General features: G+C 44.6%; 3 protein-coding genes across 7 annotated transcripts; all 3 read left to right on the forward strand.

Moving 5' to 3' along the window:
* Positions 1 to 30334: 30334 nt before the first annotated feature.
* Gm3993 (predicted gene 3993) lies at positions 30335 to 70470 on the forward strand. Of its 5 annotated transcripts, none has more exons than XM_011243933.2 (4): positions 30335 to 30772; positions 41207 to 41333; positions 41536 to 41596; positions 69905 to 70470. In XM_011243933.2, the coding sequence occupies exons 1-4, from the start codon at positions 30647 to 30649 to the stop codon at positions 70056 to 70058; spliced, it is 468 nt and encodes a 155-aa protein (XP_011242235.1). In that variant the 5' UTR covers positions 30335 to 30646; the 3' UTR covers positions 70059 to 70470. The 5 variants fall into 5 exon arrangements, with proteins under 5 accessions (XP_011242235.1, XP_017170763.1, XP_017170761.1 ...); XM_017315274.2 differs by lacking the exon at positions 69905 to 70470 and adding an exon at positions 49158 to 49468; XM_017315272.1 differs by lacking the exon at positions 69905 to 70470 and adding an exon at positions 48483 to 48700.
* On the forward strand, positions 43797 to 46103 carry Gm38704 (predicted gene, 38704; the record flags this gene model as incomplete). Its single annotated transcript, XM_030247024.1, has 3 exons — positions 43797 to 43854; positions 44023 to 45117; positions 46078 to 46103. Coding segments are annotated over 3 exons (1179 nt in total), but the record flags the coding sequence as incomplete, so codon positions are not given.
* Positions 70471 to 70545: 75 nt separating the features above from the next.
* Positions 70546 to 104687, forward strand: Gm9265 (predicted gene 9265). Its single transcript, XM_017315276.1, has 4 exons — positions 70546 to 70779; positions 71684 to 71789; positions 97901 to 98299; positions 103512 to 104687. Exons 3-4 carry the CDS (start codon positions 97925 to 97927, stop codon positions 103635 to 103637), a joined length of 501 nt encoding a protein of 166 aa, XP_017170765.1. The 5' UTR covers positions 70546 to 70779; positions 71684 to 71789; positions 97901 to 97924; the 3' UTR covers positions 103638 to 104687.
* Positions 104688 to 144179: the final 39492 nt, after the last annotated feature.

A 144179-nucleotide genomic window follows, 5' to 3' on the forward strand; every position in this document is an offset into this window, starting at 1 on the left:
GAGCCCTAACCCCAGTCAGTCAGGCATGCATTTGTTCGCTGAACAGTTCTCGAAAGAGTTAAGATCCTGGATACCAAGTGCTCCCTCCACCATGAGCTTTACTGTTCTGACCACACTTCCTTTTACATCCACAGCCTGCTCTAGCTCCAGAGACACAGGCTCTGTGGTAAGCAGAGCTATACTAACTGACATGCTATAAAACTCCAAAGAATTAGGAAAAGCCCACAGTCTGCCTTTCTCCTAGCGGCCAAAGAATGTGCTTCACGTTTTATTGCCTAGGAAGATAAAATCGAACACTGAGTCTGATCTGGAGGTTGTTCTGCTAATTTGAAGCCCTCCTACCTTATGTGTGCTTGGATGGCATAAGGCCCCTTCTTAGCCTCTTAAATTTTGGATCACTGGAGCAGCGGCTATGACTTTTCAAAGGTTAGTGCCAAAGGCATAACTCAGTCCTTCCACCCTTCTGTTTTCAACACCTCCTGATGTTTGTATCCTTCCAGGATGATAGATCTTGAGTACCAGAGCTGCATGCAATCACTTGCTCTGTGATCTAATCCTCTTCTCTGCATCTCCAAATTCTGTCAGTGCCAAGAAGCTGCCTCACAGGTTGCCAGTCTGAAAGGTTCTTCCTGTAGCCAGGGAGAGGACTCAATGATCAATGAGAGATGACTCAGCAATTAAGATCTGCTGCCCCTTCAGAACATCTGGGTTCATTTCCCAGCATTCCCAACTGGGGATTACAGCCAGGGGATCACACTCTGGTTTCTGGCTTCTATGGGAAAGTGCACTCATGAAAGTACCTGAGGGTGAGCACACACACACACACACACACACACACACACACACACACACACACGTGCGCACACGCACACGCACACGCACACACACACACACACATGCATTCACACACATAATCGAAAAAAATAAAACAATCAAAGTTCATAGTGGCATAAAATTCAATTCCAGCACTTTGGGAGGCAGAAGTAGGCACAAACTGTGAGTTCGAGGCCAGCCTGGTCTATATAGTGAGTTCCAGGATAGGACCTTCTATTGCAGGTCATTGGTATTTCCTGGCATGCCTCAGTTCTTAAAGGGAGAGGACCCAGACTGAAACCCTACATTATGTCCTAAACTAAGCACACTTATTTAGCTTTGTTTTTGTTTTTGTTTTTTGTTTTTTTTTTTGTTTGTTTTTTTGTTTGTTTTTTCAAGACAGGGTTTCTCTGTGTAGCTCTGGCTGTCCTGGAACTCACTTTGTAGACCAGGCTGGCCTTGAACTCAGAAATCCACTTGCCTCTGCCTCCCAAGTGCTGGGATTAAAGGCGTGCGCCACCACGCCCGACTTATTTAGCTTTGTAAGTAACACAGTGGCAATTATAATAGATGCACTAAAGAGTTGTTGTGAGAAATAAACTGTGCAGAGTCATTGCTAGGCACAAAAGTGATGCTTGGACCAGTAACAAGGCTCAGTAGGTAACAGAGCCCGCAGGCAAGTCTGACATCTTGAGTTCAATCCCTGGAACCCACAGTAGAAGGAGAAGACTTACTCTTGAAAATGGTCCTCAAAAAAAAAAAAAAAAAAGAAAAGAAAGAAAGAAAATGGTCCTCAGATGGGGCTGGAGAGATGGCTCAGTCATTAAGAGCAGAGACTACTCTTACAGATGTCCTGAGATCACTTCCTAGAAACCACATGGTGGCTCACAACCATCTGTAATGGGATCTGATGCACCCTTCTGGTGTGTCTGAAGACATCAACAGTGTACACATAAATAATAAATATATAAAACCTTAAAAATAAAAAAAATTTTGAAAAAGAAAAGAAAATGGTCCCCTGACTTTTGCATGCATACTGTGGTATGTGTGTGATACAAACAGATTAATAATGATAAAAGTGATAAAATAATAGTTTTTAAAGTGTTAAATAAAATAAAAATATTAGAAAAGCAGTCCTTCATGAACATGTTGACTGGATGAATGAAGAAATGAATGAAAGAATGAGTGAATCTCAGTTTTTAAGGATTCGTACATAGAAATCAGCTTACCATTTCAGCAAAGATGTTAGGTGCATTCTGAAATCGAGTCCCAACCTGCTTCTTCCTAAACTGATTAATGTCAACTAAAGACTGACAGGATTTAGTCACAAATTCAGTCAAGCTTCTCACCCAAACACCCCTTCTGGTTTTCAAACCTCACAAGCTTTACTATGTCTAGTCCTTGGGGAGCTGTTTTCATCATGGAGAAGTTACCTATTTCTCTTATTTCCAATGTCACCCATAGGCCATGGAGCCCAGGAAACCTGCAGGTCGATCTTGCCAACTGTGAAGGACAAGGAAACGCTTCCTCCCCATAGTTCCATGTCACACGGTATGCATGGCCTTCTGCCCTGCTTCACTGAAGCCTACTGTGAGTTTACACCTTCCATGTAGGTCTGTGTTCAAGAGACTTCTATTCTAAATCATGCAATTTTGGGAGAATTCTCAACCCCCCCCTCCTTGGGCTAAGGAACAGCTCAATGGCAGAGTGCTTGTCTGGCAAGCTTAAGACCCTGGGTTTGACTCCCCAGGACATCAACAGCAACAGCCAAACCTAACCAAATCAATAAAAATAAGCCCTCTTTCCCTTTCTTCTAGAAACCTGTTTGTGGAATATTGAGCAACACACATGGTCCACCTATCCCTTACAAGATTTTTGGGTCTTAGATGGACAGGGTCCTCCAGTAGAGAAAGACAGCAAATAAAGGCATTTTCTATGATTCAAAGGGGGACCTTTCTGTACTCTCACCACACACACACACACACACACACACACACACACACACACACACACACCAGTATAAATGTATCCATTCAAAAAATACAATTAAATCAAGTGCTGGGTTTTAGGGACATAAAGCTGAAAGGATTATATACCTGATCTGCTGCAAACTCATCTGTGAGTGGAGAGTGCTGTGTGTCACTCACTTTTACATCACTGTGGTGAAATGAAAGAATCAATTTAGGAGGAAAGAGTTAGTTTGGGGCTCATGGTTTCAGTCCACGGTTGCTTGGCCCTGTAGCTTTGGGCATCTAGCAACTTAGTGCATCATGGTAGCAGCATGTAGCAGGTTTACCATGGCAGAGAAGCAGGGAGGGGAAGGGGAGCAAGGTCCCAACAGTGCCTCAAAGGCATGCTCCCAATGATCTAACTTTCTTCCTCAGGCCACAACTAGAGGAGCAATTCTTCAAAACTTGTGTCTTCGGCAGATATTTCACATCTAAACTACCACATGCTATAACAGAACAAGGTCCCATGGGAATTGTTGAAGATATGCTCAACATGGCAAGGGAAGGAGTGCTCTTGAATTTTAAAGCTTGGAAGCTGAGTTTTGAACTGTGGGAATGAATTCATCAGGTAGACTGAAGTGAAAGTCAGCCCTAGTGGATGAAAGGTTGGTTGGTTTCTGTTAAGCACAGAAGACCATGTGGTAATCTGGGTTCAAAGCATTCTTTTTGGATTATGTTTTCTCGAGACAGAGTCTCACTATGTAGTCCTGGCTTACCTGGAACTCACTATGGAGATCAGGCTGGCCTCAAACTCACAGAGATCTATCTGTCCCTGCCTCTCAAGTGCTGGGATTCAAGGCATGTACCACTATGCCTGGATTTCAAAATGTTCTTTCATTTCCAATTAGGGAGATACTTTGAAAATGCAAACCTTCTTGAAGAGGTTTGGTGACTTTCCATGAGCAGACAACCTGAGTTTGATCCTGTGACCTAAATCATGGGAAGATAGAACAACCAATTCCTGCAAGTTGCCCTCTGACCTCATGCTAGGGCAAATGCACACTCCCTTATTTGTATGCTCCAGCCCCACCCCTCCCAAACACTAATTGTGTAATGATAAATAAAGCAGGAACTGGGGCTGAAGAGGTGGCTCAGTAGTTAAGAGCAATGTTTGCTCTTCCAGGGGTCCTGAGTTCAATTTCAAGCAACCACATGGTGGCTCACAACCATCTGTATTGGGGTCTGATGGTCTCTTCTAGTGTGCCTGAAAACAGCTACATTGTACTCATATGCATACAATAGATAAACCTTTAAAAAAATAAAGCAAGAACTGAGTGAGGAAGTACCTGAGTCAATAGACTATGGTTCAATCTCTGGGTACAAGCAAGGTTGGAGAAGAAGTGAGGCAGCACAGTCAGGCATTTTGGGCCATGAAGGATCTCTTAGAGCATATTGAAGAATTTAGGGTTTATTCGTAGACTGTAGGGAGACCCTGGAATATTTTGAGTCGCTTAAAACTACATTTGCTTCTTAGAAGGATCACTATGGGTAAGAGTCTGGCACCCAGTAAACAGGGTGATTGGAAAGTTCATTAACCCAGAGATGAGAAGATATTATTATAAAATAACACTTGCAGATGAGGAGAGACCTAAATGGATAAGGGCACAATGCGAAATGAGGGCTCAGGACCACAGTGCCCATGGATAATAAACTGAAATATCCAATCCAATGACACGTGGATTCGTTGCCAACTGATTGTCATTAGTTGAAGAGGAAGAGCCTGAAAAGTGGTGCTGAAGCTTCTGCTTAGATAATTAGAGGGGGAAGAACAAAGACAGTGAACAGTGGGCAAGAGAAGCATCCACTCCCTGTGGGTTGGCAACCACTGGGACCTCCGTGAAAGTGAGCATGTTTTACTGCCCCAAGTAGTTCATCTGACAAGGGACCTGTTGAAGTCAGGGGTACCGTTACTGTGATGAAACAGCATGACCAAAGCATCTTGGGGGAGAAAAGGGCTTATTTGGCTTAGGCTTCCACCTCACAGTTCATCATCAAAGGAAGTCAGAACAGGAACTTGAGCAGGGCAGAAACCTGGAGTGAGGAGCTGATGCAGAGGTCATGAAGGAGTGAGTGCTAGTTATTGGTTTGCTCCTCCTGGCTTGCTCAGCCTGCTTTCTTATAGAACCCAGGACTGCCAGCCCAGAGATGACAGCACCCACAATTGGCTGGGCCCTTCCACATCTAATTATGAAATTGCCTTAATTTCTTCATTAAGAAAATGCCTTACAGCTGGATCTTATGGAAGCATTTTCTAAATCTAGATTTCTCCTCTCAGATGACTCTAGCTTGTGTTAAGTTGACATAAAACTAGCCAGGACAGGATCTGTAGGATCAGACTTCAGACAAGGGAGAAGCCTGCTTATATGGGCTATGAGTCCCCTGAGACATGAAGGATGGAGGTTACTCCTGGCTTGCCATCAGTGCTCTTCCTGGTTCACAGTAGTAAGCAGCATCTTCCAGGGAGGCTGCTTGTTCCTAAAAGCTTCAGGCTGGATCACTGTGTCATCTTTTTTGGAACAAGGGACAAGGACCACATTGATCAGCTGGCAACCCTGCTGTCAAATCCCTTGGTCTTGGCCTTGCTGGGCTCCCATCTCCAGCTAATTACTCAGAGGGACCCAGAGAGCCTGCCTAACCAGACAACTCTACAGGTCTGGCCCATGCAGGGGCCTTCTTTGCCACACTCAGGGGTTCTACCCAGTGGAGGGTTCAGGGCATGGCCCTAGGGAGACTGGGAGCCCCTAGGAAACTTTGACCAGGACAGGAGCTAGCTGCTTCTGCGTTCACTTCTTGACACTAGTATGTGGGACTCACCAAAATGCAATGCAGAGTCACCAGTGAGATCAGCATTGGCTGTGAAGCCCAAGCTGAGTGGGAGAGGTCAGGAGAGAGAGGAGAGGAGTACTGGAACAAACAGAACCAGAATGTAACCCTGTTTTTTAAGCACTAACAGAAAAGGGAAAGTTTGGGGGCAAAGTGCCTGGCTCCCCACTGCTGTCTGGGGGGATTATGCCCAACCCTCAGGCTGCTAGAGTTAGTTTTCCAAGCAAGTCAAAAAGACTCAGGAAAACAATCTGTAAGCTTTTTGCAAAGAAAGCCCCCCACAGGGCATCAGACACTATGAATTCCACTGCACTGAGAAAACAGTCTGTAGGGACTAGGTCCCCTCTGTGATTTGGGCATTGCTTCCACTTACAGGTAGCTCAGAATCCTACAAGCAAATCCCTCTGCCTCAAACACATACCAGGAGAGCAAAGGCGTGATCCAAGCATGGATATTAGACACTTTCAGCTCCACTGGGAACGCTTTTTGTCTTAAAAGTATTTCTCATTATCTTTGTGTGAGCATGCACTAGTGTGGAAATCAGAGGGCACTCTGCAGGACTTGGTTCTCTCTTCTACCATGTTGGTTCTGAGAACTGAACTTAGGTCACCAGGCTCTGTGGCAAGTGTTTTTCCCTACCTTTTGGCCATGTTTATTCTCCAGTCATTATTTTGTAGATGGATCCTCAGAGGTTTGCTGGATTGTGGGCTTTGGAATGGGCTCACTGCTCACTTACCTCCAAGAATGACCCCATGCCTGCCTACACTCATAAAGAAATTCCCAACACTCTGGCTTTGAGCTTCTCCACCTAACTGCCACATAAAGCTTCTGAATTTTGTTTGATGGAAAATCCTGGAAAACCTATTAAGCATACAAGCTACCTGAGCTCCTCTCCTGAAGACGAATTTTAAAGGTCTAAGTAAGGCCTCCCAGAATCTAGATTTGGAAAATGTGGTCAGGGCAAGTGTACTTATTGGGCAAGCATGACTTGAGTTCAAAGCCTAGCACACATGTGGAGAGGAATTTTAATTCAGCAGCATGGCAGCTCTGGCACGGGATCACATCCAAAGACATGATCATGGCTTGGACCATGGTCATTGCAACCATAGCCCCAGTAAGTGAGAAAAGATGCTGAGGACTGTACCTATGGCAACCCAGGAGTGGAGAGGCCTAGGCTGGCCATGAGAATAGACACAGCATTCTGAACAGGTGGAGAGGGGAGGTTTTGCTGGACTATTCTGTGTGTTGGAGTTTATAGCCCATCCTAGGATAATACTTCTGAAATAACGTGGGGCTGCTGTTGATGGAATGAATCCTGAAGTGAGCACCTACATGGCAGTTTACAACTGTCTGTAACTCTAGATCGAGGAGATCAGACATCCTAACACAGACATTCATGCAGGTGAAATACCATTGCACTACAATGAAAACGAATATTTTCTTTAAAAACAAAAAGAAAGAAAACTATTGTGGAAAAAAGAAGAAAAAAGATAGACATGAGCTCTCAACTCCTGGTAATGGGGGGGGGGGGTCTCAGCAATAGAAAGTAACTAATATGACTGCTGTCCTTATGAAAGGAGAAATGTGGAATGCTTGCCCAGTTCCAACTAGGCTGTCCTCTCATTCTGTGGTCTAACAATTCCCATGCTCCCTTACCAGACCTTCCCTTATATTTGTTCTATCTTCATCTACTTATCCAGCTAATCTTATCTTCTAGTATTGGTCTCTATTAACTACAGATCTCCTGTATGACAATCAATCTCTGTGATATCTTCTTCTATGATCTAGACCTGTCATCTATTTCATCTGCATTTTGGTTTTGTTTTAGTTTTAGTTTTTCAAGACAAGCTTTCTCTGAATAGCCCTACCTACCCTAGCACTCAGTATTTAGATCAGGCTGGCTTTGAACTCACAAACATCCTATTGATCTGGCCCCTGAGTACTGTGGTTAAAGAATCAGGCTATCATGCTCGGCTACTTTATTTATCTATTGTCTTTGTTATCTACCTAGCTCTGTCTTCTCTTTTCTTATCTCATCATCTGCCAGTCATGTACCTTATTATTCCCTATCATCTATAGATAGTATCATATCTGTCATCCATCTCTCTTCTATTATCTTTTACCTATCACCTGAATCATTATTTTCTATCATCTTCTCTATCTATCTATCTATCTATCTATCTATCTATCTATCTATCTATAATTTATCTATCAATCTATCTATCTGGTAAACTGTCTTCTATTATTCACCACTATCATCTATAATCTATATTTGTCAACCATTATCTACTTTCCTATTTTGTGGTATTGGGGATGAAACAAGTGTTTCCTGGGTAAATGTATTTATTTATTCATCTATCTCTTTTCATATATGAACTTGACGCAAGCTGGAAGAGTGAACCATAATTTTTAAGAAATGCCTCCACAAAACTGACCTGTAGGCAAGACTGTAGGGCATTTTCTTAATTAGTGACTATTAGGGTTAGGCCCTACCCATTTGGGCACCTCTGGGCAGGTGGTCCTGGAATGTATAAGCAGGCCGAGCAACTCATGAGGAACAAGCCAGTAAGTAGCCCTTCTCACTGGCCTCTGCTTCAGTACCTGCCCTGAGTTCCTGCCCCTACTTCCTTTAATAAGGAACCGTGACACGTGGAAGCAAAAGATGGAATTAACCCTTTCCTTTCCTTCCCAATTTGCTTTTGTTCTTTGGTTTGTTTGGGGTTGTTTTATTCGTTTTTGGAGACAGAGACCAGTTTCTTCATGTAGACCCAGCAGCCCCATAACTCCCTCTGTAAACAAAGCTGAGCTCAAACTCAGAAATCTGCCTGCCTCTGCCTCCCATGTGCTGGATGAAAGGTGTGTACCATCACCGGCTTTGGTCATGGTGTTTTGTCTCAGCAACAGGAACCCTAACTAAGACACAGGGTTTGTTGCATGCTAAATAGTCTACTCTTTCCACTGAGCTTTAATTTGAATTTTCAATCATTCTTAAATTTTTTTAGGCTATACCCCAATCCATTTGATTTATGATTTTGATTGTGATAATATTTGCAGATGGATATACACACATATTCATATCTGTGTATATGTATATCTCCAGATATGTATTCTCTAACTGTACTGGATAGTTTTGTGTCAACTTGACACAGCTGGAGTTATAGAGAAAGGAGCTTCAGTTGAGGAAATGCCTCCATGAGATCCAACTGTAAGGCATTTTCTCAATTAGCGATCAAGGGGGAAAGGCCCCTTGTGGGTGGGACCATCTCTGGGCTGGTAGTCTTGGGTTCTATAAGAGAGCAGGCTGAGCAAGCCAGGGGAGGCAAGCCAGTAAAGAACATCCCTCCATGGCCTCTGCATCAGCTCCTGCTTCCTGACCTGCTTGAGTTCCAGTCCTGGCTTCCTTGGTGATGAACAGCAGTATGGAAGTGTAAGCCGAATAAACCCTTTCCTCCCCAACTTGTTTCTTGGTCATGATGTTTGTGCAGGAATAGAAACCCTGACTAAGACAAATTGGTACCAGTGGAGTGGGGTATTCCTGTGACAACCTTACCATGTTTTGGGGAGGACTGTGGAAGCACTTTAGAACTTTGGGCTTGAAGATCCATCCGTTGTTAAGAGCTCTGTCGGATGTTGTGTAGGAGCTTGGAAGATAATGTTGAGAACACTGCAGAAGATGGAGGTCTGGTTTGTGAAATTTCAGAGGGAAAATTAAAGACTCTTTTCAGGGCCATTCCTGTTTTGATTGTGAAGATTCTGTAGTTCTCGTTAGCTGGAGCTGAAGAATCAGCTGTGATTAACAAGATACCAGAATTACTAAAGCAAAAACTTTGCATTACTGGGACTATTGATGCTGGTTAGCTGGAGCTAAGAAATTAGCGGTGATTAAGAAGAGACCAGCATCATTGAGGTGACATCTTCTGGGAAGTGTTTTCTGAGAGCACAGTGGCTGTGTTCCAGATATAGCCAAAGTTGTACATTGTGCTGTGGCTGGACTTGGTAATGTGTAAGGGTCACCCAGGTGGTACTGGTTTTGAAGGCATGAAGGAGTTGAGCAGAGCAGCTGAGACTTGGCACTGTGAGAGGCCATGGAAGGCCATTGGTGAAAGTGCAGCCTCAGTTGCAATTGATGGCCCAGGACTGAAGGGGTCATGCAGTGTTTTGGAGATGCCAGTACCATGAGATGACCACCAAGAGCAGTAGCAGCAGTGGAGTACAGGCATCTGGAGCCTAGAGGATGACGTGTGTGCTACAAAGGGCATGGCTGGAGAAGTGACCCAAGCCCTTGGAGGAGCCCAGAAGATCGTGAGTTGGATCCCAGACATTGGACGGCTGGAGATTGACTTTTGCTTTTGATTGTGACTGTGCCCTGATATTTTCCCTCTTGAAGGAAGAAACTGTTTTAGTGGAGCCCACAGTTAAGAGACTTTTAATTGTAAAAAGACTTTGGATTTTAAAAGAGATGGATATTTTAAAGAGATTGAAATTTTAAGAATATGTAAAGACTGTGGGACTTTTAAAGTTATTTAGATCTTGGGGATGAATAAGATTGTAAGGGTTGAGGCTTACTAGTGATGTTTTTGTGTGTCAAGTTGACAAGGGGTCAATTGTACTGGATAGTTTTGTGTCAACTTGACACAGCTGGAGTTATAGAGAAAGGAGCTTCAGTTGAGGAAATGCCTCCATGAGATCCAACTGTAAGGCATTTTCTCAATTAGCGATCAAGGGGGAAAGGCCCCTTGTGGGTGGGACCATCTCTGGGCTGGTAGTCTTGGGTTCTATAAGAGAGCAGGCTGAGCAAGCCAGGGGAGGCAAGCCAGTAAAGAACATCCCTCCATGGCCTCTGCATCAGCTCCTGCTTCCTGACCTGCTTGAGTTCCAGTCCTGGCTTCCTTGGTGATGAACAGCAGTATGGAAGTGTAAGCTGAATAAACCCTTTCCTCCCCAACTTGTTTCTTGGTCATGATGTTTGTGCAGGAATAGAAACCCTGACTAAGACACTAACTATCCAAATAATATACTTTATATAAACTGTAGGCAAGTTTGTAGGGCATTTTCTTAATTAGTGAGTAATTAATTAGTGATTAATTAATTAGTCAGTGATTAACATGCAGTTGACTGTGCCAGCTATTTTTCAGCAAAGCTTTTAGGAAATCCCATATTGGTCTTGGAGGAGACACATGATGAGAATTAAGAGTCCAATGAAAAGTTTGTGCTTGGTCAGGAGGGACTCTTCCAGAGCTCTGATAGGCTCTTAAAACCCAGAATTCAACAAAAGCTTCTAATTCTTGCATTCTGTGGCCTGTAGCTCATCACAATGCCCACCTCCATCGTTTGCGAGCTTAGCAGCAGGCAGCAAGGCCAGCACTGGGAGGAGCCCCCTTTATTTGGAGCCCACTGTGGCTCCTACCTTTACTTCCTTGATGTGTGCTGCCAAAGCACACCCATGTATAATTTGATAATGAATCCTGTCATTTTGTACAAATAACATAAGGTAATTAATTTAACAGGTGGATGTAATCTGACTTTCTATCACTAATAAGTGCTTTACCATCTATTTTGGCTCCACCCATAACCCATGAAATCATTTCTCTACAAGCAGCCAAAGGAATATTAATGTGTGTGTGTGTGTGTGTGAGTGTAGTGTGTGGTGTATGCATGTGTGTGAGTTTCTGGAGTACTGTTAACATTGGATTGTTGGATATCCCCTTTCATTGCTCCCCTGCCCTCTTGTCTTGTTAAGCTTAGACAGGGTCTCTTGCTCAACCTGACGCTCACCAATTGGCTACAGTGCTGAGCAGTGTGTCCCTGGGATTCTCCTGCTTCTGTCTATCAACAATGGGATGAAAAGCTGCCACACCTAGTTTGTACCCGAGTGTTAGGGGTCCCCATGCTGGAGCAGTGTCCACTTTACCTGCTGAGCCATCTTCCCAGAGTCAAGTCTTCTTTGTTTTTAAAGTGAAAGGACAGTTATGTTAGTTGCAGACATGAAAAACCACACTCTAGAAGGTTCTAGGTCCCTGTGCAGTCAGTGCCTGCCAATGTCTGCAGCACTGGCTTTTGTCAGAGACCATCCTGTGAGAAAGTGAGCCCTTCACAATCTCCTTAGGCGAAATGGCCTTTGCTAGGAGCTGGTTATCACCCCCTCCTCCCTATTCCCTTCCTGGCACCTGAGGCTGTAAAAGCTGAATTATAGTCCCCTCTTCCCTATCTCTTCCTGAACTCCCATGCCATCCAAGGACAGGAGTTAAGCCTGAGCCAGCCTGACTCCCAAGGCTGTCAAGGAGGATCTATGTTCCGAAGATAAGATGCAGAGTGCCCGCTGCCTGGTGCCTGACCTCGCCCCCCATGTCAGCAGATGCCCGCTTCTTTGATCTTTGTAAAATCCCCCCTCGGCCCCTCCCCTACTCCCCAAGATGTATGCTTTAAAAAGAAGGCACCTCAGCATAATAAACGAGACCTGGACAAATTTGCTTGGTCTCCTGCTTTCTTTCCCTTCCTCTCATCTCCTTCCAGGTTTGCGGTCCCCCTCGCAACTACGAATAACTGAATCCCGCAGGACGGATAGGCTCTCTTTTCCTTTGAGGGCAGGACTCTAACCCAGGTAAGGCCTTCTTTCTCACAGCTAACAAGTTCCCACCTCAGGGCCTTGGCTCTCTACATTCCTTTGGAGGACTCTCCCCAGCCCCTTAGGCTCAGCTGTTTCTTCTCTTCATCTCAGACTTAGCTCAAAAGTTGCTTCCTCTAGGAAGCCTTTTCTGACTGCCACTGTTGATGTCCTGCCCCTGCCCCAGTTATTATTATGTCACCTTATTTTGTTTCTCTCAAAAGGACTCACAGGAGGACTGTAGATGTAGCTCAGTGACAGGGTCCTTCTCCAGCATGCACAAAACTCTGAGTTGTAACTCCACCCACCCCTGCCCCCACCCTGACCCCAGAACAAAATAAACTGTGCATAGAGTGTATTCCCACGTATGAGAGGTAGAGGCAGGAGGCTCAGGAGTTCAAGGTTATCCTTAGCTATGTATCAATTTAGAGGATAACCTGGGGGGCACATGAGCCTAAACAAACATATACACACAAATTCAAAATGACACATTCATATGATAGAGACCCAAATCTCTGATTTTTCTAAGATTAAATCCCAATAGTACAATAGAGTTCACATGCTTTGAAATTGTAGCCTTCTGACAAGATGAGAAAACAAAGTCCTTGTTTTTGGTGTATCCCTATGTAAGCTAGAAAAACATCTCTCAAAGGTTAAGTGCAAACGAGTTAGCTCATCATCTCCCTAAGTCTTGGTAGGAGTGAGTTCTGCATTTCTACCAGGCTCCCAGATAGCTGCTGCTCTCCAGACCACAGTTGGCACACCACAGATTGAGGCAGGAGTTCCTTTATTCATATGGAACTGTGTTCATGGCTGTCATCATGAGCCTTAGGCTTCCAACATGGAGGAGGAGGAGGCTTGAAAGTTACTGTGTCTGATTGGGGGCAGTGTCGGGAAGTGCAAGGTGGTCCAATCGCCACCCTCCCAACCAGTATGTACATTCCTCTGTAAATAAGTTTCCCAGACTACTTGAGTAGCTTGCCTAACCTATCATGGGTGAAGACCCCATTCTGTCTTGGCAGATGGCAGACCAATGGCTTTCTCAGTAAGGATTTCATGTCACCTCGCATTCTGCCTTCCAAAAGCTAAGTGGTGCCATGCAATTAGTTTTCTAGTAGTGGTTAGGGAATCCATAGAAAGACCCAGTCTCAAAAAGACTAATGAAATTTATGGAGGTCCTACTCTGTGTCTGCCCCATTTTAGAGCTTCCCAGAAGCTGAGTGCAAGAGGTGAGCATCAAGCAGCATATTCTGGAGCTGGTGAGCTGGCTCAGTGGTTCAGAGTGCCGACTGCTCTTCCAAAGGTCCTGAGTTCAAATCCCAGCATCCACATGGTGGCTCACAACCATCGGTAACAAAACCTGATAGTCTCTTCTGGAGTGTCTGAAGACAACTACAGTGTACTTACATGTAATAAATAAATAAATAAATAAATAAATAAATAAATAAATAAATAAATAAATATTAGGAAGCAGATGCTTTAGTGATAAGTGCAAATCGTTCTATAATGGAAGCTTCTAGAACAGATTGGGGTTGAGATGCATTGTAAGTTCAGTGAAATGAGTGCTCTCACCTTGTCTGACTCAATATTTGGCCAAAAACCAATCACTTCACATATCAGTGAGGATGGAGACAGGCAGAGAAATGGGTGGTAGGCATCTCACTGTGCACCAAGATCTATTAGTATTATTCTTATTAATAATAGTTCTTTTTTCCACAGTCCAGTCATTATCCCCCTCCTGGTCTACCCTCCGACAGTTTCTCATCCCTTTCCTCTTCCCAGTCTCCAAGACGATGTCCCTCCCCGCTGCCCCCATGCACCAAGACCTTAGTGCTGTGCTCTGCTCTGTTTCTTTTCTGCTGCCTCACAGATTCTCTGTCTAATGCTTCAAGGAAGGAGAGTAGCCAAGACCACCAATTTTGCCCAGACAGGCTGAGAAAGAATTGAAAAGAGCTGGACCCTCAGGCTCAGGTTTGGGGTTGATTCTGAAAGATGACCAAGACACTTCCCAAGCAGTCAAGAAAAAGAAAGTGTTCCAGGCCAAGGATTTGGTGCAAGGGTATGAAGGTGTGTGAAGATGAGGAAGCTCACAACAATGTTCCAGGGTCAAAAGATAGCTAGCCTGTCCTAGAGGAAGCCAATGAGGAGCAGAGCTGCTCTCAGTGGGGAAACACAGAGGGGCACTGTGAGCTGCTGGGATGGGCAGCTTGAAATCTCAAGGATGTGGCTGACACTCTCTGCTGAGCAGGTCTAGTGTACTGCAGATGCTCTAGTGTGGGGCTCTTGGGTGAGTGTTGCAACTTCTCAACTCTCTACAGGTGAATGAATGGTGTGGTCAAGAAAGTTTCTCAAACCGGGCATGGTGGCACATGCCTTTAATCCCAGCACTCGGGAGGCAGAGGCAGGCAGATTTCTGTGTTTGAGGCCAGCCTGGTCTACAAAGTGAGTTCCAGGACAGCCAGGGCTATACAGAGAAACACTGTCTCAAAAAATAAAAACGAAAGAAAGGAAGAAAGGAAGAAAGGAAGAAAGGAAGGAAGGAAGGAAGGAAGGAAGGAAGGAAGCAAGGAAAGAAAGTAAAAGTAAGTAAGTTTCTCATAGGAAGAGAGGTAAAGCCGGGTCACCTCTGAGGATTCAGTGATGGGTTGGTGTGTGAGTAATGGTGTGGAGTTGTGGTTCTAGATTCTCCCTGGCCTCCCCATAAAGTGGGTGTGCTTGATTATCCCTGGTGTGTCCACTGCATACATCCACAATTTCACCAACAGGGGCAAGGAAACAGAGATGCTCAAGTTCAGTCCTAAGGGCCTGGAGAACATTGACTAAGGAAGTGTTTTCCTGGCTGATGAGAAAAATCACTCAGCTATGGTCATCTGTTCCTATTAGAAGGCTATGCAGCATATTATATACTATGCGCATGTTATGAAATGCACAATAAAAAAGTTTCCCAGTCATTCATGTCTGAGTCCCACAGAACCTGTCAAAGTTATTCTTAGTGGAAGGCCCCTCCACATGCAGGCAGGGTTTGGAGGTGCTTAGAGGTCAGAGGGTAGCTGGGAGAAGGGTTGGGGGAAGGGCTAGTGTAGAATCAAGAGGTTCACTTTTATTTCATAGACAATAGGAAAACACTGGAGAAATGACTGCCCCATCTAAAGGAGAGGGAGAGAAACCTATGAATGCATCCACAGGCTAAAGGAAGAGAGATATTTTGTCTGTTTGTTTGTTTTGTTTTGTTTTCTAGAAATAGGATCTTACTATGTCTGGCTTCTAATCAGCTCTGCTGCCCGGAATTTGTAGCTTCAAATTCCTTAGCTTCCCACTCAGCCTCACAGGTGCTGGGATCACAGGCATGCACCACCACACCCAGCTATGAAGAGAGTGCTGTGATCTAAGAAAGAAATAAAGTATGCAAGTACTCTTTAAAAGCTTTAGCAAAAGCTATCTGCATATGGAGTGCTAATTAAACTCTTATTTTTTGTTTTGTTTTGTTTTGTTTTGCTTTCCCATGAAAACAAACCCTGCCCTCTGCTGGCACTTGTTTGTATTTTTCTAAGTGCTTGAAAACAACAAATGGCATTCCCTTAATTGCTGAAAGACAAATAATATTTATAACACTAGTTGCCTTTGCTTGCATTTCAGCATATCAGGGCTTTAATCCTATGTGTATTTAATTCCAGGAGCATGAATCAGAGTTGGGAGGGCCACTGCTCTGCCTGTTGTCAGGAAAGATAGAATTTTATTCAAAGTGGGCTGGTAAATACTGAAAGCCTAGACTCTGAAAATAGATGTGTGTGTATATACATAAATACACTTATCTTATGTTTGCTGACTTACAGACTGGACAGCACACAGCCTGCAAAGCATTCAGAGATATCTGCTACACTATAGTGAAGCCCATGTAGCTAATTGATTCTCATACATGCTTCCATTGATTTTTGCCAAGTACTTACATCAATACCCAGTCTGCAGTTTAACCATGCCTGGACAAATTAAGATGTAGAAGAAATGCTTATTATCCAACTCAGTCAGCAAAGAAGTAGCTGCTGTCATTGACAGATGAGTCTCTTTCTGACATCAATGTCAGTTGGCATTTGTTTATGTTAATGAGCAAGCAAGGCTGGTAAAGATGTCTGGTGTAACTTTATCTGCCCATGATACCTGTGGCCTCCTTGCTATAACAGAGAGGATTGTCAGCGTTTTTCCACAAACATCTTTGCTACTCACGATGCGGTGGCTCAGGTGTGCCTGCCTGTGAATATAATCCTCAACAAAGTCACAACACTCTGCTGCCTTGTTTGGCTTAGACAATCAGTTAAGCAAGAAGTCCAGTCATGATCAGCGGCTGCCCATTTCTCTGGTGTAAATACTCCTATGAAGCAATTTCAAGCTGCCAGACTATGGAACTGGGAAGAGATGCACAGTGACATACCACCATGTAGTATTTCTACCATGTCAGGATACTCTGGTGGAGTCAGCTTGTGAGGCAGAAATGCCAAAAAGCTGCTCATGAGAAATGAATTTCTAGGACTCTCCTCCTGGATATTCTGGCGAAAGCCAACTCTCCAGTTTGGATCGGTTTGTCAGGCGAAAAGCCTGGAAGCTGTTTCACGAGGATAAGAGTCCAGGGAAATTTTCCTCCCAGAGTTATGGCATCTCTTTCCCTAACCCATTATATTCAAATTTCCACCACATTAATCTAGTGTATAGATTCACGTGCACTCTATATAGTATTACCTTATAGTAAATGCCTTTTAAGATTGTATTCTAACATAGCTAAAGCCTTTTTCCAGTGTTCTTAGATTCCAGATAGCAGCAAGGAGCTTAACCCATTCAGTAACTAATTAGCCCCATCATAAAACAATATAAACATCTGTCATTTACTCAGCTATCTGTAGATAGAGACTAAAAGTCTCACTGAGATAGAAATCTTTTACTACAGGCTACATTCTATGTCAAGTATAAGTTGATATACTACCCTGATAAGGGGGAACTCTCCAGACAAGATAAGTTTTACTAGACCTAAGAATTTAGAGCTCTGTGATAGCACATTACTCTTAAGGCCTGTCAAGAGTTAACAACCCCCTGATGCTTTTAACCTTAAAGTGTGAATTTCTTGCCTGGCATTAGGCTGATCCTAGGCAGGGCTTGTTATCCCTAATGTAAACATTTAATTAGTCCCTGTAAATTCCTTTCTGCTGTAACTGGTGAATTTCAGTGTATCTTGTCTTTTTGTGATTTGTATCCTCTGATAATTCGTTGTTATATAAGTCTGAAGCTCAACCAGTACAATACATTCAGATCCAACACCATTCTCCGTGTTCGACTGTCTGTCACTACATCTTATCTCTGCCCATCTACTCTAGAGACCCTTTCTTACGCAGGCACAGGGGACCAGAGGACCTGTGGCAGATGGCGCCTTCGAACAGGGACACCAGAGTAGATTAGTCTTTTCTTTTCTTTCTTTTTTTTCTTTCTATTCTTTATTTTCTCAGGCAAAGATAGGACCTCGTCAACCGCGCTGCAGACGGGCTGATACGTATATCAGTTAAGAAACGAGTAAGTTTTTATCATGGGGCAGTCAAAATCAAAAGGGAATATTAAAGCATGTGTAGATGCCTCACTGGCTGTAATGCAGGAATTAGCTTACGCCACAGCAAGGAAAGGGAAGAAATTCGGCGCTACGTGTGGAATTACATGTTTCGGTTGCAAGAAACCGGGGCACCTGAGAAAAGATTGTAAAAATCTCTCAGGAGACAAGAAGAGCATTCCTTTGGGTCCCTCCCAGTGTTGTGACAAGCACTGGAGAAGTGAATGTAAATCAAAGTCCCATAAGGATGGGACTCAGCTCACTAGAGAAGCTAGAAAGACAAAGAACTATAGAACTGCATGTTTCGGTTGTGAAAAACCGGGGCACCTGAGTAAGGATTGTAAAAATCCCTGGGGGAAACAAGAAGGGCCTTTCTCCAGGTCTCTGTCCAGGCTGCGGTGGAAACGTTGGGGGAATGATTGCAGATCAAAGTCCCATAAGGATGGGACTCTGCTCACTAAGAAGCAGGTAAGGCGAAAAACTAAAGGGGCAGTCTCTTAGCCCCGTTCAGAAACTGTGGAGCTCATTATAGGACACAGCTCCAGTTATAAGAAAAACTTCAAGTTGTGGATTCTGATACTTTAGGCTAAATTAAGAGTTGTGGTTAAATTATGGTCAAAGTATAAAAAGAGACTTCATAAAAGTCAAAATATAGGTCACTTCTTACTGTTATCTTATTTACAATTTCCCAATCCTACATTGTACAAAAAATTCGTAGAAAAGGCTTTATTGAAAGTTAAGACATCTCCTAAAACATATATAATTCATTCCATAAATGGTATTTTTGTTGGTTGCAGAAAATAGCGTTTTTGCAGGTGACTATAAAATATATGACTAAGTGTGGACTGATGATGGCTTCAAAAAGATTCAGCATGGTAAACTTTTAGGCTATTTGAGACATTTAGTGTATAGAGGTTGTTTTCTTAAAAATTTGCCCTCAGATTAAATAAATTAGAAGTTTAGATGCTTGCCAGAAACTGTTAAAAAATTTTGGATTTTAATCTTGATTTGACAACCTGTCTCTTACAAGCAGGAAAGGAAAAGAAAGGGATAAAAGAAAATGGATTTTAGAATTCTCCCAGAGACAGAGAGAAATCGGGGGACGCCCTGTTTCATTCTCTCTGGCCCCTACAGGAGAAATTCTCTACCCCCTTTATGTATTGTCTAATGTTCGGTGCACCAATCATGTCAATTCATGTATGTCGTTTCATTGTCTGAATGATTGTGTCGTTGTCTGAATGACTGTTTTATGTTTCATGTTGAAAAAATAAAACAAAAATAATGGTCAAAACTTTACCTGCTGATTCACTCTCAGTTTGCACAAAAGAGGCTGAGAAAGAGCCTTCACTTTAGCCATAAATCAAGCACAGCAAGAGAGGCCCTACTAGAAACTGTTTTTAAAGAGAAGGAATCTGCAACCTCTTAGTTCTAAGGCAAATAAGCTGATAGTTGATTTTTCCTAAAACTTTCTCTACAAGTTTGTGATCACTGTGTTTAGCAAATAACAAATTGCTTTTTTATCTTACAAGTATAGCTATAAAAGGTAAAACTCTTTAATTGATCTAAATTTATAAGATTCATGTAACCACTTCATTTGGTCTTTGATTGGTCTTAAAGGTATAAATATGATCTAACATGTCTTGGTCATAGAAAATTGGTTTATAAGTTATTTGGGAATAATTAAAAAGATGTAACACTGGTTACAAAGTTAACTTAAAAGTAGTAACTCAGAGATAGAGTCATTTTCAAATAAAAGCACCTGACATAAATCAGCCCAGAGAACTAGTCCTCTAAAGATACTTCTAAATTGAGATAACATTTTATGTAATTCTTATCCTAAAAGATAGACTTATAAAGATAAGATTTTAAAACAATGTCTCTTTAATGAAACATTAAAATTTAAACTGTCATACATTAATGAATTAACAGCCAAATTTTGTAACGTGATAGTGATGTTTTTAGTATTGATTTTAAGGAGAATAAATTGTTTAAAATTGGGTCTTACTTACCAAAAGTTATAGATATGTTCTAATATTGCAACAAAAACTTAAAAATTCTGATTAAAATTGCCAGTGTCCCATTGACTGCAGTTTGCAGTTTAATCAAAAGCTTAAGACTTTTAACTCACCCATAATTAAGATTATTACTAGAATAATCAACTTATAAGAGAGCTAATGCTGCTCACTTGGGCCATTCAGCCATACAAAGCAAAACAGAATTAACTAGATATATTCATCTTTGTACAGAAATTAGACCCTCACACAATCAATTTGACTATGGTTGCAGCATTACAGGACCATAAAAGGTCATAAAAGAAAATGTTTAAGGTATAAGTCATCTTAAAAAAGATTGTCCAAAATCAGAGGCATGGACAAACAGTTAAATTGCTCCTTTAGAATCTGTCCTCATTGCAGGAGGGCAAGATGCTCAAATTAAAAAATATATACATTTGGGTTAATACAAAGCTTAAAGCAGCCTCAGAGAAGCTTGTGCAGTTTCTTGCGTTTTACAGACTGCGCCTAAAAAAGTTCTTGAAACTTCACCCTCCCTGCCTTCAGGGGAAATTTCTTTTAGCTAAACAACATTTTTTCTTTTCAGATCTACCCAGGTGTTGTTCATAATAAAGACTAAATTAAAGATTTATATAAGGTCAATCAGGCTATAAAACTTATAAAGGCATTACAAAATAACTTGCCTATTTCATGTAAAATTATTATAGATTTAAAAGTCTATTTTTTCCATTTATAAAGAGTTTACTTCTAGTGAACTGGTGACCATTAAAGGTTTTTTACCCCTAGGTACGGCTAATATAGTCTTATATTACGTAAGAAATTTTCATTGTCCAGGCTTCAATACAAGAAGCAAAAAAGTTTAAATCTTTCAGTATATATTGTTTCCTAAGTGGAAAGTATTTTATTGACTAATGTCTCTAAAGAGAAGTTTAAAGTTCTGGAAAATAGTTGTTGCTTCATAAGATTCAGAGGCAATATCTTTTTAATATCTAGGGTTTTAGTTATATTAAAAAATTGGTACAAATTTACTTCAAAATTTTATTTTCAAAAAGCTTCCAGGAGATGTTAATTGGCTAAGACCTCACCTTAAATTCACCACAGGAGAACCTAAGCCTTTGTTAGGTACTATCAAGTGAGATTCAAATTAACTGGAGAGAACTAAAAAAGCTTTAACAGAAAGTAGAGAAAACTTCTATAATATATTAGTATCAATTGTAATTGATGGTAATCAAATATTAGCTACATATTCTAGTTATTGTTATTAAATGTGTCCACAGCTATTCTTTGACAAAAAAAAAATTAATGTAAAAGTCATCTTTCTTCACCTCAAAGTTTTAACATCCTATTATAAGGCTGCTGTGGTACTAATCAAAAATTAAAAATTCCTTGTTCCAAACAGCAATTGGTTATTACAGAATATTGATATTTGACCTATTGCATACCATCATTTTAAATAAAATTAATATTCATCCTAAAAATAAGCTAATTGCTTATTATACATGCTTTTGTAAATTCATACATACATGCATCCCATTTACTGTATTTAAAAACAACCTTTCTATGGAAAGAAAAATATATGTAAATTGGATCACATGTTTATTCTTTTGAGTTTCTGCCTACTTCAGCACAAATAATTAAATTATGTGCTGTGAATGGTATTTTAAAAATGTTAAAGATTGCCTGGTAAAAACCTCTTAAGGCAATGCCACGCTAGATTTCTATCCCAGGTAAATTATAGATCTTATACAAAAATAATTGGCCATATAATCTCATTTTTTACATCATCAAAATAGTAATGGCTTGAGATAATAATTTGGTATTTAAAATAAATAAATAAATAAATGTGCATGTCATATTGTAAAGATTTGCTCTCAGTGTCCTCAGTTTCTACCTGTTCCACACATTGCTATTAATTCTTGAGGACGTATACTTAATCAATTATTACAAATAGATACTTTTTAATTTTACAAAAATAAAATATGCACATGTGACTATTGATACCTTTTTAGTCTTTCTAATTACAACTGCTCTAATAAAAATTGCAACTAAAAGTATAGTTGCCTATGTTGATTTTTTTTACTTGGTGTTCCAAATCAATTAAAACTGGCTATTATAGCCAAGCATTTGAGATGTTTTATCAACAATTTAATGTTATCCATGTTACTGAGATTTTTATAATTCCCAAGGAAACAGTACTGTGGAACTTTAAATCTATATCTTTTAAAAATTTAGATGTCAAAAATTTCTCTAAGTGTCTATGGCACCCTACAATCAGACATACTCATGAGATAAAGGGATCCACTTATTGGCACATGGCATGATCCTGTTCAGATACTTAATATGGGGGAAAGGGGGCAATATTTCTGTTTTTTCCACAGAATGTTACAAGAGCGTGCTAGCTCCCAGAATGATTCATGTGACAGGCTGACCTATGAGTTCCTGAGTGCCCTGACAGTGGTGACCAGAAAGCTGTATTGAGTGCACAGAGGAAACAAATCGGAAAACAGCCACTCACAAGCAAAATAAAGAAACTCTTCCTATCTCCACCATGGACTATAACAAGGAGAGCAGACCTGGTGTCAACTTGGAGACAACTAAAAAAGCTGACTCGTGAGGCAAAAGGACTGCTACTAAGTATTGGACAAGATTTCATCAGAGACTGTTTTTGGCCATTCAGGCCAACTCCCCTATAGCTGTAAAAGCTTGTGTACCTTACCTGTATGCTTATTGTTAAATAATTTTAAGAGTTAAGATCACCAATCTTGACAAGTCTTCTTTTATACATTGTAATTCCTGTCATTTAACTAGTCGTGTAGATCCTAATTTAATCAAGGAATCTGCTGTTATGATTTTGTTAATAAGATTCTACTTATGTTTTGCTGCCTGTAGAGTTAAAAATGCTCCTTGGTTTGAGAACTCAAGATTGCAAGCTTTAAAAAGACTAAACGAACTTATTAGACCTAAGAGAGTTGTAACAGCTTTAATTTTAAAAATAACTGCTTTAATTACCATATTAACTACCTTTACAATATCCACCACAGCCTTAGTACAGCAACAACATACTGCTCATTTTGTTAATGACATGCATAAAAATATTTCTGTGGCATTGTCAGAGTTGTATATTATAGATAAAAAATTAGAAGCAAAGGTTAACGCCCTAAAAGAAGTCGTACTGGCAATAGGATAAGATATTGCTAATATCAAGACCAGGTTAGCTACTAAATGCCATGCTTCTTTCCAATACATTTGTGTCACTCCTTTACCTACAACCACTGATTGGGAAAAGACAAAAACTCATTTACAGGGTATATGGAAAGATACTGATATTTCTCATGACTTGGAACAGTTAAAGGTAAAAATTTCAGATATTAGTAAAAGCCATCTGGACACTTAGAACATTGATAAATTGGCTCGAGATTTAAAGAACAACTTAAGTGCATTAAACCCTCTGGATTGGGTTCAATATATTATCCTACTTGTTATTATTTTTGGCATTACTTTATTAGTAATCATTCTGTTTCCACTCATCTTTAGAGTGCTCCTGAAATCTGTAGCTACGACGAAGCGGGACATCCTGGAACTTCGGCTGAGAAATAAAGATAAATTAAAAAAAAATAAGGGTGAGATGTCAGGATACTCTGGTGGAGTCAGCTTGTGAGGCAGAAATGCCAAAAAGCTGCTCATGAGAAATGAATTTCTAGGACTCTCCTCCTGGATATTCTGGCGAAAGCCAACTCTCCAGTTTGGATCGGTTTGTCAGGCGAAAAGCCTGGAAGCTGTTTCACGAGGATAAGAGTCCAGGGAAATTTTCCTCCCAGAGTTATGGCATCTCTTTCCCTAACCCATTATATTCAAATTTCCACCACATTAATCTAGTGTATAGATTCACGTGCACTCTATATAGTATTACCTTATAGTAAATGCCTTTTAAGATTGTATTCTAACATAGCTAAAGCCTTTTTCCAGTGTTCTTAGATTCCAGATAGCAGCAAGGAGCTTAACCCATTCAGTAACTAATTAGCCCCATCATAAAACAATATAAACATCTGTCATTTACTCAGCTATCTGTAGATAGAGACTAAAAGTCTCACTGAGATAGAAATCTTTTACTACAGGCTACATTCTATGTCAAGTATAAGTTGATATACTACCCTGATAAGGGGGAACTCTCCAGACAAGATAAGTTTTACTAGACCTAAGAATTTAGAGCTCTGTGATAGCACATTACTCTTAAGGCCTGTCAAGAGTTAACAACCCCCTGATGCTTTTAACCTTAAAGTGTGAATTTCTTGCCTGGCATTAGGCTGATCCTAGGCAGGGCTTGTTATCCCTAATGTAAACATTTAATTAGTCCCTGTAAATTCCTTTCTGCTGTAACTGGTGAATTTCAGTGTATCTTGTCTTTTTGTGATTTGTATCCTCTGATAATTCGTTGTTATATAAGTCTGAAGCTCAACCAGTACAATACATTCAGATCCAACACCATTCTCCGTGTTCGACTGTCTGTCACTACATCTTATCTCTGCCCATCTACTCTAGAGACCCTTTCTTACGCAGGCACAGGGGACCAGAGGGCCTGTGGCACTACCACATACACAAGTTCCCAAATCCAGCTTTCCTGACTGTGTGCAGAGCTCACCTGAGTAGCCCCCACAGACTCCAGTTTAAGGCTCCGTTATCTATGACTGTCTACTTTATTTCAGAACGGAGAGTCTACAGACTTTATTAAGATGACAAAATGAACAGTCTTTGTGTGCTGTTCTGTAAAATAAACTGAGGATAGATCTGCTTGTCATTCATTTTCTAAAGTCAGTCATAAAGGTGACCCAGAAAACACACATTTTCAAATGTTGAGGCCTAAACTGGGCATGGTGGCACTTACTTTTAATCCCCGAACTCAGGAATGTAGAGACAGGCAAATCTCTGTGAGTTTGAAGCCGGGCTGGTCTACAAGAAAATTCAGGACTATCCAGGCTACAAAGTAGACCCTGTCTCAAAACATAAGAACAAACACAAGTGTCTGGGCCCAAGGATGAGCTTCCTAAGGTATTTTCTTCTTTTCAGAAACAAACACAAAACATGGATAATGGGATCGTGAACATAGAGCAGAGACTCGTGGTGTAGACATGAGCCCATCTAGGGCATACCTCAGTGGAAGAACACCTTTTAAAGGGGGGATGATTCAGAGGTTGAGAGCAGGTTCAACTCCCAGCACAGAAGTTTACAATCATCTGTCATTCCAGTTCCAGGGAATGTGATACCCTCTCTGGTCTCTGAGAGCACTGCATGCATGTGGTGCACAGATATACAAGAAAGCAAAACAGCCACAAATAATAATGACAAGAACTTTAAAATGTGTGTGTATGTGCGCATGTATATGTGTGCACTTGTGCATGTGTGTGTGATAGGGGTAGGGTAGAAAATGATGACTTGGCAGTTAAAAGTACTTGTTGCTCCTCCTAGCACTCACATGGTGGCTTACAACTATCTGGCCAGGCAGTGGTGGCACATGCCACCACTGGGACACTTGGGAGGCAGGGGCAGGTGCATTTCTGAGATCGAGACCAGCCTGGTCTATAGAGTGAGTTCCAGGACAGCCAGGGCTATACAGAGAAACCCTGTCTCGGAAAAAAACAAAAACAAAAAAAAACCCAACTATCTGTAACTCCAGGTCAAGGGGATCTGACACCCTCTCTGGTCTTCGGGCACACCAGCAAAAAATTGACCCCAAACCTAAGTTTCCATCTGTGTTATAATTGTGTGCTGCCAAATCCTTCCCTGCGTCTGTCCCCAAAGCACAAACCGTGAGGTGAGTGACCCATACATGTGGCTTCTCTCACCTTGGGGTGTAAATTTGTTGCTTTCACAACATTATCTGGGGGTAAGTACTCTATGAGGTGGAGGAGAAAGTCCCAGTGACATTTCCCTGTTCACATCAAGGGTCCTTGTGGGTGTCCCTATTTTATTGCGTTGTTTACCACAAAGTTCCGTTAAGACCCAGACCTGTTCATTCCAAGTGTAATCATTTACAAGTTAACTGTAAGCAAACTGGAAATGTCTGTTAAACCAGCCAAGCCTTCAGAAAATTCCGGAGCTGAGAACATTACCTTTTCCCTTGGCTGGACACTGAGAAATCTCAGGTTCTTGGGAATTACTAGAGGCAGAACATTCCTCTGGAAAATGGGCTGTTAGCCAATCTTACTGGGCACCAGGCATGGGCTTTTCTATCCTTCTTCCTTTGGTTGCCTTAGCTGAATTGAGTAAAGGATGAAGTTTATGTTGCCTACAGGATTAGAGATTTCTGTCTTTTGGTCTTGCTGGTTTGGGGACTGTAGTTGAGGCAAGACATCATGGTGGAAGAATGCAGGGTAGGGGAGATGCTCACAGCATGACAGAGGGGAATCAGAGAGAGGATAGAAGCCAGACTTCCAGCATTTTCTTCCCTGAAAGGATCTAGTAACACTTGCCCAACAAAGGCCTGTCTGCTAACTTCCATTATCTCCCAGAAGCACTGTTGAAATGATGCTGAGGATGTCATGAGAGGTCTACAAGTTGTTATCTAGACCTTTTTAGCTTTTCAAAGTCTCAAAAAGAATCCACTTGTCTGAGAGAAGGTCTCACTGTGCAGCCCAGGTTAGCTACAACCTAAGAGAGATCTGCCTGTTTCTTTTGTTAGAGTGCTGTGATTAAAGGTATGGCCACCACACTTGTCAAAGGCCTAGTTTTTAAAAATAACTCTCAGTGGTAAAACTGATCTGAAGTGCGGGGCGTGGTGGTGCATGCCTTTAATCCCAGCACTCAGGAGGTCAGGGGCAGGTGGATTTCTGAGTTAGAGGCCAGCCTGGTCTACAAAGTGAATTTCAGGACAGCCAGGGCTACACAGAGAAACCCTGTCTCCAAAAAAAAAAAAAAAACCAAAAAGTAAAACAAAAACAAAACATAACAAAATCATCTGAAATGAACTTGTATGAATTTATGCATAGTTCTTGCTTATCCCAACTTCTGTAATAACAAACCCTTTCTCTCTCTGCTACTGCTCTGATGTGGTTTGTCCCCTAATGGTCCTTGTATTGGAGCCTAGGCCTTCGTGTCATGGTGGGGCTCAGGTGGGGACTAGGAGGAGTTAGGGCACTGAGGGTACTATCCTTGGAAGCAATTAAGGGAGTTTTCTTGGGAACCTCCATTAGTTCTCATTAAAGCGAGTTCTAAAGTAGGAAGTTTGATGTCTGTTTTTCTGGCTTCCAGTCTGTGATCAATCTTACAAGTAAATAATATCAACATTATGCTACCACCTACGTGAAGCTACATGGAAGGGGCTTCTTGATCTTAGACTGTACACCTCTGTCCTAGTTTGTTTTCTGTGCTGTGATAAAACACTGATTAAAACGAACTCGAGGAAGGAAAGGGTTTAACTGGGCTACAGGTTATAGACCATCATTCAGGAAAGCCAAGGCAGGAACTGGAGGCAGAAGCAGAGACTGTGGAGCAATGATGCTTACTGGCTTGCCTTCCTTGATCTACTTAACCTCTTTCTTACACAGGCCAGGCTCACCTGCCTAGGAATTGTGCCACCCACAGTGGACTGGGCCATCTACATCAATTAATAATCATGAAAATGTCATACAGACATGTCTGAATCCCAATCTGATGGAAACAATTCCTTGACTGAGATTCACCTTCCAGTTATATCTAGGTTTGTGTCCAGTTGACAAAACTAACCAGGGCAGCTTCCAAAACCACTAGCTAACTTCCTCCCTTCTCCCCTCCCCTTGCTGTTCTTATTATCTCCAGGTGTAGAGATGAACCCACAGGCTCCATATACTCCAGACAAGCACTAACAATGTACCATTTGGGCAACATCCTAGCCAACCTCCTCTTCTTCAAAAATTTCAACCTCAGGTATATTATAGCAACAAAAACAGACCAGTACACCCAAGGGAAAAAATAATAGGACTATAGTCTTCTATATGAAAAATATAGGTTCAAATATATATGGATTCATAATTTCTCAGACTTTAAAACTAACATAGGTTTACATGGTATGTAATTTGAACAAGCCCCTAGTGAGGTCTACAAGAATACTGTATGATCAAAGGCATTTATATTTTACAGCAAAACATAAATGTTTGTATGGTATGGGATAAGTGAATTTGTATATTGTCTCAAATCAGTTTTAGAACAATTTTATCCTTGAGAATTATATCTTTTTTGAGTCAGGGTTTCTCTGTATAGAACCCTGGCTATCCTAGAGCTCACTATGTAGACTTGGCTGTCCTTAAACTCATAGAGATCCACATGTCTGACTCCTGAGTGCTGGGGTTAAAGGGATGTGACACCATTCCCAACAAGAATTATTTTTAAAAATAGATATTTCAGGTAATTTTTAAAATAAACTTAGTGGTGTCCGTGTCTCTAATGGTAATAACAGCATCTTCTTTTCTCAATGCATTAAAATATGTAAATGAGGGCTGGGGTAGTAACTCTGTGTTTGAGCTCTTGCCTATAGGTTCAAGGCCTTGGATTCAATCCTCACTACCACATACAAAAGAGTGGGTAGTGTTCTATTGATTCCTGTTCAACATGTAAACCTTAAATTATGTTCATGTTTGTGTGTGTGTGTGTCTCTCTGTTTGTATGTGTATCCCTTTGTGTTTGTCTCTGTGTGTGTGTGTCCCTGTGTATGTGTGTGTCTCTCTGTGTCTGTGTGTGTCCCTGTGTTTGTATGTGTGTGTATATGTCTATGTGTATGTCCCTGTGTGTGTCTGTGTGTGTGTGTCTGTGTTTGTGTGTATCTGTGTGTGTGTCTGTGTGTCTGTGTGTCTGTGTGTCTATGTGTCTGTGTGTGTGTGTGTTAGACACATTGATTAGTTTGACTGGTACTATATTATGTCAAGGAAAAACACTACTTTCTTTTAACTTCCCAAGGCATCACAGAGACCATGTCTCCAAAAATAAAACCTTGAAAAGTCACAGGGAATATTCTTCAATTTCAGAGAAGAACAAAAGGACTTATAGGTGGGAAGAGAGGCAGAGGGATCAGAAAATGCCTTGTGAAGGAGAGCCTGTACTATAACACAATACCCTCAAGTTATACATTCTGAGATAGGTGTGTGTCCCTGAGACACTAAATGGAAGGATGTTCACAATGGTGGAAAGTGGCAGAGAGTTGCAGAGTTTTGGGATTGCAGTTTATTGCCTTGTGCAGGAATAAAAGCTACCCACTGTCACAGCTATTTGTGAAGGCGGAACTTATTCACAGGTAGTGCTGGTAAAATACCAGAAGCCATACATAATGTCTGACCTCAGCTGCTACCTCATACAGCATGTTTGTACATGGTAGTCTTAAAAGGATGGACTGGTCTACTGTCCTATGGCAGCAGGAGACCACTTTTATTTCCCATGTTGGGCTTATAATGTCCCTCACATTCCCTTCTTTTCAGACCCACAAAAGGTTTTTGTAAAGTTTCTCTAGGCTGTATTGTTGGCAGCAGCAGTAACCATGCCTCTTGCCTCGGGGAGTTAGAGGGTGTGATTTTTGACTAGTGTCTTCAGAAACTCTGGGTTTTTAAAATACAGCTGAGAATTTCTGAATGAGATATAGATGAATATGTCCTAATTCAGATGATTTATTGGCCCAATTTTGTCTGTGATCAGTCAGCTGTGCGTTGGAGTACTCTCTGAGAACCATCTCTACCTCTGGTTCTCTTGGGTATCCCCCACTTCCCACAGCACATCACTGCATTCTATGATTTTCTCAGGGTGAAGCCTGGCCTAGCACTGTAAAACTGTCTTCAGGTAATTGGGAGTGTCCCTAATTGTACAAGCTTAGGGAACAGGATGCTTAAAAAGGGTTGGAGTATTCTTCCAAGTCGAAGGTTATGGGTTTGAATTCCCATTCGGCTTGTACCATGGTCAACTCCCCATGCAAAACACCTTCCTTTACCCTTTATCCCTGGCTTCTTAAGGCTGTGAGAAGGACCACAGACAGAACATGGTCCCTATCATTGCATCCCCAACTAACTGTCCCTACATCTTGTCCCGCTAAAGTGCCCTGGAGGATTTCACTGTTTTGTAGGGGGCGAGCTACCCACACTGTCTCACTGGCCCTTTCCTGAGGTTCTGGTGGGGAATTCAGGGGGTTCTGAGGCTAACGTTGGGATTGGGGAGCAAAAGGGTGGGCTCCCTTCCAGCTGGGAAGCAGTATCCCCGGTTCCACTCCACGCCCTCTGGGCAATGTTGCTAGAGGTCATGGCGGGTGCGGGGTGGGAGCCGGGAACCGCAGCTCATGAGAGGGCGCGCCCTCGAACCCCAGCACCTCCGGAAGGCAGACGCAACGCAGCAGCCCACAGCCACTGACAGGCCCTGATCGCACATAGCCCTCCTTGCCCAGGCCTTCCCTTCCTGGCGGCGCGGTAGCGGCGGGCAACCCGTTTGGCGGCCAGGCCTGCGCCCCGCCCCGCCGGGCGGGGACTCCGCGCCCTCCCCAGCCGGGCCCTCCCCTTTCCGCGGGAGGCGTCCGGTACAGCGGCTTGGTGGCGCGCAGTTCCCGCTGACTGTGCGCGCCCCCCTCTTGGCTCCTTTGCAGAGGACTCGGTAGCTGCAGCCCCCAGAGCACAGCGGGCAGAGCTGCAGGCTGCGTGCGCCCCTGCTGCCCCGGGCCTCCAGCGGTGGCTCCCGCGCCCCGCGGCGACTTCCGCGCCCGCGCTTCCCTTTGTTCCCCGAGCGGCGGCGGTGTCGGAGCCCGCGTCCTGGGCGACTGAGGCGGCCGCAGTCCGCGCCCTGGCGCCCTGGAGCCCTGGCGATGCCGGACCAGATCTCTGTGTCGGAATTCGTGGCCGAGGCCCTTGAGGACTACATGGCACCCACGGCCTCTAGCTTCACCACGCGCACGGCCCAGTGCCGGAACACCGTGGCAGCCATCGAGGAGGTGAGCGGTAGCGTAGCCCGCGCCGGGCGGGAGGCTAGAGCCGCGGGGATCGCGCTGCGCCCTGGGCACCCGCTAGGCTTCCGCGCCTGGTGCCCGGTACCCAGTGTCCTCCGCCTGCGCCCACACCCGGGAAAAGTTTCTGGTACCCCAAAGCCGGACGCAGCCCGACCAGCAGTGCCCGACACAGAAGCCCTTTGTTCCCTGTTCTAGGGAGAGGCTGCTTGGCCACCTTGGGCCTTTTTTGGGAACGCTCCTGTCTGTTCCCATTTCCCTCGCAGTGTTTCAGGTTCTTTGCTCCCATCCTCAGAGAGGTCAACTTCGGCTGCAGAGTCTGTGGCGGCTGTGGAGTCATGTGACTCAGGGTTTCAGCAGTTGACAAAACAGGAATTCTGACCACTCTGGTTGGTTCTTCTATGTCCTTTCACTGTACAGATGTGGGTTTCCTTAGTGCAAGTACTAAGTACTTATTCAGAATTCTGGTACATAGTGAATATCAGCTGTAATATTCTGCAACATGAGATAACCCGTCCTTGATTTTTCTAAGTTCCCTTGGCTGAGAGCCTTTCTATATTAGACATTAGAGAGACAATCTTATTAAATTTCCTTTCTATATCCATAAAGAAATTCATTCTGATTTGAGATATGTTTACCTAGAGAACCTGTCCTAATACAACTGTGGCTTTTCTCTACTTTGCCACTGATGGCGATGTGCTGGCTACAAGAAGGCTCAACAGTGTTTCCCTTATGTTCCTGGCTTTCCTCCCAGGGTTGTTTGGTATCATCTGGTGAAAGGGAGCTGCAGTCTCCCTGAGCCCAGCACTGAGCCACAAACAAAACTCTTGTTTCCTAAAATTCCTCTTTAATGTTCATTGCCTGGGCACCCTCCCAGTCAGATTGATAACCCCACTGCACCTTGGGTAATGGGCTATGCAAGCTGGATTTCAGGAAGAAGAAAGCAAGTGCTGTGAAGCAAGCTCAGGCAAGGTCTGAAGTCAGGTCCTGGTAATGCAGGATCATTGCTCACAGAGGGCAGGAGCAGGCAGCTGACTAGCCGAGCTGGAATATGTTGGAAACTAAAAGGGGGCCCTGGGGAAGAAAGGAAAGGGGGGAAGGCACACGCCCTGCCAGAGTTCCACCTATGCTCTGGATAGAGATGTGGGAGAGCTGCCATACACTCCCCTCTCAGCCCCAGGTGTGCATCTAAGCCTTTGACCCACTCTTCGGGTCTGAACAAGGGGCAGCCCAACCTTGGAGCCCCGGGGCTACTTTCGTAAAGCCCTGGGGTTATGGGAGAGAGGAATGAGGGATGAGAGGTTCCCACACTGGTGAGAGTGAGCACAGTGGATCTTGACTGGAGCACATGAAGGCCTTCCATGGGTTGATTAGAAAGGGCTCATTAGGAGAAAGCCTATCCCTTCCTCCAAGCAGTGGGCCTTGATGAGCAGAGATGTTCTATGGTTTTAGAGCTTTATTATAGAAAGGCAGGAAGAAAGAGAGAAGGTAGAAGAGAGAGGCCCCCCCTAGAAGGCTAGAAGGGGGAAGGCTAGATAGAAAGAGATTAAGAGGGAGAGAGGAGAGGAGAGGAGAGGAGAAGACAAAGAGAAAGGAAAGAGGAGTGAGAGAAGTGAGGGGTAAGAGAACAAAGGGGAGAGATCAAGAGAGATAGGTGGGGCTGAATAGTCCTTTTTATGGGCTTTACTGTTGCTAGGTAACTGGGGAGGAGTTTAGCCTAAAGGTCAGAAGCTTGGGATATTGCCTACCTGACTTTTAGCCAGGCTTCTCTTGTGGTGGCTGGGGTGGGGGTTGGGGAAGGTAATTTAGGCAGGAGCCTGAGTTCCAGAAGCATGAGGGAATTAATACCTTCCTCATCAAGTAAGGGAATTATCACCCTCCCAGGGTTTAGACCTCAGCTCAAAGGGAGACTAACCTGTCTATGCTTAGCCCAGTGCCCCACATGAATGTTGAGTTCTCCCCCAGGGCTGGGAGGGGTGAGAGTCCTCTTGGGGGACTGGCTCAAATGCTAATGTAGTGCAAACCACACCTGAGATCTGGAAAAGCTCTGGCCCTGTACATGAAGCACACTTTAACCTTGAGGAAGGGTGAGACCCAGTGGCCAATCAAGGAGGCGGGATCTTATGGGTGCCTTTCCCCAAGTTCACTGTGGCTGTGCAGGCTTGAATGGTTCTCTGTGTCCTGCTCTGAGCTCTGCTGTTGGGTGCTGTGAGAGGACCTCAGGGAAGCTCTGATTTCGAGGCACGGTGAGCACAGGGTTACTGCCCACAGAGGGTAGGGGCAGGGTGCTGAGCAGTGGAAGCTGGGGTGGTGAGTCCTCTCTGGGGCTGGATGGGAAGTATAAGCCATATGTGAGCACCTGTGAGGTCTCTCCTATTGCTTCTCACTTGCTCCATCGGGGGGTGACCTCTGAATAACTTCCATATCATTGCGCAAATCCTTTGGACCTTAGTTAGGCTGGCTTGTGAAAACAAGGGTGGTTTCTTTGAGTCTGTAGCACACATGTCCAAACCCCTTTGTCTTTTAGTATACATTAAGAAGACAGGTAAAAATCTAGTAGGTCTGATTTCATACATTATACTTGTTTTTGTTTTGTTTAGGTTTTTTAAATTTTTTTTCTGTTGCAGTTTTTTCATATCTTTTACTTCATATGTTTAGTGATTTGATTATTATTTGGCAAAGGGACTTTAATAATTTCAGAATTTTTTATGGTTTTATTGAAAAATTATAGACTTCTGAGAGGATATTCTTCTATTTCAATCATTTGTAATTTTGTTTTCACATATTTTGCAGAAGTCCCAATTGTTTGTTGCCATGAAACTTTTAGAATCCACATTTTTTGACTGAGATATCAATTTTTTCTCTTCATCTTGAATCCCTGAGATTCTGTCTTCCTTTCCTGTTCTGCGGGTGAACCTTGCCTCTGTAGTTGTCAGTGTACAGGTAATCTCATGTCCTGCTCTTAGGGACTTAGCAACTGCTTATGTCATTTCCTGCCTCCATCCCCTGTGTCTGTTGTCAGGCGTGCTTTATATACATCAGCCACCAGCTATAGCAGCTCTCTATTTTTGTTCCCTGTCTCTGTTCTCTGCACATGCACACTCTCTGTCATCTCTCCCCTCATGGCTCACTTTCTCCTCCCTGTCTGTGTGCCTGTCTGCAGGTCCTCTTGTGTATTTCTATCCCTTCCCCAGGTTCTCACTCCTCTCCCTTCCCCCAAACAACCTCTTTTGCACTTTATCTGTTGCATGCTTTAAATTCTCAGACCTGCTGTGATGGCATAGCTTGGATTTCTTGGTTGCAATTGTTCCTGGCTGTTACTCTCTATGTTGCTATGCTTGTGTGTTGCCATCTCTGGGTGATTATTGACCTAGGTACTGGCCTCTGGGTTTGTCTTTTTGGGTGGGAGTTTTGTTCCTGGGTTACTGTTTGATGCATGGATTTGAAGAGAGTGTTCACTGACAGTTTCCTATTTTATTGACCTATTTGGTGGGTATGGTCAACAGTGGATGCTTTGTGATATTAAAAGCTGGGAGAAGAGACAGGCAGAAACAGAAGATCTTAGTAATCCATAAGGCGACATAGACAGGAGAGAGGTCAAGTACCCCATGGTGTTTAATACAATGTTGGAACAACTGGGAAAATTGAATCTGGGGTAAATCAATCAATCGTGAAGTTGATCTATGGAAGCTTACCTTGTGTCCTTTCAGGCATGGAATGTGGTTGAACAGGGAGTATCTGCCCAAGTGGGGGCTGAGACACAGGGATGAGGCAGGAATGGATGGGCAGGTGGGGATTGTCTATGGTGTTTATAGGAGGCTTGCACAGGAGGAGAGGAAATTTCCAGTGGCATTCTGTTCCAGTGGTAAGGGCAGCTGATATTAGTGTCTGCAGTAACAGATAGTGAGGTAGGTCTTTGGACAAAGTCTAGTCTACAGACAGGCATGGTTGTGGTTAACCAGGAGTTTCTGTCTATAATCAGGGGGTTAGGAACAAATATGAGTTTGTAAATCCCAAACAGTTTGCTTTTTGAGAATGTACATTTGTACATTCCAGCAAAAATCCCATGACAAAATCCCCTTATCAACAGCCAGTTAAGGTACATCAGCAGGATCAGCTACATAGAGATAACTAAGACCTCCTATAGAAAACAAAAACAAAAACAGCTTACCCATCATGGTTGTCAGATTTTTCCCCCCCTTGGTTCATTCCTGCACATTATGCCAGACATACACTTTTTAAAATATTAACAATGCTGATTTGTATGCAAACTCCCCACCCTTGTTGTAACTACAATAAATACTCAAAACCTCCAGACTTGATCTCTCAGTTTGTACCTAATGGGAGTTTGACTGCTGAGAGTCCTTGTTACTGAGCTCATAAAAACGACCTCTGTGTGTTTGCATTGCAATAGGCTCTGTGCTGATCATTGCAGTTTCTATGAGTTGGGCATAAAACCTTGATGCTTTGACTGGAACTCCAAGACCCTCAATCTGAAGGGTTGAAAGACCGCTGTTAGGATGTGTCATTGCTGTTCTTTGTATCAGTGACCTGTCTGTCAGAAATGTGTCTGTGTACCTTGGTTTTTTGATTTTTCTTGAGTACTCATGGAAGTAGACGAACAAAGCGAATGTGGAACTCCAGTGAAGTGGAAATACTGGAGAGTCATGGCAAGAAAGGGTTAGGAAGATGTTCCAGGGCCTGGAACAAGGGTCGTGTGCTGTAAGACCATAAATAAGGTCTTAATTTATGGGAAGTTAAAGCAGTCTTGGAACCCTGCTCCATGGCTCACAGCTGCAATCCTGTCTTCATTTTCTCCTCTGTACAAGTGGTGGAATCTGCTGAGTAGCCTTCACCGCCCCCTCGTGGCCCTCTATTATGTGTGTGCCACTTTAGTATTCCCTTACTGAGAGAGGAAGTGAGACTGTTTCCATCCCAATTGATATAGTTACTCACCTTCCAACTTGGGTTAAGTCCTTCTTATCAAAAGGACCTGTACCCATTAAATTGCCCCTGACAGAGAGCTCTTTATGACTGCATTCAGGGCAAAATCAGACTCTGCAAAACAGGGTGGAAAGGACAAAGACATCATTTTTCCCCCTTCTAAACAACCCTGTTCTCAGTCTATATGTGACTCTGTAGTTTTGAACTTGGAGCTGTCAGTATATGGGAAGTTGTTTTTCATCCCTTCCATCAAAGTTAACATATCTTCCTTAGACCAGCAGTCTTATTTCCAGGTCTGTGGGGCAATCTGCTCCTGTATTCACCTTCCAGCTGTTTGGCCACCTCTTTGGTCTCACTGACCTGGGAATCCAGGGTTAAGGACACCTAACCACAGGGCAGGGCAGTGCAGCCTCTCTTCACCCCATTCCCCTTTATCTTCCCATGCTCTGATCAAGGAGCCCTTCCCATTTTATCCTGACTCAGACAATACTCCAACTCCCTGATGTGGTGGCAGGGGTCCTGTAATTGATATGGTTAGATCGTTGGTTTTGGAATTTTACAACTTTCTCATTTATTATTGTCTCTGTGTCATAGTTGTTTTAACTCAACATTTCAGACTACAGTCATCTGAAGGAGCCTCAGTTGCAGGTGTGCCCTCATCAGAATGGCTGGTTTCTATGTCTCTGAGAGATAGTGTTGATAATTGATATAGGAAGACTCTTCCATGAAGGGTGGCAATATTGGGAAGCAAGTGGTCTTAGGTTGGATGAGAGAGCTAGGTGAGAATTGTAGCTGCCTGTGGCCATGTGAACTGGGTTCCCCAGAAAGGCAGCCCAGGGCTGAAAGAGATCAGAGGGCAACAAAAGAATGAGGCCAAGACAATCCTTTCTGTTCAAAGCCTCTGAAGTTTACTGAGAGTCCCTGCTTATAAAGAGGGTAGGCCCATCCTCTGCCAGCAAATTCTTTGTGCCTGGAGCCAGCCCATAGGCGATCTACAGGGCTTGTCTCCAGATAGTCTCCAGGATCTTTCAGCAGGAAGCAGAGTATTGGAGAAGAGCAAATAGAGCCATCAAGGTCAGAAGGCTCTACCCTAGGTGTACTGGCTGGTTTTATGTGCCAACTTGACACAGCTGGAGTTATCATAGAGAAAGAAGCTTCAGTTGAGGAAATGCCTCCATGAGATCCAACTGTAAGGCATTTTCTCCATTAGTGATCAAGGGGGAAAGGCCCCTTGTGGTTGGGACCATCTCTGGGCTGGTAGTCTTGGTTCTATAAGAGAGCAGGCTGAGCAAGCCAGGGGAGGCAAGCCAGTAAGTAACATCCCTCCATGGCCTCTGCATCAGCTCCTGCTTTCTGACCTGCTTGAGTTCCAGTCCTGACTTCCTTGGTGATGAGCAGCAGTATGGAAGTGTAAGTCGAATAAACCCTTTCCTCTCCAACTTGCTTCTTGGTCATGATGTTTGTTTAGGAATAGAAACCCTGACTAAGACACTAGGTAATATCCTTCTTAGTGGCAGCAAGGTCAAAGTCTGGATCAGCCTGCTCCAAGGCTCAGGGAGGCTACAGAGCATGAGAGAGTGACCAACCAAGAAAGCAAGGCAGGAAGTAGTGTTTGTCAAATGTTTTTGCCTTCATTTTCTAGCTTTAGTTTCTAGTCTGAGCTCCCAGTATGGTGGGCTGTGATCTGACAGAACCATGTAAAACATTTATTACCTGAGATGCTTCTGCTCAGAGGAAAACAATCACATCAGCAGAGTTGCAAGGTAGAGCAACAATAACAATAACAACAACAGCAATTGTTTCAAAAGCTGATTTTGTTGCTGGACAGAATCTATGGTCTCTTTTGAAGGAATATGGAAAATATCAGAAATTGAGATGGCAAAGGTCATAGAAAGCTGTACATGGAACTTATTCAGTTGTTCCCATAGGGTCTGGAAGATTGGAGTGTTGACAGTAATGCAGCCACACGAATTTGAGGTCATACTATTTCAGTGGAAAATGGACTGAAAACTTTAGGAAGAGGTCATTTGTGTGATATTTTGGCCAAAAAAAAAAAAAAAAAAACTTTTGTACTTTCTTATGCCCTGAGATATTGAGTATTGAGTAAAAATTATTGCCTGATTTGTATATTTTTATTCTATTGATAAGTATTTGTTCAATCTTCCTATTTCTTTATTCAAGTTACATTCATATCGGTACACCCATCCCATTCCACCTTCCACAGTCCCTCATCACTGACTCCCTTTTATCCTCCCAGAGAGGGTGGGAACCACTTGAGTATCCCCCAACTATGGCATGTCAAGTCTCTGTAGGGTTAAGTCTCTGCAGGGTTAGATACATCCTTTCCCACTGAGGTCAGACAAGGCAGTCCAGTAAGGGAAACAGTTTGCACAGACTGGAACAGCTTAAGGGATATGTCCCGCTTTGGATGGTAGGGGCCTCCGTCCCAGCCTGTGTGTGCTCGTTGGTTGGTGGCTCCATCTCTGAGAGTCTCCTAGGTTCCAGGTTAGTTGACTCTGAGGGTCTCCTCATGGCCTTCCTATTCTTTCAGAGGCCATCAATTCTTTCCCCAACTCTTTTAAAATACTCCCTGAGCCCTGTCCAATGTTAGGTTGTGGGTCTCTGCATATGTTTCAGTCAGATGCTGGATGGAGATTCTCAAAGGACAATGATGCTAAACTACTATCTGCAAGTATAACAAATTATCCTCAGTAATGCCAGCCTTGGTGCTTGCCCATGGGATGGGTTACCAGTTGGGCAGGGTATAGTTTGGCCATTCCCTCAGTCTCTGTTTCAACTTTGTGCCTGCCTTACTTGCAGCAGAACAAATTTTGGGAGGAAAGGTATTTGGTTTTCTTAGTGTACTGAACACTTCACTGCTGGTTCTGCCTGACTGCAAGATGTCACCTGTTCTTGGTCCATAACTCAATGCTATATATCTAAGCTAAGATCACCTCCCTAGCCGCATTTGTGCCCTCCTATTCATAGTCTCAGGCACATTCGACAGATGCCTCCACCCTAACCCTCCCAGCATCTGCTGATTTCTTTTCATTTTCCTGGCTTTCTGGCATTCTCTTGTCTCTTACCACACCTGTTCCTAACACTCCCCTTCTTTCTTGACTACAGTCCCATCCAGTTTTCTCCCTTCTACCTGCCTCTTCTGTCTCTTTCATACCCTCTTCTGAGTGAGATTCAACCATGCTCATTTGTGCCTTGTCTTGTTTACTGTCTTTAGGTCTATGAAGTGCAGTGTGGGTATCCTGTACTTATGGTTATTATTCAGTTACCTCATTCCAGATATTAGTTTCTAATTGTACCCATTTCTCTAAAAAATTCATGATGTCCTTGTTTTTTATATTTGAATAGCATCCCATTTTGTAAATGAAACATGGTTTTTTGTGTCCACATTTCAGTTGAGGAACAGCTGCCTTCTTTCCTGTTTCTAACTTTTATAAATAAAGTGGATATGAACTTAGTGGAGCAAATGCCCTTGTGTGTATATGCCTATGAAGGTACCCTAAGTGTAGCACTTCCTCCTGCTTGTATGTTTTAAATTAATGGGAGGAGTATTCAACATGTTTCCTTATCCCAGGATGGAACCTTAAAACCTGCTGCAAATGTGGTCCAAGGGAGGCAGGGTCATTAATTTAGAAGCCAAACTTCACAGGATCATCCATATCGTGCTGCTTCTATAAACTGAAAGATGAAAATAGCATAGTCATATATTCTTTCTCTATGGTTTCAGTTTAGCACCACTCCAGCCATCTTTTGACAGAGTCAGGATCCCAGGGAAGACTCTGTGAGAGTTCCTTGCATTTAAGTGGTGAGGTTGATGCTTGAGTTGCATTTTGTGACCACAGGTTGTGGAGAAAACTAACACATTGAGAAATCTGCCATGGAGAGATGCTTACAGGGAGATGAAGTACCCAAACTGAGAGATGTATTTGAAGTTACAGGAAGAGCACCATCTATGCCTTTAGGAATTGAAGTCCAATGTGATTGAGACAAAGCTATAGGATTTGCTGTTTGCCCTGCTGTTTTTCTTGCCTTTGTCCAATCTTCTCTCCCTGTGTGCACATTCCTATTGATTGGAATGGGAAGGGGTATTCAGTGCCAGTTTATGTTGGAAAGATATAACTTGCTGTTTGATTTTGCAACTTTGCTTTCTGATGTGGCTTTCAAGATATTGTTTTGAGTGTCAGCAGAGACTTTAGACATTTGAACAGTTCAGGAGCCTTTCTAGATTCATCTTGGGGAAGATGAAAGTGTATATACACTCAAAATTTTCCTTTTTCTTTCTTTCCTTTTTTTTTTTGTTTATCCTATAATTTAGATATTCATTATCACCCTGATCACTGTCCCTACTCTAGGTCCATGCCCTCACAGATTCCCTCCTCCCAATGTCCTCTGTTTCTCCTTTGAGTGGGGTTGGGGCCCCCTATGTGCTCCATGGGCACATAGATTATAGTCTATTTTTTAGGATGGCATATGCTCATGACATCAATACTGCCTGAGGGTTCAGAGTCATTGTATTCTGGGTGTTGATGTTTCCCCAAACTCTTGTGTTTGTTTTGAAATTTTTAAATAAATAGGAGTGTTTTGCCTGTGTGTGTGAATATGAATATCATGTGTGCCACATCGTTAGTGTTGTTGGAAGGTGGATTCAGAACTCCTGTTCATAAAGCCATGTGTCCCGTGAATGCTAGTAACTGACAACTGTTATCTGGAAGACAAGCAAGAGATTTCCATGGCTGAGTTATCTATCGCTCTCTCCTGCCTTATGCTGCTTTTTATGTTCTACACTTATATTAATAATATTTTCATCTGTTCATTGGTCCATTAAATGTGCCTTGATTGCAAGTAAAGTTTTACTAATGGTGCAGTTTAAAGCGTAACACTTCCTGTTTCTGCGCGATGACTACAGAAGTGCAGGGAATGTATACTTCTTTGTAGGAACTGTAGTAAACAACTGAGTTCTTTCTATCATTTTTGTATCTGTGGTTGATTTTTGCAGTGGAGTAAGGGTCTTAGTATGTAACCTCTGCTGTCCTGGAATGTGTTACATAGAACAGACAGGGATCCAGCTCAATGACGTATACCTGCCCGTGACTCTGGGATTAAAGACATGAACAAATACACCCTGCTTGTCCATGATTTTTCTCATTAGTGATTCTTCTTACAATTTCTGGGATGTGTCCTCAGTACTGTTGATCTGTTTCACCCTACATCTCCCTCTCAATTGGAATTCCTCTCGAAAGTCTTTACCCTATTTATTTAAAATGTTCATAAGCAACACAGGTGAACCTTCAACTCAATTTCCTTTAAAATGTTATGGTACTTAGATTATAATTTCTGTGTCAGGAAGTCAGTGGAGGAAGCACCAGAATTACATGAATATATGGTCAAGGAAGCGAACATTTACTTTACAGTGATGTCAGTACCATGCTTTGTGATGTACACATGTATGGGATATTTTAGGATGCAGTGACTTATGATGATGTGCATGTGAACTTCACTGGGGAAGAGTGGAATTTGCTGGATCCTTCCCAGAAGAGTCTCTACAAAGATGTAATGCTGGAGACCTACTGGAACCTCACTGTTATAGGTATGACTGTGAATTTTCTTTTGCTTTTCAAAATAGTGGGAAGACATGTCTCTTTGTTAGTGATGGGGCTCTGTTATTTCAATTGAGAACAAGGAAGATTGAGCTGAATAAATAGTGTCCAGTGATGTGAAAATTCACAGTACCTTTAATTTTGCCTTATTTCCAATACTGCATCATTCATTATTCTGGTATTGTCTTTTAGGCTACACTTGGGAAAACCATCATATTGAAAGACATTGTCAAAGTTCAAGAAGAAATGAAAGGTAATTTTCACGTGAAAGCTTATGCAATTATGCCTCTAAGGAAATTTTACTATGATATGGACGCTCTAAATCAAAGCAGGAGTGTAAAATGTCAATACTTGAAATGTAACTATAGTTACAATATTTTTTAATATTTATTAATTTATTTTATAATATAAGTACACTGTAGCTGTCCGCAGATACTCCAGAAAAGGGCATCAAATTTTGTTACAGATGGTTATGAGCCACCATGTGGTTGCCGGAATTTGATCTCAGGACCTTCGGACGAGCAGTCTGTGCTCTTTACCACTGAGCCATCACGGCAGCCCTAATTATACTATTCTTAAAAAAATGTACTGCCTAGATATAGTTATCTGATTTATCTATCAAAGCATTCCTTTTTTCAAAAAAAAGATGAGGAAACATTGCCTTAAGGGATACCTTTATTCAATTTGTACCTCTACTAGAGCTATACTGATCTGACAATGTGTATAGACTTACAAGACTTAGATATTGCACATCGAATAGTAATAAATATATATGCAAAACCTTCCGATAAGCAAATAATCCATGGGAAAGTTGGTGATACTCATATCTTTATAGTGAAATTGATCATTTGTTTAGGGTACAGTTTATGAGAGTCAAGAGCGTTGTCGTAGGAGAAACCTTAATTCATATATTACAGGTCTATGAGGAACAAAAAGTCAAACAGTGTGAATGCAGTGTGGAAACCTTTCATCTGTTACTCTTCTATTAATATATATATCATGTGTCACAATTGACAAAAGCCATTTGAGCATAGGGATATTGAAAGAAGCAATGTACCGCTTTCTATCCCAGAACTGTGAGAAAATTGTCAGATTCTATCTTTGGTAGACATTCTGAGTATGATAAAAGTTTGCAATGAATTGGTTTTCTAATTTTACTGGGAACTTCCCCAAGCTCACACTGTAGAAAATCTTTATGGGTACTAGGAATTTGAAAATTCTTTTGTTTGTCCTGGTTTACATTCAAATGTGGTACAATTCACGCTACAGGAAAATTTATGAAAGCAATTAGTGTTATAAAGCTCTGGGTTGTTCCATTTTCCTCATATAGATGAAATACATCATATAAATATCCCATATAAAAAGGATGATATAAATGACAGCCATGTAATAACCATCACAGATATCTCGAAAGATGCAAAACAACCCATAATGAGGGAGAACACCATGAACATATAAAGTGATAAAACCAGATGATCTGGTACATCTTTATCATTAGACCAATTTGTAAACTTTATTCATCTTGATGAAATGATTGAACAGGGAAATTAATATAGTAAACATATCACATGTGCCAATTTTCATTGCAGGTATGTAAATAATCATAGTGGAGAGAAACTCTATGAATGTAATGAATGTTCTAAAGCTTTTTCATGTCCCAGTCATCTCCAAAGTCATAAAAGAAGACAAATTGGAGAGAAAACACATGAACATAACCAATGTGGTAAAGCCTTTCCAACACCAAGTCATCTTCAATATCATAAAAGAACCTATACTGGAGAGAAACCTTATGAATGTCATCAATGTGGTCAAGCCTTTAAAAATGCAGTCATCTCCAACGTCATAAAAGAACCCATACTGGAGAGATATCTTATGAATGTAATCAATGTGGTAAAGACTTTGCAAAACTCAAAAGTTTAAATCGTCATAAAAGAACACATACTGGAGAGAAACCCTATGAATGTCATCAATGTGGTAAAGCCTTTGCACAACTTAGTAGTTTAAATAGTCATAAAAGAACACATACTGGAGAGAAACCCTATAAATGTAATCAATGTAGTAAAGCCTTTACAGGTCACAATGTTCTCCAATCTCATAAAAGAACACATACTGGAGAGAAACCTTATGAATGTCATCAATGTGGTAAAGCCTTTGCATAACTCAGTAGTCTCCAACGTCATAAAAGAACACATACTGGAGAGAAACCCTATGAATGTAATCAATGTGGTAAAGCCTTTGCACAATACAGATATCTCCAATATCATAAAATAACACATACTGGAGACAAACCCTATGAATGTAATCAATGTGGTAAAGCCTTTGCACAACTCAATAGTCTCCAACGTCATAAAAGAACACATACTGGAGAGAAACCCTATGAATGTAATCAATGTGGTAAAGCCTTTGCACAATACAGATATCTCCAATATCATAAAAGAACACATACTGGAGAGAAACCCTATGAATGTAATCAATGTGGTAAAGCCTTTTCACAACACAGTTATCTCCAACATCATGAAAGAACACATACTGGAGAGAAACCCTATGAATGTAATCAATGTGGTAAAGCCTTTGCACAGCTCAATAGTCTCCAATGTCATAAAAGAACACATACTGGAGAGAAACCCTATGAATGTCATCAATGTGGTAAAGCCTTTGCACAACTCAATAGTCTCCAACGTCATAAAAGAACACATACTGGAGAGAAACCCTATGAATGTAATCAATGTGGTAAAGCCTTTTCACAATACGGTCATCTCCAATATCATAAAAGAACACATACTGGAGAGAAACCCTATGAATGTAATCAATGTGGTAAAGCCTTTGCATATCTCAGTAGTCTCCAATGTCATAAAAGAACACATACTGGAGAGAAACCCTATGAATGTAATCAATGTGGTAAAGCCTTTGCACGTCACAGTCATCTCCAACGTCATAAAAGAACACATACTGGAGAGAAACCCTATGAATGTCATCAATGTGGTAAAGCCTTTGCACAATACAGATATCTCCAATATCATAAAAGAACACATACTGGAGAGAAACCCTATGAATGTAATCAATGTGGTAAATCCTTTTCACAATACAGTCATCTCCAACATCATGAAAGAACACATACTGGAGGGAAACCCTATGAATGTAATCAATGTGGTAAAGCCTTTGCACAACTCAATAGTCTCCAACGTCATAAAAGACCACATACTGGAGAGAAACCCTATGAATGTAATCAATTTGGTAAAGCCTTTTCACAATACGGTCATCTCCAATATCATAAAAGAACACATACTGGAGAGAAACCCTATGAATGTAATCAGTGTGGTAAAGCCTTTGCACATCTCAGTAGTCTCCAATGTCATAAAAGAACACATACTGGAGAGAAACCCTATGAATGTAATCAATGTGGTAAAGCCTTTGCACGTCACAGTCAGCTCCAACGTCATAAAAGAACACATACTGGAGAGAAACCCTATGAATGTCATCAATGTGGTAAAGCCTTTGCACAATACAGATATCTCCAATATCATAAAAGAACACATACTGGAGAGAAACCCTATGAATGTAATCAATGTGGTAAATCCTTTTCACAATACAGTCATCTCCAACATCATGAAAGAACACATACTGGAGAGAAACCCTATGAATGTAATCAATGTGGTAAAGCCTTTGCACGTCATAGTCATCTCCAACATCAGAAACCTAAACATACTGGAGAGAAACCCTATGAATGTTATCAATGTGGTAAAGCCTTTGCAGGTCACAGTCATTTCCAGTATCATAAAAGAACACATACTTTCCTGATATAGCTGTCTCTTGTGAGGCTATTCCAATACCTGGCAAACAAAGAAGTGGATGCTCACAGTCATCTATTGGATGGAACACAGGGCCATCATTGGAGGAGCTAGAGAAAGTCCCCAAGGAGCTGAAGGGGTCTACATCCCTGTAGGCAGAACAACAACAGAAACTAACCAGTACCCCCAGAGCTCATGTCTCTAGCTGCATATATAGCATAAGATGGCCTAGTCTGCCATCATTGAGAAGAGAGGCCCCTTCGTCTTGCAAACTTTTTAAGCCCCAGTACAGGGGAATGCCAGGGCCCAGAAGTGGGAGTGGGTGGGTAGTGGAGCAGTGTTGGAGGAGTGTATAGGGGGACTTTCAGGATAGCTTTTTAAATGTAAATGAAGAAAATATCTAATAAAAGGTTGAAATGTAAAAAAAAAACATACTGGAGAGAAACTCTATGAATGTAATCAATGTGGTAAAGCCTTTGCAGGTCACAGTTGTCTCTAGTATCATAAAAGAACCCATAATGGAAAGAAACATTAGAAATGTAATCAATGTGATAAAGCCTTTTCTCAAAGTTATTGTCTCTATAATCAATGTGGTAAAGACTTTTTACAACTTTATAGTCTCCATTATTTTTAAAGAACACATAGAAGACAGAAACCTTTTAGGAAGGTAATCGGTGTTGTAAGCATTTGATGTCACGGTCATCTACGATGACATAAAAGATCACATACAAGTGAGAACCCATGTCAGTGTTTTGAATGTAGTAAAGCCTTTGCATGTCATAGTTCTTTAGGCATACACAAGACAAACCGCTAGGTGGAGAAACACTAATTTAAATGTTTGCTTTTCTGAGAGTTGGTTTGGTCATGAGATCTGTTCCTAGCCATTGAAAGGCTGAGGGAGAAACCTTCTGAGTATATTTAGTAAAGCCTTTGCACAATTTTGTAGTTATCTTCATCATGGAAGAATTTTAACTGGGTAGAAACATTGTGAATCTATTTAGTATGGTGAAGCTTTTTCACTGAACGTCTTTTTATGTATATTCTTCTTTTTATGAGACTATTCATACTGGTGACAGATGCTATGAATGTCAGCAGTGTGGTAAAGCCTTTACATTGTTGGGTCCACTGAGGTTCAACACAACTCACACACCAGGACAATGCAAAGGATAAGAATTTATTGGGCTGGGTGGTGGTGGCGCACTCCTTTAATCCTAGCACTCGGGAGGCGGATGCAGGCAGATTTCTGAGTTAGAGGCCCAACAAGTCTAGAGTCTTGCTTTTTTTTTTTTGTCTGTTTGTTCCAGGACATCCAGGGCTACACAGAGAAACCCTGTCTGGGAAAAAACAAAAAAGGGAAAAAAAAGAATTTATTGGAATTAAGTCACTACTGATCAGTGAGAGACACAAAAGTATACTCAGAAGTTTATCTTCAAAACCCCACCGCCCACACCCAACCTGAAACAGAAAGTTGTATAGCTTTCAGACACAAAAACCTCAAAGTCCTGGGCCAACTTACAGCTACATTTTCTCCCAAATCAAAACTTATTTTTATTGAATGAGTCAATAAATGGTGATTGCTAACTCCTTGTATTTTGTTGTTGTTGTTGCAGCTGAGGGTGGTGTTGGTGTTGAGCTGTGTGTGTGCTTTCCCTTCTTTTGTAGACAGTAAGAGATTATTTACTACCCGTGTTTTCATGTGTATCCTTAACTTTCTCGGTTAGATTCTACCTCTATCTCTTTGTGTTGGTCTGTATGTTTAGAGAGAGGTTGTTTAAATTTGAGTTTATTGTGGACTATCTTAATTTTTTCCATTAACGGTGTAGTCATTTTTTTACGTATCAAAATCCAAGTATCTGTTGTTTTGTGGCACATGTGTACAAACCCTTCTGGCGTCTACAGACTCCAAGAAGACATCTGTGATCTTAATAGATCTTCCTTTATGTTTTTCCTGGCTTTGTACCTTTGGAGCTTTTAGTATTCTTTCCTTGAACTGTGTGTTTTGATTATTACACAAGGAAGAGACTTTATTTTTTGGTCCCTTCTGTTTGGTGTTTTGATGATTCTTGTGTTTTCTTTTTGTTAGGAAATTTTTCTTCTAGGATTTGGTTGTCAATACTTTCTGAGACTTTGAGGGAGGATTCTTTTTCCTCTCTTCCTAAGTATTCTTATGTTTAGTCCTTTCACAGTGTCCTGGATTTCCATGATATTTTATATCAGGAAGATTTAGACTTACCGTTTTCATTGTCTGATTTACCCATTCTTTCTATTGCTTATTCAATGATTGAGATTTTTCTTCCGTATCTGTGTTCTGTGGGTGAACCTTGCCTCTGTAGTTCCTTTTTGCAGTCTTAAATTTTTATTTCCATTATTTCCTAAGATTTAGTTTTCTTTTTTGTTTCTATTTCCACTTTTATGTATTGAATAGTTTTGTTTACTTCACCCGTTGGTGTGTTCTTTCTTGGCTTTATTTATAGGAATTTTGGCTTCCTCTCCTTTTTGGTTTGTGTTTTCCTGGCCTTCTTTGTGGCATTCATTGATTTTCTACAATTTTTTTCTGTTTTCCTGGATTTCTCTAAGTGATTTGGTCATTTCCTCTTTAAGGAACTCTGTCATCTCCATACATTTGGGGTTAGAGTGTTTTTCTTGTAATGTAGCTTTGTTGGAATATTTAAGACCTTCTTTGACAATATAAATGAGCTCAGAGTCATTAGCCAGAGAGCGATAAATGCTGGTCCTTATTACATTATCGAGTACCAATGTCATGGAATGGAATGGCTCTATCTAAGCTAAGTATTCAGCTTAGATTTAATCAGATGTGTGATTAATTCCGAGGTTTTTCTTTCTCCTTATACTGGACAGGTAGCCAAGTGAGGCACTTTTTGAAAGAGTTACTTTTTGTGAGACACCTATTTTTATCACTATCCTTTGAGTCACCATTAAAAAAAAAAGACCTGATGGTGACAGGGTGAGCAACTTTGTAATTTTCCAGCGTGTTTATTCATGTCAGGTGAATGAAGACAGACCAGATTGATAGATATGCAAATTGGGGACTTTAGCTTGACCCAAGCAATATTGAATTTCTGATTTTGGAGATATGTCCAATGTACCTTTAGGGTTTAGTCAGCTCAGATGATTATGACACAGGCCATTGGCTGTAGTTGTGTGTCATGTGACAGATCACAGTAACTGATATTACACACAGGAGCCAGGTCAAAGAGTATTGAATTAATGCCATTTTTTTCTGCCAGATAATACAAACACATATATGTGTGTGTGTGTGTGTGTGTGTGTGTGTGTATTCAATTATGTTTCAATTTTTCCTTTTTTAATTAATTTTTTTATTTATTTAAGTACATCCTGGTCCTGTCCCATTGTGGACAGAGAGACAAGGCAGTCCTCTGTTACACATGTGCCTGGAGTAATAAGCCACCCCTGGATGCTCCTTGGTTTTTGGCTGGGAGGTCTGAAGTGTCCAGGTTAGCTCACAGTTTTGTTCTTCCTATCTGGTTGCCATCCTCTTCACCCCCTGAAGTCAGTACACTGACCTGTCCTTATGTGACATTTCCCCCTACAACCAATATATCAATATATAGACATATACATAGATCTATATATTTCTATATCTATTCATCTCTATATCTATATATCATCTATAGATCTTCAATCTATACATCTATATGTCTATATATCACCCATATAGACATATAGATCTATAAATCTATATATCTACATATCTATACATCTATATGTATATATCTATACACCTATCTATACACTATACACTATACATCTATATATCTATACATATATCACTAAATCTATACATATATCATCTATATATTCATATAGATATAAATCTATATATAAAAGTCTATATATCTATCTATCCATCCATCCATCCATCCATCCATCCATCCATCTATCTATCTATCTATCTATCTATCTATCTATCTATCTATCTATCTATAAGTCTGTGTATATGTTTCGCTTGATGTAGCCTTGTCTAAAAGGACTGTTATGTTCTAGGTTTCAGACGTTCATCCTGAGAGGAAACAGTACGAGTAACATTTGATCTAATACCAGATCCTCGACTCTGGACCCATATTTTACGATAATTTTGGGGATTATGATTACGTCATTCCTACCTCCTGTGATCAATCAGTAAACACATATAATGCCTGCAGCTGGCAAAAGAAAGGTTGATGGCATTTCAGTTCCTGGCCTTGGTGTCTTTGGAAGAGACCATGAAGGAGAGGGAAGAAGAAGCAGGAAAAAGGTCCCATGGGTGGATGGATTGGGAGAGCATGGCCAGGAGGGCAAGCCTGAGAGTATGAGCAGCCTGGGCAGAATATGTCAAGTGAGCCGGGAATGGTGGCACTCACCTTTAATCCGAACACTTGAGAATTAGAGGCAGGCGGATTTCTGAGTTCTTGACCAGCTTTGTCTACAATGTGAGTTCCAGGAGAGCCAGGGCTATACAGAGAAACCATGTCTCAAAAAAAAAAAAAAAAAAAAAGAATATGGCGAGTGATATCTCACAGTTCTTTGTAAAGAAGTAGAGAAATTAGCATAGAGGAAAGGTATGTGCCCCATGATGGTGCTTTACTGCTTATAATCATTATTATTATTAATCATAATTATTATTTCTTATTTTATTATTTGATATTATTTCACATTATTATTGTTTAATATATTATATCATATTAATATTATTTCTTATTTTATCATTTCATATTATTTATTATTACTATTTCTTATTATTAGTTTATTCTCTTCTATTATTATTATTATTATCATTATCATTATTATTATTATTTAATACCTCTATAATTTATGTGGTGGTAAGAAATCCACAAATAATATTTACCACAACAACTTGGCTGTAAAAACAGCTTGTGCCCAATGACTGAAATGCAATTGAAAGGAAGATGTGGTTTTGTACACTTGTAACCTCAGAACCCAACAGACAAAACAGAAACATGGCCAACACTTATTTTCTTGCGATAAGAAACAGTTATTTTCTTCAGAGGAAAAAAGTTCTCTGGGATCTCTGGTAATAAGGTCACACACACACACATACCTCCACACAAACATGCACATATACTACATACATACATTCACACATATACACACACACACACACACACCACACATAAACATACATGCACCACACATACACCAAACACACACATAAATATGCCCCCACAAAAACAACCACACACATATATGCCACTTACATACATTCACACATACACGTGCACACACACCACATACTTATATTCACACACATATACCACACATACACATGCACACACACAATGTACAGCCACACACATACAACACCACACATACCCCCACACAAACAGTCACATACATACCACATACATTCATTCACACATATACACATACACCATACATACTTACATTCACACACATGCACACACACATACAACCACAGCACATGCACACACATAACATATACATACATTCATACGCATACATACAAACACACCACACACACCTCCCTTTTTGATTCTGGTTCATTTTGCTTAACAATGATTTCTAGTTCCTTCTGTTTCTGTGCAAGTATCATGATTTCACTTTTCTTCCTGACTGCATGAAATCATGTCATGTGTACACCCTGTGATCAATTTGGTTAACAAGAATGAATGCATAAAGCAGGGCCTGGACTGAGGAATTTGCATTGGTGTTCCACATAGCCAAGAGTGACAAGGCATGTCCCAGAGTCTCTTCTCCCTCAGTGAGCCCCTTGGAGCATGGCTCTTGGCCAAGGTTGTGGGGAAGGCAGGATGAGGAAATCAGTAGCTGATATTGTTTGTATACCTACTTGCCTGGTGATTTCTGCTGCAACCACCAGGTTGTGTGTCTGATGACCTTCCACAGGTTCCACCATTTGCCTGCACTTTGACCCCATGAGTGTGAAATCAGAACTCCTGGAAGCTATTGAATCTGGGGGCTTTGAGACACTTTGAGAAAATATGGACAAGGTGGAGCACGGGGTATCTGAGGTCAGTGAAGCTGGTCTGTATACATTGTAGAGGACATGGATCTGTGAACCCAGAACATGCAGCTCAAAGCATGAATGCTGTGTAGGCTGTAGACTGAGTGAGGGCAATGATTGTCCATGCTACAGATGCCCCATTCTGGTGGAGGGTGTTGTCCAGATGAGCCCAGGGAATATCTCTGTGCCTGTCTCTCAATGTTTCTATGAATCTAAAACTGCCCTAAAATAAAGTCAGTTAAAAATACATATGGGACCCAAGGAGCTAAAGGGGTTTGCAGCCCCATAGGAGAAACAATATGAACCAACCAGTACCCCCAGAGCTCCCTGAGACTAAACCACCAACCAAAAAGAATCCCATGGCTCCAGCTGCATATGTAACAGAGGATGGCCTAGTCAGTCATCAATGGGAAGAGAGGCCGTTGGTCCTGTGATGGTGCTATGCCCTAGTATGGGAGAATACCTGGGCCAGGAAGCAGGAGTTTGTGGGTTGGGGAGCATAGGAAGGGGGGCAAGTTATAGGTGATTTTCAAAGGGGAAACAGGAAAGGGATATTTGAAATGTAAAATAATGAAAATATCTAATAAAAATATGCATATGTGGACTGGTGGGGTGGCTCCATGCTTAAGAGTTCTTACTGTTCTTTGAGCAGACTCTAGTTCATTTCCTCCCGTGTTGAGAGGCTCACAATCACTGGTAACTCCAGCTCTGTGTGAACGGGTGCCCTCTTGTGGCCTCCATGGGCACCTGCACTAACATGCATATTCCCACCCTAATGTGCACATATCTGTTAGGGAAGTGCATGGCTTTTCTAGTCCAGATCTTGGATTTTTGGTCTTCGTCTGAATTCAGGGGTAGTCCTTTGTAAAGCACTTTGTTTATAGCTCCTGGTTAGGCACTAATGCAAGGTAATGAATGAAGTGATGCCCTCTTGACTTCATGGTGTCCAGTCAACCTGGCTGGGTGGGAGGAGGGCAGACACACAGTCCTCACCCCTACCCCCAGTCTGCAGAGCAAGGGAAGTCCTAGGTCCTCCTGCTCTTTAGAACACACTCTGGGACAAACCAGTGCTTGGTTCAGGAAGAACATTGCAAGTATGATCATTGCTGTGAATGGAGAGACTGCACCATAAGGGGAAGCAGAGACAGTGCTGTAGCTTAGGAAGAGAAGTTGTGCTCAGGTGACAGGACTTTCCTGTCCCATTCTGACTGCCACTTAGCTCTTGAGTCAATTACTAGCCTCCCTGTGAGCCCCATCTTCCCTCTCGAGGAAATGGAGGTAACACTGGGCCTCCCTCCTTGGTCTGTCCTGAGGATCTCAGGGGACAATGACAGCTTTGAGTGAGGTACAAGACTATTTAGGAACAGGCCCATAATACTGTTCACTGGGAAGAGGCCTCCAGTCCCCATGTTGGGTACAGACAGGGAGGAAACAGATGGCCTTCTGAGCTGGCTCTACAAGGGTGGCTAAGTTATATTCATGATGCTGAATGTGTGTATCTTTGACCAGATTGGTGATGGTAGTGTGCTGTCTGAGTTGGGATATATTTTTACTCCATGTGTACATCTTCTTTGTGCCATTTTCTGAGCCAGCGAAGCACGTCTGGGCAATATGGGCTTTGAGGAAAAGGCCTGGCTCGGGTCACTCCCAATAAGGTCCAGAGGGTCTTTGGGTCCCCTCAATAGAAAATAGACACAATGGAATATGGTGTGCACTGCTGGGGCTAAAGAGAGCAGTTCCTGAGTCTATACGACTGAATGTCACCTGCATACATGCCTCCAGGGTCCTCGACTCCAGGTGCCATCCATGCACAAGTGTATGGTAGGGTACAGTCAAGCCTGGAAACTGATGTCTGGAAGCTGGAGCAGACAAAGAGGTCAGAGGAGTACAAGTTCTAGCCTATAGTGCCTCTTCTCATCCTGAGGCCCTTGGATGCTTTGGTGTACACCCAGTGACTCCTCTGTAGCCAAACACACCTCGCCACTGAATGAGGAGAGTCTGGGTCAGATAGTTCTTAATCTTATGTCAGAACTTTGCTATGGGGTCAGAAGTCAGAGGATGATCAGTAGAAAGATCCCTCTGATGATGGGCACCGCCTCCATTCTCACCCACCTGCCTGTGGATGAAAGCATGTACAAGTCTGGGGCACAGCCTGTTGCCAGCTGTCCACTTTGGTAGGCCATATGGCTGTCCTCAGCGTGTATTAAGAATATGCTCTGTCCCTAGTGAGCTTGAGGGCTCTGGCTTCTAATGGCAAAGTAAAGCAAAGTAAAGCCTGGGCCTTGAACTCATTATAATATTGGAAAAAGTAAAGCTGGAAAGAGGTTAGGCTTCGAAGGTTGTGTGTAGAGGCTTCCCTTTTCAACCAAGTATTCCAGGAAGGCTAAGAGATGTAAGCAGGGAGAGAGCCTGAAGAAGGTGTGGGAGCAGAGGCCCAGTGGCAGCCGTAGGGATGGAGACAGAAGCAGTGGTCATATTTGTGGCCAGAGAGGATGGGAAGATGGGTCATTCTGATGGGGTTGCAATGAGTCACAGCCTATAGCTCAGAGCTCAGCATGTACTGAGTGACAACTCAGTGGTAGTAGATAATGACCTATTCCCTCCCTCCCTAATTTCCCCACATGTTCCTGCTTTCTCTGTGTCATAGGGACTCACCTCTGAGCACACTGAGGCTTCCTCTGAGCATCCATCTTTCCTGTCCACCAGTCAGCATCTTCTCCATCTGCCCAAGGTTAGGGTCATTCGCTCAGCACATCTTCAGGCCAAGTCCATGCATACTTGGTAAAGGTGGCTGGATGAATGAATGAGCAAAGGATTCGTATTCCTGTGTGTAAGAATAGCGACCTCCCAGGGGGGATATCTTCCGGAGTCCTATGTGGTACTCTAAGGAGTCCTCCTTCTAACAGCTTTTCCTCCTGGGCTATCACTGGAACCAGGAGGGGTGGGAGCCTCTGTAGTCAGTGAGGTAACACATCTCTGTGTTGGGGTGGGGTGTTCGGGTGTGTGTATGTGTGTCTGTAAACTTTACAATGCGTATGGTATGAAGTGTGAGCCACTGCCTAAGGGTCTCTAACCCTCACACTCTAATTCCCAAGCAGTAGGCATGGACTTCCCAGGATACCTGCTGCCATGACAGAAGGGGCCTTCCTCCTCCTGAAACCCCACCCCTGTGTCTAGCAAGCCGTTGGTGCTTGGGCCCCTGTACTAGACCGGCCCCTCAGCAACAGGAGCCTCTGGGGTCCCTGCCCTGATGTTTGCCTGGCTACATCCTTCCTTCCCTCCCCTTATTTCCTCTTTGAAGTACAGGAGTTAGGATGTCACTGGCCCTACCCAGGGATGCTTCCAGATCACAGTGACCCCAGGCTCTTTACCAGCACAGAACATGGTTTTTAATGCCACTGCACTAGGTGTGACCTGCAAGAGAAGCTTTTCAGGTTGATGGCTTCCCTCCTCACAGGGTGCTGTACTCAGATGGAGCTCATTGAGGAAGCCTGTGGTCTTTCACAGTAAAAATCCTCCAATGTCCCCACCGAGCATTTGCCTGGTGGTTCAGTTTCTCTGTCTCCTCATAGCTTCTGTTTCCCTTCCTTTCATAGAAATAGGCTGTAAACTCCACACACAGGGACCTTCACTCTTGGTTTACAGCTAAGGAGACAGGACTCAGAGAAATCAAGGTAGCAAGAACATATGGGTAGAAGGGAAGGCTGTAGGCAGGGAATGACCCAGGGGCTACCAAATCTGCTTGTCCCATTAAAGCCTGACACAGTGAACTGCAGTTCCTTTTAGAGAAGGACATACATAGGTTCAGTCACGAGCAATGAGAGATATTCTACCCTGTTCTATGCTAGGACTGCCTCAGAACCCTTGGGTTACTGCTGGACCCTCCCAGGACTGTTGAGTGCTGGCCCCTGGCCAGGGCAACCTGTGTCATTGACCATGTAAAACCAGTCTTAGAGGCCCCGTGCCATTCCCCTGGCTACTGGGGAAAGGCCATTGCTGACTTCTTGGCCTGCAGCATCAGAACAGAGTTGATATGACCTGTCATCCCAGCCAATCAGGAGCCCATGTGTGAGTCATTCAATAGCTGGCTCAGGGACCCCAAAGAACCTGCTGCATCAAGCCTGGGGCCAAAGTGCCAACCTGAGCGTCGGTGTTGAGCAGTAAGGCAGAGAAGCCTATTCTGGCTCAATCCCACTAGGACTGACTGCACAAGACGTCCATCTGTAGAGGGACTGGGGGAATGAATGGGAGGCCTTTGCCCTCTCCTGCTTGCAGCAATGTCTTTCATATCCTTCAAAAGAGCACTTAAGGCATGCCGTGTTCCAGTAATTTCAGCAGACTGAGGAGTGTCTTGATTTCAAGGCTGGCCTGGGATGTATAGAAAGACTATCATAGCCAGATGGTGGTGAGGCTCTCCTTTAATCCCAGTACTCATGAGGCAGAGGTAGATGGATCTGTGTGAGTTCCAAGCCAGCCTGGTCTACAGAGGGAGTTTCAGGACAGCCAGGGCTACACAGAGAAAAGACTGTGTCACATGAAAATGGGAGGGCGGTGGTGCATGGCTCTAACACCAGCCCTTGGGAAATCGAAGCAGGAGGATCAAGGAGGTTCAAGGTCATCGTCCTTTACATAATGAATTCAGTGTCCAGCCTGGGATACTTGAGACCCTGTCTCAAAACCACAGGGTGTGGACTCAGCCCACAGGAAGAAGACTGTTTGTATAACACAGGTGTCTGTACCTCTGGCTCAGTCTTGAGCTTCTACTGTGCAGGCGAGCATTGATTGTATCCTGATATTTGAGCATGCTAATTTCATGTCTTTCCAGCTATCCCCATTGCCAGTTCCTAGTCTGCTTGGGTTGGTCCTCTTGGTTGTGCTCCATGTTAGCTGGCCGACCTCTGTCCTCGTGTGGATACTATCACTTCCTCATTGGGCAGCTGTTGTGTGCTGCAGGGCAGTGAGTTCTCCTTAGCTCTGGCCCTGTCACACACCCACAAATTTCTTTTTGCTTTCCCCTCCTCCACCGCTGGGAACTAGCTCTCCAGACATCCTACTGGTCCCATAGAGAAGCAGAGGCCTGTAAAAGGTCTGGTCTTGTGATGAGCATCTTTGATGATAATGACCTCTTGGGAAGTAACAAGAAGCCTTACTTGGGACCCCATAGCTGGATTGCTGTCCAAAAGGAGGGACATCAGCATCTGGCAAGTGAACAGCCCCTAGTGTGACACATTCCTGAGTGCCTATTCTACTGTCACTATTGTGCCAGAATGGAGCTTTCTAGAAGACTAATTCACCCACATCCCTCACATTCCTTCCTGAGTCCCTAACCCTGGAGGTCACAAAGTGTTTGAGCCTTCAGGATAGGAAGAGTTTCTTGGGCCTCCTGCTGAGCCTCTGAAATGTCATGTAGCCCTGACTCACAGTTATAAACAGTGTGTGTACCCTGCCCTGTTTGGGGGCACTGTGGGGGTTCACGGTGGCAAAGTATTAAATGCAGAAATGCAGGAAGCCGCAGTCTAAGAGGTGGAGTGCTCCCTGTGTGTAAGCATAAGGACCTGGGTTCAGATCCCCAGCACTCGTGTTAAGTGCCACATATGTCCTTGTTCGCTGTGACCCTGACACTGTGGGATAGAGACAACAGGAACCAATTCTAGGGTAGTTCTGGCCAGCTAGTCTAGACAAAATGGTAAATAGTACTCTCTGGGTTAATTGAGAGGCCCTGACTCAAAAACAGGGGCAAGACTCTGAGGCCTGTAGACCTGTCTCTGTGCTTACAAACAACTACTACTGTTTCAGAGGACCTGAATTCAGTTCACAGCACCCACATCTGGCTCTGTGAGCCACCAGTAACTTCAGTTCTAGAGCCCTGACTTTTTCCCGCCTCTCTAAGCATACACACACACAGACATACATGTGCATAGAATTTTGAAAGTCTTTTTTAAAACAAAAAATATAGCTGGGCAGTGGCAGCATACAACTTCAATCACAGCATTCGTGAAGCAGAGGCAGTTGGGTCTCTGTGAGTTTGAGGCCAGCCTGGTCTACAGAGTGAGTTCCAGGATAGCCAGGGCTACACAGAGAAACCCTGTCTTGGGAGAAGTGCAGAATAAAGAAAAGCAAAAAGAAGGAAAAAACATTCTCTTGTCGACCTCTGTATCCTGCATGGGAAAGCATGTGTGTGTGTATGAGTGTGCATGTGTGTGTGCATGAGGGTGCATGTGTGTGTGCATGAGGTTGCGTGTGTGTGTGCATGAGGGTGCGTGTGTGTGTGCAAGAGGGTGTGTGTGTGTGCATGAGGGTGCATGTGTGTGTGCATGAGGGTGCGTGTGTGTGTGTGCATGAGGGTGCGTGTGTGTGTGCATGAGGGTGCGTGTGTGTGTGCATGAGGGTTTCCAATGAAATGCTGTCCTTTGTAAGAGTTGCCATGTTCATGGTGTCTGTTCATAGCTGTAAAAATCTAACTAATATAGTGTGCAACATACACACACACATACCTGCACACACACACACACACACACACACGAAAAAAGAAGAGAAGAGAAGAGAAGAGAAGAGAAGAGAAGAGAAGAGAAGAGAAGAGAAGAGAAGAGAAGAGAAGAGAAGAGAAGAGTTCAGTGTCTGATCCTGAAGCCCCTACCAGACAGGGCTTAGCCTATAATATTCTATCTACTCAGAGGTTCTTAGACATGCCACCAGTCAAGAGATTGAGGCTGGACCACTGTGTATCTCGAGCTAGTATCTCACCAGCAAGAATTCACTCAGACAACCCGATTCTTCTACAGCAAAACTTTATTGCTTCATCTGAAGGAAGACCCCGAACAAGGAAAATGGTGCTGCTTATATACCCCTGCGTGTGACGTGTCAGCTCCTGATTAGCTGCTCACTCATCACCCCACTACTACACCCCGGGGTGGGCAGTGACTTGGCACGAATTTACTCTTGCACCTGTGCACATTACTTGTTTACCAATTAGGCACAGCGGAGGCCAGCGCCATCTTTTTTTTTTTTTTTTTTTTTTTTAAAGATTTATTTATTTATTATATGTAAGTTCACTGTAGCTGTCTTCAGACACTCCAGAAGAGGGCATCAGATCTTGTTACAGATGGTTGTGAGCCACCATGTGGTTGCTGGGATTTGAACTCCGGACCTTCGGAAGAGCAGTCGGGTGCTCTTACCCACTGAGCCATCTCACCAGCCCCCAGCGCCATCTTGTAATGGCGATTGCTCATGGCTCTCCACATCTCCTCCTTTTTATTTTATTAAAACGCAAGCCACTCTTTAATGGATGAGGATAGAGGTCGAATTACTAGTGTGCAGAAATAGGGGCCATGTACAGGATTGACTCTTAAGCTCACAGGCTTTTACCCCGAGCAACCCTGACCTGCTCCCATGCCGTTTTTCCTGGGGGAGGGACACTTGGACACTCAACCCTCATGTAAATCGACTTGTCTTCTAGGAGTGCCCAAACCTCTGAGCGTCTCCTATGCGGTGCTTAGCCCAACAATCCATAAGAGTCAACGACCTACTCACTCGTCCTTGTGCAATGAGTCTAGCCTCTAGGGGTGCAAGAGCTGAGTATGGCCTAGGGTGAGCTTTAATTGTTGAGTCTCTCTCATTTTCCGCAGAACCGAGGTGTGCAAGAGCAGAGAACTCAGATGCCAATTAAGACTTACGCATGGATAGCCAAATTTCAGGGGAGGTCCCTTGTTCAATGGCTGCAAGTGCTTGAGCAATAACGACATTGTCACGATTTTGTTGGGTTCTGAGCTTGCAGACCAACCAGAGCATGAACACAAGCCCACAGCAGATGGCAGCAGCAAACAAAACTACCCCCACCCACTTCTTAAAATAAGAAAATGCAGATGAAATCCAGGAAGAGAGGCCCTCTGTCAATGACAGGTCTACTCGCGTCGAGTTGATCCTTAGAACGGCCACTCTCAGGGCCTCAAGTGTCTCATCGAATCCTTCAGACCAATTTCCTGCAAGATACAAGGAGAGCTGTCTAGACAGATTAGCTGCATGAGTAAATTTTTCATATTGAACACTGGTAATGCACAGAGCACCCAATTTTCTTTCACAGCCCAACTGGGCCAACTGGTATAGAACACTTATCTATTTCTCAACCAGATTGAGGCGCTGATTCAAAATCATCAGCCCTCCCTTCAACTGGGCACTAGCAGAAGTTTGGATATTGATGGCATCAGTCACTTCGACTGAAAGCTGATTTAATTTTGTGCCTGTTTGGACCGTGCCAGCCATAGCGAACCCTGCGGCTGTAGCAGTGGCTGCACTGGCAGAAATTGCTATGATAACGGCCGCAGTAATGCCAAAGTCTCTTTTTTGTCGAAACAAAGATAAGGTGGAAGGTGTTTCCACTGGAACAGGGATCCAACGTGGGATCCGGGCCACCATGGCGCGGGTGTCCTTTGTTGCATCCCAACATTGAGAAATCCAACAGGAATTAGTTACACAGTTTTCAAATGAATCATTAGATAGAATAAACAAAAACAAAGGAGGATAGACACATACTGGAGTTGATATATAGCTGATTTGATTAATTTGTGTCTTATTTAAGCCCAAGATCTCTTCAGTATGAACTATATTTTTTTTGTTGGACTATATGCCCCAATCAGGGTATAATTGGAGAGACCATTGTAAATGGCCTTTCCTACGGCACCTTCTTTTAAGAAAACAAGGGAATTAAGATCTGTACAGCTTCCATTAATCCCACAAAGTAGCCATTTGTGGTAAGGGTTCAATCTGCGGTCCTGCAAGAAGAGGCCTGTTCTCATTACAAATTCTTCATCAGCCCCAAACAACATATTGGGGGAGAAGGTAAAATATTTGTGCTCATCAATCCATCTGGCTACAGATGACTGACAGTCTGTCCATGGCGGCAACTCCCCTTCATCCTCTCTACCACAATGGGGTGCAATCCTGGGTTGGGGAGGATGCTCCGACTCATTCCAATTAGGAGACGGGAATGTGCTGTTTAGCCAAACTGTCGATTGCCACCAAAACCATGTAACATGAATAGTACTATCTCTTCCTTTTTCTCGGGTTTGAGTGAAATTTACAGTCCCACTCTCCCTAAATGATCCTATCATACGGATACTGAGCTGAATACAATCCCCCTTTTGTGAAAATTGAAAACATAAGGAACCCTGTTCTTGGAGGGAGCGATTTTCTCCTAATGGGACCCGTAAAGGGTCAAATGGCAAATATGGTAAATCCAGTTTTTTATTAGTAGTAAAGAATTTTGGAAAAACTACAGCATCATGGTGAACTGGCATTGGTTTAGGGAAACCCGAGAGAATGGCCCATCTCTGTTTGCCCATTATACTAAGAACCTGAGACAAGTTCAATGTTGTCAGGATCAGAAGCAGCCCTCGGGAGATCAGCATCTTCCACACCATCCTTGATGAATATCTTGCGGGTGAGTCGTTCCGGGAGCCAAAATGGGTTGTCTTCACTCTGTGGAAAAACACAGACAGCTCCCCTGGATCTTATTAAAATAGGATCTGGGCCTTTCCACAAACCAGTTAAGACATCTTTCCATTTGACCATTTCTTTTGGTCTATCTGGGTCTGAGCTATGTCGATCAGCTGCAGAACGTCCTTGCTTGTAGAGATTCAAAAAATTAAGTGTGAAGAGTGCCATAGAGACAGCTACTCTTGGCACTGAGGGCAGAGTCTCATCAACTACTCCCCACTTTTGACTTGAGTGTATGGTGGGCACGTTCCACAATGCCTTGTCCTTGAGGATTATAAGGAAGGCCAGTCAGGTGAGTGACATCCATTTGATGAAAAATTGCTGAAATTTAGCAGAAGTATATGCTGGCCCATTATCCGTTTTAAGGATTTTGGGCTTGCCCCAAGCACTCCAGGCTTCTAAGCAGTGCTATATAACATGAGAAGGTTTTTCACCTGTTAAAGGTGAAGCAAACATTACACCAGAGCAGGTGTCGATGGAAACATGTAAATATTGATTTCTCCCAAAGGAGGAAACATGAGTGACATCCATTTGTCAGACCATCTGACACCTCGGGGATTTACCCCTACATGAGGAGTAGGCAAAAACTGACAACAGTTTTGACACTGGGTGACAATGTCACGAGCTTCTTTTCTGGTTAAAGTGAAACGGCGATGCAAGGTTTCAGCCGTCACGTGGAAGTGTTTATGAAATTCCCTTGCAGCCTCTGCCTGCGAGGACAGGGCAGCAGCCACGATTCTAGTGGCTTTGTCTGCTAAGTAATTTCCATGAGACATGGGGCCAGGAAGGCCAGAATGAGCCCTAACGTGAGTAATATAGACAAGATGCCTTCTATGTAACAGGGTTGATTGAATTTGTTGAAAAATGTGAGCAAGCTTGCTAGATGGTTTAATCAAACCAGCAACTTCAAGCATATTAACTGCATTAACTACATATAAGGAATCAGATACAATATTGAGCAGTCCTGGGAAAGTATTAAGGACCTCCAGTACCACTAAACACTCTATAACCTGGGGTTATGTCTCATTATATTGCTTGGATTTTACTTGGCCATTTATTACATATGCACCTATGCCAGATTTGGATCCATCTGTATATACTACCACCCCATCTGCAAGTGGGTGTTTGGCTGTAATTACTGGAAACACTATGACTTGAGTTAAGGCAAACTGCAAAATTGGATGTTTAGGAAAATGATTATCAACTCGTCCTGAATAAGAGGCAACCAAGACTGCCCAATCATCAGTCGTTGCTGCCAAGGTTTGAACCTGAGCAGAGGTATAAGGCACAATTAGCATATGAGGTTCTTTTCAAAAATGAGTAATGGCAGCTTTTATTCCCCGATGTGCAAGTTGAGCAACTGCATTAGGATACCATTCAATGATTTTTGCAGGGGAAGCATTAGGGTGGACCCACAATAAGGGCCCGTTTTGCCATAAGACTGCTGTTGGTAACTGCCCGGTTTTTAATACGCATAATTCGAATGATTTCGACTCATCAATACGTTGTAATTGAGCATCTTGTAAGGCCTTTTATATAGTTTGTAAAGCTTGACATGCAGCTGGGGTAAGTGCTCTGTGGGAGGAGATGTAAGTATCTCCTTCTAATATATCAAATAAAGGCTTTAACTCTGCTGATGGAATTTTCAAAAATGGTCTCAGCCAATTAATATCTCCCAGCAATTTTTGAAAATCATTTAAAGTGTGTAGTTGATCTTTGCGAATCTCTAATTTTTGAGGAACAATTTTGTCAGGATAAATGTGTGACCCTAGGAAGGTTCCTATTTGAGCAACTTGCACCTTTTCGGTGGCCATCTGTAATCCCCATTGCCCTAATGTCTGTATTAATATAGGGTATGCATCTTGCAATAACTGTAAATCTTTATGGCAAATTAAAATGTCATCCATATAAAAGTGCTACAAGCAAGGATGGAAAATGATTTCTAACTGACTTAAGTGCCAATTGCACATACAGTTGACACATGGTAGACTATTTGCCATCCCCTGAGGCAGGACCTTCCATTGGTATCTTTGATCAGGTTCTAAGTGATTAATGGCTGGGATGGTAAATGCAAATCTTTGTCTATCTTGAGGGCACAGAGGTATAGAGAAAAAACAGTCTTTAATATCTATGATTATAATCTCCCAATTTTTTGGTAAGGCAGAAAGCAACGGTAGCCCTCGTTGAACTGGCCCAAACAGGCGCATTTGTGCATTAATTGCTCTAAGATCATGTAATAAGTGCCATTTGCCAGATTTTTTCTTGATTACGAAAATAGGTGTATTCCAGGGTGAGGTAGACGGCTCTAAATGACCCAATTGTAGCTGTTCAGAAATCAATTTTGTGGCTGCTTCTAATTTTTCAGAGGAAAGAGGCCATTGAGGAACCCATACAGCTTCCTCTGTAAGCCATGGATGGTATGGGCATGGAGCCCTCAACAACCCCTAGGAAAAACCCAAACCTTGTCTCCCATAATTACCTTCTTGAGGGATAGGTTCAAGTATACCCTGCTCTGCTTTCCCTAATTCCCTTCTCTCTGTATAGCCCATTTCTCTCATCATTTGAACAGCTTGTGGCGAGTATTCATTAGTCAAGGTCATTCCCATCACCTGTAAAATATCTCTCCCCCAGAGATTAACTGGAAGTGGAAAGACATAAGGAGTGAATTGTCCCATTTGACCTTCAGGTGCTTACCAGCTCAAAGAACTGGAGCTAATAGTGGGGCAGGACTGATAGCCTAACCCTTTTAAAGAGTGTGATGACTGAGTGACTGGCCAGGCTTTTGGCCACCAATTTGGCCACCAATGGGAAGAGATAATACTTTTATCTGCTCCTGTATCTAAAATCCCTTTAAACTGTGTCCCTTCTATAACTAACTCTAAGGATGGCCTGGAGTCTAGAAGCATTATTAAGTAAGCAGAATCATTTCTAGTAGAACCAATCCCTCTGGCAGTTTGAGGGACACCAGAGGAGGGAAAACAGCCATGTAGGCTTGGAAAAATTATTAGTTTAGCTATTCTATCCCCTTGTGATATAGAAAAGACCCCTTGAGGGCAGGAACAGAGAAACCTGAAGTTTCCCTTCATAATCCTGATCTACGACTCTGGTATGAACAATAAGGCCTTGTAAGGTAAGGGAGACCCGGCCCAATATTAGGCCAACGCTTCCAGGTGGCAGAGGCCCCTTAAAGTCAGTAGGAACTGGCTGCACCCCCATCTGAGGCATCAGCATGAATTGGGTGGAGGCACGGAGGTCCAATCCTGCTGAGCCTTCTGTTGCCCTGCGGACCGTGGTGTCCACCTGTTGCCCATCGGAGTCCCATATGTTTTGGGGCCCTGGGATTTGGGGGCCCGAAACTCGTATTTTGAAACACCCTCATTCTCATTGTCTACCTCTCGAGGGAGTCCTGGCTGCAAGAGCCTACCTCGTACATCCCTGACTGAGCGACAATCTTTGGCCCAATGATATCCTTTCCCACACTTAGTACACAGACCCGGCGCTCTCCTTTTAATAAGGGCTCTGCAGTCCTTTTTTTAAGTGCCCTGGTTTGCCACAATTAAAGCAAAGTTTGAGCTCAGCTGTGTCCAGGCACTTCTGCCTTTGTAGAATGGCAGGTGCCAATCCAGCATTAGTGAGCGGCCCTCCAAGCTCATGGCAAACCTTTAACCAGTTCTGCAATCCCTTGATTTTTCTAGGTGTAATTGCTAATCTGCATTCCTGTGTAGCTTGTTCATTGACCAACTGTTCAATTAAAGGCATAGCTGCTTCTGGGTCTCCAAATATTCTCTCTGCTGCTTCTGTCATTCTAGCCACAAAGTCTGAGAACGACTCCTGTGCACCTTGGATGATTTTAGTCAAATGTCCGCCTGCCTTCCCCTTCCTGGAGAGTGCCTTCCACACCTTAACAGTGGCAGCTGAGATCTGGGTGTACGCTCCCCAGTGGTAATTAGTCTGATTAGCAGCGTGCTGTCCCTGACCTGTAAGCAATTCAAAGGTCCATGTTCTTTGGTCCCCTTCCATGGCGGCATTGGCCCTTGCCTGCGTCTGGCAGAAATTTTGCCACAACGCTTTCCACTCGAGATACATTCCCATATTCAGAACCGCAGCTTTCACTACCTTCGTCCAGTCTCTGGGAGTCATTGCTAAAGCAGCAAGCCTTTTGACTTGCACTACAGTAAAATTAGCATTGACTCCATAGTTATGGACAGACTCAGTGAGCTCCTTAATCTGTATATACTCCACCGGAGTGTGAACGCGCTCGCCCTCGGCGCCTTCAAAGACCGGAAACGCTTGTTGCATTTTTCTTTGTTCCTCTTTTGGAATAAACAAGTCTGAATAGTGCCTCTCTGCGCAAGGCGGCCTCTCCGCGTTGGGCGGAGGTACACTAGGATCCTGAAGCCAACGGCCCGGAGACCGAGCAGCGAGCTGACTTTCCTTAGCTGCTTTTGGCTTTTTGTGTGACTGATTAGCTCGCCTTTCATCTGGCTGGTACCTTTCTCCCTCATAGTGAGCTGCTTCCTCCTCCAAGTCTGTTTTCTCAGAAGGGCTAAGTTCCTCATCCGATTCTGAGCTACTAAGAGCTAGTCCCTTGAACTCATCTAATGGCGGGTAGAGTCTCCCTCCCCTAGGGGCCTCCCCAGCTCGAACTTTCTTCCTCTCTTCTTTTCCATCCTTCCTTTTAAACTCACCCCGGGCATGCTTTCCCGTAATTCTCTTTTCCTTGGGCCCAAGGTCTGTGGAAAGGCCTGTTTTCTTAATAGGTGCACCATGGTTCCTTTTAACTCCTAATCTCTCTCCCCGCTCTGCCTCTGATAGACTGTCTTGGATTTCGTCCAGTACTCTCTGCCCTGCCCTAACCATTTGTTGGCATTCCGCGTCCTTTAAGCACAATCTTATCAGCTTCCACAACTGCATGGTCCCTGCTTTAAGTTTACCGTTCTCCTGTTCCCTAACTAGATCTCCCTTGAGTTTCTCCCAAGAGGGGATAGTTAAGGACCCTGAGCACACATACCACAGCGCTATGCGATCTATCTTTTTTACAAAACCTTCTAGTGTCTTAGTGGCGATTTTCAGGCCACACTGCCTCAAGACCAACCAGAAGGCAGTCACCACAGAGTGGGAAGCCACCATACTGACTGCTTGCCTTTTTACTAACCATGCCTGACCGAGACTGAGCACCAGTCAGCAATTCCACTGGTGGAAGCAGTACGCAATCAAAAGAAAAAGAACAAGCCCTGTAAAAACAAACAGAAAGGCTTATAACGCTGGAGAAAGTTCAAGACTTTGCAGAGCATTAGTGTCCCGTAGTTCTGAATCCGCCCCGTGAAACGGGGGTGTCCCCTTTTCAGCGCCTGGTGATGGTATGGTCTCGGGTTTTCAGCACCACTTATCCCGAGCTAGTATCTCACCAGCAAGAATTCACTCAGACAACCGGATTCTTCTATGGCAAAACTTTATTGCTTCATCTGAAGGAAAACCCCGAACAAGGAAAATGGTGCTGCTTATATACCCCTGCGTGTGACGTGTCAGCTCCTGATTAGCTGCTCACTCATCACCCCACTACTACACCCCGGAGTGGGCAGTGACTTGGCACGAATTTACTCTTGCACCTGTGCACATTACTTGTTTACCAATTAGGCACAGCAGAGGCCAGCGCCATCTTGTAATGGCGATTGCTCATGGCTCTCCACAACTGTGAATTGGGTATGCTTCTTCTTTGAGTAGAAAATAAAATCTAAGGGGACTAGGATCCTGGAGAGGGGGTTCTTGTTGTCCACCCTGTCAAGCTCAATGTCCAGTGAGCAAGGGAGAGGATGGCTGACTAGTGGTTGAAGCCCAGGCTGTAGGTGATAAGGAAAGAGAACCCTAAACCTTGGTAGAAGCAAGGCTGTGAGGTAGGAAGTATGTGTAGCAAGAAAACAGAGGATCTGGCATTCAGCCATCACTAGGGGACTTAAGAGAGACTGCGCCCTTCTATGCAGGTCCTCCAGGACCTTAGTTCTTTGTTTCAGTTTTTTTTTTTTTTTGTTTCGAGACAGGGTCCTCTCTCTGTAAACCAGGCTCGCATGGAGCTCAAAGTTATCTGGCTGCCTCTGTCTTCTGACTGCTGGGATTAGAGCTGTGTGCCAGCGTCAAGGCTCTGTCTCTATTTCTTGTTCCTGAAGCCCCTCCCATACAGGGCTTAGCCTATAGTGTTCTATCAACTCAGGTTCTTAGACATGCCACCAGTCAAGAGATAGAGGCTGGACAACTATGATTTGGGGATGCTTCTTCTTTGAGTAGAAAATAAAATCTTAGGGGACTGAGAACCTGGAGAGAGAGGTCTTGCTGTTCTTGCAGAGGACCCTAGTTCAGTCCTGTTCCCTACACCCACATGGTGGCTCACAACTTCTGTAACTCTAGTTCCAGGGATCTGACATACTATTCATGCCTCTGCAGGTACCAGTCAAAATGGCAATGTATTATATAACAAGAAAAACATTTGTAACATATTATATAAGTACATATTCTTAAAGCTTTGAAAGAGAAAAAAGGAAAAGAACTCATGGACAAATTTTGACATTTTTAAACTGCAAATGATCTTTAATCCCAGCACTGGGGAGGCAGAGTCAGGGGGATTTCTGAGTTCGAGGCCTGCCTGGTCTACAAAGTGAGTTCCAGGACAGCCAGGGCTACACAGAGAAACCCTATCTGTAAATCAACAACAACAAAAACCCTGCAAATGAGCCAGGCTTTGTGGCTCACACCTGTGACTGTTAGACAGGGGAGGCAGGAAGGTAAGGGTTCAGATCTTCCTCAGCTACATAGTAAGTTTGAATCCAGCCTGAGCTACATGAGACCCTATCTCAGAAAACAAACAAATAAAATTACAAAGGAAAACAAGACAAAAGGTCCTACAAGGTACCTGTCCATCCAGCCAGTTCCTCACTTCAGTCAACTTTACCTTCCCAGTAAGTTCTTCCACAGGAGGCCTCCACTCACAACCACATCTGACCTGCTCTAACAGATGGCAGCAATCACCACATGCCCTTGTGCATAATCTTCTTCCATTTGTAGATCTCTCTGTCTCTCTGTCTCTCTCTGTCTCTCTCTGTCTCTTTCTGTGTGTGTGTATGTGTGTGTGTGTGTGTATGTCTGTATGTCTATTAGAGAGAAACAGGGTTTCTCTGTGTAGTCCTGGCTATCCTACAACTTGCTCTGTAGCCCAAGGTGGCCATCCTTGAACTCCTATCTGTCTGCACTGTCACTGAGTGCTGGGGTTAAAGGCATGCACCACTACTGGCCTTCCTGTTCTCTCTTTTAATATAATATTTTTAGACAAGGTCTCATGTAGCTCAGGCTGGCCATGAACTTGCTATATAGTCATAGATGACCTTGAACTCCTGATAATCCGGCCTCCACCCTCCAGTTCTGGAATTACAGATGTGTGGCATCCGGCTACCTCAGTTGATGATTATTTCTGATCAAGATACTTTGGACATTTGAGTTGGTTGTTTGTAAAAGGGAGGGCGTGTTTAGATAAGTAAATGTGTGCTTTGAAAGGCAATATCAAGCTGCCATATGTCTGTGTTGGACAAGAAACTTTAAATATCTCCTATTCGTGTAGATTAAGTAAATAAAATATGTACATAGAAAGCTAACAGCCTGGGAAAGAGGTGAAGAAGACAGGGGCTGGAGCAGGTAATACTGAGTGCATGTCTCACCTTCCTTAACAGGACCTAGCACCTAGTGCATAGAATTCATAAGCCTCTGAGCAGTTCAGATTGATTTCCTTTGGGACTTAGGTAGAGGAGACTCACCCACACTAGTTCTTCACATTTCAAAAATAACTGAGCTATGCAGGTGAGTTATTGTGAAAGAAAGAAACCAAAATTGAGGTAGCGAAGTGAACGAGTATTAATGTCCAGTGGCCAGTCATTGCAGGATCCCACACTTGGGCCTTGTAGGAGACTGCAGTGGGGTGTGCTGGCCAATGGAGCACAGTTTCAGTTGTTATCATTCACATGGACATTCACCAACCAATTGATGCCAATTCTAGATCTCCCTGGCAGAACAATATCTCATAGGTATAATAAAGAGTGGGGACTCTCATAATGTTCTCAGGTGTCTCTTCTAGGGTTAAAACAGCATGGCATGTGCTGGTAACTTCTCCCAGTATTATATGAAGGGGGACATGGAGGTCTTGGGGGTTCTAAAAGCTCCCTGTCAACATGCTTCAAAGCTTTAATACCTGGGTCCCCTTGAAACCCTACTTACCCAGATTAACCCAGAAATCTTGGTAAGAATGGGGTTTTAAAATGTCATTTATAAAATTAGGGTTGCATGAAGTTGAACCTTGAAGGACCAAAGCCATGTTCCTGTTTTCTGCTATCATCCCTGAATCCACTCAGGACGGGTGTCAACCTAGTTCTAAATTTACCCTAGCTGTGTTAGCTGTGAATTTGAACCACTAACATCCACGTACACAGGCAAGATTTATTTACTATGCAGCATCAGCAAATGTATCTGTGACAAGGAAACAAAAATACACACCAGGTCCCCAACGAGAAAAAGAACTAGTTGTTCAAAGCGAAGTGTCAGGATTGGGTCCATGAGACACCTTTGCCCCAAACTGATGAGCTGAGGGGTTTGTCTCAATCCTGACTCTTGTTTAACCCTTACAGGACATTTGACAACGCTTCATTCCACTGATTTTAGGTTGCCTCTCCCTGTCCCCTTATACCACAATTCTGCATGCATGCTCCAAGTAGACTGTATTTAGCCATAAAAAGATATTCTTTCTGTCTTTCCTAGAGTGTTCTGGGTTTTGCCATGTTATATAGAACCATTTTGTACCTCCTGAGGAGAGCCATCCTAGAAATGCTAAAAGTCAGAGCTTGCACTATCATGGTCTTGAGTTCTTCTGGCCCAGAAGATCTCAACCTGTGTTATCATAACCCCTTTGAGGATCGAATGGCACATTCACAGGGAGTTACCTAAGACGCTCTGGCATATCAGATATTTACATTATAATTCATAACTATAGCAAAATTACAGTTATGAAGTAGCAACAAAAATGTCTTTATAACTGGGGGTTCACAACAACATGAGGAACTATATTTAGGGGTTACAGCTTTAGGAAGGCTGAGAACCACTGCTGTAATGGGAGTCACTGGACATACAGAGGATATTGCTTAGCCAGTATGGTGGTAGGGTGTGATAGGAAGCCAGACTTGGGGTTTCAGGTATTGACAGCTCACCTTGTGTCTTGGCCTTGCAGGTTCAGTCTCCACTGCCAGCTGCCATGGGCAAGCAGAACAGCAAGCTGGGTCCTGAGGTGCTGCAGGATCTGCGGAAACACAGGGAGTTCACTGACTATGAGCTTCAGGAGTGGTACAAGGGCTTCCTCAATGACTGTCCCACTGGCCACCTGACTGTGGACAATTTCAAGATCTAGGCCAACTTCTTCCCCTACAGAGACGCCTCCAAGTTCGCTGAACATGTCTTCCACACCAATGACACCAACAGTGACAGCTCCATCGACTTCCAAGTGTTCATCATTGCTCTGAGCATGACCTCTCAGGACAAGCTGGAACAGAAGGTCAAGTGGGCCTTCAGCATGTCTGACCTAGACAGCAATGGCTACATCAGCTGCAGTGAAATGCTGGAGATAGTGCAGGTACCTGCACTTGACAGGGCCTGGCGCATGGGGAGTGCAATGATCCAGGACCCCCATCCCCGGCCCCGTACACCAGGACATTCCTCTACCCACTGCTGCCTGGTGTATGGTGTACTAAAGGACTGCATCTTTGCAGAGAGTAACAATAAAAACCATGCATCTATCAATTGCTTGCTGGACATCCGGCCCCAGCTGAGCTCATCCATCAGGTTTATTCACACAATTCTATAAAATGGGTCTTTTTTTATTTTCAACCTCTAATGAGATCTGAGGCTCAGATAGGTGATTAAGAATTGTCAAAGCAAGAAGTGGAAAATGTCTCAGTGGGGAAGAACACTTGATACCCAGCATGAGGACCTGAGTTCTGATCCCAACACCCATGGAAGAGTCAGGAGTGGCTGAGCATGCCCGAATCCCTAGAACTAGGGGACAAGTGAGTCCCAGAAGCTTGCTGAGCAGGCAGCCTACCTACAATGGTAAGCCCCGGCCAGGTTCAGTCAGAGGGTAAAGGGAATATTGTGAACACCTGTATTCCTGTTTGGCCTCTGAAGGGGTGGGTGTTCATCTGCACACACATTAGCTGTCTATAGGGCTTCCTATAGAAATAAGAATGACACAGTAAAGCATGAGTCAGCAGTCAGTTCTTCACAGGAGCTATGCATATGTGCACCCTGCATCCTTCCTGCTCCATGCTCTAAACCATCTCTGTATTTGGTCCAGTGAGCTGACTCTCTGGGTAAAGGTGCTTGCTTCCAAGCCTGGCAGCCTGGGTTCAATCCCTAAGACCCACATGGTAGGAAAAGAGAACCAGCTTTCACAAGTTGTCCTCTGAATTCCACATGAGATCATCTCCCCCAAATAAATAATTACATACATCCATAAAATAAGTAAAGTAGTTATATACAGTGCCTAATACAATGACTATAGATGTTAATAATAATTTGTATTATTTGGGAAATAACAAGAAACTGTGTACCTCCAGTTTCATTTTCTAGACTATTTCCCACCTGTAGTTTGTTGAATCTGCAGATTCAGGACCCATGGATGGACAGGGATCAATGTATTTCCCCTTTGACCTTTCCTCCAGGATTTCCCAGATCCCCACCAAAGATCCTCCTTTCAGACAGACACTTTGCCACACAACCTCCCCACTGCTCCGAACCAAGGAGCCCTCCATTCTTCCACGCTCCAGCTGTATCCTGTGCTCTTGAACGTCACTTAAACTTTCCTGGCTCCCTTTGCCCAGCACCTTGTCTGTGAGACTTGTTCTGATGAGAGAAGGGTCCTGACTCTGCCCTGTCCATGCTCCTTGGTTAGCTGAGCGAGGACCATAACCCACCCTCTGTCCTCCAGAGCACACTAACAGATGCCCCTTTGCAGGCCATCTACAAGATGGTGTCCTTCGTGATGAAGATGCCTGAGGACGAGTCCATGCCCGAGAATCGAACCGACAAGATCTTCAGGCAGATGGACACAAACAATGAAGGTAGGAAACATGGCAGGAGTGAGCAGGTGGGGTGGGAGGAGGGAATTGGGAGGGGGTGGGGGTGGGGAGAGGGGAGTAGATGACCCTGTGAAACTATTGATGGCACAGAGGTGTTTGGGATACACTCTCTTCCCTATGCAGGACTGCCCTTTTCCAGCCCACTTGATTCAGCTCTGATTGAGGGAGGGAGACTAGAATTCAGGGTCAGGTACACCTAGCCTGCATCCTGCACCCTTCCTAGGGCTCTATAACCATGGGCATGTCAGTAGACCCTCTGAGCTGTAGGCTTCATCCGTGTTGTCTGAGTTAAGGTTTCCATTGCTCTGATGACACACCATGGCCACAAGCAACTTGGGGAGGAAAGGGTTTATTCACTCAGAGTTTCCACATAACAGTTCATCATCAAAAGCAGTGAGGGCAGGACTCAAACAGGGCAGGAACCTGAAGGCAGGAGCTGATACAGAGACCATGAAAGGGTTGGTAATTACTGACTTGTTCCCCATGGCTTGCTCAACCTTCTTTCTTTTAGAACTCAGAATACTAGCCCAGGGTTGTACCACCTACAATGGGCTGGGCTCTGCTTCACAATCACTAGTTAAGAAAATACCCTCTCTGGGCAAGGCCCACATGCCTTTAATCCCAGCACTTGGGAGGTAGAGGCAGGCGGATTTGAGTTCGAGGACAGCCTGGTCTAAAAAGTGAGTTCCAGGACATCCAGGGTTATACAGAGAAACCCTGTCTCAAAAAAACAAAACAAGAAAGAAAGAAAGAAAGAAAGAAAGAAAGAAAGAAAGAAAGAAAGAAAGAAAGAAAGAAAGAAAGAAAGAAAGGAAGGAAGGAAGGAAGGAAGGAAGGAAGAAAAGAAAATACCCTCTGGTCAGGCATGGTGGCACATATCTTTAATTGGAATTCATAAGACAAGAGGCTCTCTGTGAGTTCAAGGCTAACCTTGATTAAAATGTGAGTTCTAGGAAAACCAGGGCTGTTACACAGAGAAACCCTGATTCAATAAACAAAACAAAATAAAACAAAACAAAACTAAAGAGGGGAAAGGAGGGAAAGAGGGAGGGAGGTAGAAAGACAGGGACAGAGAGAGAGAGAGAGAGAGAGAGAGAGAGAGAGAGAGAGAGAGAGAGAGAGAACACCCTACAGGTTTTCCTGCAGACATTTCATACAGACATTTTCGCAACTGAGGCTCCCTCTTTCCTGATAACTATACCTTGTATCAAGCTGACATAAAATTAGCTAGCACACATGTTGACAGAAAGAGTGGTCTTACTACTTCCACAAGTATATATGGGGAGGGGAGGAAGGTCATACTGGTGGCTGAGAGGTGAGACACTGAATCAAGGAGCTTTGAGTCTTGGGATTCTGAGAGGCCGTCCAGGCCATCATCCTGGGATGTGAGGCACCCCGGATACTCATGGGGCTCAACAAACAGAAACCACTGAGCCTTATCATACCTAGGACTCTGAGGTCCTACCACAGCTGCAAAGCGGCAGGTCTCAGGAGGAGGTGAAGTGGTGAGAGGTCCTGCTGTGCCTTGGCTGAGTTTCTCACAGGACCTCAGCAAGGGTGAGTAGCTGCATGGTGAGTTGATTCTGCCAGTCTGTAGCTTTGTAGAGCCAAGACTGGTTGGGTTTTGTTTCAACAAGAAATGCAGCATTAAGGCATAAAAGACTCCCCTGGTTGTACTGAGATTGAATGTAAGCTAATGCATAGGAGAGAGCTGTGAACAGCCTCCAGTGCTCTGTGCAGGTGAGCTGAGGACCAGGCTCAGCGGGACTCAAGGCTCCCGTGGAACTATAGACAGCAAAAGCTTCCAGACATCAAGAAAATGCTTTTCACAACATGTCCACACACAAAGCAATTCAGCCTCTTGCCTGGTGCTGCCTTTCAGTCATTTTCTAAAGTGTTCTTTACTCTCTTGTGTACTCTGACACGGAGGCTTGTGTTCCAACAGACCATACTGAGGCTTGCCCACTTCCCAGGACTGTCTTTCTTCTCCGTGAAATGGGGATAAGCCCACTTGAGTGGGTGTGAGTCTAAAGTAGCACTGTGTTGGTGGCACACTTAACATGGAGGGCCATTGTTTCTGATTGTCAAAGCCAGGAACGTCACCAGTTTCAGAATGGAGAGTCCGTCCCCACTGTGCACTTGTCCAGTTGTTTGTGTTTCACGATGGAGGCCATTGAGCGCATACTCTGCCCTGTAACCCAGGGGCCACTTGCTAGCACTCAAGAGAGGAGAAGTCTGGGCTGTCAGAGACACTGATACAGAATAGGACAAGAATAGGACACCAAAGGTGGATAGCTCTCAACACCTGAAGCTGGCAAGAGTCTACACTAGGGGGCGCTGTGATAGTTTTAACTGTCAACTTGACTCAGTTTAGAATAACCTCAGAAGTCTTTTTTTTTTAATTTTTATTTTTATGTTTTATTTTAGATTTAGTATTTATTTTCTACATGAGCGTTTAGCTGAATGTATGTTTGTGTGATATGTTAGAGGCCAGGAAAGGGCACTGGTCGCCCTGGAACTGGAGTTACAAATGATAGGGAACATGGATGCTGGGGACTTTATCCAGGACCCTCTGCAAAAGCAGCAACTGCTCTTAACTGCTGATCCGTCTCATCAGCCATAAGGGAGAGTCATTTTTGCTTGTTGGTTTGTTTTTTAGAGACAAGGTTTCTCTGTGTAGCCCTGGCTGTCCTGGAACTTGCTGTTTAGACCATGTTGGCGTCAAACTCAGAGATCTACCAGTCTGCCTCCTGAGTACTGGGATTAAAGATGTGTGCCACCACTGCTCAGCTCAGAAGAATCTTAATGAAGAATTATCTAAATCAGTGGTTCTCAACCTACTTGTCCAACCCCTTTGGGGGAATCAAATGAACTTTTCCCCGAGGTGCCATAAGACCAACAGAAAACACAAATATTCATATTCAGATTCATAACAATAGTGTAATTACGGTTATAAGTAGCAGTGAAAATAATCTTATGGTTGAGGGTCACTACAACACAAGGAACTGCATTAAAGGGTCACAGTATTAGGAAGGCTGAGAACCATCCATCTAGATCATGGCAGTCTATGAGCATGCCTGTTGGGGGTTGTGCTGTTGGTTAATTGATGTGGGAAACCCCATTACCATTCTCTATACAGGGGGCCTGAACAGTGTAATAAAGGCAATAGAAGAGTATCAGTAAAAAAAAAAAAGTGCAGAGTATCATTATGAGCCAGGTGCTCATACCTCTATTCTCTCTGCCCTGTGAGGTTTTAAAGCCTTGACTTCCTGAAGTGATGAATTGTAACCTAGAACTAAACCAAAGAAAACTTCCTCCATTAAGTTGATTTAAGCTAGGGAATTTTTATCACAGTAACAGAAATGTAATTTGAACTGCAGCCATTATTTGTCATGTCTCCCCAGATGCCCCAGATCGTGGTGGCTCTCCAGGCCTCTAGGTGGGGCTATCAGCTTACTTCAGGCCCCAGAGTTCATTACCAAAACTAACCTCATGACTAGTGCTCAATAGCCACTACCTACACCTTGAAAGGAGAGCTCTGCCCAAGGTTAGGGGTATTCGCTCAACACAACTTCAGGCCAAGCCCATGCATACTTGGTAAAGGTGGCTGGATGAATGAATGAGCAAAGCACTCGTTTTCCTGTGTGTAAGAATAGGGAGCTCCCAGGGGGGATATCTTCCGGAGTCCTATGTGTGCTCTGAGGAGTCCTCCTCCTAACAGCTCTTTCTCCTGGGCTATCACTGGAGCCAGGAGGGGTGGGAGCCTCTGTAGTCAGTGAGGTAACACATCTCTGTGTTGGGGTGGGGTGTTCGGGTGTGTGTGTTTGTAAACTTTACAATGTGTATGGTATGAAGTGTGAGCCACTGCCTGAGGTTCCCTAACCCTCACACTCTAATTCCCAAGCAGTAGGCATGGACTTCCCAGGATACCTGCTGCCATGACAGAAGGGGCCTTCCTCCTCCTGAAACCTCACCCATGTGTCTAGCAAGCCCTTGGTGCTTGGGCCCCTGTACTAGACCTGCCCCTCAGAAACAGGAGCCTCTGCGGTCCCTGCCCTGATGTTTGTCTGGCTACATCCTTCCTTCCCTTCCCTCATTTCCTCTTTGAAGTACAGGAGTTAGCATGTCACTGGCCCTAACCAGGGATGCTTCCAGATCACAGTGACCCCAGGCTCTTTATCAGCACAGAACATGTTTTTTAACGCCACTGCACTCGGTGTGACCTGTAAGAGAAGCTTTTCAGGTAGGTGGCTTCCCTCCTCACAGGGTGCAGTACTCAGATGGAGCTCATTGAGGAAGCCTGTGGTCTTTCACAGTAAAAGTCCTCCAATGTCCCCACCGAGCATTTGCCTGGTGGTTCAGTTTCTCTGTCTCCTCATAGCTTCTGTTTCCCTTCCTTTCATAGAAATAGGCTGTAAACTCCACACACAGGGACCTTCACTCTTGGTTTACAGCTAAGGAGACAGGACTCAAAGAAATCAAAGTAGCAAGAACATATGGCTAGAAGGGAAGGCTGTAGGCAGGGATTGACCCAGGGACGACCAAATCTGCATGTCCCATTGCAGCCTTACATAGTAAACTGCAGCTCCTTTTAGAGAGGGACACACATATGCTCAGTCAGGAGCAATGAGAGATATTCTACCCTGCTCTATGCTAGGCCTGGCTCAGCCCCCTTGACTTACTGCTGGACCCTCCCAGGAGTGTTGGGTGCTGGCCACTGGCCAGGTCAGCCTGAGTGATTGACCATGCAGAACCAGGCCTAGAGTCCCCATGCCATTCCCTGGCTATTGGGGAAAGGCTATTGCTGGCTTCTTGGCGTGCAGCATCAGAACAGAGTTGATATGACCTGTCATCCCAGCCAATCAGGAGCTCATGTGTGAGTCATTCCATAGCTGGCTCAGGGACCCCAAAGAACCTGCTGCATCAAGCCTGGGACCAAAGTGCCAACCTGAGCCTGAGTGCTGAGCAGCAAGGCAGAGAAGCCTATTCTGACTCCATCCCACCAGGACTGACTGCACAAGACGTCCATCTGTAGAGGGACTGGGGGAACGAATTGGAGGCCTCTGCCCTCTCCTGCTTGCAGCAATGTCTTTCATAGCCTTCAAAAGAGCACTTAAGGTGTGCTGTGCTCCAGTAATTTCAACAGACTGAGGAGTGTCTTGATTTCAAGGCTGGCCTGGGAAGTATAGAATGACTCTATCATAGCCAGATGGTAGTGAGGCTCTCCTTTAATCCCAGTACTCATGAGGCAGAGGTAGATGGATCTGTGTGAGTTCCAAGCCAGCCTGGTCTTCAGAGGGAGTTTCAGGACAGCCAGGGCTACACAGAGAAAAGACTCTGTCACATGAAAACGGGAGGGGGAGGGAGAGGAGGGAGGATAGGCTGGAGTTGGCTACGACTGTTGGTAGAATGCTTGCCTAAGATTCACTGAAGTCTAAAGTCTATCCCTAAGTGCACCACAAAATGCCTGCGGTGGTGCATGGCTCTAACCCTAGCCCTTGGGAAATCGAGGCAGGAGGATCAGGAGTTAAAGGTCATTGTCCTTTACATAATGAGTTCAGTGTCCAGCCTGGGATACTTGAGACCCTGTCTCAATACCACAGGGTGTGGACTCAGCCCACAGGAAGAAGACTGTTTGTATAACACAGGTGTCTGTTCCTCTGGCTCAGCCTTGAGCTTCTACTGTGCAGTCGAGCATTGATTGTGTCCTGATATTTTGACTTGCTAATTCCCTAAGGTTTCCATAAAACTGGACATTAGGTGAGGAATGTGAGGGCCTGGATCTGCCCTGCCTTTCATGTCTTTCCAGCTATCCCCATTGCCAGTTCCTAGTCTGCTTGGGTTGGTCATCTTGGTTGTGCTCCATGTTAGCTGGCCGACCGACCTCTGTCCCTGTGGGGATACTATCACTTCCTCATTGGGCAGCTATTGTGTGCTGCAGGGCAGTGAGTTCTCCTTAGCCCTGGCCCTGGCTCACAACCACACATTGCTTTTTGCTTTCCCCTCCTCCACCGCAGGGAACTAGCTGCCCAGACATCCTGCTGGTCCCATACAGAAGCAGAGGCCTGTAAAAGGTCTGGTCTAGTGATGAGCATCTTTGATGATAATGACCTCTTGGGAAGGAACAAGAAGCCTTACTTGGGACCCCATAACTAGATTGCTGTCCAAAAGGTGGGACATCAGCATCTGGCAAGTGGACAGCCCCTAGTGTGACACATTCCTGAGTGTGTATTCTACTGTCACTATTGTGCCAGAATGGAGCTTTCTAGAAGACACCCACATCCCTCACATTCCTTCCTGAGTCCCTAACCCTGGAGGTCACAAAGTGTTTGAGCCTTCAGGATAGGAAGAGATTCTTGGGCCTCCTGCTGAGCCCCTGAAATGTCATGTAGCCCTGACTCACAGTTATAAACAGTGTGTGTACCCTGCCCTGTTTGGGGGCACTGTGGGGGTTCACGGTGGCAAAGTATTAAATGCAGAAATGCAGGAAGCCGCGGTCTGAGAGGTGGAGTGCTCCCTGTGTGTAAGCATAAGGACCTGGGTTCAGATCCCCAGCACTCGTGTTAAGTGCCACATATGTCCTTGTTGGCTGTGACCCTGACACTGTGGGATAGAGACAACAGGAACCAATTCTAGGGTAGTTCTGGCCAGCTAGTCTGGACAAAATGGTAAATAGTACTCTCTGGGTTAATTGAGAGGCCCTGACTCAAAAACAGGGGCAGGACTCTGAGGCCTGTAGACCTGGCTCTGTGCTTACAAACAACTACTACTGTTTCAGAGGACCTGAATTCAGTTCACAGCACCCACATCTGGCTCTGTGAGCCACCAATAACTTCAGTTCCAAAGCCCTGACTTCTTCCTGCCTCTCTAAGCATACATACACACAGACATACATGTGAATAGAAATTTGAAATTCGGGCTGGTGAGATGGCTCAGTGGGTAAGAGCACCCGACTGCTCTTCCGAAGGTCCAGAGTTCAAATCCCAGCAACCACATGGTGGCTTACAACCATCCCGTAACGATATCTGATGCCCTCTTCTGGAGTGTCTGAATACAGCTACAGTGTACTTACATATAATAAATAAATAAATCTTTAAAAAAAAAGAAATTTGAAATTCTTTTTTTAAAACAAAAAAGATAGCTGGGCAGTGGCAGCACACGACTTCAATCACAGCATTCGTGAAGCAGATGGAGGTGGATCTCTGTGAGTTTGAGGCCAGCCTGGTCTACAGAGTGAGTTCCAGGATAGCCAGGGCTACACAGAGAGACCCTGTCTTGGGAGAAGTGCAGAATAAAGAAAAGCAAAAAGAAGGAAAAAACATTCTCATGTCGACCTCTGTATCCTGCATGGGAAAGCATGCATGTGTGTATGTGTATAAGGGTGCATGTGTGTGTGCATAAGGGTGCATGTGTGTGTACATGAGGGTGCATGTGTGTGTGCATGAGGGTGCATGTGTGTGCATGAGGGTGCATGTGTGTGTGCATGAGGGTGCATGTGTTTATGTGTGCATGAGGGTTCATGTGTGTATGTGTATAAGGATGCATGTGTGCGTGCATGAGGGTGTGTGTGATGGTTTCTATATGCTTGGCCAGTGATTGGCACTATTAAAAGGTGTGGTACTTTTGGAGTAACTGTGGCCTTGTAGGAATAGGCATGTCACTGTGGGTGTGGGCTTTAAAACCCTCATCCTAGCTGCCTGGAAGTCAGTATTCTGCTAGCAGCTTTCAGATGAAGACGTAAAACTCTCAGTTCCTGCTGCACCATGCCTGCCTGGATGATGCCATGTTCCCTCCTTGACGATAATGGAGTGAACCTCTGAACCTGTAAGCCAGCCCCAATGAAATGCTGTCCTTTGTAAGAGTTGCCATGGTTGGTCATGGTATCTGTTCACAGCAGCAAAACTCTAATATAGTGTGTAACACACACACACACACAGGAAAAGGGAGTTCAGTGTCTGATCTGAGGAAGTGCTCTGAACAAAGCAGGACCAGAGTCTGAAGGTAGATGAGAATTGATGCTAATCCTTGAGGCCTCTTCCAAGAGAAAGCATATATACCCAAGGACTGACCCTCTCTGAAACAGACAGCAAGAAGGGCAGAGAGGTGGAGGATCTGCAGATGCAGAGACCCTGGGGATGAAACAGACTTACCAGGGCCCAAAGGGGGGAAAACCAAAGTAATGATGTCCCAAAAGTGTAAGTCTTAACAGAAGGTCAGAAATGCCATTCCGGATGTTGGGGAGAGTGACCATGGATTCTGGGAAATCCACCCCCAAGGAGTGGTGGGATGTTTGTGTCTGAACAGGCTGCAGGGTGTGAGTAGGAGCTTCCTGGGTGACTGGAGTGAGTGTGACCCAGATGAGCCTAGCTTAGTGAAGAGAGTCACCCACATGGCTCCCTTCCTGTTATAGTAGCAGTTTCTGTTAAGAAATAAGTTCTTGGGGATTTCCTGTTCTTTTCTTCACCTTCTCTGGATCCACAACAGTTGTGGGACCTCTTGGGCTTGGAAAAGAGCAGAGGGAGAGAGGTCTGGCAGTGCAGGGTGTGGATTTCCGTGCAGCCTTACCAGCTGACCCTCTTTCTCCTTTGACATTGCACTTTTACCTTGTTGCTTAAGTTTTATACATATGGATTAGTTTGTGTTTGATGGGCAAGTGTTCCAGCTAATGTAGGTCAGAGGACACAGCCTCTTGGATTCAGTTCTCTCCTCCTACCACGTGAGTTCTCAGGCTTAAACCCAAGTCATCAGACTTAGTGCCTGGTGTCTTTTCCCAGGGAATTATTTCAATGGCTCTGATGCCTTTTTTAATTATTATTAAAAAAAAAACAGGGAAAAAAACAAACAAAAAAACCAAACCAAACCAAACAAACAAAAAAAAAAAAAACAGTCATTGATGCTCTGTGGAGTTGGGAGTTTGAGCTCTTGTCGTATTGCTTGGGAGTCTGGAAAGATTTGCAGTGACAGTGCCTTGACATGGGACTGTGGCTCAGATGGCAGGCTGAGGTTGCCTGCTGGTACCCAGTAATACCCTATCCTCCCTCCCATAGATCTCACTGGGTAGCTGTGTGTTGTCCCACTCAGAAGAGGAGGGTACATCTCTCACTGTAACCTTCGGCCTCCCTGGCTGGGGTCAGGCTGGCTTGTTCAGAGAGGTTCAGAGTAGCCCTGCCTCCTATGTCTGTGGACCTGAGGAGGACTGTGGGATGGGAACACATTATCTCTCTCTCATGGTATCCGTGAGTAAAGTGATAGATCACTGGATGCCATAGGATGCTAATTGCTGTGAATAGGATCCCTGTGTGGTGGCATCAGCTGCCGCAGACCCTCTGGGCACCTTTGTCTGCTTGGAACGGGTCTCTCTTCGCGGGTGGGCAAAGCGTCAGATGAATGACAAACAGATGCACACAGGAGAGGTCATGTGGAATCTGAATGTAATGTCAAATCGAGCATCAGACTTTTTATGCAGAAGACAATAAGGAAGTTGGGTGACACACCAGCAAGGTACAAAGAGGTTACTGGATTCTCACATAAAACAGAGGAATGCAAACACAGAAGGTCTAACTGTTCAAGTCTTTCTCTCAGCTTTTGCATAGAATCCCTGACTATCCTGGTGTGATCTGCACAAAAACAGCATTCTTCTCTTAGGGCTGCGCACAGTCCTCCTTCCTTTAGGAAGACCAGATCAAGGCCCCTTTTGTTTTGTAGTACTACTTCTGATAGTGAGGACAAAGATTTTTCTAATGCATCAATAGATTTTTCTAACATCTCTAGGTCTTCATTAACAGCATCTCTTAAGGATTGGATCCCTTGTCTTCCTTCGATTAAAGCCGATACTCCTATTCCCACTCCTACTGCCATCCCAATGCCTAAAAATGTGGCAAAGGTTGATTAACAGGTTCTCTCTTAAATCTTGTATCAGCATATGTTTCTTCTAGACTAGATGCAGAATGATAATACACATGAGGTAACAGTTGGATCATAACACAGAAATCGTGGGAAGATTCAAAAACCTTGGTTGATACACAGGGGGTAAGCCCTGAGTTACAGGCCCACCAGCCAACCAGAAACGGCACAAGGTTTAGTTTCTGTTTTGGATACAGACTGAATTCGGCCACACAAATGTTTGTGGGTTGGAGGGGGGTGTACCTATACAGAGACCTGGGTTTCTTGCCGATACCTCGGTCAGGGTCAGTATCTGCCCTGTCCCCCATGAGCAGGAGGTATGGCTGCTAGTTTTATTGAAATCTCCATTAAAGGCAATTCCTTCATAATAAGGGGGGCCTGAGGACAAACATAGCCAACAGTCCTCTGTAGCATCTGGATTTGTTCTATTGAGGGCATAGAAGACTCCTCTCACTAAGTTAAACATTCGCTGTCCCATCGAAGGGTTTGTCGGTGTTTTGTAAGGTATCAGTGGGAGTGAGAGTGTCAGTATAAGAGGGGCCCATGGGATGGGTGGGCATTTGAGCTGGGGGTTTGGATTTGGCTGGGGGGCCCTGTTCCAGAAGGACCTTGTTGGGCCTTATGGGTGCCACTGCCGGGTCTCCCACTGTCATTCTGATCTTAAAAATGAACCCAGGGTCTCTTGATGGAGTGTATACTCGCCAACCCCACCTATTTCCCTTAAGCCAACTCTAATGATCTTGTCTCCCTTTCTCGGTGAATTTTATAATTAGGGGGTTGCAGTATTTACATTTGCATGGTCCTGGGGGGGCTGTTTTTAAGAGCATGCCCATTCTTTGGATACTTAGATGGGTCCCTTTCTTCTTGGTTTGACCCATCATAGTCACTACCCCGTTTTACCGTGATTAGGTCCCAGGCAGAGGAAGGGTTCCAATAGGCATGTCCTGTTGTTTCACATCCCCATTTACCACAAAAAAACCTTGATGTCCCTCCACACTCCTGTCAAAGCCTTCTTCTCTGACCCTGACCAGGGCAAACATAGAATTCTGAGGCTCTAAGATTAGCTCGGTAGAAATTCCCCGAATACCCATACGTGCTCCCATCCCACTCGGGACACACCGTTCTTCAGGGGGTGGGTCATTAAGATCTGTATGATTGGGGAGGTCCCAGGTAAGAGATCCTGCCACTAACTTACAGATGTCAGGTGTGAGATCAGGCCACCAAGTCCAAGGGGGATGCACTGCGGTGGTCGCCCACACAATGTTTCCCTCTTCACCAAGCACCTGCCAAGTCTGCTGAATTGGAGTGTGAGTGTTAAAGTCTGGCGGGGTTGCCCCTGCACAGCAGGCACAGCTTAAGAGGATTAGTAGTCCTTTCCAGGGTCCACTCATCTGGATCAGCCTTGGGGGAACCTTCTTGATGTGGGATGCATGAACCCAGGCGGGGATTCCTTCTACTTTAACGGCAGTCGGTGTTGTCAGCAGTACCAGGTAGGGTCCTTTCCACCGTGGCTCGAGGTTCCCCGCTCGATGTCTCCTCACCAGGACAGCCTCTCCCACTTCAAACTGGCACCTGAGTATCACCAGCAACATAGGTTTCTTTTAATTGTTCCTAGACTTCTTTCCTCACCGTTTCAAGAGCCTTGAGACGGACTAAAAGGCAAGTAGAAGGGACAAAGGAAATGTCTGGGCAAGTCTTACTTTCTACAGTCATATAGATGGGTGGGGGCGCCCCATATAATAATTCAAAAGGTGTTAGACCTAGGGCTCCGGGGCTGTTCTGGACCCAGAATAAAGCACAAGGGAGAAGGGCTGTCCAATCGTTCCCACCAGATTCTAATGCTAATTTGGTCAAGGTCTCTTTTAGAGTTCTATTTATCCTTTCTACCTATCTTGAACTTTGGGGTCTGTAAGCACAATGTAATTTCCAACTTGTCCCCAGTTGTCTGGCCAATCCCTGGCTTACCTGAGAGACGAAGGCAGGCCCATTGTCTGACCCGATTACCTTGGGCACTCCGAAGCGAGGAAGAATTTCTTCAAGTATCTTATTGGCTACTACGGTAGCTGTTTCTTACTTGGTGGGGAATGCTTCAACCCACCCTGAAAAGGTATCTATAAAGACTAACAGATATTTATTTCCATATCGGGCTGGCTTTACCTCTGTAAAGTCTACTTCCCGGTAGGTCCCCGGTCTATCTCCTCTTAGGCCTACTGGATCCGGCATTGGTGAGTGTGCAGGCTCGACAGTTTCTCACTAAGCCCTCTGCAGCCTGTTGTAGTTCAGGGATGTTATAAGGAGACCTACTGACCAGCTTTATCATCTTTTTAGCTCCTAAGTGAGTCAGGCGGTGAATGTAGGCTAAATATTTTAGCCCCTCTTCTTCTGTGAGAACTCTTTTCTCAGTCCTCCCTTCAACCATCTGGAGCCGTTTTTGATCACCAAAGTCATTGGCCCCTGGGCCGCCTCCTTAGCCAGTTGGTCTGCCATCTGGTTTCCTCTCTCTATTGGTCCAGTTCCTTTTTGATGTCCTGGGCAGTGGATGATCGCCACCTTGAGAGGCAGGTGGACAGCCTCTAGCAGGCTGAGAATCTCTTCTCTGTTTTTAATGTCTCTCCCTGCAGAGGTTAACAGGCCACGCTGTCTGTAGATTGCCCCATGGACATGAGCCGTGGCAAAAGCATATCGGCTATCCATGTAGATGTTGATAGCCTTGCCCTCTGCCAGTCTCAAAGCTTGTGTTAGAGGGATAAGTTCAGCTTTTTGGGCTGACATTCCTTCAGGAAAACTGCTGGACCGTGTAACAGATTTTCCATCCACTACCGCTGCTCCTGCCCTTTGCTTACTTTCTACCATGAAGCTAGTCCCGTTGGCGAACCAGGTTGCTGCTCCCTGCCACGGCTGATCTGTGAGGTCTGGTCGAGTTCCAATTTCTTCCGCCAATATTTCTTCACAGTTGTGCACTGGAGTCTCATCAATTTTGGGTAATAAAGTGACGGGATTGAGGATGGTAGGAGGCAAAAGTCACTCTCTCAGTGAGGAGCAAGCTCTGGTAGTGAGTCATTCGAGCATTGGTCATCCAGCGGTCTGGCAGCTTCCTGATAATGCTCTCAAGGGAGTGCAGAACCGCCACAGTGATATTTTGGCCCATGATTAATTTATCAGTATCCTTTACCATCACCACTGTAGCTGCTATTGCATGCAGGCAAGAAGGCCATCCGCTAGCCACAGAGTCCAGTTTCTTTGATAGATAAGCAACGGGACGCTTCCAGGGTCCCAGAGTCTGAGTGAGTACTCCTTGGGCTAGTCCGTTCCTCTCCTTAATGTATAGGGTGAACGGCTTATTTAAATCTGGCATTGCTAGGGCCGGGGCCTGAAGCAAAGCCTTTTTCAGAGTTTCAAAAGCTGACTGATGGTCTTGGGTCCAAGTAAATTCCCCTTTTACTTTAGTTAGGGGGTACAAAGTGGCTGCGAGGGTGGCAAATCCTGGTACCCACAGTCTGCAGAATCCTGCTGTTCCCAGGAACTCTCTTACCTGACAGGGAGTGGTTGGAGTCAGAATCTGCACCACTGTTTGTTTTCTGGCATCAGTCAGCCATCGATGTCCATCTTTCAGGATGTATCCAAGATAGTTCACCTGGGTCCTGCATAACTGCACCTTCTTAGCTGAGGCTCATTATCCCAACTCACCTAACTCGACAAGGAGATTCCGAGTTCCCAGTTCGCACTCTTTGTGTGTCCCTGCAGCTAGCAAAAGGTCATCAATATATTGTACCAGAGTTACTTGTGGATTATTAACTTGAAAAGAGGCCAAGTCCTGGTGTAAGGCTTCATCAAAAAGGGTGGGTGAATTTTTGAACCCTTGAGGCAGCCTCATCCAGGTGGGCTGTCCCGTCCTTCTGCTCTCTGGATCTCTCCACTCAAAGGTGAACAGTGGCTGGCTATTGGAATGCAATCTTAGACAGAAGAATGCATCTTTAAGATCTAAAACAGTGTACCAAGTTCGCTCAGGCGTCAATGTGCTAAGCAGGCTATAAGGGTTGGGCACCGTGGGGTGGATGTCTTGTACTCATTTGTTTACTTCTCTAAGGTCTCAGACTGGGTGGTAGTCGTTTGTTCCTGACTTCTTTACTGAGAGCAGAGGAGTATTCCAAGGGGATTTGCAGGGAACTAGGATTCCCTGCTGAAGTAATCTGGTGATATGAGGACGTATATCCTCTCGTGCTTCTTTGCTCATAGGGTACTGCAGAACACCAATGGGAGTGGCTCCTGACTTGGGCTCGATCACAACTGGGGGAACGTGTCTTGCTACACCCATTCCTCCCATCTTGGCCCATGCCTGAGGAAATTGATCAAGCCAGTCCTGTAGCCCCTCAGGGGGGGTTGACTCATTTTGATATATCCGGTATTCTTCTCCCAATGCAGAGACAGTGCTAAAGTCTGAGGCTGTTCTATTCTCCACGATACTATCGGCCCTGGAGGGGCAAAGATTATTTGTGCCTTTAATTTGGTTAATAAGTCTCTTCCTAGCAGGGGCATAGTGCACTCTGGAATGACCAGGAATGAGTGAGTCACCTGATTCCATCCTAGGTCTACTGTCTCGGTCATAGTCCATGGGCATGACTTTTGTCCTGTGGCCCCAATTACTAAGGTTCTCTCATTTTTTTCTTAATTTGCCTAACGGGGTCTGAAGCACTGAAAATTCTTCACCTGTATCAACCAGAAAATTATAGGGGACCCCTCCACTTCTAGGGTTACCCTAGGCTCGGGGAGGGGGGCCGAGCTTCGTCTCCCCTAGTCTTCACCTTCTCCAAGAGACAATACTTGTGTCCCTTGCTTCTTTTTAGGACACTTACTGGCCCAGTGGCCTTTCTCCTTGCAGTATGCACACTCATCTATTTCTAGGCACGGTTGGTCTCTTCTGGGTCTCCTTGGCCCCTGCCCTTTTTCATCTCTCAGATCCCCTGTCTGTCTAGTCCTACCCCTTTCTCTATCTACCACTGTGGCCAGAATTCGAGTCAGAGCCTTCTCCTGCCTCCTTTCTCTCTTTTCTTCATCTTCTCTCCTCTCTTTCTTTTCTCTTTCTAACTTTTCCTCCTCTGTTTCTCTCTTGTGATACACCTTCTCAGCCTCTCTAGCCACGTCCCTTATAGTATAATCTTGCAATCCTTCAATCCGCTGCAGCTTCCTTCTAATATCAGGAGCTGACTGCCCTATGTAGGCCATAATCACTGAAGCCCACTGTCCCTCTGATGTAGGGTCAATACCTCTTATAAGCCTCCATGAGTCTCTCTAAAAAAACTGAGGGAGGCTCAGTTGGCCCCTGGATAACTTATCTTACCTTAGTCAAATTTGTGGGCCTATGAGCGGCCCCTCTGAGACCCGCAACTAGTGCCCATCGGTAATTGGACAGCCGTTCCCTACCTTGTGCTGTGTTATAATCCCACTGAGGATGAGTCAAAGGAAATCCTTCATCTATCTCGACTGGGGTCTGGACCGGCCGACCGGTCCCATCTCGGACGTTCTTCCGTGCCTCGAGGAGAATTCTTTCTCTCTCCTTGGTGGTGAACAGGGTTTGTAGGAGCTGTTGGCAATCATCCCAGGTGGACTGGAGTGAGTACATCAGAGACTTTATCAACCCTTTAAGCCCTGTAGGATTTTCTGAGAAAGGGGGTGGTTTACTTTCCAGTTATAGAGATCAGAGGAAGAAAAGGGCCAGTATTGCAGAAGCTGTAGATCGTTCTGTCTGGCAGGGGGAGCTCCAACAGCCCTAAGGGGAAGTGCCACTGTAGAATCGGCTGGCCCCTCGCTGTGGGCTCTCTGCCGGCTTCTTGTTCCTGCTGAGGGACCTCCCTCCCCGATCCCTAGAACTGAAGGTGGAGCCATGAGAGCTGAGGGTTGGGGTACAGGTTGGAGAACCGGGGGATAAGGTGGTGGTAGAGAGTCAGACCATTCAGGGGGCCACTCTATTTCCGGGTAGATTTTAGAAAAGACTGCTGGCTGCGGCGGAGTAGAATTTTTACTGGCTTCTCTAGGTAGTAGTTTTGATTTCTCCTTCTCAGCATTCTCTCGGACCATCAAAACCTTGGTACCTGGACATAGGGGTGGGAGAAATGGACGAACCCATGCAGGGCGGAAATTGCGCTAAATCTTCCCACACTGTGATGTACGGTTGCTGGTCTGGGTGCGATCCTGGTCCTTCCTGAAAAACAATAGCCTTTACAGCCCTAATGGTAGGGAGATCAAATGTTCCTTTAGGAGGCCAAGCCACCCCAAAAGTGGGCCATTCCAAGGTACAGTAAGTCTGCCAAGGTTTCTTTTTAACTCTTACTGATAGATTTCGTCCTCTCGCCCTAACGTCCGTCCAATGGTCTTCAGTCAAATATAACAGGGTTGAGACAGTCTGTCCCATGACAAAAACCAGAAACAGAGACAAAATGAAGACAGAGACAAGGGACACCAGAACGTCCAAGCACACTCATCCCTGCCTGGACCTATACAACCAGCCAAACGCTACCTCTGATGGGGTGGGATTCCTCGTCCACTCCCGCTCTGGCAGAAAGAGCACCTGATCTCCCTCACTCTGCCAGAGGACAGCCGACCCGGCTGCCCCTGACCCTGGGCACTTCCTCCAGGGTCACCCTTGGAATTTCTTCCCAGGGTTTCAGCTTCTGGACTCAGCATCTCTACTTCCACAACCACTGGACCCACACACATCTTAGCGGCAGCTGCCAGAATACTAAAACTGGAAAACTGAGACACAGATTCAGTGGCACCGCACTCAGACACACCAAATTCACACAGACATACATCCAAGGGGTATTCATGGGGTTCTGAGCGCTCCCAAATCCCGGAAGAGCCCCCAAATGTAAGACCCCCCGATATGGGGACTGCCATTGTAGTCCAGGGATAGGGCACACCCACGAACACGCAAGAATCCTTGTTGCAATACACACGAGGCTTTATTGGCAGAGCTCTGGGCCAACACGTACCTCACACAGGAGCCAGGGGAGTCGTCTCCGAGTCTCCAGAGCTAGGGGTTTCTATGAAAGAAAAAGGCATAGGGGTGCGAGGAATTTCAACAAAGGTATGGGATTGGCTCATTCAAACATTATCAGTTAGATTACATGTCAGCCAAAGGGAATCAGGACCTTGTTCCTGTGGGCAGGGGGCTTATCTTTGTTCACATAGCAACCAGTTGATGTATTACTTTATCCAAGCGCCTAGGGGCAGTAGACAGGAGGGGAGGTTCCGGCCAGATGGTGTCAACTCAGACAAGATACCCTTGCCTGCGTCCTTGCATTCTTTTTCATCTTTACAATCAAGAGCCCTACCCTGGCATCTGGGCTCCTAGACAACTCTTTTACATGAATCACAAGTTACAAAATCTCATTTTCCTTTACTAGCTGAGGCATGTGAGACGGCTTACCACTCACTGGAGGCTCTATCATCTTCCAACATACCCTCTGGGCCTTCAGTTTTTACTCTAAATTCCATCTTCTTGGCCAGAGCACCTAGTTCTCCTGCCTAGGAATGTGCATTTGTAGCACAGGCCACTCGAGAGTAGTGACTACAATCCAGCATGACTCAAGCATCTATACTTCAAGAACCCAAGAGACTGGAAAACACTGGAGCAGGTCCTGACTGCCTGCTCAAGTATGGGCTTCTCTGGTGATGCACTCTCCCAGGTGACTGGGTGTATCTGTCAAGAAAGAGGCTAATGTCGGGGTGGGGGGCTTTCTGATGCTGGGAGCCTGCTTTCTTGTCCTTCTTGGAGGGTTATTTGGCTAGCTTGCTCTATGACTGTTGGTCCTCTGTCCCAAGCGTCTGTACTGAATCCTTGTCCCCTTTGGCGGGGAATAGGGGTCACTGTCACTGACTGCACTGGCTGAGAGTTCCTATGGCTCAGGGCTAGCTGCTGGATATTGAAGAGTCTCAGCAGAACTTAGCATTGTAAAGGTGTGTTTTCCCATCTGGGTGTAGTGGAACATGGCAGGGTGGGAGTCCTCCAGACTAAGGCTTCTTTACATAGAGCCCTTCTTTACTGGAGTTTCCGAAAAGGGTCAATCCTACCCTCTCTTCCTCCTTATCTTGATTATGCCATTGGTCCCAGTAGCTTAAGATGGCCAGACACATTCCTATTGTCACCACCCTTTCTTTGAATGACATTGCATGCAGGAGCAGATCTTCAAGCCATTGCTCCTCAGAACCAGGTCCTGATGATCAGACCCTTCCTTTTCCCTTTTCTACATCCCATGAACACACAGCACCTCAGGGGTAGCCCTGAAACATGGATTGAAGGTTCCCATGTGGTCTCCATCCTCCTGATGCTTACGCCTTGTTCTTTGCATCCACAGAGGGTCACTTGGGATCTGCTTGAAAGTGAGCTATGTCAAAGTTCTTCCTGCCTCCAAATTAGTATTAGTACATCCTGGGAACAAGTCCATCTGTGTGTGTGTGTGTGTGTGTGTGAGAGAGAGAGAGAGAGAGAGAGAGAGAGAGAGAGAGAGAGAGAGAGAGAGAGAGTATACTATAACCACAACAGCAAGAATGTCCAAAACCAATGGAAAGCATGAATTCTAATTAGCAGCTTGATACCAGGGAGGAGGCAAAGGCTGGTCAGAGGCACAGCCCTGTGTTCTGGAGCTCCCACCTCTGAAATATTTGGTAAGGAGCAGATCTTCAAGCCATTGGGAAGGGAATGGGAAATAAGGGAAACGATGCCTCTCCTCCAACAGCTCCAAGGCTGTCTGCACTGCAGCCTCCTCCTGGTAGATATCTGCAGAGCAGGTACAAGGAGTTTGGCATTCTAGTAGCATCTGTTAGATGATAAATCACAGACACAGCAGTGATGTGTGTTCAGTGAGGTGAGTGGATGCTGCGTGCATGACCTGGAAAACAAGGGTCTGTGGCAAGGCTGTGGGGTGCAGGGCTGTTGATCATAAAGAGGAGCCACAAGCACAGGTCTAGCTATGGTGGCAATGCAGCTGTTTCCACATTGCCCTCTCTGGGACTGTCATACCAGCACAATCCCACAGCTGGGTATCCTTGAGTCAGATCCTGGCTCACATAGGAGAGGTTCTGCAGCTCTCTGATGGTCAGTTTTCTGGTTAGCAAGATGTATTTGATGGGTGACATTTCTAACTGGACCTCAGGCCAGAGACACGTTGTAAGTCTCCCTGTGTGAATGGTTCAGTGGTGAGGGCCTTAGAGCTACATGGCTTCATTGGGTCTTGGTTTTTTCTCTCCAATACTAGTATTTGAGCAGGGGACCCCACACCAACCATCTTGGTCCAACCTGGCTTCTCTACCTTTTACCCGCTACCACCCCAAACTCTGCCCTCTTTTCTGGGGTCCCCTGCTCACCTTGTTTCACAGTTTTGTCTCCTGTCTGAGGGCCTCAAGAGTGCCTGCCTCTGATTGTAACATCCTAGTAGCCACCTCCTGGGCTCAACTCATTGTCCCTTCCTCTAGGTACTCCAGTTCCCTTCTCCCTCCCCTCCCCTCCTTTTCCCTCTCCCTCATTTCTTCCTTCCTTCCCTCCTTCTTTTCTTCCTTCCTCCTCCCCTCCTTCCTCCCTTCCTTTTCCATCGATATTCCTGGATTGTCCCCAGAGCCAAGGCTCTGTCTCTATTTCTTGTTCCTGAAGCCACCTCAGGCAGGCCTTAACTTATAGTGTTCTATCAACTCAGAGGTTGTTAGACATGCCACCACCAATTCTTAGAGTATGATTTGGGGATCCTTCTTCTTTGAGTAGAAAATAAAATCTAAGGAGAATGGGATCCTGCAGAGAGGGCTCTTGCTGTTCTTGCAGAGGATCCCAGTTCAGTCCTGTTCCCTACACCCACATGGTGGCTCACAACTTCTGTAACTCCAGTTCCAGGGATCTGACATACTACTCAGGCCTCTACAGGTACCAGGCAACCTCAGAATGTATTATATAACAAGGAAAACATTTGTAACCTACTATATAAATAAATATTCTTAAAGCTTTGAAAGAGAAAAAAGGAAAAGAACACATGGACACATTTCGACATCTTAAAACTGCAAATGACGTTTAATCACAGCACTAGGGAGGCAGAGTCAGGGGGATTTCTGGGTTTGAGACCAGCCTGGTCTACAAAGTGAGTTTCAGGACAGCCAGGGCTATACAGAGAAACCCTGTCTCAAAAAACAAAACAACAAAAAAACAAAACAAAACAAAACCTGCAAAAGAGCCAGGCTTTGTGACTCACACCTGTGACTGCTAGACAGGGGAGGCAGGAAGGCAAGGGTGCAGGTTGTCCTCAGCTACGTAGTAAGTTTGAAGCCAGGATGAGTTACTGTGGGGAGCAGATGTGGCAGCAGTCCCAAGATGGCACCCGGGACTGCAGCCAAGTCTTATGACTTGTACCTGACGTCCTCATACGCCTGAAAATAAGCCACAACCATCGTGAGAACTGTGCATGTACACCATGATGCAAGATCGGACCATATGACGAGTGATGATTCTGGCCAATGGACTGCTGTTACATGGACTGGGCTGATGGGGCATGGTTGAGGGGTTATATAAGGGATTTCGATTGGGGGCAGAGAGATACACAAGAGACTATTCCTGGAGAGAGATTCATGCATGCATGTTGAAAGGTTCCTGAATAAACTGCTTTGAGAAGAAAGTAGTGTAGTCGCTACTTTTTGCTGGTCAGAATCGGAGGCGACAAACGGTAGCTCGTACTGGGACGTTCAGAACTCATCACAGTCAGGGCAGCTAGCTGGTAAGGTTCCCGGGTAAGTGGGACAATTTAAGTTCTAGGATTGAGACTATAAGGTCCTGGGTAAGTGGGACAATTTAAGTTCTTGGATTGAGACTATAAGGTTCCTGGTTTTGGGACAAGTTAAGGTCCCCGGTTTTGGGACAAGTTGCACCAAGCAACCTCAGGTCAAACAGTTCGCCAAGCCCTTAAGGACTTGCTGAAAGTGAAAGGAATAGGGCTGAAAAAGGAGGCCCTGGAGAACTTTTTAAAAGTAGTGGATCAGGTCGCTCCTTGGTTCTCCGTATCAGGACTTCTTACAGGGCTCAGGTGGGAGAAGTTAGGGAAGGACTTGAAGTTTGCAGAAAAACAGGGAGTTCTTGCTAAAGGGGTGCTGCCAGTGTGGAAGCTAATACGGGATTATATCGAGGATAAGGAAAGATGTGGAGCGGAACTCCAAAAGGACAATGAGGCACTGAATCAGGTGAGAGAGGAGCGATCCCAAAAGTCAGAGGCAGAAGGAAATTCTAGTGATGGGGATATGTCTGAGGACAATCTGGAGAGCATAGCTGACAGTCTAGAGAAAGTAAAAATGAAGGTAGAACCTTCAGGGCCAGGGCCACCATGGCCACCTCCGTAAGCCCCTGACAGAGGATCCCGGCGTAGTCTGCATTCAGAATCCTGGAGGGAACTGGGAACCCAGTGCTTTCCTGTATTTCAGGATGCACAGGGAGGTCATTATCATGAGCTGCTTGATTGGAGGATTATTCAAAGATTAGCTGAAGGGGTTCGTACTTATGGTGTCAGCGCTGCTTTTGTAAGAGTGCAATTAGAGAACCTGCACAGTTACTGCATGACTCCAAGCAATTGGCAGAATCTGGCTCATGCCTGATTGTCACCAGGCCAATATTTAAACACGAAGGCATTTTTCATTGTGTTTGCTGCCGAGCAAGCATCAATAAATGCTTGCAATGGCCAGCCAGCCCGGGATCAAGATATGCTGCTGGTACAAGGGAGATTTGTAGCAGCTCAAACTAATTATCCCATCCAAGTGTATGTCTTGACTGGTTGTTGGAAGGGCCCTGACCTAGTGTTGGTTTGGGAGAGAGGGTCTGTTTGTGTGTTTCCCCAGGATCACCGACAACTGATGTGGGTCCCAGAGCTGCTGACCAGAGCAATTCAAGGCAAGCAGAGCGATGAGGACATGGATATTCCTGTGGCTGGGAATGCTCCCGCTAGTGAGAACTGAAGAGCTACATTGGGGAATTATGTCTGTGTTCCCGAAAACCATGCCGTTGATGCAGTCAGCACAAGTGTTTCCTCAATTCTTTACATCTAATGCTTCGCTACAATTACCTTTTTTATCATGGGATGGAGAGGTAGATCCAGTGCGGGAATCTATGCTGCTTTAGCTAAAGGGATTGTTGTGTTTTCAGATGATTCAAAATATTTCACAGATGAGTGATTGTGTTCAGCTGTATCTACTAAAGCTAATACTACCTGGATTGGAGGGGTGTGGACTGCCAGTATATCCAAGGGCAGTAGCACTATACCCTCCTAACCTAGATGGGCACCTTTTTTGTAGGAGGGTTTGTGATTCCCTTCCACCTTGGACCGGCTGTCAATCTAGAAAAGTACCTTGGGCAGTGTAGAATTATTTTTCATTTTTTCCGAATAGGTACAGTCCATAATAGTTCCTTTTCAGGGTATAATTGGACATATCAAAATCCAGCTCAAGTAGGAGCTTGTAATCCTTTTAATGTATGGTTGTTAGGTTGGGTGAATGGTAGTTGCACTGATCTTCCCTCCTTAAGCATGGTGGCGGGAGGGGCCTGGGGCAATTCAAGTTTTTATTGGAATGGTTCTAATGTGTTTAAAACTTCTGTATTTCAATTTGCTGGAGGGAGGAATGCTTCTTTTCAGGCTACTCCTGTTCGTATGTGGCCTCCTTTTGTGTTTAATATTTATAATGGTAGTTATGAGAATAATGTTGTTAATTGTAGTAGTGATATTTGTTATGATAGTATGTGCTGGAATGCATCTGAATATCATTTAGCTGTTGTGACTAGGATGCCTCACTTTGTAACTTGGCCTGTTCAGGCTCCTTCTGCTATGACTTTGTTTGGACCTAAGAGGGATTTTTGGCGTTGCTGCAGACATGGTCATTGCTGTAGCAATCTCTGCCACCACAGCCACCGGTGCGGCCATATCCCTTACAAACTGCCACAGTTGTGAATAATTTAACCGTTGGTGCTGCAGAAGCTTTGGATTGCTGACCGCTGTCTCCTGCTTGAAAGAGTGAGCCAGAATTGATGGACTTGCCCTGTGTCTGATATTAATCAGCATCCTGGCCTTCTGGTGCACCTGCCGCATGCAGAGTCGTCAGTGCAGAGAACAAGCCTTGATGATACAGGCTTTTGCGGCAGCGAAAACAGGACAATCTCCTCATGTGTGGCTTGGCATGCTAGAGAAGTAGTCAATGACGGGTAAGACTCCCTGGGCATGTCACCAACCTAAGACAGGGATCAAACCAATGCTTTTTGTCTCCCGATGGTGGGTAAGGGGCATTGCCGCAGGGTGCAACGTAAGACAGACATTCTCTCTGCCAATAAGTAAAGAAGAGGGAGATGTGTGGAGTGGGTGTGACAGCAGTCCCAAGATGGCACCCGAGATGGCAGCCAAGTCTTATGACTTGCACCTGACTTCCTCATACACCTGAAAATAAGCCACGACCATCGTGAGAACTGCGCATGTGCACCGTGATGCAAGATCAGACCATATGACGAGTAATGATTCTGGACAAAGGACTGCTGTTACATGGACTGGGCTGATGGTGCGTGGTTGAGGGGTTATATAAGGGATTGCGATTGGGGGTGGAGAGATACACAAGAGACTATTCCTGGAGAGAGAGAGAGTCATGCATGCTTGTTGAAAGGTTCCTGAATAAACTGATTTGAGAAGAACATAGTGTCATCGCTCCTTTCTAGCTACATGAGACCTATTCTCAGAAAACAAACTAACAAATAAAATTACAAAGGAAAACACGACAAAAAGTCCTACAAGGTACCTCTCCATTCAGCCAATTCCCCACTTCAACTTTTCCTTTCCAGTAAGTTCTTCCACAGGAGGCCTCCACTCACAAACCCATCGGACTTCTTCTCACAGATGGCATCAATCACCACATGCCCTTGTACATAATCTTCTTCCATTTGTAGATCTCTCTCTGTTTCTTGGCTTCTCTCTCTCTCTGTCTCTCTCTCTCTCTCTCTCTCTCTCTCTCTCCCACACCCCCCTGTGGGTATGTTGGTGTGTATGTCTTTGAGAGAGAGACAGTGTTTCTCTGTGTAGTCCTGGCTATCCTAGAACTTGCTCTGTAGCCCAGGGTAGCCTTCCTTGAACTCCTATCTGTCTTCACTGTCACTGAGTGCTGGGGTTAAAGGCATGCACCACTACTGGCCTTCCTGTTCTCTCTTTTAATATAACTTTGTTAGACAAGGTCTCATGTAGCTCAGGCTGGCCATGAACTTTCTATATAGTAATAGATGACCTTGAACTCCTGATAATCCTGCCTCTACCCTCCAGTTCTGGAATTACAGATGTGTGGCACCTGGCTACCTAAGTTGGTGATTATTTCTGATCAAGATACTGTGGACATTTGAGTTGGTTGTTTGTACAGGGGAGGACATGTTTAGATAAGTAAATGTGTGCTTTGAAAGGCAATATCAAGCTGCCATATGTCTGTGTTGGACAAGGAACTTTAAATATCTCCTAGTCCTGTAGATAAGTAAATAAAATATGTACATTGAACGCTAACATCCTGGGAAAGAGGTGAAGAAGACAGGGGAGGTAGCAGGTAACATTGAGTGCATGTCTCATCTTCCTTAACAGGAACTAGCACCTAGTGCTTAGAATTCATAAGCCTCTGAGCAGTTCAGAGTGGTTTCCTTTGGGACTTGGGTAGAGGAGACTCACCCACACTAGTTCTTCTACACATTTCAAAAATAACTGAGCTATGCAGGTGTGTTACTGTGAAAGAAAGAAATCAAAATTGAGGTAGGCAAGTGAACGAGTTTAATGGCCAATGGCCAATCACTGCAGGATCTCACACTTGGACCTTGTAGGAGACTGAAGTGTGGTGTGCTGGTCAATGAAGCACAGTCCTGAATTTCCATGGGGGCTGTTTCAGCAGTTCACATCCACATCGACATTCACCAACTGATTGATGCTAATTCTAGATCTCCCTGGCAGAACAATATCTCATAGCCAAACTAAAGAGTGGGGACTCACATAAGGTCCCCAGCTGTCTCTTCTAGGGTTAAAACAGCATGGCATGTGCCGGTAACTTTTCCCAGTTTTGTATGGAGGGGGACAAGGAGGTCTTGGGGTGGGTCTAAAAACCCCTGTCAACATACTTAAAAGCTTTAATACCTGGGTCCCCATGAAACCCTACTTACCCAGATTAACCCAGAAATCTGGGAAAGAATGGGGTTTTTTAATGTCATTCATAAAATTAGGGTTGCTGACAAAAAAGTTGAACTTTGAAGGGCCAAAGCCATGTTCCTGTTCTCTAGTTTCTTCCCTGAGTCCACTCAGGATGGGTGTCAACCTAGTTCTAAATTTGCCCTAGCTGTGTTAGCTAAGAATGTGAACCACTAACATCCCCCTATGCAGGCATGATTTATTTACTATGCAGCATCAGAAGATGTATCTGTGACAAGAAAACAAACAAACACACCGGGTCCCCCCCTACGAGAAAAAGAACTAGTTGTTCAAAGCGAAGAGTCAGGATTGAGTCAATGAGACCCCTTTGCCCCAAGCTGATGAGCTGAGGGGTTTGTTTCGATCCTGACTCTTGTGTAACCCTTACAGGACATTTGACAAAGCTTCCTTCCACTGATTTAGTCTTGCCTCTCCCTGTCCCTTTTACCACGAATCTGCATGCATGCTCCTAGTAGACTGTATTTAGCCATAAAAAGATATCTTTTCTGTCTTTCCTAGAGTGTTCTGGGTTTTGCCATGCTATATAGAACCATTTTGTACCTCCTGAGGAGAGCCATCCTGGAAATGCTAAAAGTCAGAGCTTGCATTATCATGGTCTAGAGTTCTTCTGGCCCAGAAGATCTCAACCTGTGTTATCATAACCCCTTTGAGGATCGAATGACCCTTTCACAGGGAGTCACCTAAGACCTTCCTGCATATCAGATATTACATTAGGATTCATAACCATAGCAAAATTACAGTTATGAAGTAGCAACGAAAATTACTTTATAGCTGGGAGTTCACCACAACATGAGGAACTGTATTAAGGGGATGCAGCTTTAGGAAGGCTGAGAACCACTGCTGTAATGGGAGTCACTGGACATACAGAGGATATTGCTTAGCCAGCATGGTGGTAGGGTGTGATAGGAAGCCAGACTTGGGGTTTCAGATATTGACAGCTCACCTTGTGTCTTGGCCTTGCAGGTTTAGTCTCCACTGCCAGCTGCCATGGACAAGCAGAACAGCAAGCTACGTCCTGAGGTGCTGCAGGACCTGCAGAATCACAAGGAGTTCACCGACCATGAGCTTCAGGAGTGGTACATGGGCTTCCTCAATGACTGTCCCACTGGCCACCTGACCGTGGACAATTTCAAGATCCAGCCCAACTTCTTCCCCTACAGAGATGCCTCCAAGCTCACTGAACATGTCTTCCATACCTTTGACACCAACAGTGACAGCACTATCAACTCCCGAGTGTTCATCATTGCTGTGAGCATGACCTCTTGGGGCAAGCTCGAGCAGAAGGTCAAGTGGGCCTTCAGCATGTCTGACCTAGACAGCAATGGCTACATCAGCTGCAGTGAAATGCTGGAGATAGTGCAGGTACCTGCACTTGACATGGCCTGGAGCATGGGGAGTGCAGGGATCCAGGACCCCCATCCCCGACCCCATACACCAGGCCAGGTCATTCCTCTGCCCACTTGCTACCTGGTGTACTAAAGGACTGCATGTCTTTGCAGAGAATAACATAAAAGCCAAGCATCTATCGATTGCTTGCTGGGCATCCGGCCCCAGCTGAGCTCATCCATCACACATTTCTATCAAATGGGTCTTTTTTTTTAACTTCTAATGAGATCTGAGGCTCAGATAGGTGATTAAGAATTGTCAAAGTGGCCAGGCATGGTGGTGCATGCCTTTAATCCCAGCACTCGGGAGGCAGAGGCAGGAGGATTTCTGAGTTTGTGGCCAGCCTGGTCTACAAAGTGAGTGCCAGCATCTGCCAGGACTACACAGAGAAACCCTGTATCGAGAAACAAACAAACAAACAAACAAAAAAGAATTGTCAAAGCAAGAACTGGGAAAATGGCTCAGTTGGGATGAACACTTGATACTCAGCATGACGACCTAAGTTCTAATCCCAATACCCACAGAAAAGCCAGGAGTGGCTGAGCATGCCCAAAACCCTAGAACTAGGGGACAAGTGAGTCCCAGAAGCTTGCTGAGCAGGCAGCCTAGCTACAATGGTAAGCCCCGGCCTGGTTCAGTGAGAGAGAAATGGGAACATTGTGAACACTGGGATTCCTGTTTGGCCTCTGCACGGGTGGGTGTTCATCTGCACACACATGTATAGCATACACACACATTAGCTGTCTGTAGGGCTTCCTATAGAAATCAGAACGACACAGTAAAGGATGAGTCAGCAGTCAGTTCTTCACAGGAGTGATGCTTATGTGCACCCTGCATCCTTCCTGCTCCATGCTCTAAACCATCTCTGTATTTGGTCCAGTGAGCTGACTCTGTGGGTAAAGGTGCATGCTACCAAGCCTGGCAGCCTGGGTTCGATCCCTAAGACCCACATGGTAGGAAAAGAGAACCAGCTTCCACAAGTTGTCCTCTGAATTCCATGTGAGGTCATTTCTCCCAAATAAATAATTACATACATCCATAAAATAAGTAAAGTAGTTATATACAGTGACTAATACAATGGCTATAGATGTTAATAATAATTTGTATTATTTGGGAAATAACAAGAAACTGTCTGTGTACCTCCAGTTTCATTTTTTAGACTATTTCCCACCTGTAGTTTGTTGAATCTGCAGATTCAGGACCCATGGGTAGGCAGGGCTCAATGTATTTCCCCTTTGACCTTCCCTCCAGGATTTCCCAGCTCCCACCAAAGATCCTCCTTTCAGACAAACGCTTTCCCCAACAACCTCCCCTCTACTCTGAACCAAGGAGCCCTCCTTTCTTCCACGCCCCAGCTGTATCCTGTGTTCTTGAATGTCACTTAAACTTTCCCGGCTCCCTTTGCCCAGCACCTTGTCTGTGAGACTTGTTCTGATGAGAGAAGGGTCCTGACTTTGCCCTGTCCATGCTTCTTGGTTAGCTGAGCAAGGACCATAACCCACCCTCTGTCCTCCAGAGCACACTCACAGATGCCCCTTTGCAGGCCATCTACAAGATGAAGATGCCTGAGGACAAGTCCATGCCCTAGAAGTGAACAGATGAGATCTTCAGGAAGATGGACACAAACAATGAAGGTAGGAAACATGGCAGGAGTGAGCAGGTGGGGTGAGAGGAGAGAATTGGGAGAGGGAGTAGGGGTGGGGAGAGGGAAGTAAATGAGCCTATGAAACTGTTGATTGCACAGAGGTGTTTGGGATACACTCTCTTCCCTACGCATGCCTGCACTTTTCAAGCCCACTTGATTCTGCTCTGATTGAGGGACAAGAATTCAGTGTCTAGTACACCTAGCCTGCATCCTGCACCCTTCCTAGGGCTCTATTACCATGGGCATGCCAGTAGACCCTCTGACCTGCAGGCTTCATCCGCGTTGACTGAGTTAGGGTTTCCATTGCCTTGATGAATCACCGTGGCCACAAGCAACTTGGGGAGGAACGGGTTTATTCACTCACAGTTTCCACATAACAGTTCATCATCAAAAGCAGTGAGGGCAGGACTCAAACAGGACAGGAACCTGAAGGCAGGAGCTGATACAGAGACCATGAAAGGGTTGCTACTTCCTGGCTTGCTCCCCATGGCTTGCTCAGCCTGCTTCCTTATAGAACTCAGAATCACTAGCTCAGGGTTGTACCACCTACACTGGACTGGGCTCTGCTCCATCAATCACTAGTTAAGAAAATACCCTCTGGTCAGGCATGGTGGCACATGTCTTTAATCGGAGCTCATAGGAGACAGGAGGCACTCTGTGAGTTCAAGGCTAACCTGGTTAAAAAAGGGAGTTCTAGGGCAGCCAGGGCTGTTACACAGAGAAGCCCTGTTTCAATAAACAAAACAAAACAAAAGGGAGGAAAGGAGGGAGAGAGGGAGGGAGAGAGACAGACACACACACAGAGAGAGAGAGAGAGAGAGAGAGAGAGAGAGAGAGAATGAGAGAGAAAGAGTGAGAGAGAAGAATGCCCTACAGGTTTTCCTGCAGACATTTTATACAGACATTTTCACAACTGAAGCTCACTCTTCTCATAACTATAACTTGTATTAAGCTGACATAAAATTAGCTAGCACACATGTTGACAGAAAGAGTCATTTTACTATTTCCACAAGTATATATGCAGAGGGGAGGAGGGTCACACTGGTGGCTGAAAGGTGAGACACTGAATCAAGAGGTGTTGAGTCTTGAGATTCTGAGAGGCCATCAAGGCCATCATCCTGGGATGAGAGGCATCCCGGATACTCATGGGGCTCATCAACCATAAAAACCACTGAGCCTCATCTTACCTAGGACTCTGAGGTTCTACCACAGCTGCAAAATTGCAGGTCTCAGGAGCAGGTGAGGTGGTGAGAGGTCCTGCTGTGCCTTGGCTGAGTTTCTCACAGGACCTCAGCAAGGATGAGGTAGCTGCATGGTGAGTTGGTTCTGCCAGTCTGTAGCTTTGTAGAGCCAAGACTGGTTGGGTTTTGTTCCAACAGGAAATGCAGCATTAAGGCATGAAAGACTCCCCCGGTCGCACTGAGATTGAATGTAAGCTAATGTACAGGAAAGAGCAATGAACAGCCTCCAATGCTCTGTGCAGGTGAGCTGAGGACCAGGCTCAGAGGGTCTCAAGGCTTCCATGGAAGAGCAAAAGCTTTCCAGACATCAAGGAAATGCTTTTCAAAACCTGTCCGCACACAATGAAATGCAGCCTCTTTCCTGGTGCTGCCTTTCAGCCATTTTCTAAAGTGTTCTTTACTCTCTTGTGTACTCTGACACGGAGGCTTGTGTTCCAACAGACCAAACTGAGGATGCCCACTTCCCAAGCCTGTCTTTCTTCTCCGTGAAATGGGGATAAGCCCACTGGCGTGGGTATGAGTCTAAAGTAGCACTATGTTGGTGGCACACTTAACATGGAGGGCCATTTTTTCTGATTGTCAAAGCCAGGACCTTCACCAGTTTCAGAATGGAGACTGTGTCCCCACTGTGCACTTGTCCAATTGTATGTGTCTCACAATGGAGGCCATTGAGCGCATACTCTGCCCTCTAAGCCAGGGGCCACCTGCTAGCACTCAAGAGAGGAGAAGTCTGGGCTGTCAGAGAAACTGGTCCAGAAAACCACAAGAATAGGACAGCAAAGGTGGATAGCTCTCAACACCCGAAGCTCACATGATTCTACACTAGGGGGCGCTGTGATAGTTTTAACTGTCAACTTGACTCAGTTTAGAATCACCTCAGAAGTCTTTTTTTTTTATTTTTTATTGTAGATTTAGTATTTATTTTCTACATGAGCGTTTAGCTGAATGTATGTTTGTGTGATATGTTAGAGGCCAGGAAAGGGCACTGGGTCGCCCTGGAACTGGAGTTACAAATGATTGGGAACCACCCTATGGATGCTGGGGACTTTATCCAGGACCCTCTGCAAAAGCAGCAACTGCTCTTAACTGCTGAACCATCTCATCAGCCATAAAGGAGAGTCATTTTTGCTTGTTGGTTTGTTTTTTAGAGACAAGGTTTCTCTGTGTAGCCCTGGCTGTCCTGGAACTTTCTGTTTAGACCATGTTGGCTTCAAACCCAGAGATCCACCAGTCTGCCTCCTGAGTACTGGGATTAAAGATGTGTGCCACCACTGCTCAGCTCAGAAGAATCTTAATAAAGAATTATCTAAATCAGTGGTTCTCAACCTATGGGTTCCAACCCCTTTGGGGGATCAAATGAACTTTTCCCAGAGGTGGCATAAGACCAACAGAAAACACAAATATTCATATTTAGATTCATAACAATAGTGTAATCACAGTTGTGAAGTAGCAGTGAAAATAATCTTATGGTTGAGGGTCACTACAACACAAGGAACTGCATTAAAGGGTCACAGCATTAGAAAAGCTGAGAACCATCCATCTAGATCATGGCAGTCTATGAGCATGCCTGTTGGGGGTTGTGTTGATGGTTAATTGATGTGGGAAACCCCATTACCATTCTCTAGACAGGGGGCCTGAACAGTGTAATAAAGGCAATAGAAGAGTATCAGAAAAAAAAAGTGCAGAGTATCATTATGAGCCAGGTGCTCATAACTCTATTCTCTCTGCCCTGTGAGGTTTTAAAGCCTTGACTTCCTGAAGTGATGAATTGTAACCTAGAAGTAAACCAAAGAAAACTTCCTCCTTTAAGTTGCTTTTAGTCAGGGGATTTTTATCACAGTAACAGAAATGTAATTTGACCTGCAGCCATTATTTGTCTTGTCTCCCCAGATGCCCCAGATCGTGGTGGCTCTCCAGGCCTCTAGGTGGGGCTATCAGCTTACTTCAGGCCCCAGAGTTCATTACCAAACCTAACCTCATGACTAGTGCTCAATTCCCCACTACCTACACCTTGAAAGGAGAACCAGCTCTTACAAGTTGTCCTCTGACCACTTGTGTGCCTCAAAATGGCATATGTCCCAATATATGTGTGTTGTGTATGTGTGTGTGTGTATGTGTGTCTCTGTGTGTGTGTGTGAGAGAGAGAGAGAGAGGGAGAGAGAGAGAGAGAGAAAGAGAGAGAGAGAGAGAGAGGGAGAGGGAGAGAGAGAGAGAAGAGACTGGACATTGTCCATTTTCCAGAGGGTTCCAGACTTTAACCAGAGCACTGGCTAATCCTAAGTCTCCCTCTTCCATTCCTCAGGCAAAATGTCCCTGGAAGAATTCAACAAAGGTGCCAAGAGGAATCCATCCATTGTCCGGTTGCTGCAGTGAGATCCCAGCAGTGCTAGCCAGTTCTGAGTGGAATGGGCTTTACACAGTTGTGTGAAACACAGGCTTGACCTGCCATCTTCAGCTTTGCTTGCAAAAGTGGACTTCTCCATGATTTCTCCTGCTCTCTCAGGACCTGGGTCCAGGCAGCACATCACACTCACCTGGTCTGGCTGGATGCAGCTCCCTCCTCTATTTGATCCCATAGATGTCCCTCCTCCTTCAGTCCAGGCTGGCTCCTTCTAATGGTTCAAGTGTTCTCAGCTGTATGCCTCTTTCCCTGCCCACAGAGGGCCTGGAAGCCCTTAAGGACACCAGACAGGACTTTTCAGTATCTTACCAAGACCAGCTGATTTATTCTATGTTCCCAGGTGACTTTGTGAGGATGAAGAAGATGGACAGTAGATAGGCAAACCCTTCCTATTCATGGCTCCACCTCCCTTGTTCATTTTCTCTGACCAAAGCTGCTTTAATGTATATACCGTGGTATCCTTACTTTTAATATATAAGTTTTGTATAAAGTGAGGTCTAGCCCCTCTTTTTATTTTATTTTATTTTTTAATTTTTATTGGTTTCTTTTCCGCTCAAGTACACTTTAGAAATAACATTTAGACACAGGCACGTGCACGCACACACACACACATTTACATGCTCACACGTGCACATATACAGACACACAGACACACAGCCGCACTGCTTCTCTCATGAAGGGCTTTCCCTTGCTTCCTTTAGTTGCTTTATATAAAATGCAAAGCTTTCAGGGGGCTCGGGGAAGGGGACTGGTTCCCTGACATCCTTGAGCAAAGATGCATAGCACTTGAGAAACAGGTCATCCAGTTTCAAGTTCTTTAGCCCCTCTTTTTAAAGCTTCTGACTGCCTTTAAAGCATGGTCCCCTGTGGCCTGTGATTCTCCCCACCCCCAAGTCTGGCTGTTGTGTGGTATTTATGTATTCATTTGCCTAATTACACAGGAGATACATGCATGCCCAAGGCTGTGTACATCTGCCCTCCATCCTGCAAATACAGGTGTTCCTGTGTGCTCCATCCTTCCTTTCTATTGGTCTGGCATATTAAAATGATCAAATAAACCAAGGTCTGTGAGTTTCCTGTGTTGCCACAAGCACCCTGTTCATGGTTCACTCTCCCGTGAGTGTGGGGATGAAGCAGATAAGTGGTGAACATGGAGAAAGACCTTGAATGTCTGGAACAGCCGAGAATTTAGTCAGAGTAGTCCATGCCAGCCTTTCCCCACTCAGTGGGTTCCACACACAGCAAGGCCATTGGCCCTTCTGCTTAAAGCCACAGAACCTGTAGACTGAGACCCAGACCGTCTGATGATGTTCAGGAAGCACCCACTGAGCATCTGTCCTTGGTGAGCACTGGAAACTCTGAGATTGGCCAGACATCGTCTTTGCTCCCACCTCACTTCAAGGAGAAAGGTGCTGTTGGCTAGAAGGTGTTTTAGATATTGGACAGAAACAGTCCCTCAGGGCCAAACAGGGCATGTGCCTTGGCTAATGTCACCCAGCACTCTTGAAAGCAGTCCATCGGCTCGGCTCACATGGCCTGGGTACACCTGAGTGGTAGGCCGGCACTTAAAGAAAGGGAAACTAGGCATATGAAAGAGAAATGGAGCCAAGACAAAGTTCTGATCAAGGCTCAAATATTCAATGGCTACTGCACTTATAAGGGGGCGGGGAGGAGCATTCCCACCACTTCATCCTTGGAGACTAGAACCAACTGCAGGTGATGACCTGCAGGATAGGGCATAGTCTCCAGAATACCTCTGGGGCCTCTCAGCAGGTAGCAGTATCTTGAAGAGAAACAGAGACAGTGTCTGAACAATTGAGTGATCTAGGGAGGAAGGCTCCACCCTAGGTAATCTCCTTAGTGACAGCAAGGTCCAGGTCTGGCTCAGCCAGCTTCAGGCTGAGGGAAGGTTACAATATCCTCCCTGTTATTAATATTTTTTAAAAAACTGGACTGAGGCATAAAATTAATTTATGCTCCATATTCCTGCCTGGGAATTATGCTGGGTGGCAGCCGCACCTGTCTTAGGAAATTGTAGATCTTCTCGAACCATCCAATTCTGTCTTGGAGGCTACATGCAGCTAGTTTTTGTTATATCTCACACAAACATGGCTCTGTGGTGTGTTATCAATAGCCATGGCCTTTTGGCATGTACCCCTGTCTTAGATTGGGATGGTTCCGATATCTGGGTGCTCATCATTGACTGTCCGGCCCTCATTAGCACACCTTATTCCCAATTCAGACCAAAGCCACAATGTTTACTTAGAATGTTTCTTGAAGAAGATTAATAACTGCCACTTGCACTGTTGGAGGCGAGGCTGTATACCTGCTGCAGTCAGGCTGACCTGCTTGAGAAACAAGGGTGGGACATTGAAAAGCAACAGTATAAAAGCTTCTTCGGAGAAGTCCAGGTACTCCACTCAGTTGCAAATTAGCAACAATCAAGCTTAGACTTAGAGCTCCTGGTATGGGGGAAGTGGCTTTGAGAATTGTAGAAACGATGCAGCTTCTCTGGGGGTGGAAGCTGTGCTCCAAATTAACTTTTCAGCTAAAGAGGATTTTTAGTCATCATCAAGGTTAGAGTCATACTTACTAGAAGAATCAGGATCTGTGTCCAGTTGACAAACTAATCTGCCAGGTAGCCATAGCGCTCCATCTTCTTTTTGAGAAAAAAAAAAACACAGGCCAAGCCCCTTCCCCAGATTAGGACCTGGTCCTTAGTTAATAGGTCCCACCACTTTACCATGGCATAAGAACTAGAAGTAACTGGATGCCAGTGGCAATGCACTGAAGATTGACCTTTAACATCAGTTTGCAAAAAAATTTAGAACATATAAAGCAAAAGCAAGATGTGCCTTTTGTATCCTTGGGGGATATAACTGCCCCTGTTTTGTCTTTAAAAGCCAATTTTTAAAAATGCGATGAGCACGTTCAACTATGCCTTTTCCCATGGGGTTATGAGGAATTCCAGTTTTATGTTTGATGCCAAATTCTTTACAAAATGAAGTAAAAGTTTTGCTAGAATAGGATGGCCCGTTATCTGTCTTAATAAGTTTAGGCAATCCCATGGCATTAAAGGCTTGTAGGCAATGATCAATTATATTTTTGTAGGCTTCTCCAGTATGCAGAGAAGCAAAAAGAAATCCTGAACAAGTGTCAATACAAACATGTATATATTTTTAATTTTCCAAATTATGCATAATGATTTTCATACATTTGCCAAATATGATTAGGCATAAGACTTCATGGATTAACTCCTAAATGTGGCAATGGAGATAATGTAATACATTTAGGACATTGTTTTACAATCATTCTTGCCTGCTCTTTAGTGATCTTATGTTGGACCCTTATGGTATGACTAGAGAGATGAAGTTTTTCATTATCACACTTGGCCAAAGCAACAGGATCTGAAGTTAAGGCTTCTCCCATTAGAGCTCTGTGGATGCAATCATTGCCTTCAGGTAAAGGTCCAGGAAGACCAGAAGGAGATCATATGTGGCCAATATAGATCGGGTGTTTTCAGGCAACAATGATGTTTTGCAATTGTGAAAACAGGGATCCTGCTGGCATATTAAAGTTAAAGGTGCCACAGCTCTCCAATAAGGGTACCGATTGTGCAACATATAAACTATCAGTAAAAATATTAAAAGCCTCATTCACAGACTGAAAGACATTCAGTACTGCTGTTAATTCTGCTAGTTGAGCTGAGAGGCCAGGAGTCTTTATGATTACCTGTTGTTTATTTATAAGAAATCCAGCTCACCCTTTAGATGAGCCATCAGTAAACACCACAAAAGCATTGTGTAAGGGTTATAAAGAGGTCATATTAGGAAATATCAACTCATGTACACTCAAAATTTGTATCAACCTATCTTGAGGGTAGTGGCTCTCTATAGTTCCTTTAAACCCTATCTGAGCAAGCAACTAATCTGTACTGTGCAGTTTCAGCCAAGTGTATTGACTTACATTGTAAGGCTGAACAATAATATCTGGATCTTTGCCAAAAATATGTTAGTGCATGCTTCCTTCCAAGGATAATCTTCTGAGCTAGAGCTTCATAATATGACAAGATATTATGTTTAGGAGAAATCCTCGAATGTATCCACATTAGAGGAGACTTTTGCTGTAACAATCCTGTAGGCACATGGATTGTATTAAAAATGAACAGATGTAATGGCAAAGAGTAATCTATATAAGTGACAAGTTGCTCTTCAATAGCTTTTTCCACTTGTTGTAAGGCCAGCAGTCCTTCTGAGGTTAGAGATTTAGGGTAGGTAGGATCAGAACTCCCTTTAAGAATATCAAATAAAGGTTTCAACTCCCCTATAGTAAGCTTTAAATAGGGGCGAATTTTTGAAAATCATTCAAAGTCCTTAAGTTCTGCCTGCAAATAACTATCTTCTGGGGAAAAGCAGCTTGATTAGTAAGTCTAAAGCCCAAATAAGTATAAGGATCCTGAGTTTGTATCTCCCAGGAACTATTTGTGATCCTTTCTCAGCTAAAGGATTTTGTAAATCTCTATAACACAAAAGCAAATCCTGGGGGTCTTTTCCCGCCATCAAAACATCATCTGTGAAATGAATGATGTAAATCATAGGCCATTGTTGTCTCACAGGATGAATGGCTTGTGCCACAAACTTTTGGCATAGGTAGGACTATTATCCATGCCCTGTGGGAGAACTGTCCATTGATATCTCTTCATAGGTTCCTTAAAATTTATAGAAGGAACACTAAAAGCATATCTTTCACAATCCTTTGGATGCAAAGGAATAGTAAAGAAACAATCCTTCAGATCTACCACAGTTTTGTAATATCCTTTAGGAATAGATCTACTGTGGACAGAAGCCCAGGTTGTAAAGGTCCCATAGATACCATGGTCTCATTAACTTTTCTTAAATCTTGTAACAATCTCCATTTACCAGATTTTTTCTTGATAATGAAAATTGGTGTATTCCCAGGGGACTGGGATTCTACTAAATGTCCTGCCTCTAGTTGCTCCTGAACTAGCAAAGAAGCAGCTTTTATTTTTCTTTAGGTAAAGACCACTGATCCACCCACACCAGAATATCATTAAGCCATTGAAATTTATCAGCATGGAATGCAGGCAAGATAGTGGCCATTACCGAAAATACTCCAAACCTCTTGTGTTAGAGTGAGGTTTAGGATCTTCAAAAGTCTTAATTCCTTGTCCCTTGTTTTTTAGTCCATGACCAGGCAAAAGTTCCTGCCTGAGCATCTGCTTAGTCACCATCTCATTAGGACTGTGCATTATAACGCTCATCTGTGACAAGAGATCTCTTCCCCATAGTTACAGGCAAATTTGACATAACATACGGCTGAATCTGTCCTGATTTTCCTCCCCCATCTCTCCAGGTTAGCAATTTGGAGCTTAGTTTTGGGTTACTAGCATAACCAATTCCTTGAAGGTGAGTAAGCATATCAGTCAAAGGCCAAGTTGAGGGCCAATCCTGTCCTCTAATAATTGTTACATCAGCTCTAGTATCTATCAATCCTTCAAAACTTTTTCCATTAAATGTCAATTTAAGGTTAGATCTCTGATTAGTAATGGATTGAACCCAATTCACACCAGAGGAGTCAAAAATACCTTGTCCTCTCTCATTCTAAACAAATCTGGACAGTGTTGGATGTAGAGGAATTAAAACAAGTTGATCAATTCTTTGATTAGCGGGTACAGTTATAATACAACGAGGAGAAGCAGCTATGATTTTAATTTCTCCCTCATAATCATTATTTATAAAACCTGGATAAATCTGTCGGCCTTTTACCATAGAACTGCTTTGTCCTAAAAGAAATCCACAAGTTTCTACAGGTAGAGGTCCAAAGACTCTGGTGGCAGAGTTTGGACTCCCATTTCTTGGGCTAATACTGCCTGGGTGGTGGAACAGAGGTCCAATCCTGCACCTCCTGGTTTTGCCCTGACAATTTCAAAAACTGATCTCTTTGGCTGGGCAGCAGGTTCATGGGCCCATAAGCTGTTTTCTGTGAGTAAGTCGGGGCCTGGGGCTGGCCCCTCCTCTCATTTCCGGGCAACGGAAGGCCCAGAATGCCTGGCTTGGATTTGCACACCTTAGCCAAATGGTTGCCCTTCCTGCATCGGGGACAAATTCCTAGTGCACGGCCTGCTTGCCCAATCTTGGCACCTTTGTTCTTAGCACTACCACTTTTAAAATGACCCAAAGTTCCACACTTAAAACATGCATTATTCCCTCATTTCCATGAGAACATTGCTTGTACGGCAGTCCCTTGCAAAAACAGAGCCGAAAGCCAAACCATGATTATATGCTGTCCTGATCTCTGCACAAAGATGGACATGTCCCGCTAAATCTGTTTGTCCTTTGTGCAGCTGGATAGAAGCACAACACAGTACGTTAGCGTTCTCATAAGGCAATTGCATAACGAAAGGACTTCCCATTTCAGATTTCCCAAGGATTCTACTAGCTGCTATTAATAGCCTATCCACAAAGTTCTGGTAAGGCTCATCAGGACTCTGCCGAATGCTGGCTAAACTCCCACCAACATCCCCTCTAACAGTAACTGTCCCCAGGCTCAGCGGGCAGCCGCCACGATCTGTGTGTACACTCCAACGGGAAAACCATTCCGATTAGTCTGGCCCTCATATGGACCATCTCCAAGAAGCATGTTATTATACCAGTATGGATTACTGGTCTGAGCATTTAAATTGGCAGCTTTCTTACTGGCGTCTCGACATTCAGAATCCCAAAGTAAGAAATCTCCTCCTGACAGGGTAGCCTTACATAGTCTTCCAATCTAGGGGGGTTAAGTGTGACTCCACGACCATATCCAGTAATGCTTGTGTGAAAGGGGCTGAAGGACTGTATTGCACAACAGCTGTTTTAACTCCTTTATCAACTTGAAATCCAAAGTCTGGTAATGTCTGACTCTAGTATCTTGCTGGGCAATTACTTCGATGACAGGAAAGGCTAGCACATCAGATGTATTTCTGTCCTCTCCCATGAGCCTGACTCACAACTCTTCCTAGCGGCACTTGGTACATTTCAGAAGAGTTACTCCTTCCTGTATCTGACATCCTTTTTAGCTCCCGAAGCTCATTAGTCAATTTCTGCAGCCTAACTTCAAACTCTAATTGCTTAGTTGCATGTCCCTGTGAGTAGCATCTCCCATGGTGGAGGTTATAGGTGGAGAGGGAGACTTGCAAGGAGACCAATCTTCTTCAAAATATTTGGTAGCTCCTTTTTCTGAGTGATCTTCTTTGCCTAAAATTAGCTCATCATCAGAGTCTCTATATCTATCAAATTTAGAGTTGATAGGACCCTTTTCTGAGAAGACCCTCTCTGAAAGGCGCTCTTCCATCAAGCTCTGCCAGGGTACTATCTAACCCCTGCGAGATCACCTTTTCAATAGCATCTTTTATGAGCGCCCAGAGGCAGGGGTGAAATTATCTGCCTGAGTGATTTTCAAGTCTTTTCCAATTTTCACTCATGTTCTAATATCTAAACTTTCTTCTTCCTTGAACCATGGGCAACAAGAATCTATCCTATCTAAAAGATTTTCTAACAACTGTACTTCGATCCCTACTTCTCTTGCTCAAAGCAACTCTTGAAAACCGAAGACAATTGCCTGATTCATTTCTTTTTTTAAACCCTTTTCCTCTCGCCTGAGGCAGCTTTTAAAAGCTGCAGATGACCGCCTGATCAGTTCCTAGAGCTCGGTTAGCACTGAATCCAAACTTATTCCATATCTTTCCACACCTCTAGGAACGCCATAAAAAATGAAGTTTTAAACTAGTTCTTCAGTCCGATATGATCCTTTTCTTTTTCTTCCCATGGAGCTCCACATGAAACAGCATTCCTTCAGTGTCTTCCTGAACTTCTTCAGGTCCCAGTCGGGGCACCAGATTGTTGTGAGCCATCCAGCGACTCACATGGACAGGGTACACCTGAGTGGCAGCCCGGTGCTGAAAGAAAGGAAAACTAGGTGGATGAGAGAGAGAAATGAAGCCAACACAATGTTCTGATCAAGGTTCCAATGTTTAATGGCAAATGCACTTATAAAGGGCAGAGATTAGGCCCATTCCCACCAATTCATCCATGGAGCCTGGAACCAGGTGCAGGTGATGACGTGCAGGATAGGGCGTAGTCTCTGGAATAGCTCCCAGGCCTTTCAGTAGGTAGCAGTATCTTGAAGAGGAACAGTGACAGTGACGGAACAATTGAGTGATCTAGGGAGGAAGGCTCCACCCTAGGTAATCTCCTTAGTGGCAGCAAGGTCAAGGTCTGGCTCAGCCAGCTTCAGGCTGAGGGATGGTTACACAGCAAGTTCAGGATCACTTATTCAAATAAGGGGGGGGGATAAGAGGATAGATGAATTTGTCTGCCCAGTTATGAAGACCTCTCTCTCTCTCTCTCTCTCTCTCTCTCTCTCTCTCTCTCTCTCTCTCTCTCTCTCCTCACCACCATGTGGTTGCTGGGATTGGAACTCAGGACCTTTGGTAGGGCAGTCAGTGCTCTTAACCACTGAGCCATCTCCCCAGTCTTGGGAGCCTTCTCAAATGAAGAACCCAAAGACACACAAGATATGAGAGTACAGTGAGGGGCAGAAATAAGAGCACAAAAATGGGGCGGCTGAGGCAGGAAAGTCATGAGTTCTAGGACAACCTGGACTGTCGCGCCCGCTCTCGACCAGCAAGAACGACACGACCACCAGTCCTTCTAACAGCAGTTTATTCAGTCTTCATCTTTCTTCTTTCTCTTCATCAATACCGTTCCCCAGCTGAAGAGTTCTGAATCCACGCCGGATCCTTCTCAACAGTCTGTTTTACGGGAACCTTTATTAACCGCTCCTTCCCCGTGATGCAGTTCTGAATCCTCCCTGTAGCAGGGGGTCTTTGCTTGTGCCTGAAGATGTTTCTTGTCCCGGGTTTCGGCACCAACTCTTACCCGCGCTCAACAGGCCAGGAAGAACGACGCTGCTACAGGATCCTTCTGCACACGTTTATTCAGTCCTGATTCTTCTTGTTTATAACTCCCTTGTTTATATTTCTCTTGTTTATATCTCCCTTGTTTATATCTCCCTTGTTTATATCTCCCTTGTTTTATATCTCCCTTGTTTTTATATCTCCCAATAATAATAATCCTCTCTCGAATAATAATCCTCTCTCTAACCCGGGCCTCTCACTCTTATTATACTCTCATCCACGCACAGCAGGCCACACCGCCTCACCAGGCATGCAGCTTCAGCTAATCAGGGCAGCAGGGGCAAATCTCCACCAAATTGGATTCACCTGTATCCTGGTACACCTGCGCAGCACTCAAGATGTTTGTGTCTTATATGAGGAAGTCAGGTGCAAGTCATATGACTTAGCTGCAGTCCCTGGCGCCTTTGGGACTGCCGCCACACCTGCTCCTAACATCTCCCCCTTTTTTCTTTTCTGGCAGAGAGAATGTCTGTAGATAGCCCCTCGCAGCCATGCCCCTTACCCGTCCTTGGGTGACAAACAGCATTGGTTTGATCCCTGTCTTAGGTTGGTGACATGCCCAGGGAGTCTTATCACTGACTACCTCTCAATCATGCCAAGCCACTCCTGGGGAGATTGTGTTTTGCTTGCGGCAGGTGCATCAAAAAGCCAGGATGTTGATTAATCTATGGCCAGATCTTAATTGCTGCAAGCAAGCCTCATGGGTGAAGGTAGAGGTCTGATCCCCAGTGTGCAAGCATAGGGGCCCTACACAAAACCATCCCTTAGGCTCATCACCCAGAGAGGTCTTGGCCAGCTCCCGTGTCGTTTTTCCTGGGGGAAGGGAACTAGGACACTGAACCTTCATGCAATCAGACATGCCTTCCACAGGATGCCAACAGCAAGCTATCCTCTGTGCAGTGCTTAGCCTCGCACCCCACGGCATAACGCAGCATAATTTCTTTTAGAGCGGCAAACCGAATCTGAGGAGATTGTCCCGCCTCCACTGCAGCAAAAGCCTACGCTACCATGGCGAAAGTGTGGGCCCGCACACTCTGCACCTAACACATGTGCCAAACACACAACACACACACACTATAACAAGCATACATCCCAGGGCTCTCATCCCTGCTCATCTTCTCTGAAGCAAGGGATAGATAGCCAGAGGGGCTATCTCTTTAAGGGGAATTCAGGGATCAAAAAGGCATGGGAAAACTTGAACATCATGTTGAACTGGTATTGGCTTCTGGGACACCGAAAGGATCTCCCATCTTGGCTCCATCGTTTGTGCTTGTGGGATCATCCACCACATCCACATGGGCAACTGGATCAGGAGCCTCATTCTTGCAGCGTCTCACCAATCTCTCCAGCACCCAAAGAGGTTCCGTCTGGTCCTGTGGAAACACACAAACAGACCCTCTCGCCCACGTCAACACCAGATCTGGTCGATCTTCTCCAAATCTCCGGACTGAAGGTCCACCTACAGGTGGCTGCTGAGGAGGCATAGGGAGGAGGCGCAGAAGCTAATTTGCCTTCCTCCTCTGCCTCGGCTCTTTTATTTCGTCCTTTCTGTCCACCTGATAACACTGTGTCTCCTTTCTTTTTCTTTTTTCTTTTTAAGCCCTTCTCCTCTTCCGACATACTTTCTTGTTGCTCCGTAAGGATTTTCTGACCTGTCTTGACTGCCTCTACACACAGTTTCAAACAGTAACAGAGTCCATATATCAGAACAAGCAAGACCAAAACTATCAGACCTACCCACAAAGGGTCAATGGGAGAAAAAAGCATAACTACACAGCGAGGATCTATTGATCACTACACTGAGTTTATCATAGTTCCTTAACTTGTCCCCAAACCGGGAACCTTAACTTGTCCCAAAACCAGGAACCTTAACTTGTCCCCAAACCGGGAACCTATCGTTACTTTGTGCCTGCTTCCTGGCAACTTTATATTCCCCTCTATTTTATCCGAGGTCCTTCCCAAACTCCTGGGTTACTTTGTGCCTACTTCCTGGCAACTTTATGCTCACCTCTATTTTTTCCGAGGTCCTTCCCAAACTCCTGGGGTCGCAAGTTTCACTCACCGTGAACTTACCCTGCCGGCAACCACTGACTGCTGAAAGTTCTGAACTCGGTGGGGGAGTCGGTTCCCCGTACGGGCCACCAATTGTCGCGCCCGCTCTCGACCAGCAAGAACGACACGACCACCAGTCCTTCTAACAGCAGTTTATTCAGTCTTCATCTTTCTTCTTTCTCTTCATCAATACCGTTCCCCAGCTGAAGAGTTCTGAATCCACGCCGGATCCTTCTCAACAGTCTGTTTTACGGGAACCTTTATTAACCGCTCCTTCCCCGTGATGCAGTTCTGAATCCTCCCTGTAGCAGGGGGTCTTTGCTTGTGCCTGAAGATGTTTCTTGTCCCGGGTTTCGGCACCAACTCTTACCCGCGCTCAACAGGCCAGGAAGAACGACGCTGCTACAGGATCCTTCTGCACACGTTTATTCAGTCCTGATTCTTCTTGTTTATAACTCCCTTGTTTATATTTCTCTTGTTTATATCTCCCTTGTTTATATCTCCCTTGTTTATATCTCCCTTGTTTTATATCTCCCTTGTTTTTATATCTCCCAATAATAATAATCCTCTCTCGAATAATAATCCTCTCTCTAACCCGGGCCTCTCACTCTTATTATACTCTCATCCACGCACAGCAGGCCACACCGCCTCACCAGGCATGCAGCTTCAGCTAATCAGGGCAGCAGGGGCAAATCTCCACCAAATTGGATTCACCTGTATCCTGGTACACCTGCGCAGCACTCAAGATGTTTGTGTCTTATATGAGGAAGTCAGGTGCAAGTCATATGACTTAGCTGCAGTCCCTGGCGCCTTTGGGACTGCCGCCACACCTGCTCCTAACATCTCCCCCTTTTTTCTTTTCTGGCAGAGAGAATGTCTGTAGATAGCCCCTCGCAGCCATGCCCCTTACCCGTCCTTGGGTGACAAACAGCATTGGTTTGATCCCTGTCTTAGGTTGGTGACATGCCCAGGGAGTCTTATCACTGACTACCTCTCAATCATGCCAAGCCACTCCTGGGGAGATTGTGTTTTGCTTGCGGCAGGTGCATCAAAAAGCCAGGATGTTGATTAATCTATGGCCAGATCTTAATTGCTGCAAGCAAGCCTCATGGGTGAAGGTAGAGGTCTGATCCCCAGTGTGCAAGCATAGGGGCCCTACACAAAACCATCCCTTAGGCTCATCACCCAGAGAGGTCTTGGCCAGCTCCCGTGTCGTTTTTCCTGGGGGAAGGGAACTAGGACACTGAACCTTCATGCAATCAGACATGCCTTCCACAGGATGCCAACAGCAAGCTATCCTCTGTGCAGTGCTTAGCCTCGCACCCCACGGCATAACGCAGCATAATTTCTTTTAGAGCGGCAAACCGAATCTGAGGAGATTGTCCCGCCTCCACTGCAGCAAAAGCCTACGCTACCATGGCGAAAGTGTGGGCCCGCACACTCTGCACCTAACACATGTGCCAAACACACAACACACACACACTATAACAAGCATACATCCCAGGGCTCTCATCCCTGCTCATCTTCTCTGAAGCAAGGGATAGATAGCCAGAGGGGCTATCTCTTTAAGGGGAATTCAGGGATCAAAAAGGCATGGGAAAACTTGAACATCATGTTGAACTGGTATTGGCTTCTGGGACACCGAAAGGATCTCCCATCTTGGCTCCATCGTTTGTGCTTGTGGGATCATCCACCACATCCACATGGGCAACTGGATCAGGAGCCTCATTCTTGCAGCGTCTCACCAATCTCTCCAGCACCCAAAGAGGTTCCGTCTGGTCCTGTGGAAACACACAAACAGACCCTCTCGCCCACGTCAACACCAGATCTGGTCGATCTTCTCCAAATCTCCGGACTGAAGGTCCACCTACAGGTGGCTGCTGAGGAGGCATAGGGAGGAGGCGCAGAAGCTAATTTGCCTTCCTCCTCTGCCTCGGCTCTTTTATTTCGTCCTTTCTGTCCACCTGATAACACTGTGTCTCCTTTCTTTTTCTTTTTTCTTTTTAAGCCCTTCTCCTCTTCCGACATACTTTCTTGTTGCTCCGTAAGGATTTTCTGACCTGTCTTGACTGCCTCTACACACAGTTTCAAACAGTAACAGAGTCCATATATCAGAACAAGCAAGACCAAAACTATCAGACCTACCCACAAAGGGTCAATGGGAGAAAAAAGCATAACTACACAGCGAGGATCTATTGATCACTACACTGAGTTTATCATAGTTCCTTAACTTGTCCCCAAACCGGGAACCTTAACTTGTCCCAAAACCAGGAACCTTAACTTGTCCCCAAACCGGGAACCTATCGTTACTTTGTGCCTGCTTCCTGGCAACTTTATATTCCCCTCTATTTTATCCGAGGTCCTTCCCAAACTCCTGGGTTACTTTGTGCCTACTTCCTGGCAACTTTATGCTCACCTCTATTTTTTCCGAGGTCCTTCCCAAACTCCTGGGGTCGCAAGTTTCACTCACCGTGAACTTACCCTGCCGGCAACCACTGACTGCTGAAAGTTCTGAACTCGGTGGGGGAGTCGGTTCCCCGTACGGGCCACCAATTGTCGCGCCCGCTCTCGACCAGCAAGAACGACACGACCACCAGTCCTTCTAACAGCAGTTTATTCAGTCTTCATCTTTCTTCTTTCTCTTCATCAATACCGTTCCCCAGCTGAAGAGTTCTGAATCCACGCCGGATCCTTCTCAACAGTCTGTTTTACGGGAACCTTTATTAACCGCTCCTTCCCCGTGATGCAGTTCTGAATCCTCCCTGTAGCAGGGGGTCTTTGCTTGTGCCTGAAGATGTTTCTTGTCCCGGGTTTCGGCACCAACTCTTACCCGCGCTCAACAGGCCAGGAAGAACGACGCTGCTACAGGATCCTTCTGCACACGTTTATTCAGTCCTGATTCTTCTTGTTTATAACTCCCTTGTTTATATTTCTCTTGTTTATATCTCCCTTGTTTATATCTCCCTTGTTTATATCTCCCTTGTTTTATATCTCCCTTGTTTTTATATCTCCCAATAATAATAATCCTCTCTCGAATAATAATCCTCTCTCTAACCCGGGCCTCTCACTCTTATTATACTCTCATCCACGCACAGCAGGCCACACCGCCTCACCAGGCATGCAGCTTCAGCTAATCAGGGCAGCAGGGGCAAATCTCCACCAAATTGGATTCACCTGTATCCTGGTACACCTGCGCAGCACTCAAGATGTTTGTGTCTTATATGAGGAAGTCAGGTGCAAGTCATATGACTTAGCTGCAGTCCCTGGCGCCTTTGGGACTGCCGCCACACCTGCTCCTAACATCTCCCCCTTTTTTCTTTTCTGGCAGAGAGAATGTCTGTAGATAGCCCCTCGCAGCCATGCCCCTTACCCGTCCTTGGGTGACAAACAGCATTGGTTTGATCCCTGTCTTAGGTTGGTGACATGCCCAGGGAGTCTTATCACTGACTACCTCTCAATCATGCCAAGCCACTCCTGGGGAGATTGTGTTTTGCTTGCGGCAGGTGCATCAAAAAGCCAGGATGTTGATTAATCTATGGCCAGATCTTAATTGCTGCAAGCAAGCCTCATGGGTGAAGGTAGAGGTCTGATCCCCAGTGTGCAAGCATAGGGGCCCTACACAAAACCATCCCTTAGGCTCATCACCCAGAGAGGTCTTGGCCAGCTCCCGTGTCGTTTTTCCTGGGGGAAGGGAACTAGGACACTGAACCTTCATGCAATCAGACATGCCTTCCACAGGATGCCAACAGCAAGCTATCCTCTGTGCAGTGCTTAGCCTCGCACCCCACGGCATAACGCAGCATAATTTCTTTTAGAGCGGCAAACCGAATCTGAGGAGATTGTCCCGCCTCCACTGCAGCAAAAGCCTACGCTACCATGGCGAAAGTGTGGGCCCGCACACTCTGCACCTAACACATGTGCCAAACACACAACACACACACACTATAACAAGCATACATCCCAGGGCTCTCATCCCTGCTCATCTTCTCTGAAGCAAGGGATAGATAGCCAGAGGGGCTATCTCTTTAAGGGGAATTCAGGGATCAAAAAGGCATGGGAAAACTTGAACATCATGTTGAACTGGTATTGGCTTCTGGGACACCGAAAGGATCTCCCATCTTGGCTCCATCGTTTGTGCTTGTGGGATCATCCACCACATCCACATGGGCAACTGGATCAGGAGCCTCATTCTTGCAGCGTCTCACCAATCTCTCCAGCACCCAAAGAGGTTCCGTCTGGTCCTGTGGAAACACACAAACAGACCCTCTCGCCCACGTCAACACCAGATCTGGTCGATCTTCTCCAAATCTCCGGACTGAAGGTCCACCTACAGGTGGCTGCTGAGGAGGCATAGGGAGGAGGCGCAGAAGCTAATTTGCCTTCCTCCTCTGCCTCGGCTCTTTTATTTCGTCCTTTCTGTCCACCTGATAACACTGTGTCTCCTTTCTTTTTCTTTTTTCTTTTTAAGCCCTTCTCCTCTTCCGACATACTTTCTTGTTGCTCCGTAAGGATTTTCTGACCTGTCTTGACTGCCTCTACACACAGTTTCAAACAGTAACAGAGTCCATATATCAGAACAAGCAAGACCAAAACTATCAGACCTACCCACAAAGGGTCAATGGGAGAAAAAAGCATAACTACACAGCGAGGATCTATTGATCACTACACTGAGTTTATCATAGTTCCTTAACTTGTCCCCAAACCGGGAACCTTAACTTGTCCCAAAACCAGGAACCTTAACTTGTCCCCAAACCGGGAACCTATCGTTACTTTGTGCCTGCTTCCTGGCAACTTTATATTCCCCTCTATTTTATCCGAGGTCCTTCCCAAACTCCTGGGTTACTTTGTGCCTACTTCCTGGCAACTTTATGCTCACCTCTATTTTTTCCGAGGTCCTTCCCAAACTCCTGGGGTCGCAAGTTTCACTCACCGTGAACTTACCCTGCCGGCAACCACTGACTGCTGAAAGTTCTGAACTCGGTGGGGGAGTCGGTTCCCCGTACGGGCCACCAATTGTCGCGCCCGCTCTCGACCAGCAAGAACGACACGACCACCAGTCCTTCTAACAGCAGTTTATTCAGTCTTCATCTTTCTTCTTTCTCTTCATCAATACCGTTCCCCAGCTGAAGAGTTCTGAATCCACGCCGGATCCTTCTCAACAGTCTGTTTTACGGGAACCTTTATTAACCGCTCCTTCCCCGTGATGCAGTTCTGAATCCTCCCTGTAGCAGGGGGTCTTTGCTTGTGCCTGAAGATGTTTCTTGTCCCGGGTTTCGGCACCAACTCTTACCCGCGCTCAACAGGCCAGGAAGAACGACGCTGCTACAGGATCCTTCTGCACACGTTTATTCAGTCCTGATTCTTCTTGTTTATAACTCCCTTGTTTATATTTCTCTTGTTTATATCTCCCTTGTTTATATCTCCCTTGTTTATATCTCCCTTGTTTTATATCTCCCTTGTTTTTATATCTCCCAATAATAATAATCCTCTCTCGAATAATAATCCTCTCTCTAACCCGGGCCTCTCACTCTTATTATACTCTCATCCACGCACAGCAGGCCACACCGCCTCACCAGGCATGCAGCTTCAGCTAATCAGGGCAGCAGGGGCAAATCTCCACCAAATTGGATTCACCTGTATCCTGGTACACCTGCGCAGCACTCAAGATGTTTGTGTCTTATATGAGGAAGTCAGGTGCAAGTCATATGACTTAGCTGCAGTCCCTGGCGCCTTTGGGACTGCCGCCACACCTGCTCCTAACACTGGACTCCATAGCGAGACCTCAGCTCAAAAATCCAAGATCAGAGACCAAGTCTGATCTCCCAGACCCATATGGTGAAAGGGAAGAACCGACTCCCATAAGTTGTCCTCTGGCCTCCACCTGTGTTTACAACCCCAGCAGTCTGGGGACCTGACAATCGCATCAGGAGTCCAAGGCCATTCCTAGCTACATTCTGAGTTTGAGGCCAGCCAGGGTTCCATAGTGAGACCCCGTCTCAAAAACAAAACGTGGTAATTGTTATAGAAAGTACTAATTAGGACTTGGTGGTTAAGAGCACTGTGGTACTTCCAGAGGCCCTGAGTTTAATTCCCTAGCACCCACATATCAGTTCACGACTGATAGAGGCAAGATGATCAATTGAAGGAATGGGAGGGGAGGGAAGGGGAGAGGAGGGCAGGGGAGGGGAGGGGATGAGAGGAGAGGGGAGGAAAGACAACTGCCTGGGCCTTGGTGGTGCTTGTTAAGAAGCTATGAGACGAGCCAGGGTGCAGGTCAGTTAGAGGTCAGAGGGAGGAAGGAAGGAGACTAGACTGACAGCAGAGCTTTCTCCTTCAGCCACACAGACAGGACTAGCAAACGCTCACTAGAGCATTCTTTGTCCTAAGAACTGAACATCAATCCTGAGAGATGCAGTCAAGCAATTTTGGGGTATGGAATGCAGGATGCAGAATGTGTGATACACAGACATAGGTACATATAGTCACAAGACTAAGATATATCTAAATAGCCACATGAAAAAGCTTGGCATGCTTCTGTATATAAGAATAAGGCACCAGGCAGTGGTGGGGCATGGCTTTAATCTTCACAGGAGCATCAGTAGCTGAATCTCTGAGTTCAAGGCCAGCCTGGTCTACAGAGTGAGTTCCCACACAGCCAAGGTTACCCAGAGAAATCCTACCTCAAATGAATAAATTAACAAATAAATAAATAATAAAAATAAAGGAGAGGGATGAGAGGCAACCTCCTTAGGGGTCCCCAAGTGTTCCAACCTCAAGCAACGGGTGACTTCTGGTGACATCTTGTGATAAAACAGGCCCCTGACTTGGTCTCTAACAACCTATTGTCCACTCATTATGAGGGGGGAGGCTACCTGCCAATGTAGTAGCCCTAAAGGGAGGCCCAGGTAGCAACATCCCACAGGAACAAGAGCCTGCCAGCTGCCACCTGAAAACACAGAGAGAAAGATGCCCTGGCCACAGCCCAGATTCTGGACCAGCTGAGCTACTGCATTCCTGAGGGACAGCAAACACTAAGAGTTTAAGGGTAACCTTGGGAAGAGGTCCACTGTCTGAAGGCACACCCGTGGGGACCCGTCAGGTATGTGACTGCTTCCTGAAAAGTCCTGGGCTGCTGACAGTCACTAAGATCTTTTCAACAGTCACAGACAACATTTAAAACAAAAATTAAACAGGCTGGAGAGATGGCTCAGTGACTCAGAGCACTGGCTGCTCTTGCAGACAACCCCATTTGGTTCCCAGCACTCACACAGCATCTCACAACTCTCAGTTCCTCCAGTGACCCCCTCTTCTGGTTTTCAGAGGTACTGCACTCATGTGGCACACCTACATACATGTGGTCCAATGCTTATACACGTAAAATTAATAACCCCTTAAAAAAAAAAGCAGAAGCCAGGCAAGGTGGCATATGCCTTTAATCCCAGCACACAAAGATACAGCCTGATCGACAGCCCGTATCTACATAACGAGTTCTAGGACAGCCAAAGTTACATTATAGAGAGACCTGGTCTGCTTTAAGAGAGAGAGAGAAAGAGGGAGAGAAAGAGAGAAAGAGAGAAAGAGAGAGAGAGAGAGAGAGAGAGAGAGAGAGAGAGAGAGAGAGAGAGAGAGAAGATTGGGCTGAAGTAAAGAAATGGTCCACTCATCCCATCCGTTTTCCACCATGCCAACTTCTGGTCTCCAACACAGACTGACCAGTAAGTAACAGAGGGAGAATTAGTCCCAAAAGTTTCTCAAGACACAGTGACTTAGGTGCTCAGTGCTCTCAGCTCTCTGTCTGTCTGTCTGTCTGTCTCTGTCTCTCTCTGTCTGTCTCTATCTCTCTCTGTGTGTCTCTGTATCTCTCACACTAATACACACACCAACACACCCACATACACACACACACACACACTTGAGCCCATCTCACTGCTTCCTCTGCCCACTCGCCTACTCCAGAGTTGATAGTGAGGTGGGCCTGCCCATCTGAGAGCTGGAATCAGTAGAGGAAGCACAGCAATAGACTGTCTATGGTTTTGTATGAGAAAAGAGAAACTTTTGGTCTCAGAAAGGATGGCATTGCTAGGAGTACCAGGGTGGGGTGGGTTCCCATCCTGGCAGAGACTACAAGGAAGTCACCTCCCTCGGAGTGGGGAGAGGGCCCTTAGGGAGCTCACCTGGGACTGCAATTGTCCCTCTGCTGTGTGCTCTGAGGCCAGTTTGAAACCCAGGAGAGTCTAATTCACAGTTCACCTGCTTTAAAAGGTCTCTGATTTGTATGGGATATCTTTTCTCACAGCAAAATATAGACCTAATACATCAATGTGAGTTAAACTTTCCCTTTTCCAAGGGAGGGACTTAGAAGAGCCACACTGTTCCTGCACTTCTACTCCAACCAAGACACCCTTGCCCCATTTTGGTCCTCAGAGCCAGACCTTTAAAGAGTCCCATGTATAAGGGTCTGTAGCAGTGACATTACAGAAGACTATCCTATGGGACAATTGTTTCCTCTTTGTGTTCCCTCATGAGCTTTTAATAGACGGGCAGTCACAGTGAGACTCTCCCTGCCACCAAGACTGTGCTGTCTCCTGTCTCCAGAAGACAACCTGGTGAGTCACACAGAACCATGAAGACTGTCCCCTTGGCCAGCTTCTCTAAGCCTCCTCCTGGTCCCTGTAGCTTAGGGTTTCATTAGTACCAAGAGTGTGTTTTAATGAATAGACTCCCTACAGCAGTTCATCAATTAGTTTAAAATTGCACTTGACCCACCCACACACACCTTGTGAGCTTGGGCTGAGGCCACTTCTCCAGAAAGAGCATTGGCTGCCCTCCTACGTCTGTGTCCTCTGCTGGCCAGCGACTTGTCAAAGGGTAGAGGGAAACAGCATCTAAAGTTAGGAAGAAGAAATGCTTTTTGTGTAACTGACCTGCATTCTTTCCATATTTTGTTTTCATAGCAACAAACCAAATGTTTTAAAACAGAAACCAGAATTGATGTGAAGCAATTTCATCACCTGTCTTATACAGCGCAATTGGCGCCTCCATATTAAGTACTGAGTGTCCTGTCCTTCCTCCTTTGGGAGCTTCTGTTGGACACGGCTTTCTCTTTTGAGCTACTCACTTGCAGCTGAGAAAGAACCTTTCTTCCATAGTAACAATACCCAGAAGTGGGTAATCCAAGACAGCAACATGTCCTTATTGCCATCATCAGAAAAGAGCCAGGCCCCCTTCCAACGCACAAAGTGGCACAGACCTAGGAAATTCCCAGCTCCCACTATCCCCACAAAGCAAGCTCAGTGACATTTTCCAAATGAGGAGGCAGGAGAGGAGGTGCTGTCAGTCTAGACTAGACTGATGAATAGGCTTTCTCACAGCAGCATGTGTGAACACTGACATGTGGGGCTGCTTCTTGACTTTGCCCCAGAAGACACAATCCCCACAGAGCCTCACCCAAGAGCCTGAGCACAACTAAGTATTAACTAACTTTCTTCCTTACTCACAGATACAGCTCAGTCATGGGCAGAACAGATATGCTCACAGGAATTCAGAGGGAAAACTGTTAGCAGTGAGATGGGTTCTATCCTTCCTGAGAGAGCTGGTTACAATATTCAGGCAAGGCCACCTCTGAAGAACAAATATGTCATGCTTATGCAGCAAGGAGAGACCTGGCCCTGATAGAGCCAAAGAGGATGTTTGGAGTAGGAGAGGGACATAGAAGATAACAAAGAGCCCTGTAGGTGGATATGAACAGGAACACCAGCAGCAGATATATCTGTAAGGAACTGATACATCTTCCAGCAGCAGATACATCTTCCAGTAGCAGATACATCTTCCAGCAACAAAGGATTTCAGAGAGAGGTAAGGGCAAAGAACATGGACATGTGCTTATGGTTTGTGAGATAACAGCATACTATAAGAGGGGCTGTTTGACTCCTCCCCATTCTCTTGCTCTTACTCCCCTTACACTTACTCTCCACTCTCTTCTTCTCTCTCTGTTTCTCCTCTCCTCTCCTCTCCTCTCCTCTCCTCTCCTCTCCTCTCCTCTCCTCTCCTCTCCTCTCCTCTCCTCTCCTCTCCTCTCCTCTCCTCTCCTCTCCTCTCCTCTCTCTCTCTAACCTCTTACTCACTCCCTCTTACTCTAGACTTTCTTTTCTCTCTTCTTTTCTCCCTTCTCTCCTCTTGACCATGGTTGGTCTTCTCTCTTTCCACCTCTTCTCATTCTCCCTGCCTTTCGATAATAAAGCTCTAAAAGCATAGACTGTCTCTGTTCATCTAGGCCCACTGCATTTACTCTCACCTGCATGGGAACCTGGCTCCCTCAGCCCTCACTCCCATAACCCCAGTGCTACAGGGTGTTGTCCTGGGGCCCCAGGTCAGTGGTTTTCCCTTTTCCACCACCACCACCACCAACCGCCCCCCCTTCGAGTGGGGTCAATGGCTTAGATGCCTACCTGGGTATGAGTGGCAAAGAGCAAAAGCTTCCCTTTTCCATGTTCTTTCTATAGGCTGCCACAGGAAGGCATAGCCAGATTAAAGGTGGACCTTCCCACCTCAAAGTATCTAGATTACAGGTTGGTCTTCCCACCTCAAAACACCTGGGTTAAAAGTGGGACTTTCCACTTCAAAGAAAAAAAGTTCTCACAGGTGTTCCCAGCAGCTTGGGTTTTACTTCATTCCAGATGAAGTCAAGTTGACATCCAAAAGTTGCCATTACAGGTGGCTGGGACATTGTACATCCACACCCACAATTTATGAGAAATTCAGTCACTGTGAACCTTTGCCAGTGTTTGGTGTGTCACTGTTTTTATTTTAACCATTTTGACAGAGAAGCAATGATAGTTCACTGTGGAGTTTATTTGATTTAAAAACAAAGAGAAGAGGTGAAAGAGATGGCTCAGTGGTTAACAGCATTTGATGCTCTTCCGGAGGACAGGAGTTCAGATCCCAGCAATTCCATCAGGCAGCTCCCAACCAAGTGTAAGGCCAGCTCCAGGAAACCAACTGCCTCTTTACCTTCCATGGGCACTGCACTCCACTGCGTGCACACACACACACACACCACCACCACCACCAACAACAACAACACAAATCTCGACATAATTAAATATTGAGGAGAATTTAAATGAAACATTCACCAATGTAAAATGTCCGGAAACAGGTTTTATGCATTCATGCTAGTGGTGTACAGTGCATGTGTGTCTGCTGCCTGTGGAGGACAGAAGAGAGCATAAACCTCACCCTCCCTCATCTGGAACTGGAGTTTCCATGGTTGTGAGCAGGTGCAGGGAATCAAACATAGGTCCTCTGCAAGAAAAAGTAGGACTTTATTTGATCCATCTCTCTTGTCCTGGAGAGCTTGTTGGTTTTTTTTCTTTTCTTTTTTTTTCTTTTCTTTTCTTTTCTTTTCTTTTCTTTTCTTTTCTTTTTTCTTTCTTTTTTTTTGTTTTGTTTTCTTTCTTGTTTGTTTGGTTGGATGGTTTTTTGTTTTGTTTTGTTTTTTCGAGACAAGGTTTCTCTGTGTTACCCTGACTGACCTAGAACTCACTTTGTAGACCAGGCTGGCCTTGATCTCAGAAATCTGCCTGCCTCTGCCTCCCAAGTGCTGGGATTAAAGGCGAGTGCCACCACCGCCTGGCAAGCTTGTTGGTTTTTGTATGTTTGTCTGGATTTTTTTGTTGGAGTTTTTGTGTTTGTTTTTTGGCTGTGTGTTTGGTTAGTTGGTTGGGTTTCTGTTTTTCAAGACACTGTTTCCCTGTGTAACCCTGGTTGTCTTGAAACTCACTCTGTAGACCAGGCTGGCCTTGAACTCAGAGATCTGTCTTCCTCTTCCCCACACTCCAAGTACTGGGATTAAAGGTGAGAGGGCAGCCACCACCATCACCACAGCCTGGCTGAAAAAGCTTGTCTTTTATCTGCATGCTCAGGTGCTTTCTTTAGTTTTCTTAGTTCATTTAGTTTTCTTTAGTTTTTTTTTTTTTTTCATGTTCAGGTTAGACTTAACTTTCTATATTTAGGGCCCAGTCCCCTGAGGTTCAGGGGGTAAAGCCCTGCCAATTCAATACATTTCTCATTTGATTTGTGGTAAAACTAAACCATCTCTGTTCATCTGCTCCCTACCTCCTCAAATTATTGCTGATCTCCCTGATGACAGTTTTTGCTTTAAGATGTGAGGGAGGCATCTAGTTGCCTTGAGGTGGCACCCTCAGACATCCACATGGTCATGAGTGGATCTATGGAGAATAACCTCTGCTCTAGTATTAACTGAACACGGTTCTTCATGGTCCCCAAATGCCAATAAATGCAACATCCAACTCACTGAACTACTTTGCTTCCTATTGTTGCGTTAAACACTGTAATCAGAAGCAACTTGGGGAGGAATAATTTCGTTTCATTTGGCAGCTCACAGTCTATTATGAAGGAAAAGAAGGCAGAAACTCAAACAGGGCAGGGACCAAGAGTCAGGAACTGAAGCAGAAAGCATGGAGGAGGGCTGCTTATGGTCTTGCTCCTCACAATGTGTGCGTTTTCTTTCTTTCTTCTTCTTTTTTTTTTATTTAAGAGACCTTTCTTTTAAGCATATCGATGCTATCTATCTATCTATCTATCTATCTATCTATCTATCTTTTTTTGTCTGGAAAACATGTACATGCTATGTCCAAAACGGGCACCAGAGGGCTCCAGATCCCCTGAAACTGGAACAACCAATGGTCTTGAGGCACCATGTTGATTCTGGAAGTTGAAACCAGGTCCTCTAGAGGAGCAGCCAGTGTTAACCACTGAGCCATCTCTCCATCTCCTCAGATAGCATTTTTTTATACAAGCAAGGCCCACTAATCACAGAGGCTGGGCCTTCACACACACCAACCATTAATCAATACAATGTCTCACAGACTTGCCTAAAGGGCATCTGATAGAGGCATTTTCTCAATTCAAGTTCTCACTTCTCAGATGACTCTAACTCATTTAAGCTGACTAAACCACTAACCAGCATGCTCCCTATTGAACAGCTAAGAGAATCAATCTTGTTTTACAGGTGAACAAGCTGGAACCCCTATAGGGTGTTGCAACTCACTACAGACTAAATATCGATGGATGTCAGAATCCCATAATATGTGTCTGTGGTACGGCTGACATCTTCTCTCTGTCCAGTCTATCTGGCCACCCTTTCTAATGTCCAAATCACAAATTTCTTCCAGGCTACAAGGACTCTCTCTGATCACTGATTTGAGTATCCAGACTGAATCTGTCTCTGTCAAACAAGGAAAAACCTTTGACTGTTCCCTGTGCCTGAGGATGTAATAAACTCTGTAAGCTGAGTCAGATCCACCTAGTGGGAAACTAAATAGCTCTCCCTGGCTCCTGTTTGGACCTGGGGCTCAGGCACAGGAATGCAAAGACAGGCCCACCCCCATGTCCCTTCTCAGGTGCCCTACCTGGCTGTTTTCTTCCTTCTAAGTAAGCAACACTGCTCCCCAGTCCATTACTTCTCTAATCCTCCTTCCTAAGTAAACACAGTCAACATAGATTTTCACACTAAGACACATGACTCCCAGCCCTGATATGAGCTAAGATCAGTTAAGTAGAATGTTGAAGAATATTCATGAGGCCTGGCAAGATGGCTTTAGTGGGCAAAGGAGCTTATTACCAAGCTTAATTGATCCTGTGGAAAAATGTGGTGGAAGGAGAGAACGGATTCTAGCAAGTTGTCCTCTGACCATGCACACCACCCATGTATACAAATACATAAACAAAATGTTAAAAAAAAAACAACCGTGGGCAGGTTCCAGCTCCCAAGGTTCTGGTCCAATCCCCGTATGCTGGGAATGTTTAAATCATCTGGGTGATTCTAGTATGGCTTCAAGGATGAAAATCAACTTCAGAATCTGAATGTAAAATTAAATATTACAGTGAGCATAACTACTCCTAAAGCATGGGGAAGGTTTTTATTGTAGCTATAAGGAAGAAAGCAGACAGAGGAAAGAGGCCAGACTCAACTTGCTGGCAGACTAAACCATTCGAGAAGAGAGGTAGGAAGATATATATATATATATATATATATATATATATATATATATATATATATATATATATATATAGAGAGAGAGAGAGAGAGAGAGAGAGAGAGAGAGAATATGAATCACTGACAAAGAGAGGTGGCCAGGGCCAAGAGAACAGCATCACCCAAATGGCTGATTTATACAGGGATCAGGCTTGAGGAAGGGAATCTAAAGTCTAGCTCCCAGGAAGGAGAAGCTTAGGGTAGGGGATGGGGTGAGAAGTGCTAGGAGGAGCCATAGGTACTGAAGGATGCTGGGAGAGCTGGGAGGAGCCATAAGTAATGAGGGATGCTGGGAGAGTGGGAGGAACCATAGGTACTGAGGGATTCTGGGAGAGTGGGAGGAACCATAGGTACTGATGGATGCTGAGAGAGCTGGGAGAGCTAGGAGGAGCCACAGGCACTGAACAACACTCCTCCCTGGTTTCCTAGAGACCCTAAGTCTGTTCTTGGATCGTGTGCTCATGACTTCCCCCTGAGCATGGGGACCTGGACTCTGGAAGGTAGAATCTTCTGTCAAGATAGGCAGCAGTGCTAGTGACAAACTTTCTTCTGCCCTATAAAGCAGAAGTTTCTGTACCTGTATCTGTCTGCCACTGATCCTTCCATTAAGCAAAAACACTTCTGTTTTTAGAAACTGAAATTCCAGAACTACAATCCCAGATACATTGTACAGTGCCTAGGTCCTGGTCTTGAACTGGGATTTTATTGTGAAAAGGAGGCAGGAATCTTAACTGGGGTGGCAGAAATCAGAAGAAAGTTCTAACTACCCCCCTCTACCATCAGAGAATGTTCAGAAGCCACGGCTGGGCAGCAGGGTCCTGAGAGGACAAAGACCACTGTACACAGTTGACACGTGGTTCTGGCTGTGTAGTGCCTGACCTAGTCTGGAACCCTCTGGAGATCTGGGAATCACCCATATCTCACAAAAAAACTCCCTACTACTTCCATTAGCCAAATTAGGATGCTCCTTCCTTGGAACAAAGAGCCTGTTGGCTGTGAAGTCAGAGGAAGGAGAAAAAAAAAGCAAAACAAAACACTTGTCCTTCATGGGACCAGCCAGTCTGAAGAGTATGCTCAGATCTAGGGAGGGTTCTGGGTGTTCTTCAAGCCATCTCCTGGCCTGTGGGCTTGTCAGTCTTCAGTAGTCAGAGAGGCAGCAATGTGCCTGAGGTTGGGTCTCCTGGAATGCAGCTCCTTGTGCCTGGCCCCAGGCCACAGCATCACAGAACTGGAGTGTGGCACCTGGATTCCTAAACCTCTCCTGCAGCAATTCCTTTGGGAGCTGAAGCTTGAGAGCCTTGGTCTTAGCCTTCAATGCAAGCCTGGAGCAGCCCTTGAGAAGGCAGGGCTCTCCTAATGAAAAGAGACTGAATTCTCCCAACATAAAAACCTTCATTTTCCAATGAGAAAACTGAAGTTGGGGAGCCAAGTGGTTTATTCAAGAGCAGTTGATTCTTGTGAGTGGGAGTGAAGACCATAGGATACTACAAGATAGGAGCATTGTTCTGAGAAAAGGGAGTCCACAGCAATCACCCTAGATTGCACCTCACTAGAAATGCACAGAGTTCATTGTATAGATAGGGCAGGTTGGAGATGCAAACTCTGTTGGAGTTATCAGATTGGAAAGCAGGAAGAAACTGTGACTGTCGTGGCAAGACCAAGGTTGTTCTAAAGACACACTTGTGCCCTCCCTTCAGCTTTCTGAGGACTGTGACAATGGACCCCAAGGAACTGGAATTTTCACCAGGAATTTCAAGCTGACATAGGGAAAGTGCTGGGACCGTGACACTAGCCAGAACAGGAGTCTGTCTCTGGTGCTGCCAGCCAGCAGGACAGATATGGGGAAGGGTTGTGTGCAGAGGAGAGACAAGGTTGGGTCGACCACTGGCTGAATCTTGACCATGACGGCCAAACCTAAACATATCTGTAGTCAGGAGTAGAGAGAGATGGATCCTGGTGCTCAGCCTGCTTTCTCATTTTTAATCAGCCCAGGATCCCAACCTACAGAAGGGTGCTACCAACACTTAGGGTGAGTCTTTTCTTTTATATAGTGCTACCTAGAAATTCTCCTACAGATGTGTCCACAGGTTTATCGTCTAGGTAATTCTAGATTCCATCAAGTTGACAATCATTATCCACAGTCACAGAGCCATCAGTGAGTAGGTAGTGATCCTCGTTAGTGGGAGCACTGGATGTGGAATCAAGGGACTTTGTTCTGGCAATGGCCTTTCTGTTAGTCACACTTGTGGGAAACAGCTAGACTGCTGTCCTTCTTACTTAGCCCTGGGTTCTAGCACCATATAAAATGGGTTTGGGTGAACATGCCTGTGATGCTAGTACTTGCAAACAGTTTGTTATTGTTTGTTTTTCAAGACAAGGTTTCTCTGTGTAGCACTGGCTATCCTGGAACTCACTCTGTAGACCAGACTGTCCTCCAAATCAGATATTCAGCTGACTCTGCCTCCTGAGTGTTGGGATTAAAGTCCTGCACCATCACTGCCCAGCTCAAGATTATCTTTATATCAGGCCAGCCTGGGATGCATAAGACTCTGTCTCAAAAGACAACAAACAAACAAAAAACCCCAGCGTCTCCCATGACAGTAGTTAGTTTAAGATGACTGTACTATTAATCAGTGTCTTCTTCACTTCCTGGGGTACTGTTAAAAAAAAAGGTTAACAGTTAGGGTGAATCACATGGTAATGTATTATCTTAGCATTCTAGACACTAAGGGCCTAGATCAATGTGCTGAAGGGGTTGATCCCATATGAGGCCATGTACTGGCCTGTTTTGTTTTGTCAACTTGGCTAGGGTTATCACAGAGAAAGGAGCTTCAGTTGGAAAAGTGCCTCCATGAATCATGCTGTGGGGCATTTTCTCAGTTGGTGATCAAGTGGCGAGGGCCTATTTTAGGTGGTGCCATCCCTGGTCTGGTGGTCTTGAGTTGTATAAGAAAGGAAGCTGAGCAAGCCATAGAAGCAAGCCAGTAAGTGCCACCTCTCCATGACCTCTGCATCAACTCCTGCTTCCTGACCTGCTTGAGTTCCAGTCCTGACTTCCTTGGTGATGAACAGCAATGTGGAAGTATAAGTTGAATAAACCCTTTCCTCCCCAGCTTGCTTCTTGGTCATAATGTTTTGTGCAGGAATAGAAACCCTAAGACAAGCCTGGAGGCCGAATTTTGCCCACGTCTCTCTTTGACTTGTGTTTAGCCATCTTCCTGTGTCTTCCTTCTTCTGTCCGTATTTGCTTCAGTGTCAAAATTGCCTTTCCTGTGAAACAAATGGAGCAAAAGTCCTTGTAGGCTGAAGTGATGACAAAGTGGACAGAGTGCTTGCTGTGTGAGCTTGAGGTCTGGGATCCTTTTCCCAGGACCAGCATAACAAGCCAGGAGTGGCCCTGTAAACCCAGCACTGTGGTGGGTGGAGACAGGAGGATCACTGGGAGCACTGGCCACCTGCCTAGCACCAACTTCAGTGATATAACCCCTGCCTCATACATTAAAACAGTAATTTTTAGAAGTCCTTGATAGTAATGGCTTTTAAACCACAATGAAAATGAAAAAGAAGAAAGGCAAATTTTTCTTCTCAGAAAGACACAGATGCTATTAGGACAGACACACTGTGCTCACTTCAGCCAAGGTCTTATTTCTAAATAAGGCCATACACTGAGTCACTAGGGCCAACTTCTTCAAAGCTCTTTTCTGGGGAATACAGATGTTAAATGATTTCCGGGTGTGTATTAGTCAGGGTTCTCTAGAGTCACAGAATTTATGGATAATCTCTATATAGTAAAAGAATTTATTGATGACTTAGAGTTGGCAGCCCAATTCCCAACAATGGTTCAGTAACACCTGTGAATGGAAGTCCAAGGATCTAGCAGTTACTCAGTCTCACACAGCAAGCAGGCGAAGGAGCAAGAGCAAAACTCCCTTCTTCCAATGTCCTTATATTGTCTCCAGCAGAAGCTGTAGCCCAGATTAAAGGTGTGTTCCACCACACCTTTAATCCCAGATGAAAGGTGTAGCCCAGATTAAAGGTGTGTTCCTTAAACTCGGAGATTTAATCTTCTGGAATCCATAGCCACTATGGCTCAAGGTCTCCATACCAAGATCCAGATCAGAAACTTCTATCTCCAAGCCTCCAGATAAGGCTCACTGGTAAGCCTTCCAATTCTGGATTGTAGTTCATTCCACATATAGTCAAGTTGACAACCAGGAATAGCCACTACAGGGTGTAAGCACAGAGTGCATGTGGGGAGCCCGTGATTACAGTGACAAGCCTAGATTCTAAGTTTCAGCTCTGTACTGTGTGAACAAGCTGCTGACAAGGGCAACCGGGACCTGCACTCACTGGTTGTTGGTCACTGTCTTCTGAGTTGAAGGTTTCCTAGAGTTGGGGCAGTAGGCACAGGTCCCAAGGCATAAGATGGCAAGGGTTTGCCATCCCTAATTTGTGTGATATCTCTTCACTGGGCCAAGGATGTATAAGAAGTACTTGGTAACTTACTTTCTTTCTTCCTTCCTTTCTTCCTTCCTTCCTTCCTTCCTTCCTTCCTTCCTTCCTTTCTTTCTTTCTTTCTTTCTTCCTTCCTTTCTTCCTTTCTTCCCTCCTTTCTTTCTCTCTTTCTTTCTCTCTTTGTTTCTTTCTATCTCTCTTTCTTTCTCTCTTTCTTTCTTCCTTTCTCTCTGACTGTCTGTCTATCTATCTATCTATCTATCTATCTATCTATCTGTCTCTCTATCCAACTATCTGTCTATCTATCTATCTATCTATCTATCTATCTATCTATCTATCTATCTATCTATCTATCTATCTATCTATTGTGAGACAGGGTCTATGTAACTCAGTCTGGCCACTATACCCTGTAGATGCAGTGCTGAGGGTAGAGGTCAGGACCTCAGGTATGCTTTGCATTCACTCCATTGAGCTACATCCTGACTCCCTTTCAATAATTGATTTTATTTCTTTCTGAGACAGGTTCTCTCTATATAACCTTGACTAGCCTGGAACTTACTATGTTGGCCAGGCTGGCCTGAAACTCACAGAGATCTACCTGTCTCTGCTTCTCAAGTGCTGGGATTAAAAGCACGTGCCACAATACATGGCCCAAGAATTGAATTTAAAACATGTGAATGTTTATATTATTATCAAATGAGCCAGGCACTGGTGGCACATGCCTTTAATAACAGCACTTGGGAGGCAGGGGCAGACAGATTTGTGAGTTCGAAGCCAACCTGGACTTCACAGTGAGCTCCAGGACAGCCAGGGCTACACAGAGAAGCCTGTCTTGGGAAGAGAAACTTGTCTCCTAAAAAAAAAAAAATCAAATGAGCATCCTTTCCGTACCTCTGAGTTTTCAAGGCCATTTAAAAATTTGTTTTATTACTATTTGTGTGTGTGTTTGTTTTCTTTGTGCATGCAAGTGCACATGTGTGTATGCATGTACTATGGTACATTGAAGTAAGAGGACAACTTTCAGGAGTAGGTTCCCTCCTTCTACCATGTGAGTTCTGAGATGGAACTCTGGGTGTCAAGTTTGTGCAGCAAGTATCTTTATCTCTGGGCATTCTCACAGGCTTTACAGGGCCATTTATTTTCTTAAGGCAAAACATAGAAACATTAAGCAGGGAGAGGAGACTCAACCTCAGAGTTCTGGTGTGACAGCCATGAGAAGCAGCAGTACATATTACCCAGCTCATTCAGTGAATGGTCCCAGCCCAGGACCATTCTCTACCTCACATAACAGGTCCCAAATAACAGCGCAGGTAGTCCCATTATGTACCCAGTAGATTTTCTATCCCAGTGTTTCAAACTCCTTCCACAATCCTTCCCAAAACACGGGGCCAGCTCTTAATAATACCCTACTCTGGTACCAATTTCAGTTTCTGTCTTTGTTACTTTTCTGTTAGTGTGATAAAACACTGACCAAAAACAATGTGAGGACAGAGTGTTTATTTCAGCTTACAGTTTATGGGCCATCTGGAAGGGAAGTCAGGCCAACCCCAAGGCAGGAACCTGGGAGTTTGTGGACTGCTTCCTGGCTTGCTCCCCCTGGGTTGCTCAGTTTGCTTTTTTTTTTATATCCCACAGCATCACATCAATTGAAATCAAGAATATGTTGGAAAGTCTTGCTTATAGGCATTCTGATACAGGCATTATTTCAGTTGAAGTTCCCTCTTCTCAGATGGCTCTAGCTTGTGCCAAGTAGACAAAAAACAAACAAACAAACAAATAAACACAGCAGACAGGGATTCTGTCACACATCTTGCAATAATAATAATACATGTATAAAAATGTATTTTTATAGAGCCATCAAGTAGTAGGGACTTACTGAGCTGCCCTGTGGGAGTTTGTAAGGGAATATTGAGAGCAATGCAGACAATGGAGGCCTGGCTTGTGGGCTTTCAGAGGGATATTTGATAATCCCTTGAAGATTCTATCAGGGTAGTTTGTATGATATACGTGATTCATGAATTTGTGTGTCTTGTCAATTGGAGTTGAAAAATCTGGTGTGATGAATAAGAAACTAAACTGAAACCTTTGCTTTACTGGGAAAATAGAGAACTGATCAAAAGTAGCTGGAACTGAGAAATTAGTGGTGATTAAGAAGAGACCATCATCAGTGAGGTGAGGTTTGGGAGTGTTTCCTTAGAGTAAGCACACTAAAGCTGTTGTTCAGAGGGAGCCAAGCCCATAGGCCATGCTGGTAGACAAACTCAGTAATGTGTCAGAGTATCTCACATCTAACTGGTTTTGAAGACACAGTAGGGTCATGGAGAACAGCTGAAGCTTGGCACTCTGAGAGGCCAGCAGAGGTCATCAGTGAAAGTGCAGCCTCAGCTGTGGTGGGAACCCAAAGACTGAAGGAGCCATGGAGGGAGACTGGGGATTTACACCATATGTCAGGGTCAGGGTCCCTAAAGAGAGATCAGGAGGCTATGTGAAGGTGCAGCTTTTGGAGCCCCCAGCAGATGGAGATGTCAGGATGGTGAGGCCACTGCCTGTGAGAGCAGAAGCTGTAGAGTAGAGCTGGCCTGAGTCTGTGAGTTGAGTTGAATTTGTGTGTTTTAAATGTCAGAACCTGTGAAGCAGTGTTGCATAGGATTTCTGGAGCCCAGAAGATCATGAGTACCAGGCCCTGGGGACTGAGTTATTTGCATGGTTGGAGTTTAGCTTTGCTTTGTTCAGACTGTGGTTACACCCTGGGTCTTCCCTGTGGGAAGCTGCAAACGCCATTACAAGATGGCACTGTGTACAAGTGGCCACCGCCCATGAACATGGGTAAACAACCAATGTGCACATGTGCATAAGACTTTTTTGCTGAGTCACTGCCTGGCCTGAGGCATATTAATGAGGTAATGGTAGCATAACCAGTCAGGTTTGGACACGTCACTCCTAGGCCTATATAAGCAGTGCCATTTCTGGGGTTCAGGGTCTTTTGCCTACGCAGTCCATGCTCTCCCAATAAACGTGTTGCAGAAGGATCCTGTTGTGGTGTCTTACTTGCTGGAGAGTGGGAGTCTACAAATGGTGCCGAAACCCGGGAAGTAACATTTTCAGTCATGAGCGAAGACCCCCTGTTACAGGAGGATTCAGAACTACATCACGGGGATTGAGCAGTTAATGAAGTGTTCCCATAAAGCAGTCTGTTAAGAAAGATTCAACTGTGTAGATTCAAAACTCTTCAGCTGGGGAACAGTGGTACCGGTAAGTAAAATGAAATTAATGTAAGTCTCTGAGAGGTATGCTTTCCCACGCAGTAGGTCCGATAATTGTCGCTGGGGTTGTGTTGCTTGCTTGCTTTCTTGCCTTGATATTATTCTATTGCCTTAATTTTCATCTCCCTGGACACGAGTGTATCTGCTGGGAGTAGCTCGACAGACACGTAAGATCGTAACTTGAGTGTACATAAATTCGTGGATCGACCTTGGGGCTAAGAACCTCACGTAGATAAGTGAGTATCTCAAAGATGCTTTAGTCCAGGACGAAGATAGGTACTGGCCAGTCTACACTGTTAGTGGGGCCGGTACAAGCCTTGCTCAAAGAACGAGGTTTAAAGATTTCTGAAAGTACAGTGAGAGGGTTCTTAAAAGAAATACACAGACTTGCTCCTTGGTTTTCCCCCACTGGTTCGCTGATGCTACTTAGTTGGGAAAAGTTAGGGAGAGATATAGCGAGAGAGGAGGCAAAAGAAAAAGTGAAAACAAGTGCAAGGCCATTATAGAAGCTGATTAAGGCCAGTCTATCCAGGATAAGAAATGTGAGCCAGCTGTTAAGGAAAGGTAGCAACTTTTACAAGAACACCAGGGAAGCATATCAGAAACAGAGAGAAATAAAAAAGAAGGCATGCACAAAAATATAGGTAAAATAAGAAATATAAGAAGAGAAAAAATAAAAATAAGCTATTTCAGAGCTCTCCTAGGGACAGAAGGAAAATGAGAGATGTCCTGTTTCCTCTCTGGCTCCTATGGAGATATTCTTAGCTCTGGTTAGGATATCTGGGTCCCTTTGAGACACCAAGTTCTATTCCCTGTCTGTCTATAATCTGGTTTTGGTGCACCAAATTGTCCATATATCTGTCAATTCATGTTTGTTTTTGTTTTGTTGTTTGAATGATTGTTGTTCTGTGTTTCATGTTGAAAAATATAATTGGTTAAAACTTTATCTGCTGGCCGTCCATCCTTTAACTTGTTTAAAAAGCAGTCTCAATTTGCACAACAAAAAGTAATAAACATTGTGGCTGGGAGTCAAGTACAGTTAAAAAAGCCCTGCTGAGGGCTGATTACAAATGGAGCTCTTAAAGGGGCAGACAACCTTTTGCTTGTAACAGAAAGTTAGCTTAAAATTGGGAACTCAGGGTTAGATTCATTCTAAACAACATGAACAAACACAAGAAAACAGGTCATGTGCAAAAGCAGTGTACAAAGGATGGAAAGAATAGGTTTTTTTTAAAAAAAAAATTACCAGGCATTTGCTCAAAATGTGGGAAAAAAAGACATTGAGTAAATGAATGCAGATCAACCAAAGATGTAACAAAAGGGCCAATACCTCAGTTTAAAGTGCAACATTCAAAAAACAGAGTGAGGGGCCCCCGTCCCCAGGGCCCTCAAATGTGTGGGGCACTTCAGACCACAGTGTCCATGAGGCCACCCAAAAGACCAAAGAGAGCCACTCCGGGTTCAGCAAGATTGGACATCTGTGCCACCTCCAGAGTAATTCTTACACCACAAATGGGGTGTCAACCTATTCCCTAAAATTTTAAATGTCCCTTACCGAAGGATACAGCGGGGCTACTGTTGGGAAGGTCCTCATCTGCTTTGAAAGGATTGGTAATACATCCTAGAATTATAGACTCAGATTATGAGGGACAAGTTAATATTATATGTTCTACACCCTGAGGTATTGTGGCCATTTCTCCTAGAGATCGCACTGCTCAATTGTTGATTCTTCCTAGTTTGCATAACATGTTCTCTAGTAGCCAAAATCCCAGAGGGAATAAGGGACTTGGTTCTACAGGAACTAATGTGGCCTACATATCTTTAGATTTAGATAATCGTCCCACTTTACAATTACAGATAGAAGGAAAAACCTTTCAAGGTATAATGGATTCAAGATCTGATAAAAACATTGTATCCAGTAACTGGTGGCCTGCTTCTTGGCCTGTTAATCAATCATCACATAGCTTACAAGAATTAGGATATGAGGCTACCCCAACTATAAGTGCAAAATCCTTACAATGGAAAGATAAAGAAGTAAGGACAAGGCTTTTACAACCTTATGTACTCCATTTACCTGTGAATCTATGGGGAAGAGATGTGTTGTCAACCATGAACTTTATACTGACTAATGATTACTCTCAAAAAAGCAAGGAAATGATGAAAGGAATGGGATATATACCTGGACTAGGTCTTAAAAATTTTTACAAGGTAGAGTTTCTCCAGTTAAAGCCACAAAAAAGGAGATAGGAAAGGGCTGAGTTTTTTTCTAGAGGCCACTAAGGAGCCTTTGCCCATTCTGTAACGTGCCTCAGTGACCCTTACCCTCTGAAAAGTTAAAAGCAGCTAAAAAATTAGTACAAAAACAATTAGACCTGGGGCGTGTAAAACCCACATAATCACCCTGAAATACCCCTATTTTTGTTGAAAAAAAAATCAGATAAATGGAGATTGTTACATGACCTAAGAGCCATTAATTCACAAATGCAAGTTATGGGTCCTGTACAAAGAGGACTCCCCCTACTCTCAGGTCTACCTAAAGATTAGAGAATTATAGTGGTGGATATTAAGGATTGTTTCTTTTCCATTCCATTAAATAAGAAAGATAAACCTAGATTTGCATTTACCTTGCCTTCTATTAATCATATAGAGCCTGATAAAAGGTATCAAAGGCGAGTATTGCCCCAAGAAATGGCAAATAGCCCTACCATGTGTCAGTTAGATGTAGGAAAAGCTTTACAACCAGTTAAAGATGGTTTCCCCTCATTAAAAATTTGTCATTATATAGATGATATTGTAATTTGTGGACCTAAAGAAGAAAATATATAGCAAGGTTATGGCTTGCTTAATGAAACTTTAAAAAATAATGACTTGATTATTGCACGAAAAAAGGTACAACAGTCTAATCTTAGTGATTTTTTTGGGAGCCACTATTGCTTCAGATGTGTTTCCCCACAAAAGATTGGTATGAGAAAAGATCATTTACCCTCTGGTGTGACATCTCTAAATACGACTGGTAGCTTCTCCCACTATCTCCCAAGTCCCGGGGTGGGCTAGTGACTTTGGCAGCCTTTTGCTCCTAGCACATGCACACATAGCTTGCTCTTTGTTTAGGTGGCATAAGGCACTGCAGAGACAGTGCCATCTTATGATGGTAAATGTTATTGCGGCTCTCCATAGATAGTGAACAGTGGGCAAGAGAAGCGTCCACTCACTGTGGGATTACAACCACTGGGACCTCCGTGAAAGTGAGCATGTTTTACTGCCCCAAGTAGTTAAACTGACAAGGGTCCTGTTAAAGTCAGGGGTACCATTACTGTGCTGAAACAGCATGACCAAAGCAACATGGGGAAGAAAAGTGCTTATTTGGCTTAGGCTTCCACCTCACAGTTCCTCATCAAAGGAAGTCAGAACAGGAGCTTGAGCAGGGCAGAAACCTGGAGGCAGGAGCTGATGCAGAGTTCATGAAGGAGAGAGTGCTAGTTATTGGTTTGCTCCTCCTGGCTTGCTCAGCCTGCTTTCTTACAGAACCCAGGACCACCAGCCCAGAGATGACAGCACCCTCAATTAGCTGGGCCCTTCCATATCTAATTATGAAATTGCCTTAATTTCTTCATTAAGAAAATGCCTTACAGCTGGATCTTATGGAAGCATTTTCTAAATCTAGATTTCTCCTCTCAGGTGACTCTAGCTTGTGTTAAGTTGACATAAAACTAGCCAGGACAGGATCTATAGGGTCTTTGGTCTGTTGAGATCAGACTTCAGACAAGTGAGCAGCCTGCTTATATGGGCTATGAGTCCCCTGGAACATGAAGGATGGAGGTTACTCCTGGCTTGCCATCAGTGCTCTTCCTGGTTCACAGTAGTGAGCAGCACCTTCCAGGGATGCTGCTTATTCCTAAAATTTTCAGGCTGGATCACTGTGTCATCTTTTTTGGAACAAGGGACAAGGACCACATTAATCAGCTGGCAAACCTGCTGTCAAATCCCTTGGTCTTGGCCTTGCTGGACTCCCATCTCCAGCTAATTACTCAGAGGGACCCAGAGAGCCTGCCTTACAAGACATTTCTACATGTCTGGCCCATGCAGGGGCCTTCTTTGCCACACTCAGGGGTTCTACCCAGGGGAGGGTTCAGGGCATGACCCTGGGGTTGCTGGGAGCCCCTAGGAAACTTTGACCAGGACAGGAGCTAGCTGCTTCTGTGTTCACTTCTTGGCACTAGTAAGTAGGACTCACCAAAATGCAATGCAGAGACAGCCAGTGAGATCAGCATTGGCTGTGAAACCCAAGCTGAGTGGGAGAGGTCAGGAGAGAGAGGAGAGGAGTACTGGAACAAACAGAATGTAACCCTGTTTTTTAAGCACTAACAGAAAAGGGAAAGTTTGGGAGCAAAGAGCCTGGCTCCCCACTGCTGTCTGGACGGATTATGCCCAACCCTCAGGCTGCTAGAGTTAGTTTTCCAAGCAAATCAAAAAGCCTCAGGAAAACTATCTATAAGCTTTTTGCAAAGAAAGCCCCCCACAGGGCATCAGACACTAGGAATTCTACTGCACTGAGAAAACAGTCTGTAGGGACTAGGTTGCCTCTGTGATTTGGGCATTGCTTCCACTTACAGGTAGCTCAGAATCCTATAAGCAAATCCCTCTGCCTCAAACACATACCAGGAGAGCAAAGGAGTGATCCAAGCATGGATATTAGACACTTTCAGCTCCACTGGGAACACTTTTGGTCTTAAAAATATTTCTCATTATCTTTGTGTGAGCATGCACTAATGTGGAAATCAGAGGGCACTCTGCAGGACTTGGTTCTCTCTTCTACCATGTTGGTTCTGAGAACTGAACTTAGGTCACCAGGCTTTGTGGCAAGTGTTTTCCCTACTTTTTGGCCATGTTTATTCTCCAGTCATTATTTTGTAGACAGATCCTCAGAGGTTTGCTGGATTGTGGGCTTTGGAATGGGCTCAATGCTCACTTACCTCCAAGAATGACCCCCTGCCTGTCTACATTCATAAAGAAATTCCCAACACTCTGGCTTTGAGCTTCTCCACCTAACTGCCACATAAAGCTTCTGAATTTTGTTTGATGGAAAATCCTGGAAATCCTATTAAGCATACAAGCTACCTGAGCTCCTCTCCTTAAGACTAATTTTAAAGGTCTAAATAAGGCCTCCCAGAATCTAGATTTGGAAAATGGGGTCAGGGCAAGTGTACTTATTGGGCAAACATGACTTGAGTTCAAAGCCTAGCACACATGTGGAGAGGAATTTTAATTCATCAGCATGGCAGCTCTGGCACGGGATCACATCCAAAGAGATGATCATGGCTTGGACCATGGTCATTGCAACCATAGCCCCAGTAGGTGAGAAAAGATGCTGAGGACTGTACCTATGGCAACCCAGGAGTGGAGAGGCCTACGCTGGCCATGAGAAAAGACACAGCATTCTGAACAGGTGGAGAGGGGAGGTTTTGCTGGACTATTCTGTGTGTTGGAGTTTATAGCCCATCCTTGGATAATACTTCTGAAATAACGTGGAGCTGCTGTTGATGGAATGAATCCCGAGGTGAGCACACACATGGCAGTTCACAACTCTATGTAACTCTAGATCAAGGAGATCGGACACCCTAACACAGACATTCATGCAGGTGAAATACCATTGCACTAGAATGAAAACGAGTATTTTCTTTTTTAAAAAAAGAAAACTATTGTGGAAAAATGAAGAAAAAAGATAGACATGAGCTCTGGACTGCTGGTCATGGTGGGTTTTTTTTCTCACCAATAGGAAGTAACTAATATGACTCCTGTCCTTATGAAAGGAGAAATGTGGAATGCTTGCCCAGTTCCAACTAGGCTGTCCTCTCATTCCGTGGTCTAACAATTCCCATGCTCCCTTACCAGACTTTCCCTTATATTTGTTCTATCTTCATCTACTTATCCAGCTAATCTTATCTTCTAGTATCTGTCTCTATTAACTACAGATCTCCTGTATGACAATCAATCTCTGTGATATCTTCTTCTATGATCTAGACCTGCCATCTATTTCATCTGCATTTTGGTTTTGTTTTATTTTTAGTTTTTCAAGACAAGCTTTCTCTGAATAGCCGTACTTATCGTAGCACTCAGTATTTAGATCAGGCTGGCTTTGAACTCACAAACATCCTATTGACTCTGGCCCCTGAGTACCCTGGTTAAAGAATCAGGCTACCATGCTGGGCTACTTTATTTATCTATTGTCTTTGTTATCTACCTAGCTCTGTCTTCTCTTTTCTTACCTCTTCATCTGCTGGTCATATACCTTATTATTCCCTATCATCTATAGATAGTATTGTATCTGTCATCCATCTCTCTTCTATTGTCTTTTACCTATCACCTATATCGTTATTTTCTATCATCTTATCTATCTATCTATCTATCTATCTATCTATCTATCTATCTATCTATAATTTATCTATCAATCTATCTATCTGGTCATCTGTCTTCTATTATTCACCACTATCATCTATAATCTATATTTGTCAACCATTATCTACTTTCCTATTTTGTGGTATTGGGGATGAAACCAGGGTTTCCTGGGTAAATGTATTTATTTATTCATCTATCTCTTTTCGTATATGAACTTGACGCAAGCTGGAAGAGTGAACCATAATTTTTAAGAAATGCCTCCACAAAACTGACCTGTAGGTAAGACTGTAGGGCATTTTCTTAATTAGTCTATTAGGGTCAGGCCCTACCCATTTGGGCACCTCTGTGCAGGTGGTCCTGGAATGTATAAGCAGGCTGAGCAACTCATGAGGAACAAGCCAGTAAGTAGCCCTTCTCACTGGCCTCTGCTTCAGTACCTGCCCTGAGTTCCTGCCCCTACTTCCTTTAATAAGGAACAGTGATGTGGAAGCAAAAGATGGAATTAACCCATTACTCTCCTTCCCAATTTGCTTTTGTTCTTTGGTTTGTTCAGGGTTGTTTTGTTTGTTTTTGGAGACAGAGGCCAGTTTCTCCATGTAGGCCCAGCAGCCTCATAACTCCCTCTGTAAACAAAGCTGACCTCAAACTCAGAACTCTGCCTACCTCTGCCTCCCATGTGCTAGATGAAAGGTGTGTAGCATCACCGGCTTTGGTCATGGTGTTTTGTCTCAGCAACAGGAACCATAACTAAGACACAGGGTTTGTTGCATGCTAAATAGTCTACTGTTTCCACTGAACTTTAATTTGAATTTTCAGTCATTCCTAAATTTTTTTAGGCTATACCCATTCGATTTACGATTTTGATTGTGATATTTGTAGATGGCTATACACACATATTCATATCTGTGTATATGTATATCTCCAGATATGTATTCTCTAGCTATCCAAATCATATACTTTATATAACCCATAGGCAAGTTTGTAGGGCATTTTCTTAATTAGTGAGTAATTAATTAGTGATTAATTAATTAGTCCGTGATTAACATGCAGTTGACTGTGCCAGCTATTTTTCAGCAAAGCTTTTAGAGAAGTACCAGATTGGTCTTGGAGGAGACACATGATGAGAATTAAGAATCCAATGACAAGTTAGTGCTTGGTCAGGAGGGACTCTTCCAGAGCTCTGATAGGCTCTTAAAACCCAGCATCCAACAAAAGCTTCTAATTCTTGCATTCTGTGGCCTGTAGCTCATCACCATGCCCACTTCCATTGCTTGCTTGCTTAGCAGCAGGTAGTAGGACCAGCACTGCCTGGAGCCCCGTTTATCTGGCGCCCACTGTGGCTTCTACCTTTACTTCCTTGATGCGTGCTG

Source organism: Mus musculus, chromosome 12 (genome assembly GCF_000001635.26).
Source record: "Mus musculus strain C57BL/6J chromosome 12, GRCm38.p6 C57BL/6J".
In the NCBI taxonomy this organism is placed as follows: Eukaryota; Metazoa; Chordata; class Mammalia; order Rodentia; family Muridae; genus Mus; species Mus musculus.

What these genes read in the sequence shown, in the direction of transcription:
- Gm3993 (XM_017315271.1), top strand. Translation starts at nt 30,647, where the DNA reads ATGCCGGACCAGATCTCTGTGTCGGAATTCGTGGCCGAGGCCCTTGAG. An exon ending in CCGTGGCAGCCATCGAGGAG is followed by an intron (nt 30,773 to 41,206) that starts GTGAGCGGTAGC and finishes GGGATATTTTAG; the next exon opens with GATGCAGTGACTTATGATGA. An exon ending in CTGGAACCTCACTGTTATAG is followed by an intron (nt 41,334 to 41,535) that starts GTATGACTGTGA and finishes ATTGTCTTTTAG; the next exon opens with GCTACACTTGGGAAAACCAT.
- Gm9265 (XM_017315276.1), top strand. Translation starts at nt 97,925, where the DNA reads ATGGACAAGCAGAACAGCAAGCTACGTCCTGAGGTGCTGCAGGACCTG. An exon ending in AAATGCTGGAGATAGTGCAG is followed by an intron (nt 98,300 to 103,511) that starts GTACCTGCACTT and finishes TCCATTCCTCAG; the next exon opens with GCAAAATGTCCCTGGAAGAA.